The 140,325-nt window shown below is 40.5% G+C and overlaps 10 protein-coding genes and 1 long non-coding RNA gene across 29 annotated transcripts in view; 5 read left to right on the forward strand and 6 right to left on the reverse strand.

The window, feature by feature from the left end:
* Positions 1-945: 945 nt before the first annotated feature.
* nbeal2 (neurobeachin-like 2) lies at positions 946-35,811 on the reverse strand. Of its 3 annotated transcripts, none has more exons than XM_036006084.1 (55): positions 35,242-35,811; positions 29,433-29,521; positions 29,066-29,230; positions 28,359-28,440; positions 27,901-28,013; positions 27,595-27,677; positions 26,821-26,906; positions 26,414-26,717; positions 26,178-26,284; positions 25,719-25,805; positions 24,719-24,802; positions 24,374-24,472; positions 23,568-24,202; positions 23,335-23,467; positions 22,843-22,962; positions 22,397-22,727; positions 22,089-22,171; positions 21,881-21,973; positions 21,445-21,616; positions 20,868-21,001; positions 19,994-20,153; positions 19,581-19,683; positions 19,257-19,407; positions 18,916-19,071; positions 18,646-18,805; positions 17,912-18,000; positions 17,074-17,772; positions 16,760-16,941; positions 16,408-16,564; positions 14,638-14,781; positions 12,525-12,848; positions 10,557-10,706; positions 10,282-10,439; positions 9,967-10,091; positions 9,757-9,874; positions 9,375-9,532; positions 9,153-9,286; positions 8,954-9,061; positions 8,370-8,465; positions 8,114-8,238; positions 7,826-7,966; positions 7,617-7,747; positions 7,378-7,487; positions 7,141-7,258; positions 6,872-6,969; positions 6,654-6,767; positions 6,477-6,563; positions 6,226-6,335; positions 5,298-5,470; positions 5,113-5,207; positions 4,868-4,984; positions 3,721-3,882; positions 3,485-3,633; positions 3,220-3,355; positions 946-3,003 (listed from the first exon to the last, which is right to left on the reverse strand). In XM_036006084.1, the coding sequence occupies exons 1-55, from the start codon at positions 35,314-35,316 to the stop codon at positions 2,896-2,898; spliced, it is 8,421 nt and encodes a 2,806-aa protein (XP_035861977.1). In that variant the 5' UTR covers positions 35,317-35,811; the 3' UTR covers positions 946-2,895. The 3 variants fall into 3 exon arrangements, with proteins under 3 accessions (XP_035861977.1, XP_031154938.1, XP_035861978.1); XM_031299078.2 differs by having other exon boundaries at positions 16,760-16,944; XM_036006085.1 differs by lacking the exon at positions 25,719-25,805 and having other exon boundaries at positions 16,760-16,944; positions 35,242-35,810.
* Positions 14,788-15,601, reverse strand: LOC116049431. Its single transcript, XR_004104864.1, has 3 exons — positions 15,267-15,601; positions 15,087-15,089; positions 14,788-15,051 (listed from the first exon to the last, which is right to left on the reverse strand). It is a non-coding gene; the product is annotated as an uncharacterized LOC116049431 (long non-coding RNA).
* A 1,549-nt stretch (positions 35,812-37,360) lies between the features above and the next one.
* ccdc12 (coiled-coil domain containing 12) lies at positions 37,361-44,719 on the forward strand. Its single transcript, XM_031299077.2, has 7 exons — positions 37,361-37,517; positions 40,387-40,460; positions 43,076-43,155; positions 43,371-43,432; positions 43,523-43,557; positions 43,651-43,727; positions 44,386-44,719. The coding sequence occupies exons 1-7, from the start codon at positions 37,434-37,436 to the stop codon at positions 44,463-44,465; spliced, it is 492 nt and encodes a 163-aa protein (XP_031154937.1). The 5' UTR covers positions 37,361-37,433; the 3' UTR covers positions 44,466-44,719.
* Positions 44,720-44,988: 269 nt separating this feature from the next.
* si:ch211-257p13.3 (kinesin-like protein KIFC3) lies at positions 44,989-57,472 on the reverse strand. Of its 4 annotated transcripts, XM_031299062.2 has the most exons (22): positions 57,157-57,471; positions 56,826-56,916; positions 54,051-56,644; positions 53,698-53,820; positions 53,373-53,469; positions 53,054-53,211; positions 52,679-52,931; positions 50,407-50,579; positions 50,229-50,294; positions 49,828-49,965; positions 49,539-49,736; positions 49,214-49,387; positions 48,527-48,674; positions 48,227-48,357; positions 47,997-48,108; positions 47,740-47,921; positions 47,560-47,664; positions 47,341-47,471; positions 47,090-47,210; positions 46,864-46,993; positions 46,303-46,532; positions 44,989-46,169 (listed from the first exon to the last, which is right to left on the reverse strand). In XM_031299062.2, exons 4-22 carry the CDS (start codon positions 53,797-53,799, stop codon positions 46,047-46,049), a joined length of 2,772 nt encoding a protein of 923 aa, XP_031154922.1. In that variant the 5' UTR covers positions 53,800-53,820; positions 54,051-56,644; positions 56,826-56,916; positions 57,157-57,471; the 3' UTR covers positions 44,989-46,046. The 4 variants fall into 4 exon arrangements, with proteins under 4 accessions (XP_031154922.1, XP_035862420.1, XP_031154921.1 ...); XM_036006527.1 differs by lacking the exon at positions 56,826-56,916 and having other exon boundaries at positions 49,545-49,736; positions 57,157-57,472; XM_031299061.2 differs by lacking the exon at positions 56,826-56,916.
* A 53-nt stretch (positions 57,473-57,525) lies between these two features.
* On the forward strand, positions 57,526-62,608 carry cep72 (centrosomal protein 72). 6 transcript variants are annotated; one of them, XM_036006531.1, is made up of 14 exons: positions 57,526-57,648; positions 58,188-58,315; positions 58,540-58,732; positions 58,815-58,923; positions 59,298-59,449; positions 59,547-59,605; positions 59,702-59,751; positions 60,207-60,412; positions 60,509-60,690; positions 60,785-60,878; positions 60,966-61,144; positions 61,241-61,367; positions 61,461-61,572; positions 61,707-62,608. In XM_036006531.1, exons 1-14 carry the CDS (start codon positions 57,639-57,641, stop codon positions 61,765-61,767), a joined length of 1,662 nt encoding a protein of 553 aa, XP_035862424.1. In that variant the 5' UTR covers positions 57,526-57,638; the 3' UTR covers positions 61,768-62,608. The 6 variants fall into 6 exon arrangements, with proteins under 6 accessions (XP_035862424.1, XP_035862422.1, XP_035862421.1 ...); XM_036006529.1 differs by lacking the exon at positions 57,526-57,648 and adding an exon at positions 57,705-57,930 and having other exon boundaries at positions 59,301-59,449; XM_036006528.1 differs by lacking the exon at positions 57,526-57,648 and adding an exon at positions 57,706-57,930.
* A 297-nt stretch (positions 62,609-62,905) lies between these two features.
* Positions 62,906-76,636, reverse strand: LOC116049428 (tubulin polymerization-promoting protein). 3 transcript variants are annotated; one of them, XM_031299076.2, is made up of 5 exons: positions 76,333-76,636; positions 69,204-69,284; positions 68,267-68,602; positions 64,515-64,668; positions 62,906-64,429 (listed from the first exon to the last, which is right to left on the reverse strand). In XM_031299076.2, exons 2-5 carry the CDS (start codon positions 69,215-69,217, stop codon positions 64,241-64,243), a joined length of 693 nt encoding a protein of 230 aa, XP_031154936.1. In that variant the 5' UTR covers positions 69,218-69,284; positions 76,333-76,636; the 3' UTR covers positions 62,906-64,240. The 3 variants fall into 3 exon arrangements, with proteins under 3 accessions (XP_031154936.1, XP_031154934.1, XP_031154935.1); XM_031299074.2 differs by lacking the exon at positions 76,333-76,636 and adding an exon at positions 69,947-70,424; XM_031299075.2 differs by lacking the exon at positions 76,333-76,636 and adding an exon at positions 70,161-70,419.
* A 4,238-nt stretch (positions 76,637-80,874) lies between these two features.
* Positions 80,875-83,258, forward strand: LOC116049426 (tubulin beta-1 chain-like). The gene is made up of 4 exons (XM_036006532.1): positions 80,875-81,140; positions 81,690-81,798; positions 81,881-81,991; positions 82,095-83,258. Exons 1-4 carry the CDS (start codon positions 81,084-81,086, stop codon positions 83,153-83,155), a joined length of 1,338 nt encoding a protein of 445 aa, XP_035862425.1. The 5' UTR covers positions 80,875-81,083; the 3' UTR covers positions 83,156-83,258.
* A 2,306-nt stretch (positions 83,259-85,564) lies between these two features.
* Positions 85,565-90,024, reverse strand: zdhhc11 (zinc finger DHHC-type containing 11). Its single transcript, XM_031299073.2, has 11 exons — positions 89,619-90,024; positions 88,553-88,771; positions 87,907-88,085; positions 87,686-87,787; positions 87,473-87,597; positions 87,219-87,374; positions 86,990-87,108; positions 86,851-86,900; positions 86,703-86,766; positions 86,543-86,621; positions 85,565-86,226 (listed from the first exon to the last, which is right to left on the reverse strand). The coding sequence occupies exons 2-11, from the start codon at positions 88,769-88,771 to the stop codon at positions 86,087-86,089; spliced, it is 1,233 nt and encodes a 410-aa protein (XP_031154933.1). The 5' UTR covers positions 89,619-90,024; the 3' UTR covers positions 85,565-86,086.
* A 1,126-nt stretch (positions 90,025-91,150) lies between these two features.
* Positions 91,151-102,034, reverse strand: brd9 (bromodomain containing 9). Of its 3 annotated transcripts, none has more exons than XM_031299053.2 (17): positions 101,844-102,034; positions 100,503-100,723; positions 100,295-100,420; positions 100,070-100,202; positions 99,880-99,937; positions 98,902-99,046; positions 98,678-98,788; positions 97,726-97,913; positions 96,308-96,440; positions 96,055-96,130; positions 95,868-95,960; positions 95,604-95,736; positions 95,390-95,501; positions 92,462-92,518; positions 92,274-92,379; positions 91,660-91,845; positions 91,151-91,446 (listed from the first exon to the last, which is right to left on the reverse strand). In XM_031299053.2, exons 1-17 carry the CDS (start codon positions 101,890-101,892, stop codon positions 91,346-91,348), a joined length of 2,028 nt encoding a protein of 675 aa, XP_031154913.1. In that variant the 5' UTR covers positions 101,893-102,034; the 3' UTR covers positions 91,151-91,345. The 3 variants fall into 3 exon arrangements, with proteins under 3 accessions (XP_031154913.1, XP_031154912.1, XP_031154915.1); XM_031299052.2 differs by having other exon boundaries at positions 95,868-95,963; XM_031299055.2 differs by having other exon boundaries at positions 91,675-91,845; positions 95,868-95,963; positions 101,844-102,033.
* Position 102,035: 1 nt separating this feature from the next.
* Positions 102,036-108,412, forward strand: trip13 (thyroid hormone receptor interactor 13). 4 transcript variants are annotated; one of them, XM_036006228.1, is made up of 14 exons: positions 102,036-102,113; positions 102,394-102,477; positions 102,839-102,998; positions 103,142-103,268; positions 103,923-103,978; positions 104,068-104,158; positions 104,346-104,418; positions 104,503-104,566; positions 104,659-104,745; positions 105,177-105,283; positions 105,490-105,643; positions 107,099-107,211; positions 107,341-107,410; positions 107,500-108,412. In XM_036006228.1, exons 2-14 carry the CDS (start codon positions 102,404-102,406, stop codon positions 107,593-107,595), a joined length of 1,272 nt encoding a protein of 423 aa, XP_035862121.1. In that variant the 5' UTR covers positions 102,036-102,113; positions 102,394-102,403; the 3' UTR covers positions 107,596-108,412. The 4 variants fall into 4 exon arrangements, with proteins under 4 accessions (XP_035862121.1, XP_031154918.1, XP_031154919.1 ...); XM_031299058.2 differs by having other exon boundaries at positions 102,038-102,164; XM_031299059.2 differs by having other exon boundaries at positions 102,048-102,169.
* Positions 108,413-112,193: 3,781 nt separating this feature from the next.
* nkd2b (NKD inhibitor of WNT signaling pathway 2b) overlaps positions 112,194-140,325 on the forward strand; it is a 29,299-nt gene continuing 1,167 nt past the window's right edge. Inside the window, exons 1-11 of one of the 2 annotated variants that reach the window (XM_036006227.1) lie at positions 112,194-112,337; positions 112,376-112,559; positions 112,667-112,693; positions 112,816-112,907; positions 136,707-136,767; positions 137,266-137,393; positions 138,811-138,906; positions 139,043-139,184; positions 139,631-139,688; positions 139,811-139,938; positions 140,140-140,325. The exon at positions 140,140-140,325 is cut by the window's right edge and continues 1,167 nt beyond it. In XM_036006227.1, coding sequence (XP_035862120.1) covers positions 112,535-112,559; positions 112,667-112,693; positions 112,816-112,907; positions 136,707-136,767; positions 137,266-137,393; positions 138,811-138,906; positions 139,043-139,184; positions 139,631-139,688; positions 139,811-139,938; positions 140,140-140,325 — 943 coding nt within the window. In that variant the 5' untranslated portion in view covers positions 112,194-112,337; positions 112,376-112,534. Of the gene's footprint in view, positions 112,560-112,666; positions 112,694-112,815; positions 112,908-136,706; positions 136,768-137,265; positions 137,394-138,810; positions 138,907-139,042; positions 139,185-139,630; positions 139,689-139,810; positions 139,939-140,139 lie in introns of both variants that reach the window. The other variant, XM_031299057.2, reaches the window with a different exon arrangement.

A 140,325-nucleotide genomic window follows, 5' to 3' on the forward strand; every position in this document is an offset into this window, starting at 1 on the left:
AACAGTTCCCCTCACTTCTTTATGCTTGACTTGTCTACATCATCTTGCAGTTGCGCTGCAGACTCTTTATCTTAGGGCTGAGTTCCTTTGTGGTCATACATGGGTGGGAACGATAAGGCAGCTATAAAAGCATGGTCTTTGGGTCCACAGGCAGAGGAGAAATGGACCAGAGGGGAGATAAGAGAAAGGAGAAGGAGAGGGGGGAGGGCTGTTGGAGGGTTTTTCCAGTTCTTGGCAGGAACAACTTGAACAACACCAAAATTGCAGCATTTCACGACATCCATCCCCTTAGCCTGCCCTCAGGTCTGGAGAGGTCAGTGGGAGATTCTGCCAATAACCGAGAGTGAGGTGTCAACCCCTCCTACCATTGTCAATGGAGCCACATCAGAGTGACTGCGTCCCTCTTCACCCTCCTACTCCACTTCCCTTATTCACTATTCTGTGGCTTGTATTTGACTGGGGGGGGGGGCTACAGGTCTGTTTTTATCACCCACCTCACCCCTCCCCACCCCTCTGAATTGTACCCCCGGAGGTGTTTATGGGGAGGCCGACAGGATGTTCGGCCCACCAGGAGATCAAAGTATCCTCTTCAAATAAATGTGCCGTTGCTCACTGTGACCTTTTCAACTCAAATAGGGTTAACATCACAGACGCATGCAAGGCTGGGATTACAGTAGAGGAGCTGGATGATCTATGTTGTGGCAGTGGATCACTTTCCTTCTTGCTGTGGTTCACACACAAGAATCAGAGCTCATTTTTTAGTAATAGGCGATCATCCTCAGGATATGGGCAGTGGTTCACAGAAAAGACGATTCCTGAATACAAATGTGCAGTCACAATTATTGGCCGTATTAGGACAATTTTAAGAGACTAAAGATAGTAACAGAGGGAAAACAGACATACAAACAATCACATGTTTATGTTTAAGTTACAATGAGCACAGGCTGCTTGATTTTTAAAAGGTAAAGTGTATTTTCAACATCTTCCAAGAACAATACAAAAGCTAAATAATAATCCAAATTCAAGGCAGTGCTGACCTTCGCTTAAGGTTTTTTGTAGGATCACTTTGAATCTAAATCAGGACATTTAAACAACAAATAATATTAAAAACATCATATACATCATGACTTAAACCTACTTTTTGATAGAGGACCATGATTGTAAAAAGACCCAATGCTGAAAAGAAGCCTCCATTTTGAGCTCCATTGATTAAACTAAAGGCTTTGAGCGTTACTACATAATAAAAGGGAAATATTACATTCATAACATTTAGAGAAAACCAGAGCAGTGTTACATGAATTGATATCAGTATTCACAATAGATATACTAGATGATCAAATGTATACTTGAACAGCTGCAAACAATCCTTTATGTTCACCGACATTATCTCATCTTAGAGTTGTGAAATTTGAATAAAATGTTATTTTAGACAGCCTGAATGTATTGACTTTGTGTATGAACTGATAAGTAAACAAATATAGTTTCTTTTATACTTGCTCACACTTAGTAAGGTTATTCTGAGCATCACTTACAGAGACTAGGTCATTTTTGTGCACCATGTTATGGGTATTGCATTTGCCCAAATAGTTCCCTTTGTGTCTGTCCCGTCATGACACTGCATAACAACTACTTTGTTCAAACCCCAGTAAAACAAGCTGGCAGGAAGTGAATTCCTCTGACACTCACTCACGTACTTTTATGCTCACGTGTTTCAGAGTCATCATGTCTTCAGATGTTTTTCAGCGCTCCATAAACATTACAATACCAGTACAGACAGGCAACTATGTGCATCCAGCCAACAGTTTACTGAGTTCATTAACAACGTCTTATCCACATCTGAGAGTCACAGTAGAGTAGTAAGATGTGTTTAAATCAGATCAGCAGGGGTACAGCCTGACAATTCAGTGTTTATACATGGCTCAAGACACAAGCTAAAAAAATTACTTTTACTTATCAGATGAAATAAAACAGGGACATTAATAGTCATGTGATGAGTAATAAAACTAGTACAGACACATTTGGAAAGGTCTTTACTTCATTCAGTGTAAGGCAATAGGAGGCACTCCTCTTGAGTTTTATTGCATCCAAGCTCCACAGTCATGATAAAGAAGTGAATATATTTCACATACTTGACCATTAAAGCACTTATTGCTTTAATTGTAACAGCTTTAAATCGCTTAGAGCCGAATGGAATGCAGGATTATAGACTGTGGTGTTGCGGTGCACTTCTGCTGCAAAGATCAGCAAATCCTGATGTTGACCGCTAAAGATCCAAACACAGCATTGGTTCACTATAGTGATCAGTTACCCCTCGTATCTTTCTTTTACCCCCATGTGGTATTTACCAGTATTGCAATGTTGAAATCTCTAGCAACATCTACAGAAGTTTTCAAGTTTTCAGGAGTTTTAAGAAGGTGCCATTGCCAGAACAATTCAACAGCACAGGGATCTCAGCTGCTCCTCTGACAAGAAAGAAGCCAAGAGCATGGAGCCTGGAGAGTTCACAGCATTCTGTCTGTGTCTGAGGCTGCATGTGCATCAGCACGAGTCACATCCCTGAAATCTGACTTATCGTACATACAGTTCAACAGCATTTCATACAACCTCAAACAACAAGCTCTTCTCCATCCACAAAAACAAGGCCACTCTTTGGAATGATGCTGATTAAAAACAGTACACAACTGCAAATAAAAATATGCAATAAAAATATCAAATCATTTAAGAATAAAAAAGTGCACAGTGTATCGTTGCTCTCTCAGAGAGATCAGTGGCTGAGGAAGACAGTTTACCAGCTTGTAAAGGGAACAAAAGCCTTGTTGAGTCTAGCGAGCATCTTGGTGGTGCAGGTATCTGCAGCCTACAGAGTCCTTAAGAGTTCCTCCACCATTGCTCATCTCATTTGCCAGCATTCTCAGTGGGATTATACTCGGTTTCACCTGAGGACACCTGAGAGATGCGGCGTGTGGAGCCCCACAGGCGACGAGAGAATTGTCCTGAGCGAACCTGAGAACAGGAGCGGAAACATGTTAATTTTTACTTAAGGGCTAAAACGGAGATCTTAGACTAAAGATGCCCAATTATCATCTGAAAAACCTGGTTTCCAACAAGCATTTAGCATATGATTACCCCACCTCCTCCTCCTCACAACACTCACACATACAAACATACACCGCCACCCCACTCTCGCATCTCACAATCACTTGATGTCCTGCTTCTCACCTCCTCTGGCTTCCCTGCCCCCACCACAATTAACTTCCCGTCCTCTAGTCCCACTAGGATGTGGCTGCACTCTTTGGTGACAGACACACTTCTCACAGGAACCTTCAAGGCCAGGGGCCTTACCAGAGCATCCAGGCTGTCAAACAGAAAAGAGTTAAAAGGAAGAACTAAACTGAAGAACTAAACTTTAGACTTAACGTTACTACACATGCTGCAAATTAGCAGCATGATAAATAACTTAAAACTATGTTCTCAATGTCTTTACCTGCATAAATCTCGTATGTGGAGGCTGCCCTGTGCAGTCCCCAGGATGAGGTGTTCAGACACCAGGTGGAGGGCAGTCACCTGCTCCTCCATGGTGCAGGAGGACATCAGACAACAGTTTACTGAGTAAACATGAATGGAGTACTTGCCCTGTAGGATTAAGCAGAATTTTAGTAATGGCGTTAGCAGGTTGACAAACTTGTTTAAGTGCGTGTTTATACAATGTATCGTAAGTACCTTTCTGTTTAATCGTTCCTCCTGCGAGGTCTGTACCACAATGTGGCCTTCCAGGCCCACCTGGAGCCCAGAGATTTGGGCGGGTACACAGCTATCACCAGGAGGCCGCAGCGTTCGCAGGAATTGGCCTCGTCGGACAGTGTGCACAATCACAGTCCCATCCTAACACACAGTGAACACAGCAAGCGAGGGTCAGTTAAGACGCAATGCTAACCATTCTCTACGTGTTTTTTTGCATTCTTGTGTATGTTTTCTTTTTAGTTTCACAATGCAAACCAAAGACATATGGACTTACAAGTAACTAGTTTCTTGGAGTTTTGGCAACATGTCATGCTGCAGCTTTTGGCAATGGAGAGTCCTAATAGATCAATGTAAAGCTCTTACTATTACAGCCAGGCATAATGGACTTGTATGTTCCACGTATATTCTCTAATTTAACCAGTTAGGAGCACATGAATAGCTCAAATTAAGTGTCAGCTGAAACTGCGGTTTGCCCTTGCTTAATTTAGTTACATTGGCTTCCCAGGTTTAAACAACTGCTGTCTATAAGATGGAAACATCTGTCTCTTCATACCTATAAAATGTGTGTTTTAGGGTTGTTTCCTGTAGCTGGTACAGATTACATTCTCACGTCTAATGAGCCACATCACTGTTTGGTTGGAGAACATCCAAGTAGTTTTCAAGCATATTGTGGTTATTTTGGTTGAACAGCATTTTTCACACCTGCACAAGTATACAGATCTCAAGCAATATGAGAGAGAAAATTAAATTTAAAATAAGTCTTCTTACATAATAGTTTATTATAAAGCTGAAAAGATTAGTCAATTCATTAATTATTTGATCAAGAGAAAATTACCGTGCATCTATTTTAATAATCTATTAATATGTAAGAAAAAGTGTTGCAGCTTCTCAAATGTGAGAATTTACAGCTTTTCCTTGCCTTTCATTGTTGTAATATTTGGACTGCTGGTCAGATAGAAAAAGCAATTTATAATTTACAATTTCCCTTAGAATTTCCCGGGATTATTGAAGTATGTTAAAATAAATAAAGTCTCTCCCACAAATAACCATTGTTGACATTATTAGTTTGTTACTCATAACTGTTAGAATGTTAGAATATAGAATGATAGAATGTGAAATCGCTGACCTTCGATCCTGAGACAGCCATATCCAGTTCGGTGCTGATGGCCACGCAGGTGACCTCCTGGTCATGTCCCACGAGAATCTGCACCGGCCGAGGAGACAGACCGCTGGAGAAGCCACCCTGCAGGGTGAAAAGAAGGAGAATCCATATGTGAAGCCACAACTTTGACCTCAGCTTTATAATCATGCACATGTGTACAAGCATGTGAGTGAGCTTAGATGACGACAGACAGATTTGAAGATGTTTACCTGCTGTAGAACCTGCCACACTATACAGGATGTGTCCCTTGAACCAGAGATGAGGTAGATGCCACAGAGATCCAGAGCCAAGCACGTAACAATGTCTTTGTGGAACACACAATAATACAAATAAATAGGTAACACTGAAACAAAGCATGTGTATATAAGTTAGACAAACGACAATAAGAGCTCACCAATGTGCCGGCAGATCCTGCCCACCAGCTTGCCCTTCCCCAGTTGGGTGACACGGAGACTGCAGTCCCAGTTTCCTCCACTGAACAGCAGTCGGCCGTCGTTGGACACCACGAGCAACTGAGCACTGATCTCCACCCCGGGAGAGAAAGGTCCGCTCAAGAAACGCTGCGTTCTGCACAACAAAGCCAAGTTGGAATGATCAAAAGGTAGGAACAAGAAGTGCGAGTGAGCTGTGGCCTAAATGTGGCGGAGATTTATAATCGGTACATTAAACTGTCATGACATCTGTAAATTACAACCTGCGTTAGATCCAGTGTTCAGATGGTTCTTATCCTGATTTATTTTGCTTTTATGTGATCCACGTTAAAGGTCAGTTTAGATCCATTAAACCAAATTGCATTTCATTAAAACAGATGTTACGCTTCCATTCAACTATCAGGAATGTTTTATGCATCTTTTAAAATGATGTGAAGTGAGTTTTTTCACTGACCCAGTTGAGGATTTCTTTTCTTTTTTTAAAGATTATTTTTGTGGCATTTTTAGGCCTTTATTTGACAGGACAGCTGAAGACATGAAAGGGGAGAGAGGGGGGAATGACATGCAGCAAAGGGCCGCAGGTTGGAGACGAACCTGCTTTGTCGAGGAGTAAACCTCTATATATGGGCGCCCGCTCTACCAACTGACCTATCTGGGCGCCCCAGTTGAGGATTTATGAGTAAAAAATAACATCCATCAAATAAGTGCAATAAGTAATTTTTAAACAAAGTACAGATAAACTTGTTACTGCTTTTTTAGAGTCAGTTAATGACATTCAGAGGAGATAAACAGATATTTAAGATACAGTCATTTTAGATGTCACTTGATTGTGTAAACCACAAAAAATTTAATATGGGCTTCACATAGGCTTTTTTTTCTGAGGGCACTCACTTGGAATTAGTCATGGTGGGGTCCTTAGTGAAGGTGAAGTAGTTGGCGATGTTTTTGTCATATGGCAGCCAGCTGTGTGTCCCTATCAACCCGTTTGAACTCACAGTCACCTGTAGAGAAAAAGTGCCATGATACAAAAATATAAAAAAAATTACAAAAAATTTTTTTTAAACATTTATATACACAAATAAAATGAATGTGTTAATTGTTGTGACTGTGTTAAGTTTTACATGTGGCCTGTGTGAACTTACCAGTATATCTGAGCCCTGGATGATGAAGGAGCGATTCTGGCTCTTTGGTACCACTGCCTGGACCAGCGGAAGGCCATCGCTTACCACCTGAGGCACACACATTATAATACATACATACACACCAACACAATATGAGTTTTTGATTTAGAGGAATAATGAGATCATGAGAGAACCCACCTCCACAAATGGCCGGAGTTTGTTGAGCTGCTCAAAGATATTCAGGGGCAGAGTGTCCAGGCGGGCCTGCCGCCTAACTGCGTTCTCAGCTGACATACGAGGAGGATGCGGTTCCTGGTTCGAGATAGGAATGTGATATATAAAACTGACACTTTTTAAACAGAACTTAACAGCTTTTTGTTGATAATCAAGGTCGTGAATTAGTCTAGGAGTTGTACCTTAAGGAGCTGACAGGGAGTCTGTCCAAAGTTGCTGATGATGCCTTCCAGGGCCTTACGCTCCGTCTCGTTGGCAATTGCATCCAGATCTACTGCACCTACATGAGAGCCAAACAAGAAGCAAGAGTGAGTCTCACACAAGAACACAAAAAACACTGTTCATGTGTCAAGAGACTGAATGGAAACATGGGACATCAGGAGCAAACAACTTCACAAATCCTCGCAGAATTAGCATCACTAGTGAGAAAGAGTTTTCACTTTTGCCTTACCCTCATACGTGCAGTAGTAGAAGACATTGAGGGCGTTCACTGCCTCCTCGCCTCTCTGCTTGTAACCAAAGATCAGGTCAATCCACTCATGGAGGTGACTGGACACATGCTCACATTCCTAGATGTTCAAGATACAAGTTGTTGTCATCTTGGATAGTTGTTTTAATACAGTGTGTTAGAAAAAAATGCACGATTAACAGGTTGTCTAAGTTTTAAGACTTGTTTGTGTAGGCTCACCAGGGCTTTCCTGTGTTGCTTGATGAAGTCTTCTCTTGATGAGGCCCAACGAGGCAGCAGAACATCTGTCAATGGTTCCTGAGATATCTGCAACTGTCCCAGGTTGAAGTCTACAACAATAATTCTGCGTTAGGATCTTTCATTAAACAAATATTTGCATATCAACATCTCACAACGAAACAAAGCAGATCAATTTGCTTTCAAGCTTTCAATTGCTCCAACGGTTCAGTCTTTCTCACCATTCATGTTCTGCAGGAATTCTGGGTAGTAGAAGAACTCCGGGATGAGCTCTTTCACGTCAGCTGGACTCTCCATGCGAGCCTGCCAGGCGGCTGCCACCGAGTGGAACTGTCTGTCTGCGCAGTCAAACCTAAACGACAGTACCAACATGAGACTGCAGAATAGCAGGAAATATAACGAAATATAATACAATAGTCAGCGTCCCCACCTGCCGCTCTGCAGCTGGATATGCAGAGTTGTGAACGGCTCCATGCGGATCATGTAGTGCATGACTCCTGCTGCATTAGAGTAGTGTGTGCCATAGTGAAATTTGTCGATGGTGCCAGTTGGGTCCTCAAAGCTCTCATACCTAATGACAAAATGAAACAAAATGCTCATTGATTAAAGCAGAAAATTTATGTTTTAGCTCCTCCTATCTAAAGAGTATGCATCCCATGTTGGCTACTGATCTGCAACCCCTTTAATACCAAAAGCTCATTGTCATATAACCACTTACTTTTCTCTGACATTCTGTGCATGGCGGGAGTTGACCACACCTATGGGTTTGGACAAGTCTCTGAAAACTGATGGGTCCTCCAGATTCAGAGTGGGAGAGGTATAGTCACACAAGATCCAGGGGAACTGAATAGAAACAAAAACCACAAGTGCAACATGATGTTTCCTCACACTGTAAGTGCATCAGCTTTAGTAACAACAGAAATACACATAAATATAGGTAGTGCACACTGTCAGGGGAGGTGGAGTGTACTCACCACAGGATACTGCGACAGGTCGTTGTAAGTGCGTCCAGAAATGGTGTTCAGTTGCATCAAGTACTCGAAATTGGAGATTTCTCTGCACACCCATTTCTGTTCAACACATCAAACATCAGATTGGTCCAACACAATAAGCAAAATTCAGATTAGAATGAATGAATGAATGAATGAATAAATTTATTGCAGACATATCAAAAATAAACCAAGAAATATGCGTGAAATAAGCAAAACATTCAATAAACAAGTAACATTGGCCAACTTAGACATGTCTGAAAAGGAGTAGGAAGAAGTATACACTTATTTAATCCTACCCCTTTTCCATAACTATTATTATTATTATTATTATTATTATTATTATTTCATTTACCACATATTTGTATCTCATTTATATTTATCACATTTATCTTATATAATATATATGGGTTATATATACATACATATACATGCATACATACATACACACACATATACACACATACACACACACACACACACACACACACACACATACACACATACACACACACATACACACACGTCAATAATAACACTTCATAGAGAGAAGAGAATTAAATAATAACCTGTGTAAGCCCAGATGCCTTCAGTAGCTCTTGGGGGGAGCGAGAGCCAAAGTAAAACAGGTTGGGAGGCCGCAGCCCAAGTATCCTAGAGTACACTTTGTTTCGTACCTGAGAGTGCAGACATAAATTATTTTAAAACATCTATTTCATTCTAATTTCTTTTTCATTCAGAAGGAGTTATATTTGATCTGAGCATCACCTTCTTCCTGAAGTTGATGAAGTAATGAGCCTGGTCTATGAAGAACAGCTCTAGTGCAGATCGCCGCAGGTTGTAGCGCCTCAAATGCACTTCTCTGAGCTGAGACAGAGGTCTCTTGAAATCAAAGCCGATTCCTGAAGACACAGATATTATTTACTTCTGGAAGGGCCCTTTGAAGAGCATTACAAAAAGTTAGCTGTAATGTTCACCATATAATCTTACCTTCCTCTGTCTCTTCTTTCTCACTGCTTCCATCATAGAAGTAAAGATGGTGCGTGGTAACCTCCAGACGACCCGGAACAACCGCCACGATGGTGATGAGCTCACAGTCTTCAGACAGAACCAGTTTTTCTTTCTGGCTCTCGTCTTCTCCCTCCACCCTGACAGCATGGTAAAAAGGTTAAACCTTTACATTACATTACATTACATTGCACTGCTTATGAATACTCACAGGGACATACTATTCAACGGCTTTTCATATATTTTTAAAGCCTGTTGGTGAAATTTTGTGTTTCAAAACCGATGTGCCAAAACCGATGTGCCTGGCCCATGGCACATCTTCACATCTTTGTGTCTTCTTTGTGTTTTTGAATTGAGGACTCACTTGTTATCCACAAAGACGAGGTCTTCGTCTCCTAACTGATCATCCTCCATGTCGCTAACTTTTGCTTCCTTTGCAACAGCCAGTGGAAGGGGTTCAGAGCTACGTGGGCTGTCAGCCCCTGAAAAAGAACAAATTCTTTAGTGAAACTTTACTGTATATTGCTTACATGACAAAAGAGCAAAGTTCATATGATTATACTCGGTGACATACCCATGTTGTCCCTCAGGGCACTGGCCTCAATGTGAGGATCATAGTTGTAGTTGGGTACAAGTTTAAGACGCATCTTTGAATAAGTCTCTGCATTGGACAATTTCCATTTTACCTCTGGTTGAACTCTGGCAAAATAAGGCAAAGGAAAAATCACAATTTAGCACATTCGGTGCAGCAAGGAAGAGTGAAAGGACAGTACAATTACTGATAAATGTTTTCCTCTCATGCTGAATTACATGTTTTCTTCTTCAATCTACAATTCTTGGTCAGAGATTTTAAGCCAAAATGTTGATTAAATGTCAGAGGTTGTCGTACTTGTTGGCCCATGCTCCTCTCTCACTGGTCAAAAGCCTGCGGAGAGCTTTCCAGTGCTGCCACACCACCCCCTGCTGGCTGGAGCTCTGCTTCTGCAAACTGTGGTACCTGTTGTTCTCACTTCTGGCTCGCTTCAGGTAGGGATCCACGATCACTTCCTGCTTTCACACAAGCAGACACAAATGTCAGATCAGTAATGTGAAATGTTTAACTCTGCATTTTAATCAGCTGTTACATGACAGTGTTTGATGCATGAAGCTTGGAAGTTTTATAACCTGAAACTTGGACTTGCTGTCTGATCTGTCTTTGTCCCGTTTTAAGCCTGTACTCATCAGGGCATCGAAGCAGGAATTCCAGAAATTGGACATGATGTCATGGCTCCTCCCAAACGTGTCCAGCTCATACTGCTCCATGGTGGCCTGAACCTGGAGGTGGATTTTCAGAAGGTGGACATTAACGCAGACAAACAGCTACAAAAATGTCAACTCAAGGACAACTCAACAAAGTAAACAAACCTTTGTGTCAGCATCAGGCTAACCACAAACCAACAAAGCTATATTATGTAAGTAAAAAACAATTACCTAAAAAATATAACTTGGATAATGGGCTTACACTTTAAAGTTTCCCATAAGCCATAATTTGACATTTTTTTTCTTTTTAATATGATAACTCATACATTTCCTAAAGGAAGAATACTGCATGTTAAATGCATAAAACAGGATGAGTCTCATTGTACAAATGAGAGACAGGACTGAAAATACACTAGCCCCCATTTCTTTAACAGTTTCCCTTATTTATGGTATTTATTGTATTAGAGATGTTTAAACTCATCTTTCTTCTTTCCTCTTACAGCCTTACCACTTCATGCTAAAAATATTAAGTTATATAAACATACCGAAATATATAGAACTACCCTATACATTCATTTAAAACAAATACATAGGCTAAACTGCAAACACATACACACTTAGACATACGTGCTTGTGAAATCAGCCAGGGCCAAGTTTCAAAATTGTCATGGCAGCCAAAGTTATGCCACTCTGGCTAATATATTGCGGGATCTGTATACAAAAGTAATCTAAACTAAAAAGATTTATGAACATGCACTGTCATACAGAGCAATGATAAATCATCCTCTTAGCGAGTGGTGAGCGTGTCTGGCACTAGTTTCAAGTTTGAGCATAAACTGATCTCTGCCTAAAATACATTGAGGGTTAAGCTAGAAAGCACTTTAGGGAGTTAAGGTTTGTGTTTTCTACTTTTTAAACTTGTGTTCACAGTTTAAAAAAATTTGGATTAGGTTTCTCAGCCACCCATCAGGTAAACGGTCTGACCAGGAGGCAAGATTGCAAAAATCCTGAATGTACACTAATGTGACAAAGAACAGAGCCAGCAGTATCTCAGAGAGGATGATTGATTATACCTGCTTAGTCTTACCAAAGACTGGATAGGAGGCTCTATAGACTCCTTAACCCTCGTGTTGTCTTCCCGTCAACTTGTTTTCCTCTCCGGTAGAAATAGAAAATGAACCCTATTTAAGACGCTTTTTTCCAGGTTTTTGTCGGATTTTTTCTGATTCACCACTAACACCAACTTATAAACTCTTTTACACTTTTTTTTTTATTCATGGTCAATAAACCTCATTTAAATTAAATAATACCTAATTTGAGTTAAAAAAAGAATCTTAAATTATGAATTATTTCGACAAATGGTTATGATTTAGTTAGTCCGGATACATGTTGCCTGACCAACAAGTGCGTGTGTGTTGTGTGTGTGTGTGTGTGTGTGTGTGTGTGTGTGTGTGTGTGTGTGTGATACGTGTTGTCTTCCCGTTGACCAACGAGCAACTTCTTGTTTTTTCTGGGTCAAAAATTTAAAATTGAAACTTTTTTTTTCAACGTTTTGGTTGTCTTTTTCGAAACTTTTGTTGCTTTTTCCCCCGATGTTTTTGTCACTCATTTCAACGTTTGTCGATTTTTTTTTGCGCCTTTTGAAGTTTTTTTTCAACGTTCTTCTATCAATTATTTTCTTCAAATGCTATAAATTGAATAAAAAAAAACAAATTCAATGAAAGTAGGTAACTGATTATTTATTTATCTTGTGAAGAGTGTTGTATGGAACCATCCATGTTGTTTCTTTTTGAACATTTTTGTTCAAAGAAACCCAAAATGTTCTGATGTAGAAACGAGGGTTAAACAAAAAATAAATGACATATATTTTAAGTGCACAGTCAAAACACTGACCTGCTGCTGGAAAAAACCCTGCCACTCCACTGTGTGACAGTAAGCCTTGAGGTCCTGGGCGAAGGTGGTGCTACCGTTTGTGATGGGCAGGTTGGGCAGTAGGTTCTGGAGGGTGATGGGGTCGGCATGCTGGTCGAGCAGCGTGCGCACGATGGGCACAAGCTGGGAGAAAGTTTCTGCATGCACATTGTTGGTGCCGTCCACTGCACCTTCTGGCCACAGGGGGGCGCCCAGCTGCCCCAGCAGGAAGCACACCTCCTCCCAGCTCAGACACAGCACTGTCTGGAGAAGGCTGTGGAGCTTCACATAGGCCATCACACACACCTGAAGAGGGGCAAGGGGCAAATCATTTGCTGTGCTTCTTACTGAGAGCCTATGCATACAGTTCATAAAGGGATATGATAAATAAACCTATATATGTTGGTGTTTGCTTAGTTTTCCAGATCTACACCCCTCAATGAGAGAACATCTTTGTCAAGGGGGACTTAAATCAGTGGTGGAAGTAGTATGCAAATCCTTAACTTAGGTAAAAGTAACAAAACCACATTGTAGAAATACTCCAATACAAGTAAAGGTTCTGTATTTAAAAGTATACTTAAGTCAAAGCACAGAAGTATACAGTCATGTGAAAAAATTAGGACACCCATGCTAAAGTTGACTAAAAAGAGGAATAAAAAAATCATCTTTTGGAAATTGATCTTAATGCCTTAATTAAAAAAATTAGGAAAAATCCAACCTTTAAGGACACCAACTTTGTTTGTGAATGAATAATGTATCGTAAATAAATAAATGTTCTTCCTTAAAATACAGGGGGCATAAGTAAGTACACCCCTATGTTAAATTCCCATAGAGGCAGGCTGTTTTTTATTTTTAAAGGCCAGTTATTTCATGGATCCAGGATACTATGCATCCTGATAAAGTTCCCTTGGCCTTTGGAATTAAAATAGCCCCACATCATCACATACCGTTCACTATACCTAGAGATTGGCATGGTTTTGTTTCAGTTAGCCTAATAGCTGGTTTGATTTACATTGAGAGATGATTTTATGGAAAGTATCCCATGCCAATCTCTAGGTATGGTGAAGGGTATGTGATGATGTGGGGCTATTTTAATTCCAAAGGCCAAGGGAACTTTATCAGGATGCATTATTTTAAAAATAAAAATCTGCCTGCCTCTATGGGAATTTAACATAGGGGTGTACTTACTTATGCCCCCTGTATTTTAAGGAAGAACATTTATTTATTTACGATACATTATTCATTCACAAAGAAAATTGGTGTCCTTAAAGATTGGATTTTCCTCATTTTTTAAATTAAGGCAGATCAATTTGCAAAAGATGATTTTTTTATTCCTCTTTTTAGTCAACTTTAGCATGGGTGTCCTAATTTTTTCACATGACTGTAATCGGCAAAATGTGGTTAAAGAAATAAATCATAGATCAGAAATAAAAGTACTCATGCAGGAAAATGACTTGTTAATACTGATGCATTAATCTACAAGTAGTATTTTACTGATGTTTTTTTTTGAGGTAGAGCTTATTTTTTTTGTCTACAGTTCTTCACACGTTATGTGTATTTTAATTTGTATATTCACTCAACTTAAGTAGCTCCAGGCTTATTTTATTTTCCTGCAGCTGTGATGTCAGGGATCAATTAAGGTAATTTATTTCAAACCTGATACTGTGAAAAACAAATTCCTTGAGGGGGAGTTGTACTTCATTGGAGATGAACACAACCAGCACTATCTGATGGAAAGCCTTATGGTCAGTTCATTTATGACCGCTTGCTCAATCCCACAATCCTACAGCGAGAGCAGCAGCAGTCATAACTCTGAGGGGAGCTGACCTTTCATACAGAACACTCCCTAAGAGGAATGACTGCAATGCCTTTGGAAAGAAACCCATAGAAGGCCTGGTATTTATAAACTGGCTTTATCTGAGTTTGCTTATCAAGTTAAATAAAGACTGTGTAAACCGCTTTAAATTTATTTTCTGCAAAGTTCAATCGCACAGGTGTGTGGGTTGTGAAAGACATGTACAGTGAGAAACATTTTACATTTATGGTTGGTGTGCTGGCTGGGTGATGGACAGGACAAGTTGTGGGTGCAGCTGACCTGTGAGTGCTGCTGTTTTATATATCCGGTGATGATACGCAGGCCAATCTGGGCCATTTCCTTCAATTCGTTGTTCCCAGGGCTGCCAGGGGTGCTATGCCAGGCCTGCAACTTGTCCAGCAGGTTTACCACCCCCTCAAATATCTGCAATACAACAACAACCAGCAACAAAGGACTCAATAAAAAGGCTAGACCTGTTTCCACACCTTGCAGAATCCACTACAACCTAAACCCATTCAGTTCATTATATACAGCTAAACCTGCATTTAAAAAGGTGATTCAGATGCTACCTATACCCAACCATGATGCTCCACTTTCCATTAAGACAGGGCAGGAACATCAGACAACCACACCCAGCTGCCCATGCTTTGTTTAATGTTTGACTTAAGTCTCTGATGTCTTTAATATCATTTACTTATCTCATGTAACCAACAAAATTACATCATCACATCCTGACAATGTAGTTCGACATTCAAAGATGTATTGTGTATCTTAATACGTTTATTTCATAGCCCCAACATAAATTATGATAACTTCTTTATACAATTACTATAATCAAAAGACACCACTTCTTGGAGGACAACACCTTTGATTGTTCTGCACACAGTGTGTGCCACCAGTTCAGTCACGGCAGAAATCTGCTGCATTGTTTATTGGCAATAAGAGATTGAAGTGTACTGTCGCTCTGACTGGACTGACCATTTGTAATTCATCAGTAATCTATATTCCACTGGTGTTGAGTATTTATAGAAAGCAAACATGCAGCCTGCATTGCACTGGTATGTAGTAATCTCCTACTGTCAGTACTCCACTGACTGCTTCTGTCTAGCTAATGTAAGCTATACTCAAGACCTGAAGTTTACCCAACATGGTGAAGGTTTGTGATTCACTGCTTTATCCAAATTGAAAGGAATAGTTCAACATTTTTGGAGGTGCACTTTCTTGCTTAGTGTTAGATAAGAAGATTGATACAATTCTCATGTCTGTACTGTAAATATAAGGCTATAACCAGCAGCCAGTTAGCTTAGCCTAACGTAAAAGTTGGAAACAGTAACAAAACAGGCCTACCAGCACCTCTAAAGCTCACAGGGTTGTATGTGCTGGACTATTTCTTGGCAGGAAGCAGGCACTGAGGCTGCTCTCATTAAGACATGAGAGTGGTATCATTCTTCTCATCTAATGCAGCAAAAAAAAGTGAATAAGTGTATTTCTCAAAATAAGTTTAAATAATGATGTTTGCATATGACGTCTTTTACATTGTTTCTCGGCTGCTTTATGGTGGTGTGAACTACGAACTCAAACTTTTCTCTCTTTTGGAGATATCTGATTTACAAATTTGATATATATATTTCATATACTGGAGTTGCATCATAGCCTGTTTTTGTTCAGCCACTTGCTGCACTTTAGCGGACAAGATAAGGTTGTAAGCTTAAAGCACGGATGAGGAAGTAATTTCAAGTGAAATGTGATATTTTATGTTATTATTTGGGCTACAAGGTGTTATTAAGTCCACACTGCTGGAATATCATTGTTGGTTTTGGTTTGGTTTGGTTTATTGACAATACTCTTATATAGTAGTAATTAAGATATAATATCAGACTTTATCAGGGGTTATCAGCGATAAAGGGCGTATTTCCATCATTGTCCCTTGTGTATTCAAAGTCAACCAACCTTTATCAAGAGAAACATTCGATAGCCATGAAACTACCCAAAGACCAAACAGAATATATGTCAGTGGTCCATATGTTTTAGGTGGGATATGTGATATACCTTTTCACTCCACAGGGTGTTGTTGTCTGTCCCCTCAGCAAACAGGAAGTCCTGCAGCAGCCTGAGGAGCCGAACCAGACTGGGACAGAAAGGCAGAGACACTCCCTGGGCGTCCCTCAGGTCTGACAGAGACGACTCCAGCATCATCTCCAACAGACTGGCACACAGCGTGGAAAACAGACTATGAATACATCGCCCCAGTGTGACGCAATAACATTTCTGGATATTTAGACAAAAGGTGGCACAGCTGAAGGTGTGGTTCAATTTGTTTTTCCATTGCAGGACAGCTTCACTGCCAGTTCAGTGTGCTTGTTCTTGGAGGGGAAGTAAATGTGAAATTACTGTCACTGACCTGCGTTTGATGTCATCGGGAGGGCGGACCAGTTGGCAAGAGGAGCCCAGTTTGGTGAGAACAGAAAAGACCTGCCCTCTCCCTCTCCACACCACATCCTCCACCACCTCCGCCCCGCTGCCGCTCCACAGCACGGAGAAGACAATGTTGGTTAGCAGGTTGCACAGCTCCTCCTCAGGGGTCTGCTGTAACGCAAACAACACTCAGTCCCAAATCCTTACACAAAAGACCTAAGACAATAAAGGCTCATAAAAAATTTCAAATAATAGGTTTAATATATATCAGTAATATTTGAGCTGAGGAGGCAGCCATACCTGTGGGTTGGACGTATTGGAGATTGTGTCTCCAGTTGGAGGGTCTGTCCCATAGCTGGTATCATCCAGCACGTTAGACAAACTGGAGCTCTTCCTAGGTCTGGCAGGTGGAAAAGGTTTTCCATGCTCTAGAGGAGATGGTGTGTTTGTCAGACTACCTGAAGGAGTGTGTGGGCCAGTATATCCAATGCCCCCTAGCTCCAAATCAAAGGGGCTACCAAAGGGGGAGAGGGGCTGGTAGTCTCTCCCCTCCTCGTCGGGACGAGATGAGGTGATATCAACCGCATTGGAGACGGAGGACGAGTGGCTCCCCTGGTCCACTGAATCAAACGACTTAAAATGGAGGGAGCCAGTGAAGTTTTTACCACCTCCACTTGGAGGTGACTGGGACAAATCAGAGAATCCCTCAGAGATGTCCCGTGGGCCACCTTCAACCTCTTCCTCATTCTCGATGTCCTGCGAGGTGCGGTAGCTCAGAAATATGTCTGTGTGTGTGTCCTCTATAACCAGAACTTGATCCCTGCACAGCGGCGGCCGGTAGTTTGGCTCGAAGGAGCTGTTGGTGCTGGAGCCTGCAATGCTGGCAGCGTGGGACTCGTAGCACTCTTTCACATAGAGCTTGGTCAAAACATCCTGCCAGCCGGGCTGCCTAGCAAGCTGCTTCACATAATCATCGTTGGAGTAGATCAGATGAAAGAGCTGGGGTAATATCAGAGAGGAACAGAGGAAGTCTTACTTTTCATTACAGAGATGATAAATGTGCTTAGGATGAAACTTGTACACTCAAAAGTTGACTGTGGTAGTTTTAGCAGAGTATAAATTAAGCCAGCAGACTGACCTTGCGGCAGACGTCTAAGCGGACAGTGAGCTCAGCTCGATGGGACAGACAGACCACAGCCAGGAGGTCTCTGAAGTTAGGGGTGGCATCTGTGAGAAAGTAGCACATTTAATTTAATTTTACAGGCCATGGGAGCCATTTTTTTTAATCAGCTTTCTGCTATAAATTCTAGGATCCTTCATAAACTCACTTATTATCTTCCAAAATCAGAACAATACTAGTTAAGATTTCTGTATTTGTTGTTGTATATGTTTCTCTTTGGTTTGAAAGGTAATATCAGGTATTCCCAACATATGCACCAAAGACAATTTCAAGGTAACACTTACATGTTTGCTATTTCCTAATAATGTCTTGAAAGTTTATGTTAATACCTAGATCCTCTAGAAAAACTATGTCATTTAGCTTTATAATAACGGGGAATTAAGACAGTTACGAGTCTGTTATTCTTATCAGTTTAGTTGTTGTGTGGAGTTTATAATAAGCTGTTGATTCCCAGGAGAATTTGTCAATAAAAACACAGTGAATGAAGCAGATACATTTTTGAGCATTAAACTCTGTTACTTCTATCTTGAATTTTGCCTTTTGCTTATTTATATATTTGCTTATATAAGGCTATCGAGAAATACTTAAGATTTGAAAGCAAATTTTCAGGTGCTTCAACTTTTATGAAGGTCTATTTTATCATCCATTTCTAGCTCACTAGACCCCAGAGCACAAAGCTGTTTTGGCATTACCTGTAGCAAGGACCTGCTCGTACAGACATCGCACAGTGGTCATGGTTACGGGATTTTCATCAAGGAAACAAACCAGGCCAAGATATCCAAAATCTTTCAGCTTGATGCGCTGCTTGTTGCGCTCAGACACTCGCTCGCTTTTGAGGATTTTGTATAAAACCTGCAATGTCGAAGGGAAATTGTTGTAAGAGTTTTGACAATATATCACAAGGAAGTTTGCAGTAAAAGTGATAAGCTGAAGTATTTTATGGTCAAGTCAGTTGTCTTCACCCTGAACACCCTCTCTCTGGCCTCGTCTCCAAAGCTTGGATTGAGCAGCAAGCAGTACAGCTGCTCCACGCCCCACTCCAGCAGCACGGCCTGCACCTGCTCACGCGGAGGGCTGCTCCTCAAGAGTTCATACAGCACATCCAAGGCTCTCACCGCCTGATCGAGAGAGGACATAGGAAAGAGATGGAGGAGGATAAAATGCCAAGAAATATGGACTAGGGAGGGTAAAGTTTTAAGTGGTCACAAGAGGAGTTTGAAAGTACGCAGATGCCAAAACATGGGAATCAAAAAGGTAAAATCAAACTCCCTAAAGAAACACAGATAAAACACATAAGCACTACCTGCTTCTCCTCTCCGACAGTCAGAATGTATGCGAGGACACTGTGAAGATCCTCTGTTGTAGGAGACTTTAGAAAGTCTTTCAGCAAGGCGAACAGAGAGTTTTGAATCGTCTGCTTTTCATCAGACAGAGAGCTTCCGTCTTTCTCCACACTATGACCAAAGATATTAGTTAAGGAATAAATCACCTTATGAACAGATGCAATCATGGATTTAAAATAGATAGGAATAGGTAGACTTACTTTTTAAACCACTCAACTCTTAATATATATTGTGGCAGACAGCGGTGTTATTTTGAAACCATATTGGGAATGTCAAAGGTTCACCTGTAGTATGTGCGAATGGTATCCAGAACATATTGGACTCCGTACTTCCTCTTCATGCGCTGCTTCCCTTTGTTTATCACAGACGCAAGGTACTGCACGTGGGCTTTGGGAGAAAAAGAATACTTTTGTCATCTTCCTTCAGTTTGACATTTAGAAATGTCAAACCAATATGCGAGGTTGTACTGAAAAAATGCATTAATTTACAAAACAGGGTACCGAAATGCAGCTTTAGGCACGTATTCACTTTTAATCTTTGCCACAGCCTCGAAACATTATCAACATATCTCTGATAGCTTTAAGCCTCCTCTTGCTCATTTCAGTCTTGCATATAAATATGAAAAAGGGACGCAAACAGCTTCGGCAGACATGAAAAGGTTCACAGGTGTGACAACACGAGGGCTGCCTGTGCCTACCCAGACAAACAGCAAAATGGCTTTTAGTCCAGATGCGGAAATCAAAGAGCAGGTGCTGGTAGAGTTGCTGTAGAAGGGGGCTGTTCCCCTCATTGAAAACCTGCTCCAACAGTAGCTGACAGGCCATTAAAACATTCATGTCCATCATACTGCCAGGAACCTACAGTAGAGGAAGCACAGAGAAAGGGTGTTAAAGTGTGTCTTTTTTTAAATTATTTTGATGTATCTGTTCACTAAGGGTTTGTGTATTTTTAGTAAAACTTGAAGCTGAAGAAGTGTTGCACTCAGTTGAGTGCATATACAGTCCAAGTGTTTGTGCTCAGTGTATACCATATGTGTGTTTCTGTCTTTGCCACTGTCAAACATTGCAACCCAATGTGATGATTATTAGGACACAGCTTCCTTACAGGATGCTCCACCTTAACGTCATATATTTCAACATATCCTGTCAGACAGAAAGCATGTCTGTGCTGCACCAAGGCAATACAATTTTACATTGTGTGACAATGTAAAATTCTGAAAACTCACTGTGGCTTCCATGTTTGTTATATGATATGCATTTTTTTTAATTTTGTTTAATTGTTGTTTATTATTTTCCTAGATTTCAACACAACAATTTCAAGGGAAAGATGTTACAGCTGATATCCTTTGTTCTCAGTCAGAGAAACCACGCAATCTGGCAAATTCTGCATAAATTTCCCCACAGAAGCATGTGATACTGTCAATTTCAAAGAACCAATGCTGTTTCAACAACACCATCATTACACAGCAGCACTACAATGAAAAAGGTCAAATATTCACTTTCAGATGCTAATCACTTCTTCTCGCAATTAGTTCCCACTTGCTACAGCGAACTGATGTGCAGGGCACCTACTTTTCTGAGCATGGCTCCTATAATGCTCGGCCCATGGCAGCGCTGCAGGCTCTCCTGATTGACAGGGTGATGACGAATCAGGTTTTTCACCATCAGCAGGAAGGCAGCGATGCTGTTTCTCTCTAGTCTGCCCTCTGAGAAAAAAAAAAATAGGGCAAAATAACTTTTAAGATTTCCTGTGTTACCCACAGTCGTATTTGTGCATTAGCACGCACTTAATTGACATTATCAAATCTCAGGATGAGTCATTGTGAGGGTATGTGTCTCACTTCTGCTAGACAGTTTGTTCCATTTATCTCATTTTGTTCTCATCAAAATGTATGCAGACTGGTGCTGCTTCTGGCATTTAACCTATTAGCATGATTTCACAATCTGTCCATTGTATATTATAGTATGTGCCTCTTTTCTAGCACATACTGTTTGTCCTAAAAAAAATTCAACAGCAACATCTCCTTCAAGAAAAAAATGTACTTGTCTCTATAATTTAGATGAACTGTCCCTTTCATTAAGACACTATCACTGCATCAACAAAAAAAAAAAAAAAAATCATACTCTGAATATCTAAACATGACCTGACCTGCAGACTTGTTCAGTGGCAGCAGCATGGCAGCGGGGCCTCTGGGGGAGGTGAGCTCTGGTCCCAGCAGGTCTGAGATCTCCTGACCGCCGTTGTAAACCTGCTCGGCCTCACATACCTGCTCGAGCAGGGGCAGCAAAACCCCTATACCTCCCATCACGTTAACAACATCCTGCAGGGAAAAAAACACACACAATACTTTTGTAACCTTCCACCTTCCATTAGTCCTATTTATTTCAGAAATTGAATTAACAAAGGGGGCCTGCCCAAAGAGGAAGCAGCATGATAGCAAAATAAGGAAAAGCAAGATAAGGTCATAAGCAGATAATACAGAGATATTTCACATCTCGCTTTGGTCACCAGAGTTGAGTTTAATTGTATGAATTATTCAAAAGAAGACATCACAGCTAACAGCTCAAAACATTTCATATCTAACCTTGATGTCCCAGTTCACTACCCTGTGTCCTGTAAGCCTGCCATCATATTGGTGATTGGGCGACAGGTCCAGACATATCTGGCTCTTAAAGGCCTGTAGAAAAACATACACACACATGTAAACAAGAATATTTTACCAGTGTTTTTAAATCACATAATAAAAGCAGTGTCATAAAATATGCAAGTTTTCCTGAGTTTCAGTGGGTCACCTGTGGAGTGTAGTAGAGCAGAAGCTTGCTGTTGAGATCAGATAACTCTCCCTCTGCTTTGAATAAGGACACGTGATTGGGGCCTGTGAGGAAGAGCAGAAACCAATGTAGGTCATAAAATATGTAAACATTACTTGGTGTACATGAAAAAAATACTGCTAGGAGCATTCTGTGATTTTCTTTACTACTGGCTTCCTGTACACTTGATTGTCTGGTGAACTCTGGAAGAGCTAAATGCTGAAGAAATAAAATTTTGAAGGTGTATAATGTGTATAACAGCATTTGCATTGTAGCAGAGCGTGACCTACCTGCAGCATGCAGTGTTCTCGTCTGTGTCTGCTGCAGAGCCTCGTGGCAAATGAAGGCGGCGCCCAGGAGCCCATCCAGAGACGTGGGTGTTCCCCACTCTGTGTCCTGCAGTCCTGCAGGGATGGTGTGCACTGGGGAGTCTCCGAAAGAGCCCCAACGGCCTCCTGCAAAGGTGGCTGGGAAGGACTGGGAACGGATAAGGGAGGGGCCATGGGCAGGGAAAGCAAACTCGGGCGAAGGGTTAGAGGACGAGGACGTGGGCAGATTGGGGGAGGTGGTGGTGGTAGTGGTCCGGTGGCCTGCCGATCCGATGCAGCAGGAAGTAAAAGGCTTCAGGAGTGAGGTTCAGGTGGGGAAGGAAAAGAGGAAGTTAGATTAATAGAGGGGAACTACTCAGTAATAATACTTCCATGGCCAGGATACATTAGATACTAGTTTCAGTTACCTCACTGAAAGATGGAAAGCGAAGCTGAGCAGTTTTACGCTGCTCTCCATCGATGTAGATGTTGACCAGATTCTGACCAAATGGACGACGGCCCGGGATGTGGACTATAGCCACTGAATGCTGTGATGAGGATGGTATTAAAGAGCACATCAGTTTCTACTTGTGACAACAACAATGAAAAAAAAATGCAAATTTGGTGGTTACAAACGTACATTTTTGTATTGAAAAACTGGAGCAACACAGACTCACAGTCACAGTTGGCAGCTTTAATGTAACAATATTGATAGACATCTCTAGCTTCTTGTCTCTTCAAAAGGTAAACTCTTCAATTTCTTAGAGCAATTGTGCTTTCAAGGTAACTGACCCAGACAACGGCACTTAGAAAAATGATGGGCAATTCTTTCTTTGATAGAATCTATTTTCTTTGAGACAGGCTAAATAAGGACAAATGTTGGCCACAATTCTAGCTGTTCTATGTGTGTCCACACTCACCCAGCATGAGTCAACTAGTGGGTGCTCTGGCAGCGTGACGGCCATGTAGTCTTTTTTAGTGCAAACAGCCACCACCAGCACTCCCTCCATGGTGAAAAAGGCCTCCAGCCCAGTTCCACTTGCTGTGAAGAAACTTTACAAAAGAAAACCCATCTATTAAAGTATTGTTCAATGCAGCCGTATACATATAAAAGCTTGCAATTCTATTTCTCACAAATTCTCACTCGCTTCACCTGTAGAGCTGCTTTCTGCGTGGTCCTTTTCCCATGTCATGCTGAGCCCCTGTGCCAGAGTTGGCAGGAGGTTTACGGTTGTTGGAGAACTCCATGTTGAGACAGAGCCAGGCGTGAAAGGCAAACCCGCTGCCTGGCCAGCGCTGGACTGTGGGCACCATAATACCTGCCATGGGGGGAGTAAGATCAAAGTACTGCAAGGCACTGTCCTGGCCTTCTCTGGCTGCCATGGCTGAGAGAATTTGGATGGTGCGAGCGCAGTAGGGGTGCACCTTCCCCCCCACTGCGCCATTGTCCTGATCCACCCTGAGCAGTCTGAGCAGGCTCTTAAGCTCCTCTGGTCTCAAACACAAGGAGCCCAGGTCCTGCAGGAGGCCCAGCAGGGCGTCTGCACACTGCCTGTCCAGACTTTGGGGCTGTGAGAGCACCTGCAGCAGAGCGCCCACCATGCCTGCCTCCACAGCCACAGTGCGACAGGATAAGGAGGCACCACAGACGGCAGCCAGCCACTGGGCCACCAGCAGCTGAAGGTCCCTTTGACTGGACAGGTCAGGCAGCCATTGCAGGAGCAGCAGCAAAGGCTGTTCGTTACTAATGCCAAGGTGATTGGCGTGGGCATGCTTGCCCTCCACTGCCTGGAGACAGAGAGGGACAAAAACAGTGACGACAGAGAATGAAGATAAGACGTGGCCACATGGTCAACAACTTCAGCAACACAATTTAAATAGGAACAAGGTCATCAATAACAGCTAATTGACTTCTACTGTCTCTGCATTCAGTGGGGATAACGAGGAAATGTTTTTCACCATGTTCATCAGCTCTTGCAGAAGCCTTTTGGTGGGTTGACCTTGACTCTTCAGCACATCAAACAGTTGGGAGTAGCCAATCCTCTCTTTGAAAACCTCCTGAGGCAGAAAAGAGACAGAAATAGGCTGGAGAAAGACGCTCCACAGGGGATAACTAGTTGGCACACTTCCATACATTGGAAGGGAATACAATGAGATTTCTTAAATGAACGGAATACAGCTTTCCTCATGAGACTGTCATTTTTGCTGGCATTGTAGTCATCATAGTGTAATTTGCTTTTTAGTACATGTACAGAAGTATGAAGAGTATATGATTTGACCATAGAAAGTCACAAAGGGCCTTACCTTAGCAGAGGGTGAGTTGCTCATTATAGCTGTGAGGACTTCTAAAGCATGAACTGTAATACTGTCTGATCCTTTCTCCAAAACCTACATCAAAATAATGATTGTGTTAAAAATAATGTTGATTGTGGCATTGCAGAACTAAAAATGTGCATCATCATGATCAACATTGATGTTGAACATTCCATCTGCACATGACCAAAAAGGAAAACAAATTAATTCTGAGGAAATCTGAACTGAATGAAGGATTATTTGTAAAGTACAAGAGGAAGTACAGCACTTTTCTTTTCTTTTTTCCCCACACCACAATTATTGGAGCAGACTGGGTCAAAATAAGTGCACTGCTGTACCAGTCACTAAACAATCGCCTCTTTGTTAATTACTGATAGATCCCAGCATGCAAAAACCAAAGCCAACCACCAAAAAAGAAAGAAAGACTGAGGCAATCCCCAACTATTGCTGAAAATTAGGCAATATCAAAACCCCAGGACACGAGCCAGGTCTTTCACACAAGCACAACCGGTTACACGAAAAATAAAGAAAGACATGCATTTAAAAAAACACCATTTCATGCACCATGAGAAACACAGCATGCTTCTCTTGCCTTGTCAACAGGGAATTCAGCCTCTAATTATGAATGTGATATAAATCAACACTCCCACACAAGCAAAGATTAATCCTCCAACTCATAATATGAACCTTAACTTTTCAACGTGCACAGTTAACGCCAGCTTGTCCTTTCTTGTATTTCAAGTTAGATTCAAGTAACATTTAATCACATATACAGTAACATAGGCTGTAAGATGGACAGACTAAAAAGGGAACAGACAACAATTATCACATATAGCCGCGCTACCTGCTTTATTTACAAATGAGTGTAAGCCAGACTTCCTGCCCGAAGCTTCCTGTTTAAATAGCTCAGAGCAGTTAACGAGTGAAGAGAAGGCTGAGTTTCCTGCTGACGGACCAATATCAACACCAAGTGCGGGGAGGGGGGGGGTACCTGGTCCACTTCGACCTCTGCGAGTAAACATGTGGTGAGGTCACACACAACCTCACGCTCCGGGCTACGCATGTTGCTCTGAAAGAGCTGCAGGACATACACACACCAGCACACACACAAACAAACACACAACAACAAGACAAAAAAGTAATCTGTCAGAGGTAATGGAGACAGGTTTGATCCTGGTCTCTTTATAGCTGCTGCAGTGGGACACGTGTTGTAGCCGTATGGTGAAAACATAAGCTGGAAGCATATAGATTTCTTTTGTGATATATTTAACACTGACCAAGCAGAAAAGGTTACAATAGCACATGTGGCTTCCAGGCAAATAAAAAGGGGAAATAGATATCAAAATAAAAAAGGTGACAAACTGACAGACTCACAGACCAACTGACAGAAGGACAGATTTAAAAAGCTGACAAAGCAGACAAACACATTTTAGATGGACAGGGGTCTGACCTTGCTGTTCTGAATGAGCCTGAGGATGTGTTCAAAGCAGTTGTTGTTGAGGAACACAGCCTGCAGGACTGGCCTGTCAGTGCACTGCAGGATCTCAGGAACAGCAGCTAAAATTGACAACAAGGATGATGTTGTCTCATGTTATTTATAAAGAAAATCCATTACTTGGTTAGAGATTAAAAAAATGGAATGCTTTACGCTCAGCTACACTTGAAACCTAGTGGACACGCTCTTACTAAGCATTTGACTCTGGAGGGAGATCAGGCTGTCTTCCCAGCTCTGTCTCTCTTGCTGCTCACTGCTCAGCGGACGGTTCCAGTTGAGGAGCTGAAAGTAGCTCTCCAGTATTGTCCTGATCTCCACCTGCCGCTCAGCAGGGCTGCTGGAGTGCAGGAGGTGAATCATCACGGTCAGGCACTGCAGGGTCAGCCGTGGGAGCCCCGTACCTTTGGGTTCAGAGGAGGTCCGGCAGCACCACACTCGCAGAACAGAGAACAGGTCCTCAACAGATTGACTGGTGATAGAGAGAAGGCCATTCTTCTGGAACAAAATATGGACAAAATGACTCCCCTGTAATCAGTTTTAATTTGCACTTGCGTTTTCACAATATTCTCTTATCTAGAGGACAGATAGGCTAGCAGACCTTTCCTCCACTGATGACAGCTCCCTGGAGATGAACAAATCTGAGTGTGAGGAGCTCTGGGATCTGCTGGCTTTCCTGGAGACTTTCTGTGAACATTCAAGCCAAGAAACAGTGTAATGCAAGACCAGCTATCACTTAACCACAATACAGAAACATTAACACAGTGCTGTCAAAATAACATGGAATATATATATATATATATATATATATATATATATATATATATATATATACACACATTTTTGTTTGTAATAACAGGAATAAGAAATGTCAAATGTTCATGGATACAATGGCTCAGCAAAAACGTCCCTTGCAATGCCACCTTTATCATTCAGAGTTACGTGAAAAGAAAAGGCCTAATCCTCGATAATTTGCTAGGTATTACACAAATAGCTCTTAACATTTCTAAATAAAACATGCTATTATGGTTTAATCTTCCTAAAATTTGGACATACTGAAACTTGCCATGGCTAAGATTTCCTACATGGCTTATAGATTAGTGCTCGCTGATCAAATGGACTTCTGTAATTAGAAATTCTTGGACTCTGGGGATTGAAACCTGATAATTAGATGCGGAATAATTAAAGTTTGACTGACTGCACTGACCAGTTATTTTATGAGAAAAATGGCAAATATTGATTTTCCAGGAGACATCTTTTGTTTTTCAAGACAAAGATGACAGATCTAAGCTGCAGTGGGAACAGTTTGATTCTTGTGTTATGTGAGGTCTGACAGAGTTCAGAGTGGTAGAGCAGACAAAAGGGGGTGTCTCACCATGGTAAAGAGCAGACAGCTCCTCTGGCAAGGCCAACGGGGAGAACTTATACTTGTTTCTCTCCAGCAAGCTCACCTCCTCCCTGCAACACACAAAGCTTTGACTCACATCACGCCCAGTCAGTCAAGGACTGCCACTGACACTGCTGGATCTAATGAGGGTTGACGTCAAGGCTTACACACAACAGGGCGTTCACAAAAGGTTGGGCAAGATGTTAAATGCATAAGATAGTATTTGGGTCTTTATGTGTGACTAAATTCTACCTCGTTCACACATTCACACAGGGTGAAGGAGCACACACTCACCCTGCCAGGCGTCTCCTCCACGTCTGATAAGGGTCAAAGAGACTTTCACACAGCACGAGTCCATACTGCACAACCATCTGCAGAGATGACTGCTCCCCTTGTCCCTTCTTTAGCTGTCCAAAATAAAATGTTTTTACACTCATTATCTGTAACTCATATTCACAACAGAGACACCTGTATCAGATGTTCTTTTAACATGCAACAAATACAACACTTTCCTGTACAATGATTAGAAGGTCGACAAGTTCTGTTCTTCTGTGTGAGGATGTTACACACTAAACAGAATACATAGTGTTTAGGTCTCACTGTCTCTCTACTGTACATCACATTCCTGCACAGTTTGGCTACTAAATAATCTTTGCATGTGTGATACTCTGAGCGAGCGGTGGAGCCAAGCCCAGTCATATATCAATACACTTTTGTTTGATGGTTTAAGCTACTGTTATTAATGGACTTACCTGGTCCAAACAGAAATTCAAAAGCTTGATGGTTTCAAAAACAAAATCCGGAGTGTTGTCTGGGTCGATGTTCTCCATATTCCTAGAAGAAGAGAGAAACTTGTGCAATTGAGTGTTAAGAAACTCTGCTTACCCAATATGGTCATCGTAGGCAAAAAAAAAGACTATTACAGAGGATGCACAGAATGTAAGAGACAATTCCTGACACTGAATTGCAGCTGCTTTGCACAATCTGCAATGCAATTTCTGGAAAAGTAAAAAAACAACAACTAATTAATCTGGTTCCCTTTTATCACCACTGCCTCTTTTGTTATTGGTACACATGTAATATTGATAAGGAAAAAGACAAAATGATCTAATTGTGTGCATTACGTTAAAAGTTTCAGGTACATTTATATTTCCAAAAAACAAACTTTTTTTAGTCTCTAAAAAAAACATTATTTTATCCCTACAATGATATGTCCAACAGCCTAATTATATTGTATTGTTATTGTGTATTAACAACTATTATTATATATATTATTATATTACTACAAGTAATACTAGCTAATATATACCTAATGACTTGCGACTGGAGACCGCTTGTCATCATGATAACATCTGTAATTGATTTTCCCAATACTTTCATAGGCACAACAGTTCCACTATGTAGCATGTTTACGGCCATGCTGATGATGCATATACTGTACACAGCAGCTGGCCCTCACCTGCAGACAATGATGAAGAACTTGATGAGGAGCAGGGGGTGAGGGGTGGTGCCATTGGGCTCGGTGGCGTTGGAGAGGTGCACCGCACTCTGACATAACTGGGTGCCGAGGAGCACCAAGACCTCCCTTGGGAGCAAGGGCACCTCTGAGCTACACTCCTCCAGCCTGGGAGATAGGAGAGGAGGATGTGGGAAGAGAGGTGGTGAGAGGCAGTAGGAAAGAGGTAAAGGGCATTGTAATAGGGGCGTTCACACGTAAAATAAACATGTCAAAATGGTACCTCTACAGGTCAAAGTTCATCCTGCTTTGGGGAATACAAACCGGTAAGAGCTTCTGGCTATGTAGTTTGTGAACTTTTACTACTCACCTTCGAGGCTCCAGTGACTGCACATCTATGAGCCTCTCAAAGGATGCCACAAACGCCTCCAGCCACTGCTGCAGATAGCCCACGTCTTTCTGCAGGAGGGAAAAAAGAACTCATGAAGCAAAAAATGTGTAAAGTGGTTACACAAGAAATATCAATGGAACATGTTCTTTGCTTGTGCTCAGTTATTGTGGCACTACTCTTAAAAGGTTGAGCATTTAACTGCGACACACTGGCTGAAAACATGGCACTGACTAAATCATGTGACCCGTTTCGGTAACAGGATGTTGCAAAGAGATGTAACTCACAGAGTGGAACACATGAGCCAATTCTTTCCTTTTTCAAAACAGGGAGGTTAAAAGAAACAAAATGTTCCCTTGGTTCAGTCATAAACTCAGTATACAGCAGTCAACATTCAATAACATCTTCTCATTGTACGCCGTACACAAGACATTCCTGCGTCGCTGCGTCTTATAGTATTATTTAAGATGGTTTCAATTGTGCGAGGATGTTTACATACAAACGGTCGTTATCACAGCTTCGATCAGCCTCTGCAGTGCAACATATCCTGCCACTCTTCCCTCCTCATATCAGTCTCTCGATTTCACAAAGATCAAATGTCACACAGGTCACCACAGAGAAACAACTTTAAACTGAATAATTTAGCTCTTTTCAAAACATTTCGTATAAAGCCAAATGATGCTTAATACGTCCTGATGATTCAGACAAGTGGTGCATCTTGTGGGAACCCAGTGTCTCAATAATCAAATCGCAAAAACACAGGACATCTCAAAATGTTCCTTGTATGTACCATGCATTGAAACAACCTGAACATGTTGATTAGCTGAGGCAGCATGAGGGAAGACATGAGTTGTTTCAGACTGACTGACTCATTGTACACAAATAACATACAGTAGAGCAAACAGCACATGGTATAACAATACATTAGGTACTTCCCCTTAGCCAAGAAGCAAATAAGTCAAAAGATAGTATGTGTAGTGTGCTGCAGCTGATGTAGGTTACTTTAAAAAACTACTCCAGTACAAAACTGCAACATACTGCTGTAGCTCAATGCATGTTTAATGTGTAGCTAATTGTCACAGTTCCTCTAGAGAAAATGAAATCTAATGCAATAAATAAATGGACATTACCAACTGGCATTGACTCATGAGCCAGTCCATCTCTCATTGTATGTGGCTGAGCAGGGTGCCAGGTTCTGGCGAACCCAGTCTCAGATGAGGCTTCGGCGTAGTCTCCAGCCAGCAGCTCAGAAGCTGCACACACCGATCCTTAACCAGCACCAGCGTCTGACTCGCTCCTTTCTGATCTTCCAAACGTCAAGTGAGCAACCAGGAAATTACATGTCACTTTAACCGTAGCTTATTTCCTTCATACGCTGTCTTCTCATCAAACCCCTTCCTCTTTTGGTTTTACTGCTACAGTTGTGAGCAGATATGAGAGAGGCCTCTATAAGAAAAAAACAACAACTTCCCACAGCAACAATGAAGCACCGGGACTACGTCTATGCTTTTATAAATTGAACACATCAAAAAAGACGCTTTCTGAGTTGGAATATATGTCACTGAGCCTCTCAGTGTAAGAGCACAGACGGACTGAAATGTGACGAGTTGAAGCAATGAATGTCATAATATAAAGAATACTGTATTTCCACTTGGGGAAAGATTAGGTCATTATGCCTTTACGTCACTGTAAGCTTTATTATACAAAATCTGATTAGCAAATTATTAAAAAAACAACAATAAAATGATGTGAATCACACACACACATACTATATATGTTATAAAATCTCTGCATATACTCTGTGAAAACAGTAAAGCTAACCGAACAACCTAATGTTTTGTGCCTCCAAAATCTGGACATTCAGGTATTTGAGGCTTGAGTAGGAGAGGCAAGGACACAAAGACATATTTGCAACACTCCTTCGGCTTTGTTGTATTTTCCAACAAAAGATACAGTAGCTGAATGACTGAATCCTCCCTACACAAGATGTACAGGTTTTTTTGATGACGCTTAATCATCCAGTGTTGTTGATGATGATATCCTGAACGGAATATGTCATCAATTCTAATTATGTCTGCTGGAACTCACATCGTACAAAGAAACACAATAATAGGGGTTAATTACTGTAAGTGACGTGAGTATGACTAAATGTAACAATGTAAGCTTTGCTTTCTAGTTTTACAGGATAGGAAGTATCATTTTTTCTGTACCCTGTCAAGCGCAGAGGCTTTGACGTGTTGTTTAGGTACACTCGAGCTGCAGGGTGTACCTGGCACAGCTAGATTTTTAGCAGGTAATACATAAAAATTTGATCACAAATAGGAAGTGAATGCGGTTTGCTAATGAGAAGTAAAAACAGGGGAAATACATTAAAAAACATACTTGTGCACTAAAAATCATCTCTTACAAAATGACTATTGATCAACACGTCAGAAGAAATACACATCCCTTGCTTTCAGTTGTATCAACTTCTTTCCCTCAACATTGCCCAGAGCAACTAGTGGAAGGATTTGTTTGATAAAGATGCTATTAGAACAGATGTCACACACCAACCATGAGGTAGCAACCCCTATAAACTGTGTAATTTATCTCAGATTTCTCTGCACATGGCAAAGCAGCTGTGTGGCTCTCTGCTGCTTGGCATTCTGCTTCGCTCCGGCTTCCTGCACAAGTGAAAGCAAAGAACACTTTGATTTTCCTGGTTGGCCCTTCTGTTGGTAAACAGGGGAGATCGAGGTAACACGAGGGAATTCAATCACAGGGCTCATAGGACGGTCATAGTGAGCTGCAGGGGTGGCTGTTGCTGTTGTTGCATCCCTGATATTGAAGTGAATCATAGCATGATCAGTAACAGAGACAAATACACAGTAGGGTGAGCCAGGAAATATGACTCTCTTATATCCCTTTCACACCAATGGTTCAATCAGGGTATAACCCAGGTTGACTGTGTCTTTATATTAATAATAATAATAATAATAATAGCAAGTAGGGGAGATGGTTCCACAGCTGTGTGGATGGTTACAGGCTACAGGCTTTAATTGAAGAGGACAGATAGGCTAGCAGACCTTTTAATTGAAAGGCAGTTGATGATGGCCTGAAAAGCATTCTCAGATATAAGATATGGAGCTCTGAAATTGTGCCAGTAAGGTGGTTTTTAATTCCAGCAGATTGAAGAGGCAGGCATGTTCTGCTCATTGTACTGTATAAGAGTCTTGATGAGCATCGCTTGGCTCAACATGCTCTCACCACTTAAAACTGCACAAACCTGATAAGCAAGAAGCATTTAGTTAGTAAACATTGTATGTTTACATTGTAAATTAAAGTTTGTCTATTGTGTTATAATGTATCCATACACTGTTGTCTCGACTATAGCAAATAATCAAATTTCTGGTCCATAACAGAAGATGTTATCCAGAAAACCATCAATGTATCTATCATTGCCTGCCTGCTTATTATATTACAATGGCTTTTCAGTCCTGAACCTCAGCTGATCTCGAAAGGGGTGTGTGATCTCTTGCATAATCAGAGGAAGCAGAGCTCCTTTATCCCCGACAAGCTCAAGCACGTTCTGCATTCTTATTGCAAATACAGAACGATGGCTGAGATACTGCATGTACTCAAAAATGTTGGCATCAACTGTTAGGATTCATCTCAGCATTACTATATACTGTAAACTCCCATAATCTAATATGAGTTTACTGAATACTTGAGTGTTCATGGACTGATGCTGAGGTTTTTGTCTTGTACACTGAGACTGATGGTAAATGCTAAAAAAAAACTTGAAAAAAAGACTGAAACAAATATCTGAATACGGACAAATTGCCATCAACAAAGACACACAAGGCTGAAAAATGTACAGTCTGAAATTCAGATAGGTGTAAAAACATCTGCCTGGTGTGTTTGTTGTGACTCAAACAGTGTGTCAGGCCATTGCCACCAGCTTGTTTGCAGCTCTAACAAAACGCCTGTTAAACATAGCTGCGGTCTCTTGTCCAGTTTGACTCATTTGCAATAGTCAAAACTTTCCATGATGTGGGACATGATCATAAAACAAGGCCTGTGAGTCGGAGAAGGATTGTGTCTAGTTAAAAAGATATCTGTGCCAACTTGACTAAAAGGCAGCAACAAAAACATCATGGTGATTTCAACAGTAGAGGCAGGTGACTGTTCTCTGAAGGTTCTGCTGCCTTTCTGCAGCCTACTGTGTTTCTCTGAGTCACAAAACGCAGTGCCGTTGAATACTGGGCTCAATTAAATCCCTTGCTTCTGCCATCCTTCATCAGATTGTTCCTTTAGCCTTGGAGCAACTGATGAAAACTAAGTGATAGCTAAGAGGAAGTGGTCTTGCACATTGAGATGCTAGAAAGCTGTCACAGTCAGATCCAAGGGCACACACACACATATCAATGACTTTCATTAGCAACAGATAACTTGAGACAGTGTCAACAACTTGTTATGTTTGTTAAAGACTGGCATATCCAGGAAAGTCGAGTAAATCTGCAGTCCCACGTGGTGCAGCAGCAGCAGCCCAAAGGGGAAGGAATAGGGCATATTAGAAGACACACTTCCTCTGGGATGTGCTCAAAGTGACCACAATGACCACTTTGATAGTAGATTTTGTAAGAGGTGTGTCACCGATGCATTTAGAGCATTATTGCAGTTATTCCAGCATCCAGGCTAGTCCCAAATTAAAGCAACATTCAATAGAGACATGTAATGAAAAATGTCCTAGTCTATGACTAGATTTTATCCTTGTGAAGAAACCTGCCCTTAAGATCCACTGTGATAATAAGAGAGCAGTCTTTATGCCCCGCAGTGAACATACAGTGAGTGCATGCAAACTTGGAAAGAAGTCTCATCTTGTTTTCTCTGTCTTCAGGCATGGAAGCATATTGCAATCCCATTAAATAATAATACTTAATTTTATGTACAGCCAAACTGTCTTCTTCCTTCAAAAGGAGACATGACATGATAGCATGTGCAATATTTTGGTTACTATTAATTTGTTTTCAGTGTTATTACCGAGAAGTAGAGCCTTGATGAACAACCAAAGGGATGAGCTGCAGTGACACCCACAGGGGCAACATTTGAGACCAAAATACTAGGCTACACAAAACACTAAATTTACGATATGGCCAAATTAGTTTTTACACCAATATTGTTTCTTATTTAATATTTGAACTATAGAGTAAAAGGCATTGTGCATCTGGGACCAAGTCAAAACTATATGTTCCATAATAAGTGAGAATATTTCCGTGAACAATAAAACAGGCTCCATCAATGAATCCTATTATGGTTTAAATGTGACATGCTTAACTGAGGAAGAGACACAGGAAAGAACAGGAACAGGAAGTAGCCTTGTGACACCTGCGTCGCAGGTACAGGATCAAAAACACACTTCATTTAGTGGGCTAATCTGCTTCAAATACCACGATTACTTACTGCTTTCAATAACTTAAATGGCTCAATGACACAGTCATGTGACATGCCACGATATACTAGTTCTAGTAGCTTATGCGCAGGACAGCCACACCACTTGGTAAATAAACAGCTGCTGTACAAATAGGCAAAAAAACGACTTCCTCATGTAACCGTTTACAACAAATGACACCTGATAATACACAACACGGCTGCAGTAGAGACCACACACACATACACACACACACATATACATACATACATATACACACACACACTCTCTCTATGGTCATGTTTATCGGGTCATGTAAACTTCAGGCAGAGGACCTGCTGCAACAGGTGTCACCGTCGGGTCTTCCGGACTTGCACTCACCTTTGTGTAAAATAACATCCACAGCTCATACAGCTTTTCCTTCGATGACATCCCGCCGCACTTGTGGTTGCTCATATTCCTGTTTTTAAATAAATCATATACTGGTAAGCATGGTCAAAGCCAGGGCTGTTTGAAGTTGTTTCATAAAGGCAGGAGGACGCGGCACGCTCCTAGGAACCATTCCTGCAAATTCGACCACAATAATCCACGCAAAAGTGATTTCTGTATCGACACGCAAAGTTATCACAGTGGCATGAAAAACCACAGCATCACGGTATGAGCGTGGCCACGGTGCGATCGTTGTCTAAATTATAAAACCAGGAACAAAAATGCGTGGAAATGCCTCTGGAGCAGGAACACCCATGTCCGCGTTTAGAGCGAGCTTGTTGCTGTGTGATTCCTATTGGGGAGAGTTCCCACGGAAGCGACAGATGCCATTTGCTCAAGACCAAGAAATGACTGCGCCGCTCATGAGGATTTGGTCAGCCTGGAGGTGTACAGTCCTGTGTTATCTGTGATGAGCAGCAGCATGTTAGCAGCTTCTGACTCTATTAACAAGACATGAGTTGACTGTATGCTCATAGGTAGGCTGATATTTTTAAAGACACACACACACACACACACACACACACACACACACACACACACACACACACACACACACACACACACACACACACCTCTTCTCATCATCTCTTCTCCAGGACTTGATAAAATGCTGCAGCATTTGCAACAGAATGGGCAGCCTATGACCTCACATGTGCAAAGTTATCATATTTTGATACAAAAAAAATTGTTGTGCAAGTTCAGTAGACTGAGGATGAAGCTGCACAGCAAGCAACATTCTGATAACATAGAGACACACAAACACACACGACTGAACTTCAGACTCTAACAACTGGTTCAGCAATGGTTCCTGGTGAATTAGTAGGCTGTAGGCTAATAAATAATCTTTGCACATACTTTTATCATATTCCTGATGAAGACACATAATCATGTTAACAGTGGAGAGACTACATTGGTACAATTAATTGATACTAAAAGTAAAATATAGGAATATATTCAAACTATTACTCTAGTAAAAGTGTTGAATTATGTGCAGCAGAAATGTATGGCTACACAATTGTCAAAATTAGAAGTGCTCATTTTGAAGTCTGGCAACAGCTTACCCATTTATATGAAAATGAGACACTTCACATACATTTCAATTCCCTAAAAAAAACGTATTATAATATAAGACATATATAGGCCTACTGAAATAACTTTGTTCTTGACACTTCTTGGAGGAGTCAGGTTTATTGGATGCAGTTGGGTGATTCTTCTGTCTAACAAAGTATTATATTTAACGGGTTTATCATATATATATATATATCATATATATCATATATATATATATATATATATATATATATATATATATATATATATATATATATTTCTTTTTTTTTTTTACATGTTTAGCATATGGTTTTTGTATGTAAAACATATGTATGGTTTTTGTTGTATTGAGTTAATAGTTTACAGACAACTTTTTCCTATCTGCGTTGGTATAACAGGAGTTAATTTGTCTCTTGATGGACCACTAAATGTATTACAAATGGGTAATTAGTTGATTTATTAGTGTTATTATATTTAATCTTTTTAGCACCTTTAACACAACCAGGTTTGTGTTGTCATACACTGTCATGAGGACGATGGACATAGTGAAGCTTGAGGCAGCTGTATTACCATGGCGATGGCCTACATTCCTAACCAGGACCTGACAGTGTGACCATCAACAGGCGGGGCAGTGTGCCAGGCCGTCCTTTGTATTCCCCATAATGTATAGGTCTGCTAATAGTCCATACGTATGTTTATATATTATCCAAAAAATAACCTAGAGCTACTGAAAGTGAAATCAGTTCAAGTAGGCCTACTCTATGTGCCAATACATCTGACCCCAACAAAAGCTGTTCTGTTTCAAATGTAGAAAATCTCATTATCCTAAGTAGAAGTTTGATTTTGAAATATGAATGCTTCAAATTTAATCAATCTAATTCAATGATTTTGAAGAAACGTTTCAACAAAAGATAACAATATCACATGATCTGATAGGCCACTGCAATCGATGTGTTCGACGGTCGATTTTACATCCTCAGTCAGGATCGTTAATAGATTTCAGAGAGCATTGAGCAGCGTGCAGAGACAAAAACATGGAGCGAAATGTTGGGTCTCTACAGGAGCAGGCCCTGAAGAGAAAGGAGAGGCTAAAAGCAATACGAGAAAAACAACTTTATGTAAGTGTCTTGTCTTGTGATGTCTGGTTTCTGATAAATGCATCATAGCCAGCTGCTTCTTTTTGTTACTGAGGTAACATTAGCCGACTTAGCTTGTAGCTAACGTTAGCATATTTATGTAGTTAGCAAATTAATCATAACTTTGGCTCGTGGCTTCGTTGTTGTATTGTTAGGTTATTTTAGGTTTACCTATTTAATTCAGCTCTAGTTAAGTTCTATATTTAATTATTACATTGCGTTTGTAGTTTATCTGGTTTGCCTGTGCAGCTAATCTCCGAAGCTAACTTGTTTGGACTTTTTTTCTCAGAGACAATAACAAAGTGATTTAAGCTCTACTCATGTATACAAATTAATAATATATTAGCTAAATCTTAGTTAATACAAATGAATGAGAACTATGACGAAGTTTTGAACTAATGAAATACACACATCTAGCTGGAATGACCAGCATCACCCAAACTGATCAGCTGCGACATGTCTGTTACAGTAAATTGGCACAAACAATTAGCTTATAGATCCGTTTTTAGATACTATAAGGTTACACAAACTAAAGTCACATTGTACAGTCTATGGTTCAAACAAGCCTCTTAACAAGGCATTTAATAAACTGCTAAAACCAGAGCTGAAGCAGCATTTGTTTTTAAGTTGATGTTCAGCAATGCATTTAACAGATAGGGCCTCAATATGTTGCTGACAAGCAGAGGTAGCCTACAGGATAGAATGTCATGCGGCTGCAGGGAAGAGAGCTCTGATCCTCCCTTTATGGAAGGATCACTGCTGCCTTAAAGTGATAGTAATCATTTGATTTAATAGAAAAGGTGTCTGTTGTTCAGTATTTAATTACAAAAGCACAGTTACTCTGATATACACAAGATATATAGGGCTGCAACTGGTCGTAAAGGTCTTGGAACATAAAGGAACACAGAGAGACATTTTTCAGATGGGAAAATTGGAGAATTAGTAAACATAATCAGAGAAAGTCTGAGGATATCTGGGAATTTCAACTTATCTGGCAGTTTCTGAAGATTATAACATCTAAGCCATTTTGCAACTTGTGAAAATGTATTGCATTAAGGCCGTTGAGATGTTTGTCAACTTCTTAACCATCTGCAATATTTCTGAAGCTGAAAACAACACTAGCTAACCAGAAAGAATTCATTTAAAAAAAAAACTTCAACCGGACTACAGTCATGGATGAGGTGACATACATTTGACACCAGTGCCACAGTGTGAGTGAACCATAGACTATATACAGTCTATGGAGTGAACCAGGTCTGATATTATCTGTTTGTGTTAAGCTCTTTCAAAGAGAGGACAATGGTCATCATCATGCAGTCAACATGCCGGTTTGCGTTTCTCCAAAAGTTGAATCGGTCTCAACTTTTTGCCCCAGGCTGCTGCTTTTTTTTTTTTTTTTCGGCTCCCCCCGGCAGCACCCACTGCCGCAGCCTAAACGCACTACCCCTATTCAAAATGAACGGGCAGACCTGCGTTTTCGACGCAGTCAGTGTGAATGCAGGCTTATAAGTGGTGGAAGGTGGAGGAACCTTAGTCAAAAGAAAGGGGAAAAAAAAAAACTTTACTGCTGTACAAGAGGACTTGTCTCAGTTGTATGAACAGTGCAGATGAAAAACGGTGTATCTGTGTAATCTGTGAATAAAACATAAGTAGCAAGCAAACAACAAAATAACAGCACATCTTAGCAGTCACTACACATGCTGTAGAGTGAAATTAAAGAAGTGTTTGAGAATTGTATCTTATCAGTTATTATCAAGATGAGGTTGTATGCTGAGCAAATCTTTCCCGTGATAATTGTAAATCAAGAGGCACACTGGCTTGACTAGCAATGTTTTTATAAATGGCTGTTGACATTCCTGAAGCCTGGGGTTGATTTCCTTTTTGTACTACACTTCAAGAATGAGTCATTGTCCTGAATTGTTCTAGCAGGTGGACAGGAAACCTCTTCAGGAAAATGCAAGATGGGAGGGGTTCAATGTCTTTTGTTATCACTTTTCACTTGGGGTCAATATCATTTTTTTCTGCATTTCCCCAAGCCAATTTCATCATTGTGTGGATAGTTTAGTAGTATAGGCCACAGTCTGTCTTGCTGTGGTTGTTTTAAGGAGCATGTCATTTATTAGGCCCATTTTTAAATTTCGGTATGTATCTTTACTGTGCCAGAGCTCTGAAATGGGCTGATCCATAGCTTCATTTTTTAAGATCGTATTTAGGGGTCATCGTTTGTATTGTCAGTATTTATTTAATAATTTCGTCATTCTTAAAGTGCTCATATTATGCTCATTTTCAGGTTCATAATTGTATTTAGAGGTTATATCAAAAAAAGGTTTACATGGTTTAATTTTCAAAAAACACCATATTTTTGTTGTACTGCACATTGCTGACGCTCCTCTTTTCACCCTGTGTGTTGAGCTCTCTGTTTAGCTACAGAGTGAGGCATCTCACTTCTGTTCCATATTTGTTGGGAGTCGCCCATGCGCAATACCTAGGTAAGGACTACTAGCCAGTCAGAAGCAGAGTATGAGGGTGTGCCATGCTAGCAGCTAGACAAGCATTATAACGTGTTACAAAGTGACGCACGTTCGTCACAGAAGTAAAGGCTGGACTACAATAGAGATGTTTGGAGCAGTTTGTGAACAGTGTTTTCTGTTGGAGATGGTAAGTCCCTTTGGGGTGGACTTCGGGCTTTTTTATAACACAATAAAGGAAAGGGGAAAAGCCAAAAAGCATTAATATGCGCACTTTAAAGGCAGAATACAGTGTTAATATATGCTAATTATAGCCAGTCCACTGACAGATTGATGTTGAGAATACTGTATGATAAGTTATTTTAATCATGCTATTTTAACAGGGTCGAGAGCAGGAAGAGGGTGAGCCAGAGAACAAAAAAGCTTCACTAGAGGAGACTACTGAAGAAAAGCACAGGTGGGTTCATCACACCACACACACAAACATGGCTGTTGTGTTTTTTTTTTTTTTTTTGTGAATCATATTTTTCACACAAGCAATGCATGTCATGATTTACATTGGAGTGACTGCTGACTGAACAGAAAAGGCACCACGACGAGTAATCGAGCCTGGCTGTTAGCCTGGTCTGGAGCAGGCTAGCTGCACAGAATAAATCTGCATGGTAATTTATGTGCCACTGCTTTCATGAAAACCAAGTCACAGCTAAATTCAGCCAGGCAACCTGGAAAATCCCAGCTTAATCCGCTATCTAGGTTTTGTGAAACAGCCCCCTGGTCATGAGACGCAGTGTTTACACTGGGCTGGATCACAGCCTCGTGCTATAAGCTGCTCAAATATCCTGCAGTTTACTCAACTTTGTGTGTTAGACGGTAGGAAAGAGCAGCCATCTTTCCTGTCCTACAGGAACTTTTTTCCATTGTTTATATTTAATGACTGCACTGACAGCACTGAGGGAGTGACTGAGCTGTATTTCCTCCAGTCCAACAGGACAGATCTCATGAGGATGAAAATAGCTGCACTTTAAATGCTTAACTGATACATTTGTCAGTGAAGATAAATGTTGTTGAATGTACTCTGGGTGTTTTTAATCTGTGTTTTGCTAAATCAAAAAACACATTTGTAGCAGGGTATGAGTGTAATGTATCTTGTAATAAGTATTAAAATTTCATGGGAGATCAAATTGCCAAAGCCAAGCATGAACGAACACAACAATCAACATTTTTTTCTTAACGGTATTGCTACTGAAATGAATAATCCACAAGAAAACAGTAGCTTGTTTGTTATCATACATTCCTCCAAGCCTATTTCACAAATGGCAACATTCTGCTTTTCGTGTCACATCTTGTTAGGTGTTGTTAGGGCTGCTGTTTTCCTTTAAGACGGATAGGTAATTAGAGTTTAATTATTTTAAAAAAGCAAATACAATTCAAGGACGTTCAAAAGCCTCTAAAATATTGATATGACTAATTATGTTAGCCATAACAATCTCCGTGGCTCATGTATAATGAAAAGGCTGGTTGTTGTCTGGAGCTATTTTTGCTCTGGTGAATGGAGCAGGTAGCTTGATATCAGTGTAAACATTTGAACACTTTGCTGCACCTCCTCAGCCACAGTCCTCTCTAAACATTTAAGAAAAAGAGACACACTTGGGTCAGTGCTCTGCATTTATCACTGGCTCTCTTTGATGCCACGGTGCGTTAGAAGTGGATACGTGTAAACACACTGTAAAGGTTTGGACGCATTGAACTAAGAGATGGTTAATAAAAAAAATCTTTTAAAAAAAACTGTATTTGCAAGTACAGTCTGTATATCCTGTTTGTTTTTTTTTGTCCTGCTAGTGGTGGAATGTTTTTCAGTCCTTGTCTTCCCATCTGTTCTTTGGCCTACAACAAAATATCTTGACATTTACCTGCTGGGATGGCATGATATTCAGTTTGGATATTAATGATCGCCACCAGGTCAAACATTTATTTTGACTACCACTACTTTTCCATGAGGGATCCTAAAAAAGTATGCCACATGAAGGACAATGTTTTTTTTTCAGTTTGTTGATTCTATGACACATTGTGCTATCCTTTTTTTTGATTTTATGTTTTATTTCATCACAACTTGATCTATTGAAGGCTGATAAATGATGGCCTGTAGTTGAACAGATGCCTTCTGGCTACTCCAAACTCCAAGCTAAGAAACGTGCTGTCAGGGCATCTGGACTTTGTAACACTGTAACTGTGGAGCTTAGTCATGTAGTTTCCTTCAGTTTATTTAATTCATTTTATTGTAGTTATATAGACTCAATTCATGTCATATGTATATTAAGATTTGTGTTTTACTTCAAATAACTGCAATACATGGTTTAAAAAACAAAAAAACATTATTATTTGATTCATTGTGACTGCAATATGATTGGAGTATTCTATTTAAGGATGAGATGGATAGAAAGACATATTCCTTGTCAGGAGAGATTCAGGAGGCATAGAGACAGAAGAGGGGTTCTCAGGCAGCCAAAGGCAGAACATGACTAGCATTCCTGCCCATACCCATACAAGGCATCGTTCTGTCTGTTGTCAGCAGTGGTGTGATGAATGTATCAAGAGTGTACCCTCTCGAGCCTCGTCACGAATCCATGTTAAGCTCGGAGCAGCTGATAACTCTTGGTCCGTGCTCAGTCAGACAATAGTTTACCTCTGCCTCCGGACTTCTGTATAATCTGCAGAGATGTCAGCTAAGCTTGCCAAGAATTCCTCTGTGCAGAGATGTGATGAAAGACTGCGTAATTCAACATCAAGGACAGCATTCCTCAGCTGTTTGCTGCTCTCTGCAAGTCTGTGCCCAGGAGCAGGTGGAACATGTTAATCAGACGTGTTCATAGGAATAAAGAGGGACATTATACCCGACCTCTACTAGACGTTAGATGTGCAGCTGTGTGGGGTTTGCAGATGGTCCTTTATGCTCCTTAATCTCTGGTGGGATATATTTGCCCACACTGCCACCTCCTGGACGGTCACAAGAGTGTGGGGAAAAGAGTGAGAGTGCGTTGTTGAGTGATAATGCATGGTGATTTCTGTCCTCAGAGAGCTGAAGCTGAGGAATTACACTCCAGAGGATGAAGAGCTGAAGGGGAGGCAGGTGCCCAAAGCCAAACCTGCATCAGGTGAGAACTCTTCATAAACAAGCTTTGAAGAAACAATAACTTAAAATAATTTTGAAGTTACCTTACTGTTACAGTACTGTTAATATCACATTGCCTCTAGGAATGTGCTATACGTGGTCAGCTACTGAACGGCGGCCATTGAGTATTGCTTACAGACTCCTGCTGCTATTATTACATATTGTTTATGACAGATGATAAATATTCTTTGTTTGCAGTGGAGGATAAAGTAAAAGACCAGTTAGAGGCAGCTAATCCAGAGCCCATCATTGAAGAAGTGGTGAGTACTCCTTTCTTTTCAAATGTGATGTCCTTTGTTGAAGTATAGTAGTTGTTGTAGTTGCCATATTCAGCTGTTTTCTTTCCTCAGGATTTGGCCAACCTCGCCCCAAGAAAACCAGATTGGTAAGACCTTTCTGAAATATATGGTGCATAAAATCGTTATATAATTAATAACTTGTTTCTTACATTTTCTTTTTATTGTAAATCTGAATCTAGGGATCTAAAGCGTGATGTGGCAAAGAAACTGGAGAAGTTGGAGAGGAGAACACAGAGAGCCATCGCCGAGCTCATCCGTTAGTATTTCCTATTTCATGTTTTTGTGTTTTATCACTGAATTTGTTTCTGACACCACAGAGGCCAGCATGTCTGAGATAGGCGGGGATTATTAGGCTAATTGCTTTGTGGTTTCCAGACTCCAGAGGCTTGACGCCATCTGATAACATCACTGGTGTGATTCCTCCACTGATGTGTGGTCCACATTCTAATAATAGGCATGTGCTTTCATGGTGAACACAAAACAGTTTAAATGTAAATGGTTTTCCCCTTGTTTAAATGGTTGACATTGAGAGTACAGGTAGCCATGTTTTGTGTTAACACGTGTACTCAAAATTATTATTAGTTAATGTTAGTTTACAATGGCATATAAACATAAACAGTCACTCCTTTTTAGTTTGGTTACAGCAGCTACATTTTGATGTAAATTAAAACATGGCAGTGGGCTGTATTTATTATTATTGTGAAGAGCATTGTTTATTTGGCTCTGTGTTGAGAGTAACTGCAGCCTGCCAGCAGTGTACTGTCTGTTGGAGAGAAGGGATGCCTCAACCTGAATAAGACCTTAACTGGAGTTGTGGCCCATGCACAGGAGCTACACATAAATGCAACTTGTGTTTGAATGATGCAGTGAATGAATGAATGAATCAGATTGACCATCCGTGTTTGTGTGTCCAGGGGATCGTCTCCGAGGCAGTGAGGAGGAGTTGGCCGGAGCGGTGGGGGCAGTAGGACTGGAGGAGGGAGACTCGGACTAAATCCCAACAGATATATCCCTACAGAGGGATGGCCTCGTTTTACTAGGACTGTACTGTCACATATGTGTTGTGCTCAAAGAGACAGCTACTTTCATAGCTGCAGGGAGTGTTTTCTGTCAGGTCTTTATATTCCCTTTGTGAGTCTTGCCTTGCATCATTGTATTATTGCAAATTAATATGTAGTAGTACAATCTGTAACATCAATATTTTGTTGTAATATTTTATATTTTCAAGTAAAATAATGTGAATTTTTCCAAAGCCTGATTATATTCATGAATTTTGCCTTTATTTGAAAGTAGGGGTGTGCGATTTGGATAAAACCTTCTTATCATAGCATATGTAATATATCATGATATAGATATATATATATATTGTAAAATAGTACAGTATGGAAATAAATACTTGATTGCCAAACTGGCAAAAATGGCCTCATACATCCAGAGACATTCAAGGGATAGCTGTTGCTGTTACGTGTCACGCCTAATTATTTTTTAATTGTTTGAGCATCCAATAAGAGAGACACTTTTTAAATACATCACATTTATTCAGAAAATCTGAAAATTCACTCTCTAGTCATAATCAAGTGACCCCTATGTACTCATGATAGTTACTGCAACATTAATGACTTGCTACTTTAGAATCAATGTAGCTTTGATCCAATGGGTGATAAATAGAGGAACAATGATGAACAGATAACAATATGCTGTTTTTGGTATGACATACTAGTGATATATATTGCAAGCACCTAAATACCTGTTCTGAACTTAAATGCTCCTATTATTTCACAATAAAGTGCATCTTCTGTCCACATAGGCCCAGACTGTCTCCTCCTTAATAAGGAGAGTATTGCACAGTTCATTATATAACTCTTAATACAAGGCCACCTGCTTTCTTCAACCGCTTTCCTCCGTTCTCAGAAGGCGAAAAGAGAAACGAAAAAAAGCTTTTCTGGAAAAAAAAGAAGAAAAAATTCACAAAAACTACACTAATATGTGACTTAAGTGTTGTTGAAATGATTTATAGCCATACCTTAACAACAAAACAGCTTCTCCTACACACTACAATCTTCCAAAATATACAACATTGGAGATGAAGCTCACAAACTACAGACATTTATAACAAGATGATTAATACTACAAAAACGGCAGTGTTGATATTGTTGCTCTGGAAGCTGGTTGAACCTGTTTAAACATGATGCTCTAAATACTGTGATGATCAGCGAGAAAAGCTGATAAAATAAATCCTGGATTTTGGTATTTAATAAAAGGAAACTGAGCTATTGTACTCAGAGGTTGTTCTGGCATTTAGAGTGGAAGAATAAATACTCCTGCATGCAGATTAGCTAATGGTAATGGGTTATCACTTGTCAGAATGGCAAAGAGGAGGCCTCGATACCTAACCTCAATCAAAGGTTGGCGTTCGGGTGCCACACAGACCTCCACAGATTTAGCCCTTGAGCAGGATTGCTGTTCATCTTGTTGATACTGTTGCATGTTGGTTGGGTGGGTGATAATCTAAAGACTGGTGCATTCATGGCTTCCTGGTGATCACTGGGAACAGGAAGTGGCTGATTCAAGGCTGTCAGTCGTACTGTCCACCAGATTCAATCTTCCTGGCTGCAGGACCCAGTTCCACCTTGCAAACCCTCTGGGCAAACTTCAGTGAGCACAACGTCTCTCCCACATTACTCTCCAGAGCAGATACCTTTGGTAGAAACAGTTGAAACAAAACAAGGCTCATTACAAGCAACAACAACAGCTTAAAATGTAATTTACTGCAAATATATCATACTTCTAAGGCTGGAAGTCTGAAGAAGAATTTGGAGCATTAATCTCACCTGCACCACCATGACAGTCTTGCTGCCTTTGCCCAGGGAGTCTTGTAATAAGTATGTAAGGCGGGAGTTCCTGAAAGGGATATGAGTCTGCCGAGCTCTCAGTGCCTGAATTACGTCTCCCAGTGACAGCAGGGAGCGGTTGATATTCTGGGCCTCTTTCAGCCTCTCTCCCTCTGCACCAGACTTCCATACCCTCTCCGAGCCAGCCAGGTCCACCAGGTTCAACTTGCCTGAGGAAAGAAAAGGGAATTCAGAGTAAAGGTGAAACAATGAAGACAGTGATCTCTGGACCCACATGTGTCTGACTGAATCCTGATCAGAAGCCTCTCTTTTGTGCTTTGTCTCTTTAGTCTCTTTCACATCTTTTCTACTGCTCAAAGAACGCAGATATTCACAATGACAGTATTGTTTTTGATCCAGCATTTCGTAGTAGCTAGACTGCATTCAGATTTAATAAAACAGAAGGATTCAACGATGATTGCCAAGATTTATAGCAAATATTAATAAGGAACCTTTCAAACACTTTTCCCTGTAGGGGGAGAAATGCATGGATGACTTTACCGGTGGTTTTGGACCCGGTGGCGAGGTCAGTGCCCTGAACGGTGATGCAGAGCAGAGCGTGGGAGCGGGAGCTGTGCTGGTTCATCTGAGTGCCGAAGGTGATCCTGTTCCTTCGGGCTGTGGCTAAAATCTTGACAAAAGAAGCATAAATGTAATGATTTACTCTTAGAGTGAACGGCAATTCAGTATCCTATCAGAACACATTGTTTAAAACACACTGTGTCACCTTCTTGATGTGCTGAAAGCTCTTAACTTCGATAACCCTGAGGCCCGGCACGTGCAACTGTCCTGTTCCGTCTGGGTTGATCTTAATATCCAGTTTCTCTCCATCCTTACTCAGCAGGTCCCTGAGAAACAAAATATAACACAAATATAAAAACAAGTAGCTAGTAGTAGATCTAATATATTATCCTGTTTTTATATGATATCCTTTAATAGACTAAAAGGATATTCAAAGAGAAGTGCAGCATATTGTACCTTAGCACCTCGTTGTAGATCTCCACAGAGCTGACGGTGACCGTGTAAGACCACATGTCCTTCCTCTCCTCGATCTCACTGAAGAGATGCTTCAGGGCTCGCTGGTTGATGCCTGGGTTCTCCACACTGCCCTGAAAATCAAATGATACTTAGCCTGCAGCCTACATTATAGATAATCACTCTTTGGCTCCAATAATGCTGTAAAACTAGAAAGTATACCTCCATTGTGTAGGTTTTTCCAGAGCCAGTCTGTCCATATGCAAATATGCAGACATGGTAGCCATCGATGCTGGATGTCACAAGAGGCTCAATCTCCTGAAAGACCTGAAGAAAACCAAACAAAGGGTTAGAGATCTTGTTACGATTATATTTCCAGCATATGCTTTTTCATGTCCATACCTCTTCCTGTGTGGCCTGAGGCTGGAAGACCTTGTCCAGTTCGAAGATGCGACCCTTCCCTTTGTTCAGCACATTGAGCGAGGACTCGTTGTTGGGGTCCGTGGTCACCACCACAGACTGGCCCTCCTCATGCTGGTCCTCCATCAGCACAGGCTTCACACGACACAGTACGCGAATGTTGCCTTTAAACCAGAGGGCCCAGTTAATGACACAGATTTTATTTTCTGCAATCAATTTTTTACGTCTTCTCTACATACCTTTAAGTTCCACCAGCTGCTCGTGGTACTTCCTGCGCAGTGCGACCTCCTTCCTATATTTCTCCAAGAGATCTTTGTTGGCTTCAGACATCTCACTGATCGCTGCTGAAATCTGAAATAGACAAAATACAGCAAAAACATTCTTTACTAGGCTTGTCGATTTGGTCAGATTTATCACTCCCCTAAATACAGGGGACTAAGTCATGAGGTGATGTATGTCATGGACGTACCTGTTTTTTTGCTTCACTGATAGCTGATCCGTAAAAGTCTGAGAAGTTTCGAACCTGGCTCCTCAGACTGGTGTAGTCTGTTTTCATGGAGCGTAAAGTTGGAGGGAGTGCAGTCAGACGCTTCTGCAAGCCTGACAAAAATAAAAACCCATGTTAAATAGAGGTTTATCTCAATAAGTATATTTAAAGGAATACTTTGGCATTTTGGGAAATAAGCATATTTCCCAAAATGTTGAACCATCTCTTTAAATATATTTCTTCTTCTCTTTTTGGGGGGATTGATTATTTTGTGCGACTCACTGAAAAACTGGTCCTGCAGGTTCTGAAAGTGCTCGGCTGAGCAGGTGGCTGCAGCCTTCACAGCCTCCTCCTTCCTCTCTTCCAAGTGGCCAATCTCTTTCAACAGCTCCTCTCTCAGTTTACTGATTTCTCGCTCATACGCTGCAATCTGTAAAAAGTTGAGCACAGCAATCTGTCAGCTCAACTTGCCCAATCTGTGCAGACTCAGTTCTGTCATGAGTTCATCTGTCAATGACATTGATCCAGGTTGTGGAAACTTCCTCCTTCTTCCTTTGATTTTCTCTCTCTGGTTATCTGTTCTCTAAACAGCGGGTGCTTTATTTACCCCTCTGAACTTCATCTTATTTTTCTTAAATCAGAGTTGATGGCATCAGGAGGACTACCTGGGATTTGTTGCCAGTTTCCTTGCCACCTAGTGGCCAGCAGCCAACAGTAATAATATGCGTACTGATGGATAGGTAGCATTATTATGGACCATTATTGTCAAAGGCCCACCTTACAATTCATTTTCCAGCTTGTTGCTGCCTGGAACATGTTCAAAAATGGGTGTTTACTAAAACATAAGATTCACCCAAATATAACTTGTTTTATACTGCATGTTTAATCAGTGTCTGACTCTGTATGCATACTTCAAAGGAGATGTGAGAGATAAAAATTCACAACAATTCTATGGCCTCTGTTTGTTACCTTGTGCTGCAGATTACAGCTGTATTCATCAGACTTCCTGATGTGTTCCTCCAGCTGTTTGCAGCGCTCATTCTGATTGGACAGCTTATCGGACAGCAGTTCATTCCTCTGTCTGGCTTTGGTCAGCTGCTTTAATGTGGCTGGTGATTCCACCTCCACAGTCTGGGTGACATACTGAGAGAGAGAGAAAAAACGTCTGAGTAGGGTCTCTACTAAAAATAAGGAGGCAATGTGTATTTTGTTGCAATTTTGTTCAATATTCCCTTTTTATAATAAACATTGTTGTGTTTCCAGTTAACAAATCTCACTTTCAGGTAAGATTTACCTTCACCACTGGCTCCTTGCCTCTCTCTCTGTCCAACTCCAGCTGGAGCTCCCTCAATCGGTCCTCTCGTTTCCTCAGCTCCTCTCCTCTTCTCCACTCGCTTTGTTCGCTCTGTCGCTCCAGTTGTGACAGCTGCTCAGCACGCTGCTGTAGGGACATCTCCAGCTGCTGCACTCTGCTGCGCAGGTTTTCATTCTCCTAGTAGAGCACATACAATAAAGTTGTTGCAGTTACTAATGGCTGCCTTGGTAGCAGGTCAGTGAGCTCTCAGCTGTGCTGTGCGTCTCACCTTGATGAGCATGGTGCTGGACTGGGAGGGGATGGTTGACAGCTGCTGCAGGAGGCCTTGGGTAACGCTCAGGTTCTGCTTCAGACTCTCGTTCTCTGCTGACAGACATAGAACCCGCTTCTCTGAGTCTGTGGCCCCCTGAGGAAATGAAACATGAGGTTCCGCATAACAATGAGAGATGCATCAAAACCAGAATTTCTTTACATATATATCCTTGTAGATGAGTGTTTTTTCATCATGGATTTATAATTAAGGTTCACAAGGCATGCTGACTGTTGTTTGGTATTTTTACAGCATGGCATTTCATTCAGTGCATGTGGGCAGCTGTGGCAGCTTTGCTGATTAAGTGGAAAGTGAAAAAGACTTGACAAATGATTAAATCAATAGTTCCCAGTGCTTACAGTGGCTGTTCTCAGTCTTGACAGCTCCTCCTCGCGCTCCTCTATGCAACTCTTGAGCTCATCAATCTGTGTGTAGATTTTTGCATATAGACATGTTTATAGCACAATGTGAAAATGAACATTCTTTCCTAAATGGAAATAGAATTTGGCATTGAACTACAATGCAGCTGCAACCTACCTGCTGTTGAAAGGCCTGTATACGAGAGTGTCTGTCCTTTTCCTTCTGCTCCAGCTGTGAGTGCAGCAGACGGAGTTCTCCTCTCAGCTTACTCCTCTCGCCCTGCAGACCGTACAGAGACTCAACCAGACGGTGAACACCAGCTTGTGTCCCTGCATCACTGCTGGACTCACCTGGGGGACATAAATAAGCAAAACTATAATCAGCCTCTGCATCATCATCATCATTAGCCTGAGTACTGACAGCATAACAAACAGCAAAAATAACCTGAATCATATTCTGTCATCTTTGGACCCATATTCATATTAGGCCACCCAAAAACCTTTGAACTTCCTATGACCTGTTTTCTATAAGTTTTCAGTTATGACTTATTTCTACAGTACGCTTGAAAGCTTGCGCGTGTGTAATATTGATGAACATTAAGTACGCACTTAAAGATCTTTTACACACCATGTAGTCACCGTGCATTGCAGTGAAGTTAACATTATCATTTCCACTCTCAAATCTCCGGGGAAACTTCGCAGACCTATAAAGGATTACTGCAGCTTCTCACATGCAGCCTGGAGTGATAAGGAGGATTTATACGATGCAACAACCTGCTAAAACTCCTCCATTGTTCATCAGGAACCTGAGCAGCATGGCCAACAGCTTTTTAATCCCCTTCTTCCTCCTCAATGGTTTAACAGGCACTGTCACCTCGAATTTTCATTGCAAGGCCGTATGCTAATTATATCAACACGCCATGTCAGGTTTGTTGTGTCACAAAGGTGCAGGGAGAGGTGGTGATGCCAGGAAAGAAAGAAAAAAACATGGAGGAGAGGCTACAGCTGTGCATCAGGGGTGTTTGAATAACCATGCTTGCAAGAAACATGAGAAGTCTGCAGAGGCACTGAGATAGCTTTGTACATTTTAAAACAGAAGCTTGAAATAACACACAAAAACATATTTTCTCCAACTGAAAAACAAACTGAGATTCTGTGCTACATTCTTGATGAATGACCATTGAATGGAGCACCAGCCATTCATTGAAATGAAATACAGAATAGAAGATCGCAACACAGCCAAAATGCACCAGTGGTGGAACATTCTGCACATCCAAGAGGCATCACTCCTCCACTTAGGCCTGCACGTTGCATTACAGTAAACAAACAAACCAAACAGCCTTGTAACACTTGGGACATGGACTCCGGGCTATTTTTAGTCCAAGTACACGTGGCACCTTGCATGTGCCAGACCTTGTAAGTGCATTCACAGGGAATATAACAGCACTCTCAGCCATGTTTTATTCATGAAAGAGAGCCACAGAGTCACCATCCAAGTACCAAACACCGTCGCCACAGAATCATGTATCTTTGTCCTGCGACTAATGAGAGTCAGTGTGCATGAGGTCCTCTGCTTGGACATGCCTACACACTGAGATTTGTAAACTCAGTCTGGTTATCACACTCATTATCATTCATATCGACATGTTTCTCTGAGGCTGTATCAGTCAGCCTCAGGACAGGAATCTGATCCGTCTACAGCTTCATGCACTTGTTAACATGCTGTACATATGCACAGAAAAGCGACAGTGCAGTTGGTACGTCTACCCTTCTGCTCCGAGGTCAAAGAACCATCTGGTCAAATGTGAAACATAGCAGATACCCACATCTAAAGCTTTCAGGTCAATGGCAGTGTACACCCACATAAATCTAATCAGTCTGCTCCTCTGCTGATGACTGTATTGTTCTATAAAAAAGTGTACAGTCTGTTCCCTGGTTGAAAAAAAATCTAATTTAGGATGAACAAACAGTGGAAATCCACATCATAGGACCCTGAAGTGAACTACGTAGGACACTGTCTTAAAAATGGATGACTTCCTCTCAAATCCTGCTCACATTTTTTATACAGTAATGGAAAATTACTGGATTTCCACAACTGCAGATGAGAGCACAAAACACTCATCTATATTATTTAACCCAGTGGATGTACAGCTATTATGACGAGAAAGTGAAATTTGCTTTTTTTTATTCATTGTCCTCCTAATCCATCTTCCTCCATCCATCAGATGATCTCATCCAACCTGAAGTCTCATATTTATTTAAGTAGGCAGTGCCATTTTCTGCTTTTCTTTTCACACCAACCAATCTACTTCTGTGTGTGGTTATTGAAACAGCCACTTGACCTCTACTTCTCTCTGTTTTTCATCACCCATACACCCACCGCATGGAAATGTAAACCCATCCCTGATCCACCTTAACCCCCCCCCCCAATCCCTTTTTTCCTCCCTCACCCTCGCTCATTGGACTGGGAGTCTGTTGCTGGCTGATGGTCTCCTCCAGGCTGCTGATGATGCTGCTCTTGTCCCTGAGGCGTTGGCGGTAGGATGCTCGCAGAGCCTTCATCTGGCGGCGGTGCTGAACGCGGTGCCTTTTCAGTTGCACCCGGTACTGGTCGGCCTGCTGCTGCAGCTGCTGGAAGTGAGAGTACTGCTCCAGAAAACTCAGCAAGTGGGACATCACTGCCACCAGGGGAGACTCTGTCAACTGGGCAGTACAGAAGCACATATACGAACACAGTTTAACACCGCAAAAACTCCTATTTGGGGAACTTCTCATTTATGTATCACATGAGCAGCTCAGTCAAGGCGATGATACAGTTTTGCTACCTTTCCTGTTGTATCCAGCTGAACCTGTGAGGCCCTCCTCTTTTCGGCCTCCTGCTTGAAGGACAGAAAAGCAGCCAGAGGAGTGCATGCTGGGATGTCTGGGCCATTGTCCTCACCTTCATCACTCAGAGACATTTCATCACTGTCACTGCTACTGCCTGGATGACAACAAATTACATAAACATTAAAGAGTAAAGGAATGTATGTACTAAATAATCAATTAGTAGAAACTATCCATATCATAAATGTTGTATCATTCTTCCATATCATATGACTGCCTTTATGTTGGACTATAAATACAAGCTATTTCAGCACTCACTGGATTCACCAAGCCGAGCACAAGCCTTTTTACCCATTTTGGAGGTGTGGCTATTTCTCCTCCTGCTCCCTGTTTCCATGGAAACAGGTCCTGGCTCCTGAGCACAGCAACATACATTAGGGTCAGATGGTAATACACAGACAAAATATTTACATTGCATACATAAAAATGCACACAAAAGGCAGAACAATGACACCACCAATTTCTACATTCTTTATGACGGAGCCTTTTTGTACTGTCAGGTGGTAGATGCATGTTCCCCACAACAACAAAAAAAATCCTGACAGAGGACCCCTGAGGCTGGGCATGATGTTGCTAGACATACGTCTGAGGAAGATCCACACGCCCCCTCCAAAGCTTCATCCTCCTCTTCCTTCTTAAAGACAGTGTAGAAGATGTAGACTAACAGGGAGTAGAAGGCATACATCTCTACGCTGTCCAAGAGTCCCTGTAAATGACAGATTAACTCACATATCTCAATCATGCAGCAGAAAAGCAGACAAAGTTCTATTTCTTACCCTGGTATTACTGTAACACTCAAGTCTTGTCAATAATAATAGGATGCAATAATGTAAAAACTGGTCTCGATACATCAGGACTTCTCCAGAGACTACTTTTTTTTCTTCTATTTTATCCATCACCCTATGATCTTAAGCTAAAATGTTTATCTTTTTTTACCTTCTCACAAATCTTTTCCTCTTTGATGATGGCAATCTGACATCCCAGTCATTTGTATTCCCCTTTCACACTCCATCTGTGTTGTCAATGACAAATCTTCCCATGCAGCCCTTGTTCTCAGCGCTGCAACAGCATCCCAGCGCTGTGTGCAGCTCCTGTGTGACTCCCTCTCTGCCGTTCTCTCCCCTCCCCTTTCTCCTCCTCTCCACTTTGCTCCATCTACAGGCTGCATCTGCAGCAAACATGCTCAGTGCAGTTTCCTGATCCGCTGCAGTGGTGAAGTGACAGATTCGGTATGGGGACTGATTGAGCCAGGGAGGGTTGATGGGTTGATGCTGAGACCAGTGGCCAGAGGCAGACAGGTAGATGAGCTATGTCAGGTTGCAGGTGCTCATAAAAATCAGAAACTGCAGCATAATGCACTTATTGCAAATATAGATGTTTGCATGGACTTAAATGGTACAACAGTTGGACACTTGAACATGAGCCAAGAGATCTTTGAAATGCATTGTGGAATTACATATCTGGAGTGTTTTTTTGATAAACATTTACATAATTTATTCAAGTTATGTTAACTTAATATTCCTTTAGTATATATTCATATTTTTGTTACAAAAAACAATTAAATAAAAGAATACATAGAAGTAAAACGTGACATTTTTAAAATACTTGCAAAAAAAAGACTCAATGATGAATCATTACGGAAAAAAACACAGGCAGCACAATTATCATGATCATTCTGGCACCCGAAATATCACATATGTGCACATAATTATTGAATACAGTACCTTGTAAATGTCCCTGTCTACCTGTACCCTGAGATCTGACAAAGGCATTGTCTCACAGACAGGAACACAGCCACAGATGCTTGTTAATTTACTGCAGTAAAACTGCTGACGCAGCTGCTCACAACTCTGAAATCCTGAGAGAGAATCTGCAGTGTCCACTACACATCTTTGTAAGGAATATTATCTTGCAAGGACAACACTGTGGACAAGGAGTTCAACTGATGATGTCATTTCTGTTAACATCACAGCCATTAAAAACCAAGGAAGTAATAATAAAGAAGTGCAATGTTAAGTAACAAATGGGCATGATGAGGTAGGAGCAGGCCCAAGAGCTTAGACTACTGCAGATATTTAAATGGTGATACTGCTGAAGCTGCAGAACAAATAGGACCCAGACACTAAAGCAGCCGGATGTTTTTTGGAATTTACAACAGTAAAACAGGAAAGATGTGTGGATGGTGTCAATGGCCGGCGATTAGAATACAGCTTGCTAGACATTCTTTGAAATGATCACATAGCAAATTAAAACGCCCACATGCTGGCTACATCATAAATTCAAATTGAACAGCATAATAGATGTCAGCAGGGCACTCTAATATGTCTGAAAAGTTCATTGCTGCATCACAGTGATGCATAATGCCACCATGGGCTATCAGTTGTAAACTGTGATCACGTACTCTCATGCAAATGAGTTTTTTCAGTGGTATCCATGTCTTGTCTAACCCTGTGCTTTTATTTAAACTAAGTTCATATGAAGTTCAGCCAAGGTCTAAGCTAAGCAGATACCGTAAATTACAATAAAGTAGATTACATTGGTACTACCTGGGAAATGCTAGCTTCAGTTTGACTTTCCATTACCATGCAGACAATTTGACTTTGGTTTTTCATTTTTCCATATATCTCAGCCCTAATCGTTTTGCTCAATAATAACTGCTTGTATTCTGTCCTTAAACATCCATATGGAAAAGGCATGTTATTCTTAAGTTGATGTGGCCTCTAATTTAGGAATTCAGGCTGCAAACATTTTTATTTTCATTTTTGATTAATCTATTGATTATTTTTTAGATTCATCAATTCATCATTTCATCTACAAGACATACAAATAAATGAAAAAAAAAGCCTGTCATTTCCCAGAGCCAAAGGCTGCTTGTCTGAACAGTCTTAAACCCAAGGACATTTCATTTATAATGACGCAACAAAGAAAAATGCAGAAAATCCTCACATTAGAGCAGATGGAAGCAGATGTTTGCCATTTTTGCTCAATGATTAATAATTGCTTTGACATTGGTCAGTCACATACAACAGAAACTTGCTGAGGGCCTGTGTGGAGGCCCAACAGCCAACAGACATGGAGCCCTTTAAAAGCCACTTGGTGAGTCCCTCAGTTGCAGCTGGAGAAATGAGTGGAGCAAAAGTGTTTGTTCCAACCCTCTGAGCCACAAGTAGCGGGAGGCTGAGGGCCACACCGCCAAAAGCCCCTAAAGCATTACTGGCAAACAGACACACCGTCAGGCAGCAGGACAGGGAAGACAGGCCCAGGCAGCGTGTCATCAGTGTGACAGCATCTGCTGAGAGCCAGTCACACACTCCCAGCAGCAGACAGGAGCCACACAGGAGAATGTGTGCCGTGTTGTGGTCTTCACTGAGCCACAGGAAGTCGAAGGTGACCAGCGCTGGGGCCAGAACCTCGCCAGCCCACTCTGCTTCTCTCTGGATAGAGGTGAGGTACGAGCAGGAGGGATGTGAGATGCAAAGTGCTGCAGAGAGTGCAAGCAGGAAGAGGCCTACTGAAGGAGCCCTGTGATCCTGCAGAGAGAGGTACATGCAGAGGCAGTAGCAGAATTACAAAGTGAGAAATGTTACACATGGAGAAACAGAGATCCCAGTCCTAGGTTGTCCAGAACATATGTAATAACCGTGTATTACAAATAAATATGACAATTTAGCTGAAAAACACTCAACAGATAAAAAGTAGCAATTAACTTACCAATTGTTTTTCTTGCGTAGTAGTAGAAAATAGTGAAAAATGCCCATCACAATTTTGCAGAGCCCAAAGTGACATATTGAAATTGCTTGTTCTGCCCAAACAACAGTCCAATAACCAAAGATAAACATTTAAGACAATAAAAGGTAGACCATCCTCACGTTTGGAATTTTTGCTTGGGAAATTACTTAAAAGAGTAACGTTAGGCTACTTGGTTATCAGAGTTGAGTATTCAGTAGATCGATATAATTTCCTATAATCGACTTATGGTTTCAGCCCTAAAAGCTTAAGCTAATACATTTTCTACATTGGCACTACACTGAACGACACCTACCTTAAATAATCTGTAAGAAGAGTACAATGCTGTGGCAGAGAGAATGATGTTGGAACAAGATGTTAACCACTCTGTTACACAGGACGCCATTGATCCGAGGACAAGTGACACTTCTGTAAACAACCACGATGTTGGCAACGTGACCGTTACTTACGGCACCAAAAAGAAAGTTATTTCTAATGAACGTGTCTGAAGTTGCATGTATCTGAATGCCGGATAATATTTTATTAAGTCAGTTAAACACAGAGCACAATGACCAAACTACACAGCAACACACGCTTGTTTCTTGGATGTATTGGTGTGTTTTGGTTTTGACACGTGACAAGTCCCGGATATGGACAGTGCGCAGGCTCCAGAAGATGCCTTCATGCAGCTCATACATACTGTCTGCCACTGTACCAGCATAAAGCGCAAAATGTAGCCTTCCACTTACAGCGCTGTGGCGATAGGTTTGGCTATGCGAGACTACCTTCCACTGGACCATGATAGACTGTAGTCTGTATGCACTGGACAAAGCGGATCTGTGAATCACAGTAAAAAACATAAAGCTTTCATTATAGGAAGCAAGACCGCGTTCAGGCTATGTGAATTAAAGGCAATGTTAAATATTAGGAGCAGTAATGCAATGGAAAAGACATAGACGTTTTTGATTTTTTCCGACAGTACCCGAAGGCAGCAAAAGTTCAAAAAGTATGGCGGCGGAGTGTTTGACAACCATAACAGAGCAATGGATACGGGAGAGATTACAATTAAAACATCCCTGTCTGGGTAATAGTATGTCATGTAAATACTAACGTTGTATATGAGTAAATACCAACTAACATTATGGGTCAAGCAGTAGCGTTTAGCTTTTGTTATGTAAAACAATTGTAGCTAGTTACTTTTACCAAGCCTTAGCATCGGGGGCTATGCTAACAGCTAGCATAGCTACCAGCAATAACTCACCTGCTGCAAACCAAAGCACCAGAACAGAAGTGAATAATGCAGTGCACTCTTCATTTATACATATATATTTTATACTTTTTAAACAGGTGATGTCCGCTCACTGAGCCTCCCGGGGACGTATGAAGAGAAGATCAGACATCTGGGAAACGCACTGCATAACTTTGTCCGTCTGAAGTCTTTGGACCTCTCCTGCAATGCGCTCGTCTTTGTTGAGGTAGGTTTAAATTCTGGATCATGTTTTAAAGCAGTAAACGTGTTTGTAGGTGTTAAATAAAATTCCACAATTGTGGAACTATGTTAAAGGTGTATGAGGTCAACCATTTACGTCCAGTTAACCCTTTTTTTTTTTTTTTTTTTTACTTCCTTTTTGTTATACGTTATTATGAACTAATAGTATCTGTTGCCAGACCCCATTTAAAACTACTGTTTTCTCCCTAGGGGGTTCAACATTTGAAAGTGCTGGAAAGGCTCATCCTGTACTATAACTGCATACCTTCCCTTGAAGAGGTGAAAGTGTTGTACGAGCTGCCAGTTTTGAGAGAGCTGGACCTCAGGCTCAACCCTCTGACCAAAAGTTACCCACAATACCGCCCTTGTCTGGTGCATGCCATGCCCAACCTACGCAAACTAGGTAAGATATAGCCATGCCGCCCAGATTGCGCTAATCGCAGGTTAGTTTTCAGCATAATTGAGTGTCCTCCCTTGCTTTCTAGATGGCTGTTCAGTCAGAGACACCGAGCGCAAAGCTGCCATAATGCAGTTCTCCTCTGACCTTCTACCTCAGCAGAAGAGCTCATCTCTGAATCAAATTGCTGACCAAAGGTACAATGATTGTCACGGATTGTCAGATGCTTGAGTTTAGGTGTTTCAGCTCAACTTTGACTTGATAGAAGGTCTACCAATGATCTTGAGAACATGGAATACACACCAAACTGAGTTTGATGTTTGTTCGGTCTTGAATAGTATGAAGAAGGACAAAAAAAGCTTTGTATGAAGTCCAAAAAGGGGAGTGACTCAGGTGTAGAGAAAGCGGCCGTATACGGATAAGTGTAGATATTCAGTGTAGATTTTTAAAGGACAAAAGTGTTGAAACCCCAGGTGACAGAAACACCCACTAAAAGTTACCATTATCAAAATAAATTCCTTTTCCCTATTTGCTTGAGTTGTATCTTTACTGTGTTGCTTGTGGTTCTCAGAAGCAGTGATCAGAGACTGGCTTTAGTTGAAGACTTTACCAAGAGGCTCTCTCTCCTGACTGACACTGAGGATATTGTGTTGAATTTTGTTGCGACAAATCATGGAGGCCAAAGTGAAACTCAGTCCCACTCAGTTCACAAGGAGGTAGAAGGTAAGATGTCAAAGTCCAAAAGCTAATTATCTTAACAAAACCAAACCATGATTTGTTTTTTCAACTTCTGTCAATTTCAAACTGTCTTCTGTCTCAGAACCCAAAGAGGACGAATCGAAAGATTTTACAGAACAGAGAAGTTCTACTCCAAAACAGGTGATTTTTATTTCGCTGTAGGTTAAACAATATTATGAGTGGTGCATTTACATTATCATATATATTTTGCATGTGCTCTTGATTTATTTATTTTAGGAAACGGCTAAATCCATCCTGAGGTACCCCCCTACAAAATATGGTACGTTTTTGCAGCTCTCTGTACAGAGAGTCTATTGGAGATGTAGAGTTAGTCAAGTGCATGCTAGAGGTGTATTAGGAGGATGGAGATTGTAACAGTTGATATGATGAGAATAAGACTTTGTGGTTCAATGGTAATTTACTTTTATTTGGTCCCAGCTTTATGTGGATCAAATAAATCATGATCAATGAGCGATTAATCAACAATTGGCATTTTTGTAATTGTAATCAAAATCTGTAATTTTAATTTGGTGATTTGAATAGGTAATCAGAGCTGGGTGAACACAGGATACAATACTTTTTTTGGAAATAGTTAAATAAAGGGAACTAAATCAGAGTTGCACCCAGACCATTGTCCTGCCGTTTCCACCAGGTGGAGACAGAATCCAATTCTTATTTATTTTTAATCATGAACATGGAAGGTAAATAAATATCAGTGTTTGATTATGTCATTTGTTATTTGACCAGATAACACAGTGTCCAAAGTGCCACACATGAAAGAACCATCTCATAAAAGAAGCTCTACCTCATTAAAAGTGTCTGAAAGACCAAAGGTGTCCTTTGGCCCCTATGTAGAGAAATGCAGACCTGTGCTTGGAAAACAAAAGCAAAAGGACTTCCCCAAACAAATCAGACATGCAGCTAAGGGACATTATACCCCTAATCCTGGTAAGAACAATGTCTGTACTTGATAAAGTCCTTTGTAAGACGTTAATACACCTTTCTTGGCATGTTGTTGAAGGTGTGTTTTCAACATTTTTCAAGATCAAAGTCTTCGTCATAGTTCCTCATTACTTAATATCCGGCCTCCCAGTCCACGTCGTCCTGGTTTGAATTTGTCTGACCCCTCCAACCCCCTCTTACATCCTCCGAGACTAACCTACTCTAGCTTCAACAAGAAAGAAGGGGGCTCCAGCCTGCCACAGCAGGGGGAGAAGAAAAAAAGGGTGAGAAGTGAATTACTATTTCACATACTGAAGCTTTTCATATTTGAGGTTGTTTCTTTTCTCATGTCAACTTATCTCCTATCTCACCTCCCAGGGTAGTTATAGGAAGCCCCTGGAGATGCTCCTCAACCTCGTGGACAAACATTGGATGGGAGAGAGATCACTGCATCATAACAACAACTTCCTGTGTGAGTTTGGTTTGGGGAATGTGGGATCTGATTATAGGAGCCTGAAGATAATGAATGTCCTCTCATCATTTCTATTTTTGGTTCTAGCTCACGCAGTCCAGATTCTTTCTATGATGGAAAACGATGTTTCCAGTAGGGAGACTGAGGTCAGGACCTTAAGACGGGAAGCTGATGCACTGAGCTTTCAAGCAGCTGCACAGGAGGAAGAGCACAAAACTGAAGTCCGTAACCTCTCCGCTCAGCTGGATGAAGCTCGCAGTGCAGTTGTGAGTGGATTCAGCACTAGAAAACAATGTTGGGCTTTAGGAGGCCTTAATGGTTTCGATGAGCACACTGTATTTATTGTCTTTACTCGAACACAGGGCAAACTAAATGAGCAGCTGAGGATTGTCTTGGAGGAAAATGTTGCTCTACAAAAACAGCTCATCAAGTTAGAACGACAGTATCTCAAGACTATGATGAAAAGTTCACCTATTACTCAGATTAAAGGTGGGTGTGTGAATGCCAGTGGGAGACACATACAAGGACAGTTTGCTGTTTTTTTTTCTTACAAACTTTCACCATCTGTGCCTACATCCTCAGAGGCTCAGACAGAAGTGGAAGAGCTGAGGAAAGAGATCGAGGGGTTGAGGGAGAAAGTGCTGGAGGCCGAGAAAGTCAAGGATTTGTCAAATATGCTGCAAGAAAGCCACAGGTAAGAAGATGCTGCCATCTTATTGTTGACACTTGGTTTTGCTGTACTCACAAACCCACAACAATGATGTCCTCACACCTTAAACCAGCCCTACTTTGTTAGTACTTTGTGATTTGCGTCTGTCTGTACTGCAGGTCCCTGGTGGCTACCAACGAGTGTTTGCTAGCTGAGCTGAAGGGAAGTGGGGAACTTTAAAAAGTAATTTGAATGATGCACACTGGGATAAAAATATCAAAGCAAGACTATGCCGAGCGTCATATTGGTGTTGCGTTTGCTGCAAGAGGCCCAGCAGCTACAGACTGTTTTTGATCATTTTTACTTTGTCACTGCAGTGTACATTTATTTTCTGTATGTTTTAAGTTCCTAGCCCTTTTGAAAAAAATTGTTTATTATTTTTTTTTTAAACAATCTGTATAGGCTCCGTTTGCTTGATGTAAACCATAACGGGGAAAAGCAATTAATTCAAGGACGCTTGTGTATAAGTGTGTGACAGGGCTGTTATGTTAAATGATATTAAGGGGGGGGGGGGGGGGGATGTTAGTGAGAAGGTCATAATGTATTTCCTGGATCAGTGGCAAGATTGTGTCTCTCTTAGCTGCTTTCTCTCGTTTTTTTTTAGGTCACTTATGTCTCCATCGGCTTTGTACACTGCAGTGGAATGAATGCATCTAGATTCCAGCTGCACTGTGACTTTATTTATACCTCTGCCTTCAGGCTGGAGAGCTACACAAACACGCACATGCACTTTCCTCTCACTAACACTAATGCAAGACCTGGCAAAGATGTAGATGCTACTACTACATAAACTGACTAGCTTTTGTTTTTATGTGAATGTTACAGGGCTGTGGTGGGGAGTTTCATCATTTGTCATAATAACTTAAAACATTGTGTTTTGACTGACACCCTATACTTTGTTTTTATTTTTAAGTAATGCACTACAAATCATGAACACACATTAAGAGGTCTAAAGAGTAAGAACAAAAACACACTGCATGCACCAGGGCACAATAGTACATTAAAAGTTATTTGAAAAAAACAAATAAGACAATATGTTCCTCTACATTAAAGGTGCACAGTATTTGGCATTAAGCACAGAGAACAGATCAAGCTACTGCAGCAAATGAAAACTAACACACTGATAGCTGCGAGTTTTGCACTTGATGCATGATTCTTCATCAGCTGAGGCTACAGGTAGTGTGACACTGTCACTATGTTGGAAAAATATTCTACAAAAGTATATTAATTGTTTGCAATTTTCCCTTTTATCTAATTTGTAAGGATACAACAGTAAAACCCTGCTGCTTCTAATAGCATTGGAGCATAGTTGACTTTGTATGTACAAGTTGATATATTGATTTCAAGCAATACAAGATTTTTCATCATGATCCTGCAATTCCATCACTTACTATTTTTTTTTAGCAAGAAAATATTTAAGTCTGTCCAGTAGTCTGTCCTCACAGCAGCTCAGATTAGATATGACAAACTCCTACTGTCATCTAGATGCTTCTGAATCAAATGCAGTATACATAAACATGCACAAAGTACAGCAATACATAAAAACAACATAAATTAAGCCATGGGGCTATAACATTTTAGAATATACACAATCTTACCACAAATATATTAGAACTACTGTATAGAAATCATGAGGAAATAGTAAAATGTTAAAAATACAATCTTATACAACTGAGCTCATCTACTGTGGTTAGAGCTTCCTTCAGCTGAATTTCAACAACTTAAAATTCAAAATGCATGTTAGCAAAATGGTTTGTGGTCTGAAAAACAACATTGTAGGAGAAAATAGATTCTCCAAGACTCCTGTTGTATTTTTTTTTAGTGTTATAAGCAGGCATATTTAAAAGGTTTGCATGGTAGGAATTTTTATGTTTTACATATTTACATAAGTAAGAAGATATCACAGAGGTAAAAAAAAATGTTCAGTCAGTTAACTACACTGCATTTTGCAACAAAAACATTAATACAAGTTGACAAAACCCTTAATATATTTTCTTGGTTTGAGCTGAAGGCAAATTCTTAAAATGACACAAAAAAATGAACAGCAGATTTTTTTAAGACTTAATAACAGTTGACAAGTGGGGATGGCAGACAGACAATTAACACTGAAGAATGGAACAATTTAAGATTTCAAAAGAAGAACGTGTCACAAATGTGCTAATTCTCATTGAAACTACAAATCTGATATACAGTATATATATATGGGATTTGAAAGTTTCTATTAAAAAGTGCAATGTTGTTAATTCATCAAACTGTTGTCCCACGTTTGTTTTTCTTGGCATGTTGTTCATTGTGCTCAATAAATATAAGGCCCTATCGTTACAACAAAGCTTCAGTATTCATAGCATAGCAGTTTTCTCTCGTTTGTTCTCTTCAGTGTTTGGCAGTAACTTGCTATCAGACAGGAATGTACCAGCTGGTGATGACTTTGTAAAAATAGATGTAAACAGTTTTCCAGTTCTCACACTTCTAAAAGAGAGGAACTCAAAAACCTCTCTCACACACACACACAAAATTGATGGGTGGGAAAAATATATGAAATCCTATTCTTTTGTGCTTTCTTTGAGTACTCTTAATAGAAAAGTATCATAGTAGTTGATCAAATGTCTATTTCCTTATCCTCGCCCTCACGTGAGTTTGTCCACGGTAAGGTTTATTTATTCACTTTCTTTTCGTATGTCCCTCGATGTTTGTACCCCGAGACGTATCCAGAAGTGTCAACCATATCCACTCGTCCTGCCTTACCCTTCCCGCGACCAGTGTCATCAAAACGCTCCTTGTGTGACCCTGTAAACTTGGTGGGGTCCGTAAGACGGCTCACTGTTGGGGAAGCCACGGCTCTCTGCCAGGAAGTTTAGAAAACATTTTGAGTTTATTCTGTGATTGCTGGTATAAAAAGTCAGTAATTTTCACGCTTTGATTCTTACCGTGACTCCTGCGATGACAGGTGTCTTCCCCTCAATCAGTTTGAAGACCTCGGCCTCAGCCTCCTCTCCAGTCCTTTCTTTATATTTCTTCCTGGCCAGCTCTCCAAGTGCAACCTTGAACTCGTCATATGTGATGGTGCGACAGGATTTCTTCCTGAAATGGAGGACGAAAGAAAGCTTATGTCACAGTATAGCACATAAAACCACTGCAAAAAATCTATCTGCACAACTGTCTCCAGGGACAGAAACACTGTATTTAGGCTTGCTTTATCAGCTTTTCTACAGCCTCTCATTAAAGTTTGAAAGCTTAAAATGAGAGCAGAGAGTAGTGTACACAGAGCCATGTGTGATCACTTCAACATGGCAGCTGTTAGACACATCATGGAGATGGTATCCTGCTGAGATAAACAATAAGAAAACGTTCCCTGTTGTCTCCCAGTTGTCTGAGCAACCCCACACACACACACACACACACCTCTGTACGCTGTATATGTGACTGTCTCTTCATATCATGTATCATATTGTGTGCAGCTGTATAGTTCGGCTCCAGTAGTCAGAAGACCTGATTCATTGCAGCTAGGGACATTTAGATCTGTTGAATCCCTGTATTCTTATTTTTAAGATAACCATACCACATGTCATCATCATCAATCATTCTCCTTCCAAGAGTACTCCAGTTGTTTAACTGGTCATGTGTGTGTTTCACTTCCATGTAAAAGTGCCTAGTAACACAAACACAAACAGCCATTGCCGTGGTGACAAATCACCTAAACAACAGCCTGTAAAGCCCACAGTCTTCCTGGGCAACCTGCTGTCATAGCAACAAGCTAAAGTAAACAGGGATGTTAGAGTTTATTATTAATTTGACTCATCCAGTGAGTGGTTTTGTTTGGGCAATCCATAAGTGTTGAACATCCACTCCTCAGCGCCTGTTCCATGCTGTCAGAAGGGAAACTGGACTTCCAGCTGCCGTTTTTGTCCGAGGAAGATAACTATGTGTCCTCTGCAGATCTCCCCACACTGAGCTTTTCAATTCCCCAAAGTATATAAATGTTTAAGCTGTGTAAATAAACAGCAAATCACAATCTGAGAAGACTGCGATAAGGTTAAGAAGGACAAAGGTTAGAGGGCGAGTGGAGCTTTATTTTATTTCGGGATACTGCGGTAGATGACCTGCTGTTTATTTACATATTTAACCATCTGCAGTATGTGATCCATATGGATCTGACACAGTAGTTGGCTAAATCTGTTTCAGGCTAAAATGCTCCTGCACCGCCTACAATCATGTTCAGTGATGAAGTATAACCAAAAGCCTAGAAAATGAAGCCACCGTAAAACCATTCTCTTAATTAATTAGTCCACACCAGATTTCTACCTCATCCATAGTTTATGCTGGTGGTGTTTTGGCTCCAAGCAGGCAGACAGCACAGCAAACCTCCATACCCACAATAAATAAGGATTCATTCAGCCATACTGTGATTAGCCAGTGCTCATTAAGATGTTTAATTTTTCGTGTGCAAGCAAAGCGCTTTGACACTGATTAAAGGGAAAGTAGATATCTGCATCTCTGGCATGGCAGCCCTGCCTGGCTCAATCATGCCTGGAGTCAGAAACCACATGAAAATGAGCCCTTCCCCCAGTCTGTACCGTTTTTTATCCTGTGGCTGGCTCTGAAGGGTTCACACATCACACGCTTTGTTTGGATTTTACTGTACTATCCTGTGCATTTTGAACACAGCTGTGGTTCAAAGTGCATGCTGGACTATCTGGGACCCTGATTAGAACCTGTGAGGCTCAGAAGACAGAGCCTGCAAACTCACATTCAAGGACCTAATGTATACAACACTGCACAGATTCACTACAAAAAGCATGTATGACATGCAAATCTGCACCATATTGTTTGCACATTTCTAAATATTGCTCACCAATGGAGTAGGATGTACACAACTTTAAATCACACAGTCCACTTTATAAAGTGGATCTAATCTTGCCAAGAAAATGTGCAGTAAACATGTCCACCCATTGCCATGCCAACTGTGAAGGTGTTGATGTAGGTGACTCATGGTCCTGAAAAACAAAGATACTTCTTTTGCTTTACAAATGTAAGAACATTTGTCAAGTTTATTGTAAGAAGTGAGAATGTACATTAAGTGCAAAAGTAATGGCAAGCATGAATACGTGAAAACTACAAGTACTCATTTTTATGATTTAGTCTGCATATTGTATTCTGCATTGTTATATCCTGCAGTCAAATGTTATTTAAAATATTTTGGAGCATGGGTAATGACTGTGGGGGTTGTTACAAGATTTTGAAACAAGAAATGCTATGGACTATCTGATTATCTACTTTAAATATAGTCAAATATATAGAATACTTTATTTCAAATACCTTCAAATATCTTTCTACATGATATGCAAAAAATAGAAATTAAAAAATATAGCCATTTTAGTTTCCACTGTACTGTATGTGTGTAATAGTAGTCAGTAAGTTTTTAGGACTTCAATAGTCCTGGAGCTGCTTTTTTTTTAACACTCTTTTGTTATAAAGACAGGAATAAACTGTTTCAAACTGAAAATCACACTTAATACCATTTTGGAATATCCTGTATATAAGTGTGTACACAAAGTGACTGAGATTGAACTGAGATGGTTACACACCAGCAGAAGATGGAAAATACACTAAATCAATGTGAGATTCTCACTCCTGAAGCAAGACTTCATGATGAGAGGCTGCAAGACATACTCTTTTATTCTAGTGCTGTCTAGCAGAATAATATTCATTCGTAACATTCAACCAGGTAAAAAAATATTCAAAGCTGCTTTGTGTATGAATGAAATAATCATGCGCAAAAAAAATACAAACCCACATTGTAAAAGCCCTGTCCTTTTCTACACCAGCTTTCTTCTGTGTCACCTTACTGTATGTGGCCAATACTATAACAATACCAACACTTAATGTGGTGCGGAAAATATCTGCACTCATCTGTCAATGTGTTATCAGCCCAAATACACTCAAAACCCTAGTTAAACCTAAGCACAACTATGGCTAAATAATATTCAGGTCACAGGTTATTATTAGATTCTACTTCACTTAAATCAGGCGGTAAAGGATGAATCAATCTGGCCCAAGGAGATACAGGATGAGCCATCCTGGCCTCTTGCTCTGCCTGCTGCTTCTGATGGACAGCTTCAGCAGAGCCAATTTAATTTAAGAAAGAAAGGCATCTTCCAAAACACTGCCTGAAAACACGGAATTTAATAACTACAAAAATATTTACCGTAGAGTTGTCTCATTAATGCTTATGCTAATTTTAGTTTGACAAACATTGTTTGCTTAATGTTTCGTTAGTGCAGACACTAATGAAACAGTTGACACCTTAATTAGGTGTTATAAATAAGGTTGGTGCCTGTTTTACTTGTGCTAAAGACCATGCCAATGATTTAATTCTGAGCACTTATGAAATAAAATAAAAACGTTCCTACAGTGCAGTCTAGAACCAGTTTCCCTCTCTACTTCTGTGTTCTTAACAACCACAATGCTACCATGTTCAAACCACTTTAGTGGCCTTTTGGGGATGCTGATCTGGGTGACTAAGCCTGTAGTCATCTCTGCAGCTGCAACAGTTACACTATGTTGTAAAAGAATCCTGTAATGGCATGCCTGTTACAAGACTCTGGCTCAGATGTTGGAAGATTAACAGACCTTTAGACAATGAAAGGCAGCTCAAATAGGCTTAAATTGCCTTTCTTACTTGACTTTGCTGAAGACGATGTCCACATCAGTGAGGGTGATGTTCTTGCCGTCAATCACGCCACAGTCCTTGCAGAGCTTGGACCAGTTCTTTCCGTGCATGTCCTTGCCGGTAGCGCGAGTGTCACCGTGGATAGCAAAGCGGCGAAAAGACTCCTCCAAAGCGGTCACCTCCACTGGTGTGGACGAGCCCACACCTCCTTCACTGGTCCCATTAGACTCAGTTGAAAGCCTCTTGGACAACCGGTCTTTAGACTGTTCACTGTGCGGCCGTAAAGGGGCCGAGCCCATGTTAGGATGCTTGGCTGTCTGGACTTTGAAGTCGTCTATGTTGTCTCTGAAGGGGGAAAAATACAACATAATTTGATCGTCCATGTGATGTAAGAGGTGTACATGATAGAACATGTAGTCCATGCACTGAAGCCACTCTTTTGAATCAAACAACTGAATAAACAGAATACAAGAGGTCCTATTGGCTGTATATCGAGTAACAACATTAAATTGTTCTTATCAAGATTTACAGGAAAAGCTTGTGGAATTGATCAAAATCAACACATACAAGAGAAAAGGACATTTCATCACAGCCTGTACACCAAGGAGAACTGGCAGCGATACATCTAATCTAACCCTGTTCTGCAAGACTTCCCAACGTACAAACTCTTCTGCAGAAAGTAAGTGCAGGTTGAGACACAGCTTGCTAATTTGTCTTTGGCTGTCCCTTTTTTGTGAGGTACTTCTTTGTTATAGGCACAATTAGACTCTCCAGAGGTGTGTTTCTGTGCTCACACTGCCTTTGAACGGGCAGATGTCTTGCGTTTTCTGGCGCAGAGGTGAAGAATATAAATAGAGCTCTGTGGAATTTAAAAGGTGCACAAGTCAAGAACCAAGAGACACAAAATGTGAGGTGAAGGCTCATAACATGACTTCTAAAAACTTACTTCTGGTTTGCCATGCTTGTGCAGGAATTTGGTTCCTTCTGTGCAGTGCTTGGATTAGCTGACTTTTGTTTTCTCTTTGTGCTGCGGAAAAGATGAGAATGGAGGTGAATATTGTGAGAGGACGTGTCTGTACATATGTGAGTGCCAGAAAGTGGAAGGGATAATAAAAAAAAGAATACAAATTAAAACAATTAACACAGCTCAATAAAAAGTACAATATTCCACTCTTGTCCTCGTCACTCTTTAATCATGCTCCAATAATAGCACAATTATCTATGACATAATGTCTAATCCAGTTTAACACACACACACACACACACACACACACACAGACAGACTAAGCTACATTAAAACGTAAAAGAGTATATATAATAAACCTTCAGAGTGGAGGGAATAACTACAGCTTAAAAAGGAACAAGAACAAAATCATCTTAATCATTAACACCAAATGACTTCCAGATAACATATGTGTGTTAGTTTTGCATGCTGAGCAACAACTTTGCTTCCCTCTCTTGCTTCAGATGATTTCATTCAGTCTGACATCATCCTGACCTGCATATCTATGTACAGAGCAGAAGCATTTAACCTTCTTAACTCAGCCTCACACTTGAACCACATCTGAAATGCTTATATTAGTCATTATTCATTAAGGTCACATTACTGCCATACAAAAAAGCCTATTCTTACATTTAGAAAATATAACCCTGATCTATATTTGCAGCAAGTGATGGTGGTCTGCTCACCTTTCAGCTGTTCCCATACTTAGCTCAGCATCCTTAAAGGAAGTGTGTTGCCATGGCAAAGTACACCCCAACAAAGTCTCTAAAACCAGTAATGACACTTAAAACAAGATGTAAACCAGAGAGAGATGATGTGTCCCGTGGACCAAACTGTCTGCTCCAGCTAGCAAAGTTTCAAGCAAGTCCACCAAGTCACCAATAAAGTGCTTTCACTCACCCCCAGTGGCACCATGTAAAGCGAAGGGTTTTGTTTCCACGACCCTGTGACCAACAATTACAAATGTGACCTTTCTAAGTACAGTTGACACTTAAATGAGTACAAAAGTTCCAAGATTGAAACTGCATAAAGCCATTATAATCAGAATGTCCATTCTAAGGGGGAAAAGAAGAGATTATTAATGTCTATGAATAATGGCATTCAGAGCAACAGACACTGGGAACCCATTGTCCAATTTGGCTTCTCTGTCTGACCCAGGCCCATTTCTTCACACATACACGCATGGTGACATCGCAGAGTACCACTATTGATGGCATGGGGTTTTGTAGTCCTATGTCATCGAGGCGTCAGGCCAAGACAATCCAGATAGAGTTATTGACGCTGTTGAAGCCTCAGTGTTTTATTTCTCAAGTATAGGCCTACATACCACCGATAAAGTACAAATGTAAAACGTATTTACATATCACCACAAAGGAGTTTTGGAAAATCTAAATCCATTTGCTGCACTAATCCATAGTAGCATACGCTACACTATACTTACAAAATAAAAATAAAGAAAAAAACATGTTAAGCCAAGCTCAAAAGTTATTTAAAATGTATTTAATGCAGCCCTTATAACCATCACATACTTGGGAAAAGGACACATTGGGAGATCGATGCCATTATATAGCCCTACTTTAAAAATTATGTTTTTTTCATGGAACTGATTCAATGATATCAAGGGCTAGTAAAGTAACAATTACTTTAAATAATAATTAATCAGTGGGGTTCTTTAGTCTATAAAATGTTGACCAACAGTCAAATACTCAAAAGATATTCAATTGTAGACAATATAAAACAGAGAAGCTGCGAATCATGACATTTGAGTGGCTGGAACCTGAGAATATTTGGCATGTTTGCATGAAAATAGACAAACAATTAATTGATTATTAAAATTGTTGGCAATTAATTTTCTGTCCATGGACTAATCAATTTATCAAGTGTTTAAGCTCTAATTACATCACACTCTATTTAGATCACACATTTTTTTAATCAAGTACAGTTATGTTTATGTGGAGGGGTTTACTAATTTATAATCAAAAGAATTATACTGTAATGCAAAGGAAAGAAACATTTTATTACAATTACCTACCTACATAATAACCTACATCACATGGAAACACAAAGCTGAGTAATATCTGCTTTGTATGTTCCTGTAATGCCCACACTGAGGTTCCATTATTATTAACTTTACTTTCAGTGAGGATCCACATCCTTTCAAATAGAGTAGCTACTTGCAGTGTGTTTTCCTTTGTGCTTTAATGACAGCAGCTAAATCAATGTGAAACAAAGGAATCTTTTTACTCTCCTCATCCAATTCATAGTCAGTGGTTTCAAGTGTCCAAGTCCTCAGTACAACAGGCCTCCTCAAACCACTTCATGTTTAAATACATGAGAGAGAGGTCATTAACACAGTTCAGTGGCCTGAAGTAGAACACATAATGAGATGAAAGGAAATGTAGTTCTCTGAAAGAGCTTTTTTAATTGTATCATTAAAAACTGTATAGACAATGTATAGAGACCATTTAGTGCTGTGAAGCTGTACTGTGCCAAATTCCTACTCTGATACATAATCGCTCACCATCATCGTAGAACAGTTTTTTCCTGTGCCTTTTTTTCTGCCCCACTTTGCCACAACGAGAAGCCGTTTGGTTAAGGGCAGATCTCCAGAGACAAATCTGTGACTGGATGACAGCATGCTTACATACACTCGCCTTCTGGCAATACATTGCACAGATGAGTGCTTTAACCATAAATTGACCCATTTTGAACTGCATCTATTCATAGCAACAATACACAGCCATGGCTGGAACATTCTATTCATTCTCAAGGGAGGAGATCAGCCAGTAGACAAAATGCAGGCTGAAATACCAAAAAAATGAGTTTTAAATGTTAATTTGGCAAATGGTGTTTAACTCACAAAATGATGACACTGTTATCAGAGTGATGCAAGTGTAAGTGTGTGTGTGTGTGTGTGTGTGTGTGTGTGTGTGTGTGTGTGTGTGTGTGTGTGTGTGTGTGTGTGTGTGTGTGTGTGTGTGTGTGTGTGTGTGTGTGCGCGCGCATGTGTGCGTGTGAGAGGAGTGTTTAACAGACGCCTACTCCTCCATCGTGGTCAGTGGGCATGCAGAGATCCCATCTGCTTTCTATCTATCAGTGTCCTTTCCAGGCAGCTGCTCAGTAATGTGATGGTGTCAGTCAGTCAAAAGGTAAAACAGAGACCACTGAAGCCCCACAGTGTGCTCAAGACTGATCTCCATAATAGTACACCATGTCTGCCAGCTTTCTACTACGTATACTAGTGACTATCCTCTGTGCCATACCCCCATTATTGGCCTAAAACTATTAAACACATCAGTGAGCCATAGAGCTGTAATGATCAGGCAATTAATAGAGTATTTGATTGACAGAAAATGAATTGGCAACTTTTGTCTCATCATCTGTCATCTTTCAAGCAAAAATGGCAAGCATTTGATGGTTCAAGCTCCTCAAATTTGATGAATGAATGATGTTTTGGGATTTTGTTGGCCAAACAAGACATTTGATGACCTCACATTGGTCTCGAGGAAATAGGGAAAGACATGTTTTTTGGATGTTTTATAGACCAAATTATTGATTTATTGATTTTTTGTAGTTACTCTTAATGAACCACACACTGTCGCACTGGGTTACATGTCCCTTCATTACAATGAACATGAGCATTGTAGTTTCTTTTGACATAAAATCCCACATACGCCATTCTGGTGGAGTTCATTGTGGTTTAAGATGTGTACCATGTCATCCCCCTCTCTGCATGTCCACTGTAAACTATCTAATAAAAAAATAACAAATTTAAAATTATTTATTAAATTAAAAAAATATATATAACGAATAATATAGTTAGTTAGTTAGTTAGTTTAATTTTATTTCTGTGTCATGCCAAACAGTTGGCCCATCCCACATGGGATTACAAGACACCACAAACTTATTGAGCAAACTTCTTCCGGTCTAGTGCACCTAGAGACTAGTACAAGTGTGTATTACTCCGCGGCTGAAAATAGTCCCCAATAAATGCCCTATTTACTCATGTTTGAGTAACATTTATTAAAAATTACAGTGCCTGGCTGTTTTAGGAAATTATTTAGCACCTTTTTGAAAAATGAAGCAATGTCGTTGTTAGCCCTTTTAAAAAATGACATCTTCAGTAAACTGATGGGTTTATGGCTGAGTGCCACAGACAGCATGGGATAGGGAAGTTGACAAACTGTGAGAAATGGACAAACATAGTTGGTTTTGGTCTTTTCATGGAATTTGATGAGATTAACAAATAAAATGGAAGCCCTATCCTTTAACATTGTCTCAACATTGTTTCAAGACTGCACCATCTGACACCACTAAATAACTCTTAACCATTTCCTAGTTTGGCCACAGTCCCCCACCCTCACTCTCCCCCCCAAAGATAAGGAGAGAGGGTATGACATCAGCATGCTGCAGCCCGGGTCTGAGGTCACCACCACGCTGTCTCTGTCAGTCCTCGCCTCCCCAAACCCTTTAACTGCTCTGTGTGAGTCAAAGATCTTGGCAAGCATTGTGTGGTTGAAAAACAAGATGTTTGAAACAAGCTACAGTAGTTATTGTTGGCAACAGTAGCAAGCCAAATAGAGGTATAAAGCAGTGTAAAGACAGCACGGGGGTCCTTATGCAACCCCACATTTGTGAGCATAAGTGTCCTTGACATGGCTCAGATGGAGAGAGGCCCGTTGAGCCAACAGCAATTTAGTTCTGAGTCAGTTTAAAATTTCTAGAAGCCAGATGTGTTGTATAATGTCTCTACTTAATTAATTAAGATAACTCATTGTAAAGTATTTGTAATGTTATGGAAATGCCATCTAGTGTCTCTGTTACAACTATTTCTTCTGCCAGCAGCCACACACACGAAAGATGAACCACAGCGAAACACATAATGACTATTCCCTATATTGTTAAGGTCAATGTGGAAGAAAAAAATGTGTCCTTTGGTTTTGTGTACTGTAGTAAAGAAAATGCTGTCAGACTACAACACTTCAGTTTGCCCAAAAGCAATCCCTTAATTTTGTAAACCTGACCTGAATTTGAGTCATCACAAACAAAATAGGGTAATTTACACTATGAGGTCAATTGTTTGTGACAGAACCCAAAGGCTCTTGGACCAATGCAATGAAACCTACAACAGTGAAATCTGGGACAAAGTCAGTGACTGTGTCTTCTTCTCATGTATACCTAATTCAACCTATGGCCAGAACATAGCTACAAAACCATATTTTCATTTAGAAGCAGAGGCGTCGCTAGGCCTGAGCGTCCGAATTCGCTACAGCCCTGAATGTTTTATGAATTGTCCCAGATCTTAAAAAAAATTATATACAAGCTATATGCGTGCAATTAAGTGAGCGCAAAAAAGAGAGAGAGTGCACCTGTGAAGCTCGACATAGAACGTAATGTGTGTGAATGTGCGATAGTCTTAGTAACATAACAGCCTGTCAAAATAAATGCAGGTCTCCTACTAACTGTGTGTGTGTGTGTGTGTGTGTGTGTGTGTGTGTGTGTGTGTGTGTGTGTGTGGCTGACGATCAGTGCTGAGTGAAACAAGTTACAGTATAGCACGAAGAGTAGAGGAAAATGACAGAGCGTACTGGTCTAGGTAAAAAAACAACTCTGGAACTAGACTTTTTAAAAAGAGAAGGAAGGGTAAAAAGTTAGAAATTGCCTGTTGATTTATAATATGAAGTGCATTTCTCTTAATCATAATTGTAGGCGGCGTTTCATTTTATTTCACAAACCTCACACGTCATAACGTCATGGTGTGGCTCCAATGATAAGTGATGGATTTATGTTAATCACTTTAACGTTGCAGCTGGTGAAGGGGAAACTCATTTTAACTACTGCATATATGGCTGAGTAGTTACAATACAGTACATTTATTAGTTGATTTATTTGTTGTATAAATAACCTGATCTGCAAAGTAACTAAAGCTGTCAAATAAATGTAGGTGATTAACACGTACAATATTTCCCTCTTAGATGTAGTGGAGTAGACGTATAAAGTAACATAACATGTTTTATTTACATTTTTTTAAGTAATGTATGTAGGCTACTGCATTCCACCACTGTTAACATAGGCCTATACATTGAATTGTTTCCAACTCTAGTCAATCCATGTTTTAAGTGTTTCTACTCAATACTAATTGCTAACAATTACTAAACGTTTTAACACATCAATTTTTAAATGGTTAAGTACGGTATGGTTATGTGCTTTGAATGTAAATAAGGTGCCAGAGTGCATTAAAAAGCATCAAAATAGAGCTTGTTTATGAAAAAAAAAAACATTCCAGGGGAGGATCCCCCTGGGCACTCCTACAGAGGTCTAGGCTAAACCCCCAAAGTCCTCCAATCCTAGAAAAGCCCCTGCTGAGAAGGAATAAACATACTACATTCCATTTTTGAATGGCCTCCTACTCCATTTATTACCCCTGAGAAAGCTCCACTCACAGAGAACCAGGAAGCTAATAAAAGAGGGCATACTTCTTTTTTCGTGCATAATTATGTAACTACCTGTATATGTAAGCCAGCAGCTTGGCATGAAGGCTGCAGCCACAGGCCAAATGCATTGTCAATCATTATTTATGACCAATAACGGTGCTTATTGGAGAATCCTTTCTCTGGCTCTCATTGCCCGCGTTTTAAAGATAAACAGCTAGGAGAAAGCTTGGGTTTATGTTACTGGACATGGCTGCAGCTGTTGCTGAAACCGGTGTGTCTAAGCGAAACATGTTACATAAACTTGCAAATGCCTGATTCACACAGAGTCCACGTGATCAGTTTGTTATTGTCAGCCCTTAATGTATTTCGGCAGAACATGGCATAGCCTATAGGCCCATTGGAATGTAAGTGTGGAGCATGCTGGAGTTTTAAAGGCATCATATGTTGCAAATTCAGTGTGGGCTACAGGAAGCATGCAGAGACATTACAACAAAACAAAAAGCACCTTCGGGAATCACCTGAATTTGTGTGGGCTGGCATACAGTCATCGAATTCTTAATTTTTCATATTGTGAAATCATGCATGTCTACCGTGAGCCAAAACAGGCGAGAAATAATGCTAAATTCAGTTTGAATCACCTGGTGCTGCAATCCTCCCCCTCCTTGTCAAGTTCACAAAACCATAATTGCGCGTCGCGGAGTCTTGAAATCCCTTTCCTGCCTGCTGCTTGGGCTGAGTCTGACCGAGTGTTCAGTCCCTCCGAGATGCTGAAGAGAAACCAGCCCGCTGATTGGCTGCTGCCGTGTGCGACGAGCTGTTTGCTTCTTGCCTCGGTGATGGTGCCACAATGCTTAGTGGAGCGCTGATAAACAAGCGGTTGGAGCACGGTGCATCTTTTTGGTGCTTTGAGAGGCGGAGATTGAAGATGTAAACAAAGGATGCTTTATAAGAAGGGTCATTACAGCTTCATTAATAAACAGTTAGTGTGAAGTCCCTGTGTGGGATCATGAGCCGTATAGGGAGGAAATGAGGGGCCAATGGCACACAGTAGCAACAAAATAAAATAAAAAGCTCTTGTGCACCTGTTGTCTTAATGTCCTGCTTGGACTTTTGGTTGGAATAGGGAATTGTCTCTACTACTATCACAGTGAGAGGCAAGGCTGCAAATCTTTCCAAGACTGCCCTCTGATCCTTCTATTGATGTCCAGTGGACTAATGTGTTACATAACCAGTATTGTAGTTGTAGCCTAATGGCTGGACATAGATGGCCATTATGTAACATCTAGCCTTACTGGTGGTTCAAATGATATAATACCAAGCTCTAGGATAATTAGCCTACTCATTAACATCCATTTATCATTTAATATCAGGCTTATTTATTCACTCTTAGAGTAGCCTACACAAAGAGCATGCTGGCAAAAACATGCATGCCTATGAGCAAAAGAAAGGGCTCAGATCATGATGAAAACAGCCTGGACGAGTGAAATCACTTAATGACATTATAGTGTATCTCAAGCTGCATCAATTGCGCCACTGTGTGGTTAATAGTAGCCTTTACACCATTTGGAGTTTCTTGGTAATTTCCCATTAATGGAAAACAATAAATTGAAGGGCCAAAGCATTAATATTTACAATTTGTTTAATTGTATATACAACATGGATCATGGTCTTATTTTGTTAACTCATCGACTTCAGTGTTTAAGGCTTTAAGCTTTTGGTGTTGCTTGCATTATTATTATGACGTTATTATGACAAGGAATAGAAAAAAATGCTCTGGACTATTGGCTCAGTGCTGAACAAAACACACTCTACAACAAGGTAGATATTGAAGATAACTGCACAAGGCAAATGCGAAGTCTAGCTATAAGCATCCTGGTGCAAACATGGAACAAAAGCGTTGGTTCTGGTGTTACACCTATTTTTATGACCCAAGTATAAATTTCATCTATCTTGCCACTGCAATCGTGTTACTATTCTGTACATATTATAGGCTACTTCACCAAAATCACAGGTTATTAAAAGTGATCATGTCTAAATACTATAGAGGCACAATGTTTGGAAATATCTATCAAAATAATGTATACAAAAAATGATGATACAGATTTGCAGTTGCAAAAATCATATTCCTTATTAGGTGCGGAGAGGGACAGAGTAGCCACAAAGTGTAGGCTACTCACTACTAAAAATTACAGTTATATTACAAAAGTATTTACTGAAAAATTACTTAACTTAATAAAGGTTTGATGCTTTGATGCTACACTTGATTGTTGTTCTGTACTGATTTAGTTGTTTATGGCCTCTCTTAATGTTCTTACCTTCATGTGTCTGCTTCCTCTTGCATAACTGATCTTAAGTGCTGTCAAGGAACAAGTGTCAAGTAGGCTACAATCTCTGAAATAACATTTTTATAATGATCACAGAGACACATCAAATATATTTTGTTTTCTTGAGTGTCAATGAATTAGTTTGTAAAACACAGTTTTGAAAGTGCCATACAACTATTTTTAGCTTGACAGATAAAGAAAGGTCTAGTATACATTACAAATCACTTCAATCATTTTTTGTTATTAATTTCAATCAGGCACCAATACCGGATTCGAAGTGATTCGTGATAGTAAGTCTTTACACACCTGTGTGGTAAACTCACTAAGCTGTTAGTTTAACGTCAAGAACACTTTCCTACATGACGATAAGAGGACGCTGCGGGGGTCTAGTGAACGTTCCCGTACCTTCAGGCGTCGTTCGCGGAACGTTCCGCGAACCAAATATTGTTTACTGGGATTCATCCAGGCTTGCCTTGGTGCCTCCTCTGATGTAGAGATGAAGATGAAAGCAGAGGTGGTAATTGCTTGTCCACGCAGTCGGAATCATAATGGTTGAATTAAAAACTGTTCTGCAATTTGTGAGATAGGCTATTTTCAGTTATCAAATCCCACATAGGCTATAGGCTATGTAAAGTGAAGCCACATGTTTGTGTAGCCTATGTTGTAGGCTAGAGTGTGTTTTGTTCAGCACTGAGCCAATACTCCAGATAATTTTTTTTCATTCCTTATCATCAGTGTTGGGAACGTTACTTTAAAAAAGTAATTAGTTATAGTTACTCACTACTTGTTCGTTCCAAAAAGTAACTGAGTTAGTAACTGAATTAGTCTATAATAAAAGTAGGCTGACTCGTTACCAGGGAAAGTAACTATTTGCGTTAGCCTACTGTTAAAAAAAAGTTGCTATGTCAAAGAATTTGGATTTTTTTTGAGCAGCTTTTTTGTTGTGAGGCAGAAAGATCTAGCTTTTGCTGCTTGGAGGACTTTGCTCCGAGTCCTTCTTTGCTAGTGGATGGCGAGCTATCGTCTGTGGTGGAGGTATCGGTGTTTTTGGCCACTAGCTTAGATGCGTGTGTCTGTGAGATGCTTCATTAAATTAGAGTTGCTTACAACGGATGTCGACAAAGTCTTCGCTCCTGGACATAATGTACACATTACATGCACATTCTTGCCTTTGACCACAATGAATTTGAAGTAGTGCTTATATCTCCACCTTGAAAATGCCAACTTTTCATCGGATTGCTCCTGACTCGCCATCTGCTGCTTCGTCGAATCTCTGTTTAGCTGCTTGTGTGTGTGTGTGTGTGTGTGTGTGTGTGTGTGTGTGTGTGTGTGTGTGTGTGTGTGTGTGTGTGTGTGTGTGCGTGCGTGTGTGTGTGTGTGTGTGTGTGTGCGTGTGCGTGTGTGTGTGTGCTGGCATGTGTGTAAAAACACTGGCTCTGATTGGCTACCATGAAACATGACTCTGCCTTAGCCAATCATAATCGCTTACCTCGTTATTAACCCACCTCCTCACTAGCTATGAGCCAGGGGTGCGTTCGGATTACACAGTTTATTCAATCAATGCATAGCACCGCATTTAACGTCCAGTAACGTTAACGGCGAAAACGGGAAAAGTAATTAGTTAGATTACCCCGTTACTGAAAAAATAACGTCGTTACCTAACGCCGTTTAAAAGAACGGCGTTAGGTAACGACGTTATTTTTTCCAAACACTGCTTATCATAATAATGCAGCCTATAATCCTTTTTTATTGTTTGCTATGTCTAAAAGGAAAAAATACATGCAAGCAACACAAAGCTTGAAGCATTAAACACTGAGTTTATCGGTATGAGTTAACAAAATAAGACCGTTAATGAATCCATGTTGTAGCCTATAGCCTAATATACAACTAAACAAATTGTCTGTAAACATGAATGCTTTGCCCTTCATTTTAGGCTATTATTTTCCATTGATGGGAAATTACCAAGAAACTCCAAATGGTGTAAAGGCTGCTATTAACCACATAGTGGCGCAATTGGTGCAGCTTGAGATACACTATTATGTCATCAAGTGATTTCATTCTGTCCAGGCTGTTTTCATCATGATCTGAGCCCTTTTTTTTGCTCATAGGCATGCATGTTTTGCCACTTACCCCTGTCTTTGAATTGTATATGAGAGCTTGCTATTACTATCATTTAAACCATCAAGGCTAGTGGTGTAGCCTAATAATGTAGTGTTTGTAATGCACTGGACATCAGATGAGGTTCAGAGGGCAGTCTTGGGAAGATAAGCATCATTTTTGCCGTATTGTAGCCTACATTCCCTCTGGCCACAGGAACAGTCCAACGAAGACATTAATTAGGCCTATAGGCTATCTTATTGTTACTGGAATTGCCCGACTTTAAACTCTTAAGCTTAATCTCATTTGCTAGGCCTATAGATATTTTAATCTTAAAAAACTCATAGGAAACAACATTGCTGGGTTTTATATGGCCGTATAGGTGTTACTATTATGCTATACACCCATTGATGTATAATAATAAGGTCACAGGCAGCCCACGCTGAAACTGTAGAAGAAAGAAAACTGGACTGTAACTAGCATTCAACTAGGATTGCCGTCTTATAACTGATCAAATCAAACGTTTCCTGTGATCGACGAAATAAAATGTGTCACTGTGTTTTTGCAGAATAAAATCTTTTGTTACTGTCGCATTTCTTTTCCACCATCATGACAAGCCCATTCCTTCCTCATTAGGGATGTAGGCCGGGCGGTGGCCAACGCCTACAGATCACACTTTTGAGAAGAATGTGATTGGCAGGAAAATTAGACCAATGGCAGATAAAAATGTCTTCTTTGGTGGTGTTTTGCATCCGCAATGTTGCACTGCGGATAAGCATTTGAACATTTGATTGGTTTAAAATTGTGTCTGTAGATGATGCTTTAGCAAACCAGCCAATACACATTCGAGCTGAGGTTTAAAGGGCGGGTCTGGTTGTAATATAAAAAGAGGTTTTTAGCTGCTGTGTCGCACATAAAGAAAGGCAAAGTAAGTCATTGAAAGGTTTATCCTACATCCATCAAGAAAAATGAGGGAAATTGTGCATCTTCAAGCCGGTCAGTGTGGAAACCAGATTGGTGCTAAGGTTAGTAACACGGTATTTGCATTTCGAGGTCTAAACTGAGTAAGTTTTATTAAAAAATGCCATGTTTTCTGTTCTGGGAGGAGCCGGGGCTTTGTGCCCGTTACGTTAACGTTACGCCTGCCAGAAACCACTAGCTAACTTCCTTGTGAAAGTTGCCTTTTATCTTTTAATTTAAACGGATTCCTTTTCGTGACGTCTTGATGGCCTTAATGTATCGGAGTATAAACGTATAAAAACAATTAAAACTAATTTTGGCTTGTTGTAAAATGTGAATTTAACGTCAGGCCATCTGTTGTAGCAACACTCAAAACCGTTAGTTAACGGTATCAATTCAAACCATAACTTACTAACGGCATTTACGTTGACGAACTCGCGTAACGTTAATATTGAGCTATATCGGCAAACGGCGGGAAATTTTGACGCCCATCTTTTTACATTTAAACTGACTGTCATATACACCAATACACGTAAATAAAACAGATTCGCATGTTTAATGGCAAGATGTTTACCATATCGTGGAGCTAAAAACGGTTTGTACTTGTTTTACAGTTTTGGGAGGTGATCAGTGATGAGCACGGTATTGACCCAACTGGTACATACCATGGTGACAGTGACCTGCAGCTGGACAGGATCAATGTCTACTACAATGAAGCCACAGGTAATAAGTAAGCCCTGATTTGTAATTGCATGAATTACAGACTTTTTGCCATTTTCCCCTTACCTCTGACCTGCTTTTGTAGGTGGTAAATATGTACCCCGTGCTGTACTGGTTGATCTGGAGCCAGGCACCATGGACTCTGTGAGGTCTGGACCTTTCGGTCAGATCTTCAGACCAGACAACTTTGTTTTTGGTAAGTTATGTTATTTTTCCTGTGCACTTGTCCAGAAAATTTCAGCTGCTACTCATTATGCACCCTTAATGCATGACACGTAATCTTGATTCTTGTCTTACAGGTCAGAGTGGTGCTGGCAACAACTGGGCTAAGGGTCACTACACAGAGGGTGCAGAGCTGGTAGACTCTGTTCTGGATGTGGTGAGGAAGGAGGCAGAGAGCTGTGACTGCCTTCAAGGCTTCCAGCTCACACACTCCCTGGGTGGCGGTACAGGCTCTGGTATGGGCACCCTGCTCATCAGCAAGATCCGTGAAGAGTACCCCGACCGCATCATGAACACCTTCAGCGTGGTGCCTTCCCCAAAAGTATCAGACACAGTTGTTGAGCCCTACAATGCCACACTATCAGTCCACCAGCTTGTAGAAAACACAGACGAGACCTTCTGTATCGACAATGAGGCCCTGTATGACATCTGTTTCCGCACCCTCAAACTCACAACCCCCTCATATGGAGACCTCAACCACTTGGTCTCTGCCACCATGAGCGGTGTCACCACCTGCCTCAGGTTCCCTGGACAGCTCAATGCTGACCTGCGTAAGCTTGCTGTAAACATGGTGCCATTCCCCCGTCTGCACTTCTTCATGCCAGGCTTTGCTCCCCTCACAAGCAGAGGCAGTCAGCAGTACAGATCACTCTCTGTGCCAGAGCTCACCCAGCAGATGTTTGACGCCAAGAACATGATGGCCGCCTGCGACCCACGTCACGGGCGCTACCTGACAGTGGCTGCCATCTTCCGTGGCCGCATGTCCATGAAGGAGGTGGATGAGCAGATGCTGAACGTGCAGAACAAGAACAGCAGTTACTTTGTTGAATGGATCCCCAACAACGTCAAGACTGCTGTCTGCGACATTCCTCCCCGTGGCCTCAAGATGGCTGCCACTTTTATCGGCAACAGCACAGCCATCCAGGAGCTGTTCAAGCGCATCTCTGAGCAGTTCACAGCTATGTTCAGGCGCAAAGCTTTCCTCCACTGGTACACCGGTGAGGGTATGGATGAGATGGAGTTCACAGAGGCAGAGAGCAACATGAATGACCTGGTGTCGGAGTACCAGCAGTACCAGGATGCCACTGCTGAAGAGGAGGGAGAGTTTGAGGAGGAGGGTGAGGAGGAGCTGGCCTAAATGTATCGCTTCTAGAAATCTCTGCTGTAAAATCGTTGTAATGTCCTTTTCAGTGTTCTGTCTGCTTAATAAATTCCGCATTTTAGTCTGCCTTCTAGTTCAAGACTTTTTTTTGGTGCAGATGCTCTACATTGTACATAAAGTGTAGCTGCATAACTGGTATTTTGCCAGAAATGAGATTAGGGTACTACAATGTAGGTTAGTAAATGCTACTGCATAAACATCAGAATTGATTTGGACAATTATACACGCCTGCAATGCATCGAAACTGTTTTGAATTAGCATAAATATATATTAGAAAAGAGATTTATTGAACTAAATGGTCTAAAAAGAACTGGCTAAATGAAATTAATACAAATGTGGTTAACTGATCATGAGTGTCTAATACAGGCATAAATAAACCAGATGCAGTACTAGTCTCCCTCTAATGGTGAAAATGTGAGTTTAAGAGCTTAGGCATTTGAATTGGCTGTTTCAATCACGTAAAATGATTTAATAACAGTACATGTATAAAACATGCAATAACAGCAAGATGGATACAGTTTCTTATGGAACATAGAGGCCTGCTTCTATAACTCACAGGACAATTTTTTTTTTTAAAGAAAACTGGCTGAAATCATTCCACTAGTAGCAAACATCTGAGGTCTGTAACAAAGAAATTTAAATAATTTGTCAATTAAGAGTTTAAGTAAACATTTCATAGAATAAGAAATGAAGGCATATAGTTCTCTTGGCTATGCCACCAGTAATCAGGCCACTGTCTATCCAGGGCCATCAAAATAGCCTGCTCAGTAGCCGCGAGCATAAAAGTCTCCAGGTGCTGTTGTGTAAAAGTACTGCAGAGCTAAACCCTGAAGAGTAGAGAAAAGCGCCGAATCTTTTAGACCGACTTTACTGTATTTCAGAGGCTGTAGCGGCGGGTTCCGTTTTAGAGATGGACAAACTAGACGACCTAACGAATCCAATGGTATCAACCGTGTCATGCTAGCTTGTCTGGAAGGGGGCTACATTTTGGCGAGGGAAAAACTGGCAAGATATCCGAATGAAAATGGGTTCCATGGGTACCCACGAGTCTCCCCTTTAAAGACGTGCCCACTTTATGCTAACCACATGCAGTGTTTTTGCATGCAGTATAAATGTGTTATTTTAGCCTATTCTAAAAATGGTGTATTTGAATATTTCTTAGAATTGCATATATTAGGTATGACTGGAAAGCTGAGACTCGTGTGGATTCAATGAGTCCAAGTGTATTCATGTGTGATGACGTTAGTCCCCAAAGTAACCATTGCATAGTAGCTAATGAGACCATTTTTTAAAAACTTGACGTCCCTGTATAAAATGACCTGTTGGATAATCACAACCTCATGAAACGTTACATCCACAAACTAGAGACCTATAGGGCATTCAGAGGATGTATCGCTTTAAGTGTATTGCATTTAGAGCAGCCTAGATTATCATGGGATGGTTTCAAATGTAGCAAATTTGTCAGCTAAACATTAATTCTGTGAATTCTACACCAGCATAGTCATATTAGTCATTCTATTTACACCAAATTCCTACCCTACTTATGTTATGCAACTTAAAAATAGTAACATCAATGTTTGCCTTTCTTTAGGTGGCAGGAGTGAAAATGAGTCATCTTCAACATTTGGTGTGTTCTGGTTTCAGAATTATGAAGACAGTTGGAGAACAATTAGGCTACATTCACACCGCAAGTCTTAATGCTTAATTCGGATGTTTTGCACAGATCCAATTTTTTTGTTTGGCTGTTTACATTACCTTTTAAAATGTGGCCTAAATCAGATTCCAGTGTGAACTGTTTGCAGTTTCAAACGGACCCACATGCGCAAAAGAACAATAACAATGACATCAGACGCAGCACACTGTTGCACTAAAGTTAGGGAGGTTATGGAGGAAGTAATTGCATTTTCGCTTTTATTTCAAAATGTTTGTGTAATGGTAGCCGTAACATGAATGAGCATACACTAATTAGGTCTAACACCTCACTCTCCCTCCATTGACTTGCTCCATCACTGTTCTCCATTTTGTAGGCCTAGTCAAGTTTTAAATTGTACTGTCTGTGTCTAGGGCTAACTCCCACCGGCGCATAATTGTGACAAATGTCGATGTAGATTGACGTAAAAGTCGCATCAAATCCGCCTTGGTTGTTCACACTGTGGCCGCATTGAAAAAAAATCAGACCTGGGTCTGATTCAGGACCACATATGGAAGTGGTCTAAATCTGATTTGAAAAAATCAGATCTGGGCAAGATTTCAGTGTTCACACTACTTCTGAAGAAGTCTGACCTGGTCATTTGACCCCAAAAAAAAATCAGATTTGGGCCACTTTTACCTGCAGTCTGAACGTAGCCTTAGATACAAAATAGGATGTAGGCTCTATAGGATAATTTTATAACTATCATGTTTTTTTCCCAAATGATGTACAGTTTTGTAGGCATTCTCTTATCAAATGGCTTTGGCTCCGGATAGAATGACAAGATGTTAAAAGTTCGTAGTATCATGTTTCAGCATTTCAGGTAGATGCTAAAATACAGCCATCCATCCATCTGACTCAGGCTAGTTGAACAGAGGCTAACCTGCATGTGTACTTTGACTCTTTGTACGAGTCAGTGAGATAAGAACAATGCTTTAAATAATACAACCGTCGTAATACAAAAAAAAGTGTAGATAAAAAATACAAAATACAATGACAGATCAACAGTTATTCAGACTGCATACAATATATCCACTAGAAAAAAAAAAATGTTCGATGATGTGTATCAAACTGTGTTGTCACGTCTAAGTCGTCCTCTGTCTTTATCAACAATGGTCCATGGTTGTGTGGCTCAGTTTCATGAAGCATATCTTCATAAGTAGTAGTTCCTGAGAGCAGTAAATCCTGATAAGCCGCCATGCAGACATCAGATACTGCTAAGTATCATCTGGAGTCATAACGGAGCTGCCCAGAGGGTCCTGCATTCCAGGAACACGGTGAACAGACTTCACACCGGCACTCTGAGCCTCTTCAGTGTCAGGCTTCCAGCTCTTGGTGTCACTCACAGACATTTCCCCTTTCAGACACAGGAAACAAGAAGAGATCATTATTATTTACAAACTGCGTGGACTAATGTTCTTCGGTAATCCATAATAATACATTTAACAGGCAAATGTCCCATAATCTGTCTGTAATAGATTTGTATGTATACTTTACAGTTAATTTACACTGTAATGCAGTCAAACAATCCTGTTATAAATAATGTGAAACGTTTCCATTGTGGTGTTGTATTTATTTGTATAATATTGCATTTTTCATATTTCTGCTCCCTCTGTCTTTGTAAATTAGGTTGACACAAAGAAAGGTGAACAATAGTGAAGTCAAATACTTACTTGCCGTGTTCTGTGTTGGATTTTCTGTGCCATAATGGAAACTAGTCTCCTTTTCTGAGGATTTCCCAAAGTTCTCCAACTACAAAACAGATTTTAATGCAGTATTACCCATTTGATACATGTAAAATCTGTCAACTAAGATATAAGTAGACATGCTTACCTCGGTGCATAGGGACTCTGAAAGTCGACTTGTGAGTGGGTCTTTATCATCAAATTTGCAGGTACTGCAGGAAAACCAGAATGGCATTAATTCTCTAGAAAATGAATACACAAAAGCATAACTAGAACTGTAAGGAATTAGTTTTTACCCTGAACTCTGTGATAATGCTGGCTCACAGTCCATTGAACTCTCTTGATTCTTTTAAAAAAAAAGAAAAGAAAATGTTTTACACACATGACAGAATAAACAAGTGACAGACAGTAAGAGGCTAAAAGGCCGGGTCTCACCTCTGGGGCCTTGTTATTGATTTTTGCATCATGTGGATTTCCTGCTTCATTGTCTTGGTTTATGGCTTCTTTTTGGCGCCGCATCTTTACATAATCAAATGTGCTTATGCCTTTATAAACTGTAAAGCCAAGAAGAGAACAAACAGCAGAGTAGAATGGTGAGGATTAATGACTGGATGAGGGGGAAAAGAGACTTATAAAATGCCTCGTCTTGAAGATTGTGACTCACAGAGGTAAAAGTGGAAGCCTAGCAGATGACCGAGCAGCAGCAGGCAGGTGATGCTCAGCATGGCTGTTATGAAGGCTAATATAAGGAGAGCAGCTGAACTAGTCTTCATGGGTGCTAAGGGTAAAAACACCAGCCAGGTACCATTCCCCAGGATACCTATAGAAAGAAGGACAACACACAAACAGTTTTTAATGGTGCAATTAACAAAAATATAATCAAAGCTGTTCCTAAGAAGGCCCATTATAATGACTCACTGTCAAACTGTGGGTCTGTCCGTAGGCTGTTTGGATCTAGGTAATGCTGAATAAATATGAACAAGATGACAACTGCGAGCAGGAAGACGCCTAGTGTACCAGAGGACAGTGCCACAAAGAAGCACCTGAAGGCAACACATTAAATCCTGATGTTAGCTTATAAAGCATTCCACATTTACTTTCAACATCAGTCCATCCAAAACGTTGTCTTACCAATAGTTTCTGCCACCCACACAAGTGTTCAGCCATTTGCAATGGTGATCAAAGCCTTCCACACACTTGTTGCAAACACCACAGTGTTTTACTTTGGGGCCACTACGGGAAGATTGATTATGTTAAACATCATTAAAACATATTTTTTGCATGATTTTCCAAATTATATCACCAATAATTTAAAAAGCAAAATCACACAGACTACTGCTTTGGATACATACACCTTGACTTCACATAGATAACAGTGCAGGTCCTGGATGACATGCGGTTGCTTTGTCCTGTCAAAAAGGGGCATTGGACTGGAATAGTTCCGTTTGGCCCTCACACCGACATCTGCTGGGTCTATAGTTGCAGTAGCAATATGGGCAAAAAAGTGTATAATAAATGCTACTCCCGTCAGCTGTACACAACAAGAGTCAAGGAAAATTGCAATAATATTGGAAAAGTACTGCAATATGTGATAATAGTGCAGAATAGTAAGTGGCACACATATTGACACCAAACAAGAAACTGCAAACTGTTGCACACAAGTGGATCTTTTGTGTGAGAAATTAAGTCAGTTCTAAAGAAATCAACTGTTCTTATGGCTGAGTGAAGCTTCAGTTAAATGAACCAGTGTTGACATAATGCAGCATTTAACATGTGACCCCAGTGATTATGTCGTTTGGGCTCAATAGAGACTACAGAGACAGAGTCAGGTCTGGTATGACTGGAGCCCATACAGACAGCCCACACAACAACATCCTTGTCTTGTCCAGCAGCCCAAACAAAACTGTATAGCAGAGACAAATGTTTGCTCCATATTCAAATCTAAAAGACCCATCGCTGCACACTACCTAGTACGCTACGACAGTTTGTTAAGGATACAGCATAGAGCACATGGTTCCATGGCAGAGGCAGAAGAGGGATATAGATGCCAAAGCTGACTATGGCGAGATAGCTGTACACCATCCAGCCAACCACTTGGAAAGCCTGAGGGGGCCATGCCCATCCGTTTATCCTGGGAGGCTTGGAGGGGACCAGCTCATTCCTGCTGCTGCCATGCATGGGAGATGTGCGTCTCAGCCTTTGATTGAAGCAGTTCATCTAGGGAATAGACATCAGTTGAGAAAAAGCTTCCTCTAGGCGCCTTCAAACATCCATCCACACTTAACACATGACAGAGCTTACTACATGCAAGTGCAAGTCTATAGCTCCAGCAGAGTGTGGCTGCATTTCCTGGGGAAATGAGTTAGGAAAATGAGTTGAGCATAATGATAGTGACTGTTCAGCCATTATGGACCTACACTCAGACTGCATTAGTTTTAGAAAGGTATACACTGACAACTAATAGTCTTCGTTTAACCTCACTGGTATAAATGGGGGTGGACAAAATATCAGGAATATAATTCAACAGAGGTACAGGCTACACAATGTTGAATGAGCATCTTTCTGTTAACTTGATGAAGGTAGTATTTATTGCCAAGCTGTATTATTGCATTAGTTTAAGATAACTGTAGCCTACCTAATAAACTGGCAGCGCAAATTTACAAGTGGCAAAGGCACCAATACATAAATAACAAGGAGGATACTGTCAACAGAAACCAGCTGACCCAGAGTAATAGTGCTAACGTTATATCCCTTTCCTTGTAAAATGCCTTGTAATCACATGTATTGCTCCTGGCCTATGCCTTATACAACTGCTAAAAGTTCACCAAACTAGATAAAAACCTTCAAAGAAACCATCTGTGGGCTTTATAACAATGCTTTTTGTTTATCATGCACTGCAATAATGTTAGACCAATGAGTGAAATGTAACGCTATTGTCGAGTAACTTAGGCCTATAGGGTAAACGTTAGCTAATAAACTTTTGTTGATTTTTAAATATTAACAATAAAGTATGCCAACAACAGCATAATAGGTATGTCGTTTTAATTCATGAAGAATTACTTACTGTTGCTGTTAAAAGACAGCGACCATGATCTTAAAACAAGTATGCTCCTGTTCAAATACGGACGGAGATTTCCACCGCTTGATATCCCATAGTACATCAGCCGAGCAGGTGCTTCAATAAGTAAAATTCACATAGACCTAATGAGCAAAAACACAACGCCAACTAAAAAGCACCAACAAACACGGATGAAATCCTCCGACGTTATTGGATTTGTGTCACCGTAGGAGGTGAATCAGAAGTTAAAGAATCAACTCACTCAGCAGGTCGGAGCGGCGCTATGGAAACCGCCCTGCTGCGCATGTGTACTTCAGCTCTCCTCAACATACAGCTTTTTATTGTGGCCCTTCACTGACTGGATAACTGCGCATACAGCTTGCTTATCAAACTGATAGTCTTTGCTGTTCTTTTTCATTCTTTTAGGCCCTGGGGAATAGACCCTCGAAAATAGGCAACGTTTCCCATCAGAGCAAGAGGAAACTGCAAACAAATATGCACATGATGACTCTTCTGCTTTCAAATATAAAGCCCAATTCTTTCATGGGTGACTTTCATCTTGAGTTTCTCACGTAACATACTGAATGTCATTATATAGACCTACTGCATGCATATTGCTTTATTTTCACTTCCCTATTGTATCTCACAAAAGAGGAATAAAAAAATCATCTTTTGGAAATTGATCTTAATGCCTTAATTAAAAAAAATGAGGGAAAAATCCAGTCTTTAAGGACACCAATTTTCTTTGTGAATGAATAATGTATCGTAAATAAATAAATGTTTTTCCTTAAAATACAGGGGGCATAAGTAAGTACACCCCTATGTTAAATTCCCAGAGGCAGGCTGATTTTTATTTTCAAAGGACAGTTATTTCATAGATCCAGGATACTATGCATCCTGATAAAGTTCCCTTGGCCTTTGGAATTAAAATAGCCCCACATCATCACATACCGTTCACCATACCTAGAGATAGGCATGAGGTACTTTCCATAAAATCATCTCTCAATGCAAATCAAACCAGCTATTAGGCTAACTGAAATAAAACCATGCCAATCTCTAGGTATAGTGAACGGTATGTGATGATGTGGGGCTATTTTAATTCCAAAGGCCAAGGGAACTTTATCAGGATGCATAGTATCCTGGATCCATGAAATAACTGGCTGTTAAAAATAAAAATCTGCCTGCCTCTATGGGAATTTAACATAGGGGTGTACTTACTTATGCCCCCTGTATTTTAAGGAAGAACGTTTATTTATTTACGATACATTATTCATTCACAAAGAAAATTGGTGTCCTTAAAGACTGGATTTTTCCTAATTTTTTTAATTAAGGCATTAAGATCAATTTCCTAGAAGATGATTTTTTTATTCCTCTTTTTAGTCAACTTTAGCATGGGTGTCCTAATTTGTTCACGACTGTATATATATATATATATATATATATATATATATATTTTTTTTTTTTTATGGAATGCCATAAAATATATATGATGCAGCTGATAATAGTTTGTCATTTGCTTATTGAACCACACACATTTATAAATACAGGTGCAAGCATTTATTTTTCAAGTGTTGCACTCATACAAAATCATACAATTACACTACAAACACTCTGTACAATCATATTGAGTCTTTAAAACAGGTCAGAGGCTCTTGCTGTCTCCATAGTATACAGTCCAAGACCTATTACCCAGTGTTGTTAATACCAGGATTACAACATGGTAGTGTGTGTGGTCAGCTGTTGGCTGTGCTCTCTGGCTCCGGAGATTGCAGGAACTCGTAGGGATCATGAACCATTTCAGACTGGTCCCCAACGCCCAGATGTGATGGGCTCCCTGCGGATTAAAGATGATATGGCTCTTACTTTTCCGTGGTAAGCAATGACATTTTTGCAGAAAAGTGGAGGTGTAACATTTAGTCGATATCTAGCAAGTTGAGCAACAGTATTATGGATTGTTAGCATACTAATGACAAGAATATGATGTTTAAATTGTAACTAAAAAGCATTAGCAGTACTCCTTTCTGAGCACCTAGTTTTCTAGTCTTACTCCTTTTGCAGATACCTAAGTGGTGCTGGTCCCTCTCTGAGGCATTAGAGAGGGAGGACAGGTTGGATGAGGGTCTAGAGCCGACTCTGTCCACCTGAGCCTCTTGGAATTCCTGCAGGAGTTTGTCTGCCTCGTCAAATTGCTGCTGGCCCTCATCATTGCCTGGCTCTTTTTTCACTGTTTTACCTGATAAAGAAAGAGGGAAGGTAAGATCGTTGCAGGACGTTAAATGAACAAAGCATTAAGAAAAAAATAAAATGCACTACCATAACCATATCATTTAAACAGAAAAGAGAGTGGGGCATCATATCCAACATTTCTGTAATGTGTTTATCAAGTAGTTTGACTGTTGTGTGTGTTTCATAATGAAGGAAAGCCTCTGCCTGGGAGTTTTAATAGGATTCAGGTGATTACACGGCTATACTGCGACTCCACACATCTTACTCTCGTTAAGCTTACTGCGAGAGTTAAAAAGCACCCGTAAACACTATTAATGCAAGTTTGGCAATTCCATGTACTCCAACTTACTCATCTTCCTACCTTAATTAGTTTATGACTGGACTATTGGTGTACATGTAAATGCTGCCACTCAGAGCATTGATGGGAATAATCACCTAATGAGTTCAGCATGGATATATCCAGAGACATATCAGGATAGTTCTTCATTGACATGAAGTCCAGGACTGAGCCGCTCTCTCCCAGGCCAGTGCCATCTGCCATCTGAACAAAAATGCAAAGCTTCAATCAGACAGTCAGGCAACAATTTAAATGCACCATCACTGCTAAACAAACTACAGCATACCTGCATGTCACAGATGTTGGATTTGGTTTCATCGGGTTTTAGCGGGATGTTTCTTCTCTGAAATGTAAAATAAGCATCATACACATAATAGGCCAGAGACCCGGCGGTCTGCAGTAGAATTGGTCAAGAAGATACTGGAAACGATGGAAGTAATGTAGTCATACAGTGGCACTCATAAGTTTATGAACCCATGCTAAAGTTGAATAAAAAGAGGAATAAAAAAAAACATTTGGAAATTGATCTTAATGCCTTAATGGAAAAATCCAACCTTTAAGGACACCAATTTTCTTTGTGAATGAATAATGCATCGTAAATAAATAAATGTTCTTCCTTAAAATACAGGGGGCATAAGTAAGTACACCCCTATGTTAAATTCCCATAGAGGCAGGCAGATTTTTATTTTTAAAGGCTATTGGAATTAAAATAGCCCCACATCATCACATACCCTTCACCATACCTAGAGATTGGCATGGGGTACTTTCCATAAAATCATCTCTCTATCATATCTTTATCAGGATGCATAGTATCCAGAATACTATGCATCCTGATAAAGTTCCCTTGGTCCTCTGATTAGTGGAACTCATGCTGGTGAGGAGGGGGAGCTGTCGGTAGCTGCCTGCACGATCTGCCTGCCTCTATGGGAATTTAACATAAGGGTGTACTTACTTATGCCCCCTGTATTTTAAAGGAAGAACATTTATTTATTTACGATACATTATTCATTCACAAAGAAAATTGGTGTCCTTAAAGGTTGGATTTTTCCTAATTTTTAATTAAGGCATTAAAAGGAGAATTCCGGTTGATTTCAACACGTAGCTCTGTTGTTTGGAAATTTGGAGTGCTGTCAGTAGGAAGAAAAACGAAAACACCAGGTTGTCCCCCTGCTAGAGTTAGCACCCAACAGGCTTAAACAGGGCAAGTTTTAAACGTGTTTTTAGCCTCTAAACATGTTCCAAATGTCATTACAAGTGCCTACCCATGTGCAGTGATTCCTTCCAAGGGAACACAGCGAATCTGACTGCAGTAGATGTGACAGAAAGGCATAAAAGTTGTGCTAATCCATACCTCTGTTTATTTCCTGTTTTCCGGTGAAGTCCACACTAGTCGATTGTCGAACTCATACAATCCAATATTCCAAAACTTATTTTTTCCACAAAAAAACGATTTGCCGTTGTTATGTCCTTAGTAATAAATGTGTAGCAACAGGCTGTAACCTGACACCACAGTGGAGCCAAGCCCCCAGGAAGAGCGCCGAGTCTAAAAGCCACCATGGGCTTAGCGGATAACGGTGGTACTGCACCCCATGGCCCAAAAAGACTTTTCACATAGACTTTGCATGGCGAAAGAAACGTCTATAGTTCAGCTGATCATTTGTTTCTGGGTATATCAACTTACCAGCCCGAACACTGAAAGGGTCCTTGTTTAAAACGTAACGTTTTTAACATTCACTAGAAGCGAATCCAGAATTATTAAATTTGGCATGATGGACGCGCATAGTGGACGAGAGCAGAGCCGCGGGACTGCGCCCGCCCGCTCACATGACTGTTCTCCCGAGCTCATGTAGCTAGCTGCAATAATGGATATAGCTAATGGTTGTAATTCACCATGTGTTTGCATGTGTGTAATACGTCCATGGTATTATCTTATGAAGTTATGATACATTCGAGGGATGTATGTAGCTATGCTGTAAAGCCTGTTAGCTACGTGGATGTAACATCATTAGCGTTTCCCAAACTGGCGGGCTATCGGCTAGCTAGCTAGTTGCTAACATCAGAGGTAGCTAGCATGGCTGTATTAAGATCTATACATAGCTATATGCCTACATAACGTTACTACAGACATAGTGATTACATCGCCTTGGTTCTCTCTTATGATACATCGAAGGGCTGTATGCTGTAAAGCTTGTAACGTGGATGAGAGCTGAAGCCATGGATGAGATCTGTTCACGAAACTGAAGGCTAACAGCTAGCTAGCGCTAGTTAGTAGCTAGCTAGCTAGTAGCACAACATAATTATTAAATCTCCTTGGTTGTCTAGCTAAATACATCTATCGTTTATTTAGCTAACCATGTAAACGATAGGGAACAACGAAAACAGTGTTTAAAGTTAGTGAATATTTTAGACAATGAAAACGGCGAGTTCATGAGTTCGCCACTTGTAAGAGACACGAGAGAGAAGCTCATGAACACGCATGTTGCTACCGGTTGCTACGACAACGCAAACAAATTGTTGCTAGTGCGCATGCCCATCATGAGCCAACCAGCGTTATGGGCAATGCAGAAGAGCCGAGCTCCATGTTTGCTTTATGCGCTTTTGAGCACTCTCATTGGAATGTACGGGGCTTCCCGCCGAACACTGTATCCAGTTCTCTTAATACATCCATGAGTGGAGCCAGCAGAGCTGCAGTTCAAGAGTTCAAGAACTATAGCGCATGTGCATAGGTAACTAAGCAACAGTGGGCTCTTGAACTTTTGACCTGCTGCAGCCAGCGCTCTGCTCTGCTGGCTCAACTGTGGTGTCAGGTTACAGCCTTTTGCTTTTATGCCTTTCTGTCACATCTACTGCAGTCAAATTCGCTGTGTTCCCTCGGAAGGAATCACTGCACATGGGTAGGGCTTGTGACGACATTTCGAACATGTTTAGAGGCTAAAAACATGTTTAAAACTTGCCCTGTTTAAGCCTGTTGGGTGCTAACTCTAGCACGGGGATAACACGGTGTAGGCAGCACCGATTGTTTTCGTTTTTCTTGCTACTGACAGCACTCCAAATTCCCAAACAACAGAGCTACGTGTTGAAATCGACCGGAATTCTCCTTTAAGATTTTCCAAAAGATGATTTTTTTATTCCTCTTTTTAGTCAACTTTAGCATGGGTTCATAAACTTATGAGTGCCACTGTATATTGCTGTATATTAAGTTCAAGTCTGATACCTGTCGGATTTGACTGACAGCTTTAGTGTGATCGTCTGCGGTCATCTTGTCCAGAAGCCTATCGACCCAGCGCTTTGTGACACCTCCGCAGCCCTTGACAAACTCCTGTATGCTTAGGGTGAAAGTGAGCACATTACAAGCTTAAAAACGGGGAAACATTTCTCTAGATTGTTTCAAATTCTAAGTTTAACCAATGACAGAAAAGTCCCCTTACCTCAGGGCACATTGTACCCCTGTGTCATCACCATAGGCTGAATAGAGCGTGTCCACCTCATCAGGTAGCAGGTCTGGGAAGACGGAGTTCTTCTGAAGGGTCTGAATGTTGTAGGCACTGCTCAGAAACGTGACTACAGAGCAAGAAAAAAAAACAATCTGATATTAAGTCATAGACTTTGTGGCAATCTTTTGTAATTGATATTAATTTGACTACAATGACTAATATAAATTAAATCAACAAAAGTGCATGTTAATGCCATACCTTTGTGTCTCCGGTCATCTTTGAAACCCAAGGTTGTCAAGCCAGGCAGAAGCTTATTTGACAGAGAACTCAGGTCCACTTTATGAGTCTCCTCTTCTGCCAAAAAGAATTAAGAATAAATATAGTAATGTAGTGCAGATCTTATGTTAACGTAGAGTTTTGAAAGACTAACACTGTGATAACAAACCTTCTGCATCAGGATCAAACTGATTTACAACCGTATATAGAAGAGAACTGTCTGGTTCTTTACGCAAGTAGCCCATCTGAAAACACAGAACAGAGAAAATATATTGTCACTACAAACTACGGTGAAGAAGTAACTCCTTGAAGAGTGGAAGCCTTACTACCACTTTGTGATTTTATGTCATAAAATATAGCTATAGCGGGTAGAAACAGTATGTAGAAATATAAATATATACACAATAAGTTAAAAGGAAAACCTTAGAGTTGGGCATGTATCTGTTGATCCGATCCCGAGCTTCATCTGCAGAATGCTCAACGAGTGCCAGGACATGCTCCTCTGCTGTACTGTCAGTCAAGCTGCAGGCGTTTCCCTCCGGTTCAAACAGGTAACTGAGACAAAAAGAAGTGACAGCGTTACCGGATTACGATACTGACAGGGTGCTGAGTCACAGAACATCAAATGCTCAGGAGTACTGGAACTTTCGGACTACATTAAAAGTGCTCATATTATGCTTTTGGGCATTTTCCCTTTCCTTTATTGTGTCATATATCTTATTTGTGCATGTTATAAGTTTACAAAGTGAAAAAGCCCAAAGTCCACCTGTAATGACAAAAATTACATTTAAACATGATTCTTTATATTTTTGTTTTATTTCTTTCTCTGTTTCTCTCACAATGCTGAAAGGGAGTTTATCTCATTCCCACATGTAGATTCTGATTCTCATTAAAACTAAGTGGAGTCACGAACTCTGGAGACAAATGCGTACAGCCTTTGTTTGAACCGATAAAGGTACAAGGTCACAGTAAACTATCTCTCTGTACAGATTAATTTGTCCCTGGATAGTTGAGATGTAACCAGGGGGTGAAAGTCGGGGTGAGGCGAAATGGCTCTGAGATGTCTCCTGTGTTTTAGATTGTCTTTCTGTGTATAAAGTTGCCTGTAAGAAATGCGGAGTCATGTTTAGACCAGAACATGTGTGGTTATCACTCCCATTTCCTTGTATATAAGCTCAGTGTTCCTGTTCACTCGTTGAAGAGACTTTTTCACACTGGGCTATTGTGCCTTTTGTGAACTTGTGCTATTCCTGTAAACTTGCAAGTTTATAATAAAATACAGAAACCTAACTTGGTTTAGTCTGCAACTGTCTTTATTTTGTTTCACTTTCCTATTTTCCAAAAACCTACACCTGCTGCATTGAAAACTTCCACCACACACCCCAAAGGGACTTACCATCTCCAACAGAAAACACTGTTCACAAACTGCTCCAAACAGCTCTATTGTAGTCCAGCATTTACTTCCGTGACAAACGTGCGTCACTTTGTAACACACGTTATAATGCTCGTCTATCTGCTAGCATGGCACGCCCTCATACTCTGCTTCTTAATGGCTAGCAGTGCTTACCTAGCTACTGCACTTGTGCGACTCCAAACAAAGATTAAACAGAAGTGAGATGTCTCACTCTGTAGGTAAAACAGAGAGCTCAACACACAGGGGGAAAAGAGGAGCTGCAGCAATGTGCAGTACGACAAAAATATTGTTTTTTGAAAATTAAACCATGTAAACCTATGCTGGTACAACCTCTAAATACAATTATGAACCTGAAAATGAGCATAATATGAGCACTTTAATTTCCTAAATGTCACATTTAATCTAGATATTACAAATAAGAAATACCTGATGACTTCCTTCATGTCTTTGACTGGTTGTTTCTTGGACTTCTTAGCTGATTCCACTGGGCTGGGGATTGTCTCTGGAGGAGGTATATCAGCTGCAAGGTCTTCATCTCCCAAAATGGCTGCCTGCTGGGTGTAGTCCATGTCCTGCATGAAAGACATGCTGCGTTTCAGAGCCAACAGCCGCTCCTGTACACAGGGCAGAGGGAAAAAAGGGGAAACAATGAACTTTCTCTGCTTATCTGGACATATATGACAGGAAATGGAATAGAAAAGGACAGTAGAATATTGTTGATGATTACAGTGATCTTGGTCAATTGGTATTCACATAGTGAATAGCTTCCTGTATTGGTTTGAGTTTTGTGTGTGTGTGTGTGTGTGTGTGTGTGTGTGTGTGTGTGTGTGTGTGTGTGTGTGTGTGTGTGTGTATGTGTGTGTAGTATACTGCTCAGCTGCTGGGAAGTAGAACATGTCATAGTGCTTTGAAAATATTCCATTATTCACTGTATATGGAGTAGTGCCATGATTTGACTCTAGGGGGCATCATTAGTGTAGTCTGTCTGTCTGTTGCTCAAATTATTCAAATTCACATGTTAAAACTAAGTTGCGCAATTTATGGAAATATATTTTAAGGTAGATAGTCTCTTATATATGGACGTACACAAAGCAAATCACTCAAGTCCCTCGTTTACATGTTCAAATATTACACTTACAATTCGATCTAATCCATTCAAGTATTTAAGTTAAAGTCGGAATACCTATCTGTAATTAAACAGTACATAACAAATAAAAGCTGAAACAAAGAAAAAGTGAAGCACTAATACAAGCGTCTTAGTAAATTACTTTTCAAGGAAGCTAAACCACAAGACAGTGAACATGGACAAAGTTGGTGTCACAGAAAAACATGTAGTATAAGAAATGTGTTTATATTTTAGTCCACTTGACCCCATTACCTTGCTCATCATCTTGAATCCTGTGTGGAGCAGTTTCTTGGCAGCCTTGTAATAGACAGTCTCTGGTCGGTTGTACACCATGGCATTGTCACACATCAATTTAAAGTCCGCCTGAAGGCAAAGAAAGTGTTCAAACAGGTATGAAGGCAAACTTTATAATACTCTCAAAAAGAAATTCATATTCACCATCCAAACTCTCTCTTTGTGTTGAAAAGTATCCTCACCTTGAATTCTGTAACCGTATTGTAGTCATTGTTTCTAATCTTGTCTTTCATGGTGCTGAAGTCCATAGGATGTTTGATGATCATTGAGTAACCAGGAGCAATTGCATCTGTTACTGGAAATGAGAAGAATCCATGGGGATCTTTCCTGGAAAGACAAGTGATGCATGGTGTTATTCAGTACAGCACCAACCTTTAGATTTGTTTAGACTTGTCTTTTCTCTGCTCTGATCATGCCAGTGCTTGTTATTTGTCAGGTCAATACGATCAATCAGACAATTAGGCCACATCATAATGTCACACACAACTTTTCTGCAACAACAGGACTTACTCTCCACTAACAATAACAAACGCTCAAATAGACTAAAGACCGAAAGCCTACAGCCTGTAGAGGCACCAATATTTATTACACCCTACAATATTTTGTATGTAGGTGTTGCATGGAACAAACAACAAATGCTAATTTAGCTATTCTTAGAGTCTTACAGGGGCTAGAGGAAAGTCCTGAAAATCAAAGGGGTTTGTCCCATTAGGACAATGTATGTGCTCAGGTTATTTAATGGTGATTAATGTCTGTCAATTTGACTGTAGGACATGCTGTATGCAAGGGTGAATTTTGAACTTAAGAGTGGTATAAGAAAAATATTCAGTGTGTCCAAAAATGGAAAGGTTTTATCTTTTGGGGAGTATGATCGTACTCAGTAAATATCATGGAAATATGCCAATTAATGTATGCTATTTCTTGTGTACATGTGCTAGATGGTGATAGAGGGAAAAGGGGTTAACCAAAAACCTCAGGATCCATCTTCAGGGACTAGTATCAGCTTTAACCTTAACCCTTTAGTCTTTATGCTTCTGGATCTTTCAAGTATTGACTGTGATCTAGTTAAAAGCCTTCAGGAGCAGTGCTGTGGCATTAGAAGGACAGAAGGCCAACATTACAGGTGGATGCAGCAATTAGACTGAATCAGTGTTTCTCACCTCTGCAACTGCCTCAGAAAGTGTTCTAGCAGTTGTTGACGAGGAGTGCATTCACTCTCTGCATTGAGCAAAAATAAATAAATATGGATAAGCATTAACACATTTACAAGTAAATAGTTGCTAAAACAAAGTGTAATGTTTGCTTGTCAAACTTTTTTTTGATATTGTCCTCATAGACAGGCATGCTTACCTTGTTGTGTCCTGCATGCTCGGACCGGCCTGTCTCCTTGCTGTTCTAAATCCAACTTCACACTGGAGTGAAACTCATCCTCTTCAGGCTCTAGCTCAAATTCTCTCTCTCTCTTCTTTTTCTTCTCTTCCAGCTGATGAGATACGGTCATGATGCGAGTGACTTGTCAGTGAAATCATTCAAATGCATTGGTCACATTCTCAGGCTTAAGTTAAGTTTACTCACCTCTAATCCAATACTTAAACTTTTTGGTAATGTGAAAGGTTCAACAGGCACACCAACACTTGCAGCAGTAGAGGCTGTTGCCTCCAATTCATTCTGCTCTCGCTCTCTCTTCTTCCTCTTTTCCTCCTATCAGATGGGATGAAAGCCAAGTTTTAACTTATAGAGGCACAAAACATATGCATAAGGTATACAGTATGTATAAACTAACCTTCCGCCGTCTTCTCTCGTCATCATCCACATATTTGTCTTTATCCTTTTCAGACTTTTTCTTCTTCTTCTTCTTTTTCTCTTTGTGGCGTTCTCGCTCATGGTCTGATCTGTCATCGTAGTAGCTAGAGTCATGGCCCGAACCAGAGAGCTCTGTCACTTCACTTCCTCCAACTTTGAGCACAAGCTTCAGGGGCTTCTCAAGAGCCTTGTCCTCATAGTCTACAACCAAAACAGACAAGATGAAGATAACAGGTAAGATAGGAATCACGGTACAAGGTGAAAAGTTGTGGAAGGAGTAGGTGAAGTTAGTATTATTAGTAAGTTAGTATTGTAGAAATACTTTAAGTTTTGTCTGCTATTACTTTAGATGCCAAATATGTTAGGCTGTAATAATAAGCTGTAGCTTCTCTGTTTGTAGAAAACCTTCTACTGTATGTTGTGATAGGGTTGTACTGCATTCTACTGTGTTGTTTTTTTATTTTTATTTAATGTTTATTTGACAGGGACAAATGCATAGAACATTGCTTTATAAAGCAATGTTTTTGGTTGGTTTTTGTTGTTTGGTTGGAGGTAATTCCATAGCTGGTGTTTTTGCTTAACTGGTTATGTAATACTTACTGTTCAAACAAAAATACAATTTCAAAATGATAATACAAAAATATGAATATCAGATCTATCTTAAGTAACCAACCAAAAAAAACTGACTGATTTAGGATTATAGCAGGACATTATACCAGAGAGATGTGGGATGTGTACCGTATTGGTATGATTGATTGGTTTTTATTTTGAGTATATAAAAAAACAACATACGTAAAAACATCCTTGGATGCTTAGTTAAACCCAGAGGTAAGCACATGAAAGCGTAATACAACACTTATTTACAATGTGGACCTCGGTGTTAAGACATTACATCAATATATACACTCATAAAATACATCACATTGGTAACATCAATCTAATTACGATTGCAATGTTTACACTGCTTTATCACATAATGATTTAAAATATAATACAAACACAAGTCGAAATGACCTCACCAATCCTATAACGTTAACGTTACTAAACTCCAAAGGTGCCTTTATTATTATACACTCCTCTACTGACTCTTGATGTAGCTAGCTAGATTGGGAGATCATTCCACATGCTTAACTAGCTATGTCTAACCCTAACCCGCTGTGCTATTTGTCCTTGGGACTATATTAGGGTAACGTTATATAAGAGTAGATTTGTTTTTACAAATTTGCTGCCTTTTCAGTTGAGCTAGCCAACTAAGCTAGCTAGCTAGCTAACATAAAGCTAGCTGGAACAAAAGCGGTGCGATAACTAATAGTAAAAATACCATCAACTGTTCTCCACTCCGGTTTATGTTTCTTGTGTTTTTTTCCCATCTCGTCCTATTTATATCCAAAGACTTGTGTTTATTCCAATTATGTTGCCACTGGTCGCTGGCGTAACACTAGCTACTTGCAACAAATCTTTGCAACAAGAAAGCTAAGCTAAGGGCAGGCGGAAGTGATGCCACAAAACAAACGATGTGCTTCCGGTGTAACAAATCAGCGCGCTGAATTCGAGCGACTTTCGGCTTTCTGACTTTCTCGAAAGTTTCTTGGTTACCAGAACTTTGGTTGATGCAAGTTATCAGATTGACAACGTAAATGGTGTAAGGTATGGTTTCAGTTTTGTCGATATAGCAGAGTGTTTACCTTAACTATTTGAAGGATGCTAACATTAGCCAGTTTATGTTAGCTAGCTACGACATCGCCTACTTACCTAACGTTAGCTAACGACATGTAGACGTTCGTTTTGGTTAAGACAACTTATCCATTAAGTACAAGACCAAAGAATACCGTTCAGCTAACTATTGTATGTGAGGAATATGATGTTCACAGTTTTACAGGGATGGACGGTGACAGAATGGAGGTGGGAAACCAGAAACAAAACATCCATGTGGAGGTCCATGTTAAATCTCACAGGTGGGTTCGCTGAGTGAGTAGTTTAAATTAGTTTAATGTCAGGCAATACGTGTATGGAGTCCAGAAGAAACCACAGATCCTACCATGAATACAGAAAGAGACACACGCACACGCTCAAAATGCAGTTTAACTGACCACAACCTATTAAAGCACTATGCAATGACTGAGCAATTATGATTTGGGCATTTTTGCCAGCCGACCCTTTAACAACAGAATAAAGTCACACTTTACCAAACAATAACAAACATCAGGATATGCCTGAAATGACCAGTAGTCACTCTTTTTGGTATAATGGTATCAGCTATGACAGGTGGGTAACTAATCAGCTATTTTACTTTTTCCATTCGTGTTCATATATCAGTACAGCTAAACTGTCTGAAGTGAGGATACATATTCTGGCTCTGCTGAATCGCCACAGCATGGTTTTTGGAAACTACAGATGGACAGAGTTTGATGAAGACTTCTTGCAGAAACATGTGGAATCCGTGGCTATAGTTGATCTTGAGGAACTGGTAACCCAGGTCTGTTATTTTGGTTTGCTTTGAATATTTTCCCTCATCAATATCATTGTTTTTTTTCTTTTTCATAATGAAGTAATATTGCTTTGCAGTTGTTTATTCTTTTTCCATGAACCCCCCCCCCCCCTCTCCCCTCCTACACTCAGCCCCTTGATTTAAAGAGCTGCTCTGTCTCCGTTCACATCTTCACTCTGAATGAGGATGGACCCAGCACGCTCAGTTTGGAGGAGGATGAGGAGCTTTCAGCAGCCAATCACTGGTTGCTGCCAGCAGGTAACATCGGACATTGTGGAGGATAGCACGTTAAATAAATAAACATAAGAAAAACACATTTTGGAGGGGAGGGGGAAAACACTGATAACAGAAACACTCAATGTTGAGACAGTGTTTCCAAATTAACTCAAACCTAGTTTGTTATATCTTTACTACAATTTCTTGTTACTTATTGGCCTACATATACACACTCCAGTATATATTGAATAAGTAATTAAAAAAAAAAAAAAAATTGGCTGATTTATTGGTTTAGTTCTAATATGAATGGTCACTGGAAAAGTAGATTATGTGGAAGGAGTGGTTTAATACGTTTCTGTAAATGTTTTGTTACTTTTTTGCTGTAAAAACCTGAAGTTCATTAGAATCCATCCTAACCTATGTGACTCCAACCTGACTAAAGCCTCTTTTCTCTGTTAAAACTACTTTTTCTACTATAAACTATTGTTTCATAACCACCTTTTACTCTTACAAAGGATATGGATTCCATAATCAAAAGAGAAAAATGCTGGGTCAAGTGTAAATGTGAAGGCAAAATAATATAATAATGATAAATGAGTCATTTTATTTTTCATTATTTTAATTTGCACTATCTATTAGCTCTGGCTCATTACAATTCCATCTTTCCTCTAAAATGACTCGTTTTCTGTTTAACAGCTGAATTCAATGGGATTTGGGAGAGTCTGGTATATGACAGTGGAGTCAAAACCCAGGTAAAAAACATTGAGACATGAGAGAAAATGATTACATAACATTTTCACTTTTCAAAGCTAGACAACACATTGTTTTCATTTCCCTTCAGCTCCTGGATTACGTCACAACAACAATTTACTTCTCAGACAAAAATGTCAACAGCAACCTGATTTCGTGGAACCGTGTTGTGCTGCTTCACGGTAAATAACTAATGACGAATCACAGTCATTTTAATCGGTTGAGGTTGTGAGATAGATAGATGGCCTTCATTGTCATTGTACATGGAATTCTCCCAGACATTTGGAGAGCTCTTCTGTTCAGTGAAAGACAGTGTCAGGGTTGATGGGCAAAAATGTGATTTATCCTTTTGTTTATGCCAACATTCAGGACCCCCAGGCACAGGGAAAACGTCACTGTGCAAAGCTCTTGCTCAGAAGCTGTCAATCAGGCTGTCAAGTCGGTAAGACAATCCTCATTTCGTTGAAACCACTTTAGCAGTAAGCACCTGCTATTTTTATTTCAAAGTACACTCCTTTCCCCGCAGGTATTCTTATGGGCAATTTGTTGAGATAAACAGCCACAGCTTGTTCTCAAAGTGGTTCTCAGAGGTACACCTGGCTCCTTTTTTATGTTACATTATTTAATCGGAGGATGTTCTAGATGGAACTGATATTATTTTCATCGTGCCTCTTTGTTACAGAGCGGTAAGCTGGTCACGAAGATGTTTCAGAAGATCCAACAACTGATTGACGACAAAGATGCTCTTGTGTTTGTCCTGATTGATGAGGTGAAAATCAGCTTCTCGGAAATTAACTTGTTATTGAACTCTGTTATCTGAGCCAAGAAAATTGTTACATGTCATTTAGCTGACGCTTTTATCCAAAGCGACTTACAATTGCTATATATGTCAGAGGTTGCACGCCTCTGGAGCAACTAGGGGTTAAGTGTCTTGCTCAGGGACACATTGGTTGATGTATCGCAGTGGGAATCAAACCCAGGTCTCCCACACCAAGTCGTGTCATATCCACTGCGCCATCACCACCACAAAATCCATTTATTATTGAGTACATTCCTTCATTGATTTGCTTCCAGATTCACTGATATAAAACAGAAGGCTGTCTTGTGCATTCGTTGTACCTTAGTTATTTCATGGTCAGGAGTGTCTTTGCTGCGACTCAGGCTGCTTCTTTTGTGATTTTATTTTTTTATGGTGGGTAGGTGGAGAGTCTGACGGCAGCTAGGAGTGCCTGCCAGGCGGGAACAGAGCCCTCTGACGCCATCCGAGTGGTCAACTCCGTTCTCACTCAACTGGACCAGATCAAACGGTAAGGAAGCAAAATATCTCTCTCTCGCTCTATTTTATATCTAGCGGGGATGTAAAAATTATTAAATTATTATTATTATGGCATATGACACCAGAAGCCTTAGTTTTGCATTCTTACAGTCACTCTTCATTACTGTCTTCACTGGAAAATCCTTGCATCAATCTTTTGTTTTGTCCTACTAACACAAGTTTGTGTCGATATTTCAGACATTCCAACGTCGTGATCCTGACGACCTCCAATGTGACAGAAAAGATAGACTTGGCGTTCGTGGACAGAGCTGACATCAAGCAGTACATTGGACCTCCATCTGTGAAGGGCATCTACAACATCTACCTCTCCTGCCTGGAGGAGCTGATGAAGGTGACCAGACAATCTAGCAAAGAATTTTTTTATTTGTAATCCAAAACATATCCGCCTAAACAAGTATCTTACTTCCATATTCAAACTTTGGGGCTTATTTTATGGTGGCCATGAGGTGCAAGGCTAAGCAGTTAGAGCAGGTTGTCTACCAATCAAAGGGTTGGTGGTTCGATCCCTGGCTTCTCCTGTCCAAATGGTATAGTCAAAGTTGAGCAAGACACTCAACCCCAAATCCTCCCAATGGTTAGGCCAGCACCTTGATGGAGTGCTTTGGATAAAGGGCCATTCAATTTGATTGAACTGAAAACGCAACAGCATTTTACAAAACAGAAATCACAACAACGATTCAGAAAACATTTAAGAACACTTCAACAAAAACACATAGACGTTTGACTGTGAGATGGTTAATGAAAGATGAAAGCAGGGCCAAGACATCCTTTGATGGACAGGTGGAAGAATGGCAGGGCAAGAATAATGTGCTGATATGCACTAATATCAGACCGCACTGGATTCCAGAAAATTCATTCAATATAAAGTGCCAAATTAGCCATTAGCTATTATTTTTTTTCCCTTAAAGAGCGCCTCTTCATGCCAGCACTTTCCTGTGTGAACAGTTAACTTCATTTAATATTGTATGTGGTGTTTTCTTTTGCCGGGTTCAAATGTTCCACCAAAACAAGTTCCTTACCGAGACCATTTTGCAAAGCCACCGTTGCTGCGTCTGGAGCTTGGCGCCCCCAAGATCATTTTGACGTAATTGGTTCAAAGAAATGCAAACAACCCAGAGTGGGTTTTTTTTTCTCATATCCTGCAATATATGTGTGGAGGAGCCAGACCTTACTCTGCAGCTCTGTGGGGATAGGTCTGGAAATGCAAGACTAACCCTACAACCAATCAGAGCAAGGACAAATGTAAACAGACTACAGTGTGCAGAGATGAGCTGTGATGAAGTAGCAATCCCTGTATCAATATGTCTGTGAACCAGTGTTGCCGTTTTTGCCATCAGAATTTGAAAATTGTACTTTAAAAAGTCCTCTTTACTAAGCTAGGTTTATGCTTGCTGTAGTGACCCCGGCGCACGGCTGCGTGAGCCAAAGATGACGTCATCACATATTTTGCGCAAAGCACGAAGGCTCCGCAAATTGTCAGTCATTGTCTAAAACCGGTCCCATATGACATAAACGGTTGTGATTGGCCCGGTCGGCTGGAAATCTCTCTGAGCGGGAAGGGAACCACATGTTTCTGCCAGAGCAAATAAACCATGAGCTTGCAGATCCTTCTGCTTCCCAGGCTAGTGGAAAATATAAATTATACGTAAAAGATAGTGATAATGTTTATCTTTATTATCTTCTAAAACAGTCGTAAGCTGCAACAGTACAAAAGCAACATTTTTTATTTAAAAGGGTGAGTTGATACATTTGAATTTCTTATGTCTATGCTTCATGATATGTGCAGTGCCAGATCATCTACCCTCGGCAGCAGCTGTTTACCATGTTTGAGCTCGAGACGATGGGCTTTGCAAAGAGTGAGGTGTCCGAACACAGTCTGAACCTGAGGAACATTGCTCTGTGAGTACATCCTCCCATAATGCAGTAGCACCCAAATCCCACCGTCTCTGTGCTCTAGTCATAACATCAAGCGCCAGTGAGAACTTGAAAAACCACAGGCTAATGTTTTGTTTTTCTTTTCATTTCCAGAAAAAGCAAAGGTTTGAGTGGAAGAGCACTCAGGAAGTTACCGTTTCTATCCCATGCACTGTTTGTAAAGGTAAGTATTTATTTTGTTCTACAGAGTGTAGGAAGAAAAGAGTCGTATAGTTTTTTTAATGACTTTTTTTTAAATTTGTTTGCCTGCAGACACCGACAGTGACTCTTGAGAGGTTTTTGGAGGCTATGGACCAAGCAGTGGATAAACAGACAGAGGAAAAAGCTAACCTGGTCAACGGTGTCTGAACTTATTACAGTGCCCAAAGACAAAGACACATGATTGTTCATGAGCTCTCAATCCCATGCCTCATATCTTTTTATAAAGCTTAATCCATTCATTTGGCAGCAATGTGTTAAATATACTGGCAAGTAACAGTGTTGTGTTTTTTTTTTTTTTTTTTTTTTTACAAATACTATCTATAACATAAGTAATTATTCAGGTAATTCTGTTGGTGCTGCTAGCCTAAATACCAAGTCGGTTTCAGGCAGTTTAAGATGGAGTACCCAGTGCTTGAATTTTCTGTTTACTCTGTTCTTAGTTTCAAAGTGATATTTCAACATTCAGCTTTAACCTTCATTCAGCTTCTTTTGGTTCCTAATGTTAAAGGGACAGTTCACATTTGTATTAGCATTAGTTACTTTCCTTAATATCACTGCGTACACATTAGCTCAGTCTGGATTTTATTGGAAATATCCCATTGAGATGGCAATGTGTTTTTGTTAAGTGGTTCAATTTTTTGCTGTTCATTTCTCTTATACAAGTTGCCAGCTCACTGAGATACCTACATCCATGGGATCTGTAGAATAAGATAATGTTAATGTATGATACCAACTTATGTTAAAAAATATGAACTATCCCTTAAACATGCTGTTTTTTCATACACTCAGTGTTCATGTGTTATGTGTTTTAAAAAGGGATGTTCCTCGTAGACCATCACTTCAAAAAATGTCAGTTCTATATTTATGTTAACAACATATCTTCTTTAAACTTTCTGGATTCATGCATTCATTAGCCTACAACTTTATTTTGTATATAAAATTGTAATAAACAATATTGTTTATGCTTGTGTGTGTTGTTGAAATGCTGCAGATGCATTATGGAGATTTTAAGAAAGCCTTTGGGCCACCACTTGGTGGCGCACAGATTCTGTCATACGGTTGTAAATATGGAAAGACAGATTTAATATAGTGTTTTTTATTAGATACATGATAATCACATTAAGGGCAGTCAATGAAAATGCCCACAGTAATAAAAACAGATTGCAGTTGATCTTGAGTCTGTCTCGTGTTGGTTATCTAAATAACTTTGCTGAGTAAAACAACAAACTCATACAGATGTATAAAAAGTGCATTTGCAAATCTGGAAGTGAAAAACTGATCCAGGTTTTACTTGGAGTGCAATTGTGCAGCTAACACAGTTAGTCCTCCTTTATGAAACCAGTTTGCCCCAAAAACAGAACTGTTGAAAGATGATTCAGTTATGAAATGTATCAGTCAGTTTACATGAACAGATAAGTGGCTCCATTGTGGGTATGAACATGTTTTGCATTCTGTGAATGCTCTGTTTCTATGCACGTCAGCTGCCGGGTTCAGACAATGTGCCCTTTGTTTGTTGTTGAGCAACAGCTTTTTCACTCCATTTCAAAGGTGGATTCTGTAGGCTGTTCCTAAATGTAAAAGGAAAGCAAACATCTTTATTTACACGCTTCATTTGTGCTCAATCCTATCGCTGTCGCACTTAAAATGACCTTTCTTGGATGTTCTATGTAGCACATTACAAATGCAATTTGAGTGGATTTGATTTTAGTTTAGATCAAGCAAAATATGTATACTCTAATCAAGACCTTCAAGAACAGGTTTTCCTTTAATGCCACTGTATCTTTTACACCTAATTGTTTGGCACCCTCTATTTTTTTTGTGTCAATGAAGTTTTTATGTGAGATGAATCACATTAGGAAGCTATACTTTTCTCTAATCTGATCAATGATCACAAAGTAAAAAGGGAAGATAGAGAAAGGGGGAGCTGTAGAAACAGGCATGGTAAATAAAACCATAATTGCTCTGTCTAGAGGCCTTTTTTTCTTTTGACTGTAGTTGCTCCAAAGCCAGGCAGCTGTTAAAAGGCAATCAAGACGCAGTTCGGAAGAAAAGTCAAAAGCCTTATTGTTACAGGGTTTTATCACTGTTTCAAGCAGTTTGAAAATGTCAGAAAACTCCAAACAAAACAAGTCTGATGTTTATCCTCTCAACCGTTGTTCAGGTACATGGCTGAAAGCAATGGAATATCGCTGCATGTGCCAATGGTGATTCACATAGGGAGGGAATTAACTTACACACATACTTATAGGCATGTTAAGAAGAAACTGAACAGATCTGCACACAAAACTATGGAAACTATCACTCATTTCTCTAAGTATAACATCACATGATCTTTAAGATGATTTTGAAGTGCATTGATTGGCGCAAGTTTAGAAAATCCTTGCACTTTTGCCAGTATAATGATCCACATCCTTTGTGCAAATGTGTAATAAGAGCAAGCTGATTCAGGGCTTCCCAATTCTTCATCTGCATGACAGCCTTTGATGATAAACCAGGACGTTTATCCAAGTGAGCATTGCTCTTTAAAGACAACCTCAACTCTGTCTTTCTGTTCCCAGTCTAAAGTATCCTGTAAGAAATTGAATGAACAGTTGTTGTTTCTGCTTGAGATTTTTGTTTTGCATCCCTTATGTATGTCATCCATTGAAGTGGGATGTTAGAGGGGATGAGAGAAATAGGATGAGGGAGAGATACCTTGTAAAGAGGCAGAATCCTGGGAGCCAGAGTGCATAAAGAAATGGTGATAATTAGGCACGGCAAGTAGATCAAAGAAAGCTGCCATCAATGAGCTATGCAAACGTCGGCTGATCCTGTCAGCCACAGACAGTGATCTGAGAGCCTTGTGTTTGAAAACTCAAATGGCAGACAAATTGACAGGAAGAAATAGCTGCACTCCACATTCATCAAGGTGAAACTAGGACACTATGATATAGTACCATTTTGACAAAAAATAGGATGTTCTTCCAGCAGAACAGAGAATGTGTGTTATGTTCCTCCAGGCAGAGCTGATTTGTTTAGGTAATAATGGAAAAGGGTTAGTGCATGGGCTGTAATTTCTTATACAGCGATGAGTGATCGACTGACACCAAGCTTATGACAGTTTAGGATTTGATGACATGCAAAGATCAAAGCAATGTATCTCCTCATTATGAATTTAATCTGCACAAGAGTGGAATATTTACGAAACACTAACATAACATTCATGTTTTCATACTGAGCTAAAGGTTGCCTTAGTATATGAATATTCATAACTCTTGCCGTGTGTCCTGCGGCTGGGCCCTGTTTTATCGCCCTGCCAAAATAAACAAACTATAAAATTGCTGAATAGCTTTTGATGTCTGGTGGTTAGTACATCATGTTCTCCTGGTTTTCTTTTATAAACAATAGTTTAACTTTAGCATATGTTGTTCACACTCCTAAAACAAATAATGGAACATATAAGGGGGCATCTTATCAGTGTGTGTTTAGCACACAGACTAGTAGAATAATCATTTACTAAATAAGAATGTTATTGCACCTTGTGCATTTATCTCTACACGCCAGAAAAACTGGGGAAACCTCCATTCTTTTACAAACCAAACTCTCATTTGGGTTGGAAAAAGTCCAGCATAAATGATGTTACTGTAATTCTGGTTCATATGTGAGACAGATCTAATTAACTTTTTTTTAATCTAATAACTTTAGTAGCCTAACAGGCCTACACATTTAGCCTTTGATTGAGATAAACTCGTGATACAAATAGGCCTACAAACTAATGTGGCTAGTAAAATAATGAAATTATCAAAATAATGAAAGTGTCCTCGTCATCAATATAAATCTACTTTGAAATCCATGAGCTGTTCGGAAAATCACACCAACAGACGACGCGGTTTCACATTCAACGACACATGAGCAGCCAAACCAGCGTTCATTGCGTCAATTTAAACAAAACCTATGGCCGGAAATCAATGAAAGCGCTTTTCAAAATAGTGGTAGGCCTATATTTGTATTTCAACTAGAAATCAAAACATAATTGAGTAACCAGCATGCTGTTTATAGCTCATAAAGTGTGAGAATTTGCTAGGTCTTGGTGTAAACCGAAAACTTTGTTGTTATTGTTGTTATTTGTACTGTTTTTCAGACAAAGTTTTCCCACATATATTCCAGCAATGTGAAGCTGAATTAGGCGCCCCTCAGATCAAGGACAATACACTTTAGAGGGGAAAAGTCTGGAGCACATCTACTGATTTCTAATCCTTTAATATTAAATCATACTGAAAACATAATATTTGATAAAACAAACACTTTTACACAAGCACTAATAAATGTTGTGTACTCCATTCTTTCCCCCTCTAAAATGCCATAAACTATTTTAAGACTTAAATTTGGCCTATGTGCAAAAAGTGTTCGTTATTTGTTATCATTTCAGAGACTCTTTTAAGACCGAGTGAGTAATCAATTATTAAAAACAATTAATTGAACACAGAATGATTAATGCAACACTCATGAAATATAGAAATGAAGGTAGAAATCCTTAATTATAGTTAATATAATAGCAAATAATATATTTGTTTTTATTCCATACATTTTGTACACATTTCTCCCAACATTTTCTTAATGTGTAGCCTATACTTGAAACACTAGTTGCAACATTTTCATCAATAATGATATTTTGTTTGGTAAAAGCACTAACCGGAAGTACCGTACATGCTCTGTCTATCTTGACACTCCGGGATCTCTGCTGTGTTCAAAGCGCTTTCCACATTCAGTTGGACTGAAGGGAAGTCTAGAGACATACAGCGAGTGTTGCCCTCTCTCCTCCACTGATCATTTTTACAGATTGATCTTGTTTCTGCACACACACACACACACACACACACACACACACACACACACACACACACACACACATACACATACACATACACACATACACACACACACACACACACACACACGTACACAACTGATGCTTTAATGATCACGCGACTTAATTACCTGCCTTTGGATGAAGTTGGAGTTTTCTTCTTGCAGAACAAACACAATGTGACCATGTTTAAGCAGACATCGGAGTACCTTTATTGATCCAGGGAAGAGTGACTTAAGAATGGGGAAACTTCAGTCAAAACATGGTAAGAAATATTGAAGTTTTTCAGCACTGATTGACACATTTTTAGGTTAAAGTCTTACAAAAACTAACAATTGTCTGTTTTGCATTCCTGTTTCTGATGATCTGAAGCGTGTAAGCGCAGAGAAAACCCTGAAGGTGAGAATAAACATAGATTATTTTGTATAATGAAGCTTTATGAATTATGACAATCTGATAAAAGCTATAGGTTGAGCTTGAGATGTATATCAGCTGATCGGTGTATTTTCTCCATGTCTCAGGAGACAGTTTTGTTGTGAACGCCTTCCTCCGGAGAGGGATGGAGGAATGTGAAAGGTACAACGCGACGGATCACAAGCTGAAGAACATGCAGGTATCAGGAAATTTGGGCTTTATTTTCTCTTTCTTATCAGTGATTAAAATTAAATTCGGATAATTGAAAAGACGGTACGGCTATTAAGGTTTTTTCCTGTAGTGTCTAGTAAGACTGTGTGGAAACAAGTGTTAATAGGCTACTACAAAGCATTTACAAGAGTAATACAAAAAATAGTATCCAATAGAAATCAAAGAAGCTTTCTAAATTAATTTTGGCAAAGAGGATTCTTTCATCCTGTTCTGTCTGAATGGTAAAATATTGACAGTTAGGCTACTCTTAGAAATAACCATGGCATTCCCTTTTGTTACGCTGCATGTGTAGGCTAACATTCATGTTCACTTTTACATGAACAAAATTCATTAGGCTATTGGAAAGGTGGTTCCAAAAGTGTGTGTGTGTGTGTGTGTGTGTGTGTGTGTGTGTGTGTGTGTGTGTGTGTGCGTGTGTGCGTGCGCGCGCGCGCGTGCGTGCGTGCGTGTACATGTGTGTGTTTTCTTTTCTGATGGGATGAGCCTGTCAAGCACTTCAAAGTTGTTACATTCCCTCTTCTTGAAAGGTGAGCTGAGAACATCTTGACTTGAGGGGAAGGGAAACTGTATTCATAAAGCATGTGTGAAGACATGCAAGTTGTAGGTTGTTGTCGTTCTTTCTGTCATATCTGGCTCCGGCACAACACTGCAGCGGTTATTCCCCTGCCAGCATCACTGGATGGGTTATGACAGCCATGAGCCCCGTGTGTGAAGCTGCTTGGCAAAGCAAAACACACACACACACACACACACACACACACACACACACACACACACACACACACACACACACACACACACACACACACACAAACTGGATGGAAAGGTAGTCGTTTCTCAGACTGAGAGATATAACGTTTGCTCTTGTGGCTGCTGGCATCATGACTCAGGACTGTGTCTTTTTCCTCAATGCCTCCCATTCTAGTGCGGCTCCCAGTGGGCAGCCCTCTGTGGCATAACATTACATCACTTCAATTAGCGTGTCGTTTTGAGGAGTATGAGAGTAGCCTACCGAGCTTTCAGACAGAAAAGTTCACACAGAGGTACTGACAATCTGTGAGGTGGGTGGTTGTAATAGTGAAAGAGTTATGGATTATATCAGGGCTATAAACCGCCCACTCATGGCAAATTAAAGAACTTTACTCTGCTTCAGAGGAGTCTGAGTTCACACTCCCCTCAATGAAAACCACCAAAGTCATAAGCTTGGCACTTATTAGTAGGTGGATCCCTCCCTCGTTTCTATCAAAGTCAGGCCCCTGATTTATTTTGTGTCATTAGCTGGTTACATAAGAGGCTCGTTCACAGACCAGAACTGGATAACTATATGCAGCGGGTGAGGTGGAGGTTTGGGTAGGCTAATGTGGGAAGGATGTAGATAAGCCGTATACACATGATCCGTGGAAAAGGACGCGCTCGTTGCCGCTAACTAGGATATGATCCGTAACGTTGCATGACGACCTTATATTTTGATTCGACAGCTGTTTAGAGATCGCTGGATTAATGGCCATCTTAAATAAAACAAGGATTTCAACTTCTGAACCGAGACGGCACTACACCTCTTCTCATTTACAGCCTAATCAATAACGTTACACAGTCAATGGCAACACATGTCAGAATTAAACACTTCTGCGTTACCCTTCACAATAAAAAAGCTCTATATCCTATGGATAGTTCAGAATATTGGTGTAACCATGACCGAGACTTGGGTGGGGATTGATGGCTTCTGGGCAGTGAGGGTGTATTCAAGTAATGTGAGAATTTTCCCTCAGATTGCCCCTTGGGAGGACCATATGTCAATGGGGAGGACCAGTTACGTTGACCACGTCTTTAGACTTTTTTTTTAAACAAACTTTATTAACACAGTCATTTTTACAATAGAAAAAACACAATGTACAGGGAGTATTTTTTCCAATGTGCACATAAAAAATACAGCTTACATTTTTTATTCATAAAAATAAATAACCAACTTAAATCATGTGGCAATGTTGTCTATAGTGCTCCTCATGAGATGAGAAGTCTTTAAAGCTTTTTTGTTTTTAAATAATTTACATACAGAGTCAAAGAATGTCTGAAGTTCACCATAAAACAAGTATGTGCTGGGAAGAAACTGAAGAAATCTGGCCTTGTGAATATGATATTTGCCCAAAAGACACAACAATTTTATCACGTTATCAACTTCCTTGTTTGACTTTATATTCAAAAATAAGACCATACATTCTGTTATAAGGACCAAGACCTTATCAGTCTCCCAAATTAATAAAGAAATTGATCCGCCAGCTGTTTAGAGATCTACTGGATTAATGGCCATCTGAAAAAAACAAGGATTTCAACTTCTGAACCGAGACAGCACTACACCTCTTCTCAAATAGCCTAATCGAATAATGTACACAGTCAATGGCAACACATGTCAGAATTCAACACTTGCGTTACTCTTCACAATCAAAAGCTCTACGACCTATGAATATTTCACTGAGAGGTTACACAATAAAACAGATTATAATATTAATTATATTTTCCACACGTGCCATATCAATACATTACAGTCATTTAAAAAATTGCCTTATAGAAATATGCACCGCTTCTTTTTGCCATCGTAAGCATCAATTATTTCTTCTGCTTTGACTTTTTTTGTGATGTCACTCTCAACGTGTAGCAGGCTCAGTGTTGAAAAATATAATTTAGGACATTGTCATCAATATATTTTATGTAGCCTGATTATTTTTTTAGCATGATCCGTTCTGCCTGCACGATCCGTTCTGCACATGCGCAAAATGTTCGCGCATGCGCAGTTGTACGAGGATTTACGACACTGCACGATCCGTTCCAGCTAACGTTAGTTTAGCTAACAGCTAATTCGGCTAACCGCTAGATGATTGTAGCGTTCTGCAGTTAGCCTCCACAGGCAAGCTAACGTTAGTTTAGCTAATGGCTCATTCGGCTAACCGCTAGCTGATTGTAGCGGTCTGCCGTTAGCCTCCACAGGCAAGCTAACGTTAGTTTAGCTAACGGCTCATTCGGCTAACCGCTAGCTGATTGTAGCAGTCTGCCGTTAGCCTCCACAGGCAAGCTAACGTTAGTTTAGCTAACAGCTAATTCGGCTAACTGCTAGCTGAGACAGCATGTAATAACTTTAAAAGACCCTTAAAATAAAACTTGAAAATGAACGTTGACATATATAACAAACACCTAACATATATAACAGCTGTTACGTCAGTTCTACTTTACTTGTGCTCATTTAAAATACAATCACTCAATACTTGTCTTTATTGTTATTACTGTGAAGTCTTAATTTAGCTGTAGCCTGCTTTTCCCATTAAGTTTGAGTTAACGTTATTTTAGACTGAATCTAGCTGTCAGCTAGCGGTTAGCCAAATTAGCTGTTAGCTAAACTAACGTTAGCTTCCAGGTGGAGGCTAGCCATAGGCTAGCGTGGAACAGATCGTGCAGGTCGTATCCTTGGTAAAACTGGGGGTGATCGCGGTCCAGTGCAAAATGAATGGGACTCTATGGAGCTAGACGGCTAAATTTGTCTCTTTCGCCTGATTATCGTTGAGAAATCTCAGATTTGATTGTAATTTTTGCAAATTCAACCTGGATTATAGGTCGAAAGTTGAATGAACGAGTACTTATGTCCTTTTGATTTCTTACAGGTTGAGTTGTTGTTGCCCATAACACCCTAGCATTCTGCTAATGAATGCTGATTGGTCAGTGAAGGACTGATTGCGATCGGAGATCCCGCTTGACGGCATCCGAAGCAGAACCAGAATGTCAGAGTGAATATTTCGGCGTGGTCTTTAAAACATTAGCAAACCTCTTTCTAGCACGTGTATTAACAGAGAGAGTCTAATCTGTCAGCTGTGTTGTCGATGCCTCGAGAGAAAAAAGGAAGTGACTCAGAGCTCGCCGTAAAGCAGAATCTCTGGCCGTATATGTGTATGACGTCATTTACATTTTAAAAGGCTTTTTAGAACAAAAAAGCCACTTTAAAAAAAATCCAACACCCAGCAGTGTGTATTTTCTTAGTCTCCCCTTTCGAATGCAACATTCAAATTACTAGACAAAAAATTATATCCTGAGAAAAGTGGATTTTGAGGGGTATAGCTCCATAGAGTCCCATTCATTCTGCACTGGCCTGTGAGCCCCCTATATGGAACTCTGGTGGAACTGCAACCAGTTCAGAAGCCGGAAGTAACGAGAGAGTGGAACTTCTTCCCATATTAGAAATTCTTTGGTATTATCAATGCTAGCGTGTTATGGGCAACAACGACTCAACCTGTAACAAATCGAAAGGGCATAAGTACTCGTTCATTCAACTTTTGACCTATAATCCATGTTGAACTTGCAAAAACTACAATCAAATCTGAGATTTCTCAATGACAATCAGGCGAAAGAGACAAATTTAGCCGTCTAGCTCCATAGAGTCCCATTCATTTTGCACTGGACCGCGATCACCCCCAGTGGAACTCTGGTGGAACTGCAACCAAAGTAGGTACAATAGGGCTAAATAGGGAGTGGAACGGCTTTCCGTAGACGGGCTTTGGTATTATCTTGCGCATGTGCAGAACGGATCGTGCAGGCAGAACGGATCGTGTACCGACAACAGCCACAGTGCTTCAGAGGCGCATTCAAAAGATGTAAATAAACGATAAAGATGGAGACAAAAGCAGTAGGGTAATACAGGGAATACACAGGGGTTTGTATTCTTTAACTTACTTAACAATACTGTAACCGCCGACAGGAAGCCGTTGTGCTCTGTGCTGAAGCACTGCAAAGGCTCATGGGACTGTGTTCTGAACGGTTACTGTCTTCGTTGAAGAATGTTTTAATGATGTTCTGTTAATGTTTTGGGTGTGCATTTATGTTATCTGGGTTTAAGTGTTGTGGGGTTGATTTAGTGGTCAGGTTTATCTACATGTCTCGCTTTGCCAGAGACTAGCTGTCTCAATTAACCATGCAGAGGTCTGAGGAGCAGTCAAAAATAGTCCTCATTAATCCACCGAATTTAAATTTCCAACACAAAGAAAGCGGAAGGAAACAGAAAAATATATGCACCCGGCAGAATTTCCTGTGGCACTGGAGAAATCCCGGAAGTGGAACGTCAAGGATATAGACTAGTGTAACCATGACCGAGACTTGGGTGGGGATTGATGGCTTCTGGGCAGTGAGGGTGCATTCAATATGTTTGGGTAATGTGGGAGTTATCCTGCAGATTGTCACAATACAGTACCAATGACAGCTGTCTGTCCGTGTTTGTAGGATGGAATATTTGAGCCTATATTACCTGCCACCCATGTGGGTAACTATCAGCATTTAGCTAACTAGCCTCTTACTTTTCCTGCTCTCTTTGAGAGAAGTTTAGGATTGGTTGAGAGGAGGTGGACAAACCAAAATACAGTCACATCTGTTACAACAGATACTAGTCCTGATATTATAGAGTATTGATGGTAAAATATTGCTAAGTAAATAGCAAGTAAGCCTTTTTTTGAGAAAATAACAATAATTACATTTACTTACATTTCCATTTGCTCCTGTAGCACTCTTTTTGCCATATCATTCAGACTGCATATTCTACTACAGGGATCCTTTTTTATTTCTTTATGAATGTGAGAAATCACCAGTCAAAAGAAATGGAAAGAAAGTCTTATATGGTATTGATTTTTGTATTGGAGAAGTGTAACATATTACTGTTAACTGAAGTAACATTTCTACATCACTTTTTATCAAAGTTTTAAGCAGACACTTCGGAAGCGGTAATAATGTGCTGGGTGTAACAGAACCCAAAACATGATGCAAAGTATGAGCTGAAATGATAAGTCGATTAATTACATAGTAGGCTACACTGACAGAAAACTAATCAACAAATACTTTGCTAATTGACTGATACATTCTGTAGTTCCAGCTTTTCAATCGTGAGGATTTAATGCTTTACTTTCCCCAATGTGACTTTGAGTTTTGGACAAAATAAGCACTTCGGACTTTGGGAAATTGTAATGGGCACTTTTTTTCTGACATTTTATAGACCAAACAATAATTGATTAATGTGAAAATAATTTGCAGCTTAACTGACAATGAAAAATGTGGTTAGCTGCAGCTCTGATGCAAAGTATCAAATGCCAAATCCAGTATCATGAATTCAATTGATACTATGACGATAGGTTGCATATATGCCCACTATTGTATCGCAGACGCAATATGTGACTGCCTGCTCGTATACTGTGACAGCTCTATTCATGCTGTTTGAAATGAGCGTATATGTCTACATTAATATTAAGATGGATGATGTCCCCAGGGATGTTTTTTATGCTGTATAGTTTCTCATCTAACAGACTGACTTTCAACACAGATAGAATTTATCTCCACTGTAAGACGGTGACACCATTTCCTCTTTTGATCCCACGTCTTTAATTAATTCTTCACCAGGATCGGAATACATTGTCGCATTTCCAGATATAATTATTGAATTACAGATTGTTAGATGTCTGCGGTTTAGACCATGATTAAACATGTCCAAGTCAAATAGAAAATAGCAATAATTATGTCATTTTTAAAGGGAAAAAAATAAGTTTTTAGATGCATTTCAGCCACATTTTCTCCTCCTGAGTGTTTTACCATATAGATCTCACCAGATAGTAGTTTCACCACTTAGTCCTGGTTGATAAGCGGCAGGGACAGCTAAAATGACTTATGATTTTTTACAGAAGATTGGCCAAACACGCTGTTTAGCACTGACCATCCCCCTCCTCATTGTCAAATGGGGGAGTAGGATTCCTGAGCAGTCTGGCTGCGACTTCAAAGCGCAGAGCTGGGAGTTATAAAAGGGCTCTGATATCAGTGGAGCCTCCGAACCCTCATCTCTCTAGCCCCCTGCCCTGTCCTGGGGGATGGGCTGAGGGATGGAGCAAAACCAGGAAGAAAAAAAACAAACAAGTGCTAACATAGCCTGTGCCCAACATCAGTTTGTGTAAATCTGTGAATCTCCTCAGCAAAGCAGTCATTTCTATTCAACAAATTGTGAATGCTTTGCAATAACATGTGAATCCTTTGTAATAACAAAAGATCAAAGGATGCAAAGATCCATTTAAATATTGATATTTCTGCAAACCATGATTCAACATTGCAGCTGGCAGGTTGCCCTCAGTGTGTAACCCTATAGGCTCTTTAAAGAGTGGTATTAGTGGACAAAGAGAGCTTGATTCAGCAGGATGACTTGGCTCATCCTGGCTACAGTCATCAAGATTTTGACACTTCTTTGCAGGTGCTCAAGACAAGTCTTACCTGTTCAAGCACCTGGTGTAATGTAGAAATATTACAGATCAAAGGTATAATCGCCCTCCCCACCCTCAGAAAAATTAGCCTAGTCTGTGGTTATTAAATATGTAAAATTGCAAAAAAAAACTCCTAACCCTGTACTTATCCAAACCTGCGTTCATTTGTGGAAGAGCTCTGTGAAGGTTCACTGTTTCACCTCTGGAAACATCAACACATCAACAGTGCAGAACCCTCACACACACAACCACAGTGCTTCATTTTGGAGCTTCAAACAGACATGCTTGGATGCCAAAATAATGACAGGCTAATTCAGCCTTTCAGCACCATCTTTTGTCTCAAAACTTGCCACAGACTTGGCCTGTGAAGAGGGAGTGTGTCTACATTTTAAATTCCACAACAAAGAGCTTTATTATTCCACTTTGAAAGGTTAATAATATCACACTTGAAGTTAAAAAGGTTAGGGATTCAGTTGGATGTAATGATGTGCCAAAAGCTCCAAGACGCAAATTTATTTTGACTTGCTGAGAGTTACATAGCACTCACCCCTCAATAATAAATTTAGTTTAAGAGCAGAGTTCCCAAGCAGCTCACTCAACTAATTGTAAGTTAATGTTTTTTTAACATTCATTTGGAATCTGTGAATAAGACTTTCCCCTTATATAAAAATCCTCATTTGGCAATCCTGCTCAAAATAGATGTTATGTTTGGACAATTTTGCCACTGGGCATTTGGGTATATCTTCTAGTCACCATGTTCATTTTGCGTTAGCAGTATTTGATTTGGAGCTGAGGCTGGGATATCTGTGTAATCTTAAGGCTGTGGCCCTGAATGACTTTTATTTTTCAGTACACAGCCACAAGTTTAAAACTGAGGTCAGTCCTTTTTTAGTTTTGAGTTGTGTAGTGCACACAACTCAAAACTATATATATACACTATGGTGTAGCTCCTGAAGTCTTCGAGTACTTGAAGACTTCTCTCAAGAAATATTCCTGTCAGCAACATCTCATGACTTTTCCTGACAAACGACAAAAAAAGCCTGTCCCTGATGCGCCACTACCAGAGAGCAATACATGGCGGAGAGGAGACAAAAAGGTGTGCTCATATATGTACTGCTTTTGAAGGGACTTGAAGGCATTTGGAGAGTTTGTTTTTTTTCCACCCCTTCTTTTTTTTGGAAATTGGCTTCACAAGAAGGCGAGCTGTGAGCCTTCATCTCTGAATGAAAAGCATGTGGCTGGCATCCAGAACAGCGGGGTCTTTCAGCACGGCCCCGGCAGACATCTGTTCCTGGTTTGTACAGCAAAAATCCTGGAGCAGGGAGAGGGGCTGTGGTGGGAAGGGGGTGGGAGAGGGTGGCGGGGAAGAGGAAAAGAGGAGGAGTGCGGGGTTTAGGTTTTTTTTTTTTTTCATGGGGGAGATATTTGAGGGGTTTTGAAAGTAGTGGAGGAAGGGGAGTAATGGATAACCTCATCTACCTCATTCACTGCATTGTTGGGGGAGGCAGGAGCTGACCATTGATCTCACCTTTTAATCACACCGCTCTCTTCCGCCTTTTTTTCTTTGTTAGTTGCCATTTGTCCAGAACAAACATTCACCCCTCTGTCAATGTAAACATCATCACCTGGTTGGCTCCAACACTCATCCAAGTGTGAGATGCTTGTTTTAGCTATTCTTTCATGTTGGAGTGTGTATCACCTGTGAGTCAGAGGTCGAGTCCCTCTCTTACTCTCTGTCTGTGAGTTTGTGAGTGAATGTATGAGTGAGAGGCAAAGAGTGGTTTGTGTGGCCAGTGCCTAATGGAGAAAGACATTAGAAACACTGCAGGCAGATTAAATGTTTATTTTTCTGAGGATATTTATACGGTCTGAAGTACTTTGAAGCAGTTTGCTTACTTTAACCCTAATTCCCCTGTGACCTGCACTCATGGCCTCTCCCTGGCCATCAGGGGGAATCAAAGAGTCATCACACATTGGTTCACAATCCTTTAGCACAAACCACGGACAGATTACTTTCTACAAGGGGGGAGCTGTGGGCCCCCATTGACCTTGGTGCATTTTACAAAACAAATGTGCAGTTACAATAATTTACACACAGTAACCGTTTTCTCATATGAACTCCAGACAATGTCAGGAGAACATGGTACAAAGTTTCCCTTTCACACATATAGCACACAACAGGAGATTGTCTGTGTCAGATGTGTTCTCAGTCGTCTCTCCAATTAGACATTTGCGTTGCCGTCTTCGCGTAATTCACCCTTCTGCTTTACCCACAAATTGGTTTTCGCTCATCTTGCTGAGAGGTAGATGAGAAGATCAATACCACTCTCATATCTGTACAGTGAATATGAAGCTACAAGCCAGCAGCTTAACTTAGAATAGAGACTGGAAACAGGTTCAAACAGCTGGCCTGACTATGTCAAAGACCAAAAATCTACATATCTCCTACAAGCAATCTGTATAAAAACGCAGCTCTCACATTAATTTGAAAGGATCCAGTCTGGTGGTGCAGCGGGGTTGCCAACACAGTCTCTGGCAAAAAACATAGGGTCTTGCGGCAAAAAAGTTGAACCTGGCTCAACTGTTGATGCAATGCAATGTCATGTGGCAAACTGCTGAGATGGCCAATCACATACATGCAAGATTACTTTGTACCATGAACGCTATTTACTATTAGTATAATATAATGTGGCATTAGGAAATAAAAGTCCGCGGAAATAAATAAATGTGGATTTATGAAGTAAAAGTCTCTTGAAATAAATAAACGTGGACTTATGAAATAAAAGTACCATGAAATAAGTTAAAGTAAAACCTTTTAATATATTTATTTAACTAATTGATTAATTTATATATGAATATTTACATGTATTTAATTATGTATGTATGTATTGCCTCATTTATTTATTTCATGATGTATTTCAAAGGCAAATATTTATTCATGTATTTATTTATGTATTTATTCATTTATTTAATATTGAATGAAACAGCATTCCATAGTTTCTACTGTTTACCTCGCAATCGTTAAAACAAAATATTATTGCCACCAGATTTGTAAAATCCTCTGTCACAGTATTATAAACCGCTGTGCAGTGTTTTGGTGTATGAGAAGCCTTCAAAAATCAAGATCTGTTTTTTAAACTGGGCTTCCACCCACACCAACGGGTCATTAACTAACATGTTATATCTTGTTTGTTTAAGAAGTCACTGCGCCCTGCCAACAAAATAGTCCCCGAAAAAAACAAGATATGGCGTTTAAATTAGTGCACTTTAAAGGTGTTGGGATGCAGATTTTTGTTCCTGTTGGACAGAGCCAGGCTAGCTGTTTCCCCCTGTTTCAAGTCTTTCTGCTAAACTAAGCTAACCATCTCCTGGCTGTAGCTTCATATTTACTGTACAGACATGAGAGTGATCCATTATATATGCATGTAATGTAGCATACTTAATGTCTAGTTTTTTGCCAAGGTTATGATAAAAATAGCTATATCAAAATAGATATAACACAACCGTATTTCATCCACATATTGGTGGCAGATATATGATGGCATAAATAATAATTTAGAGAATAGTATATATTTAGACAAGAGAAATGACAGTCGCTCGCTTCATTGTTGGAGCTCTTATCTGCACACATGGAATAACGCTCTGTCGCCTGTGGAGCTATCTCAGTCCCTCCAGCGCTGCTTTGAAGTCACTTCTTGTCACTGCTTTTCATGGTATTTATGAGATATCTAATTAAGTATTTCAGCGAGATCAGTGTAGCTTTACAGGACCGGATTGCAGCAAGTCATCCAGCATGCAATTGTGAATATCTCAACTTCCTGAATGGAGCCCATCCCAGGTATTCAGTGACACTACATGACCTAGACATGCATGGTCAGTGATGACAGCAGGGAGACCTCACTTCCCCTTAATGGTTAGTGTGCTGGTGGCTGTTTGGGGCAGCCCCGCCTAGGGTTAACACTGGTCTGTGTCTTTGCTTTCGCTCCCTGCCAGGGGAAAGAAAATACCTGAAGCTGGAGCCCAGTGCTTAGCGCTGACATTTTTGGCAAAGGCTGCTGGATCCAAGTCTGTGTTTGATCTTATGCGTCTCCCAGCCAAGTAAAACACCGGGAGACTCAAAGGTTATTACATTTTAGTGTGTAAGGTATGTTTCCACATAAACCCCTGTTCCCCCTTAGAAAGCTTTAGCTCTTTTCCAAGTGGACTTCATTTTGCAAGCCTTAGAGCAGCCAAGGGAATATCGTATTTTTTCAGCCATGGTTGTTGGTGTTGTTATTATATGCTGTCGTTATAGCCATTGTTAATTGATTACATTGTTTGAATTACATCTTCAGTGAGTGTAGTGCATGTGTGGAGCCCAGACACACACACACACACACACACACACACACACACACAGAAAGCTTCAGACTCAATGTATATCTTAAACATTATTAGAAGACGCAATGTATATCTATATTTTATTGCTTTAAGTATTTGCAGATTAAAAGAGAGGCTGAGGTTTTGCTTGTTTGTTTAAAGAGGACAGGGGATTCTTCTTTTGTACATGAGTTTGTTATCCTACGAATTGAGCCAGTGGAAACTTAAGATTGTCTCCACAAAGGTCAGATGCTGACCTGACATATATTCCACAATACAAGAACAGGGGAAACTAAATAGCAGTGTGCAGCACAATACGCTGATAGATATATGAATGACTTAGAACATACATCTTTGGCATGAATACCTCTACTTTTGGTGTTCTTGTAAAAAAAAACAAAAAAAAACCAGATACATAAGGACAAAACATAATAAGGACCGCACTGCCAGAAGACACATAATCTCTAAAATGTATGTAAAATAGTAGTAGTTAGACCTTTGCGTTTGTCATCAACAATCCTCATGTTGTGATGCCACAATGCATCTCCTTATGGCCCTTTGGTGGATTACATTCACTTTCTGTGTTGTTCTTGTACAAAAAGCTTTCAGAGACACCCCTGAATGCTTTGAAACTTCATTCTTGTTCCACATTCCTGAACCTGACGCCCTGCTAGGTCTGAGACTGGAGAGTGAAACACCACACACCACAAACCCTGGCTTCCTGTATGCAAAAAAGGAAAAAAAAGAAGAAAAAAAAGCCCAGCGGAAGGCACTCAGAGCTGCTGGCATTGTTACTCATTGTTGTGATGCTGCCTCTGCTTTTCAAAGTATTCTTTACATATAGATCAAGCATTCTGCCATGGCGTTATGCTTTTAGTATACACTCCAGGTGTCTCTTGTGATATTTCCATGATTTTGAATGTTTATTCCATACAAGGAGTCAATTTGTTAAGTTCATTTAATGTTCAAGAACCTTGAAAAAATGTGGAGTTGTAGCAGAACCGTGTTCATAGGTGAACATACTTTACACAACATCCATCTTCCTGTCTTCCAATTTCATATACAGAATACCATAGCACAAGATTTATCAAACACACCCAAACCCAGACCCCCGAGGAATTAGGCATCTTTCTCTCTGCTCTGAGCTGAGCCTCCCCCTCTTTGGGACCCCGAGCCTGCACATGTGTAGGTATCGCTATTACTCAGCTCATAAAACGCCACAGTTCCATCTGAAAGTGGTTAGCTGTTGAAACACACTAGCAGCTTCAAAGCTCTGATCCAGGCTCGGCAGACAGCACAGGCCTGGCTCTCCTTCTGCACATCACATTCCTCTTTGATGGGGAATGGCTGCAAACTTGCATTTGTTACACAAACCTGTTCCCATCATCGAAACCCTCAATGGGTCTCCATTAAAAGGAGGTGGTTTATTTTTGTCATGGGTGGTAATTTTTCAGGGGGATTTAATTCAGGGGAAGAATGACTGCAGAATTATTCTAATTAGGTTACTGTTTAGGAGAAATAAGAAATTAGCGGTTCTCACATTCTGCACTGGTGTATTTATAAACCAAAACACCTTTTTGTGCTTTTTCTATATGTGACAAAAAGGGAGGGATAGGGAGAGGATGAAACAGTGCTGAAAGAGGCCACTGTTCTCATTTCCTCTGAAGGCAGCCTTCTTTTCTTCCCCCACCCATTTCTTTCCTGAGCCCCATCCACTTCAAAAGCTGACCTGGCCCTGTGTGTTTCATGTAACTTGTTTACCTAAAGGCTTGTTTCAAATAAACAGCAGTACTCCTTGAGATGCCTCCCCCCCCTCACTGAGAGCCTTTCAGAGACACCATCTGCTTGTAGGATGTGCGCTCTTCTAAATCTGGATTTTGTTTCTAATATTGCAGCTGAGTGACTTTTGTAGCATGTAGCTTCACAAAAAGCTTGCACTGAACCAAAATGTGTTAAAACTGTGTTAAAAAAGACTGTTAAAAACACATCTGCTCATAAAAGTCTGCTTTTGACGGTTTGTGGTACAAACAGTAGTAGGCAGTAGATTTGCCTATAAATGAATACAGCTCAGACATAGCAGCTCTGCAAGATCTTTCTCTATGACCAGCACCTACTTCTTCATGTTGATAGGGGGTGACTGATCCTATCACTACAAGAATGCCAGTGTATCAGAATATCTAAACTTTTACCCCCAGTGTCATGTGTTCAGCTTTGAGAACTACTCTATCCTGGCAGAACCTGATTATCGCACACCTTTTAAAGGTGTTATTGCACATCAGCCCTTCTGCTTTTTGAAGCATAAATCGTCTTTCAAGGACTTTTATCAAATATCAAGTGCTGCACTAAGTGCTTTTAAGTGGACTGCCTCCAGACGTGCTGTGTGATAGAGAACAAGACTCCATCAGACTCTTTATACCTGAGATAAGATAAGAACGTACAAGCAGCTAAGCTAAGCTAACTGAGCTCATGTTTAAATGCTCTTTCACATTGCCTCACAGCCCTGGTTTCCAGTAATTATGGCTGTGAAAGCAGCAGTGCTCTGTGCGCTCTGCTGAGCTGCCCTCTGCACCATAGCCTTTTGATCTCTGCTTGTGCCATGGATGAATTACGTTCCAGAATTTCACACTGGGAAACAGTGTTTCAGACACACTCAGCTAGTCTGTCAGGTCACTAAAGTACACACATGGCAGCTTCAGTCCAAAAGGAAGAAACACAGATGTTTCAGTCTCGCAGACTGCGGCCTCAAAATCTCTACTTGACATATTTTTGTGATGCATCACAAATAAAAATTATAATTCATTGTTTGCACCATGAGGCTTTAACATTCTTGTAGTGTAGCTATGTTTTCAAAAAATATTCGTCATACCCTCATATCCTTTTTAGTTTTTCGACCAGTAATTTTCTTTGAGAATAATTCAACAGAAATTTGAATGAGCTATGCATGGTTTTGGTGCATCAGTAATTGGCTGATGTGCTACTTTCTTTTTCTCATCTGTTCATCTGTAGCTTTCAACTTTGTCCCCTTTTCGTGGGAAGTTGTGTATCATATGCCAAAGCATTACAGCCATTGGCCCTTTGGCATTGGTCCATTTTACATATCCAGGCTTCCTTCACATCATCTGAATATCATGGAGTCTCCTCTGCTTCCTGTGCCCAGCAGGAGTGTATTTTTAGGAATCCTCAGGAAAACACTTGGTTTGACCCTGGGATGACCCGCTGTCCAGTTCCAGGACTGTGAGGAACTTCACAGCTTGGAATTAAGCCTGTTCTTGCAGTGTCAAGAATTCTCGTGGTCTTTGAGACTGGCAATTCTGACTGGCTGAAGGAGACAGTCAGAGAGAGTTAAACTAGGTTTATGCTTGCCGTAGTGTCCCCGGCGTAAGGGCGCGCAAGCCACAAATGACGTCATTATTTTGACGTATGTTGCGTTAAGCGTGAAGTTGCCGTTTGGTTGTGCACTTCCAAATTTTTGTAACTAGGCGCCTGCTGCACCAGCGGGCTTTTCAGACATGTCTGCCACAAATACTGATAAAAGCAATTGAACAAAATTAAGAAGTAAAATAATGAATTAATTTTACTATTAATATGTCCCAGGATTAAATATCTACATTTGAGTAAATATTTTGGAAGCCGAATCAAATTGTTTTACAGGATATTCAACCTTTCAATCATCGTTTCTTTAGAATATACATTTGCTGCAACGAACAATGCGCTGAGCATAAATGCCTTTGTGCATGCTCGTAGCTCGTGCGCCGTATGAGGTGGCCCACATCACTGTGTCTCGCACGTATAAAAGAGGCTTTACACAACACACACAGAGAGACAGGAGATAAAAGATGTGCAAGCACTTTGAATTTTTAGCAGCTCTTTTTTCTCCATGTCAGATTCAAGATATTTAGTGTCAAGAAATGTGCAGCAGTCTGTAAAGCCAAGACATTTTTCACCTAAAGCCTTAAATATTTCATAGTAACAAGGACCAGTACCAATTATGCAAACAAGCGTTGTCTCCTGGGACCTGAGGTTTGGCAAGTGTCATTGAGAATAGTTAGGCTATTGCGGATGAGTTATTAGGGGCTCTGCCTGTGTGCCTGCTTGCCTACCTTGGTTATTTGTTGCATCCTACTGCACAGAACTCTGTATTTTGGCAGTCTATGACCAGTGAGCCTAATTCTCCCTGAGGGCTGAATGCAATAAGAGTACAGTACAACAGCCGTCTGTCTCTGTTTGCCCGGTGTGCCTCACAGATGGATGTGTTGCGAGTTCATGCTACATTACCGGCTTATTGGTCACGGCTGCAAAAGCTCCTCTTATCATGGTCAGTCATATGGATCTGTACTTCTCTGTGTAAGTTACCCACAGGGATCAGTAACTAGTGGACGGTAGAGCTGTGGTTTTGACCCTGAACCTGTTCTTATCCTGCTGGAAGACATGTTCAGGAAACCAGCAGGCAGCTCATCCACCCGTTTCTCAGATTTAAGTGAGCAGCCAAAAAGTCACTGTGAGTTAGACAGCAGCATCATTCAAGTGTGTACTCCAGTGATTCCCAACCAGGGGTACTTTTCTAAAGGTTGCGTGAAAACTCAACTAACTCAAGTAAACTTTGTTAACTTAAATACTAAATCAAATTGTAATATGATTTTATAATATATCCACTTGTTTGTGTTAAAGAGGAAAATATACAGCCATCCAGGATTAAAAATAGGTGTTTAAGATGCCCATCAACCAGTTGTCACCACATGTTGCAATTGAGAGTGAGTAAAAACCTGTTAGCAACGGAGCAGAGAAGTTGAAATGGGTAGCTAACATGCACCAAGTAATGGATAAATGGTTGAAATAGTTAAAAATAACCCTTTTACTTTTAAAGTGGAAGGATGCTGCCCGCCCTCAGTCTTCCACTGGATAAGGCATGTGTTGTCTAATCTGAAGCTTGAAAAAATCAGATGTACCCTACGGGGCTCTTAAAAGAAATTTATCAAAGTGTGGATATCTTTTTTGACTTTTTTTTTGATAAACCCTCCACACTGGTACAGACACTGGTGTCTGACCCTTAATACGCACCTGGATGTGACTCTTGACATTCCGGGACCGGACATGCTGCCTCTGTTTCACCGCCTATTGGGCCTTAATGACTTTTCACATTTCAACTTCACTGTGCAATACTAAGTGCCTTGCGTTCTGCCTTTGCACTGTGTACGCTGTGATATTTTTGCATACTATGTTGCACATTCCTATATTAACCAGTGTAATGTAACCAATGTAAAATTCAATAAAAACAACTATGAAGAAGAAATAGTTAAAAATAAACTCTTAAAATAGCTAACTAACTGTAAGCTAAAAACTGTTGAAAAAGTTAGCTAAATATATGGATTAACAGTTGAAATAGTTAAAAGTCATGGATAAATGGTTCAACCTCTGCTAGCAGTACAATTGCAAACTTGATTTGACTATAAGAACATATTTGAAACAAGATGGGTGTTGTTGATGAAAAAGGTACTTGAGCTTATCTGATAGGGCTGAGGGTGTACATCAGACAAAAAAGGTTGTGATCCACTCTAAATGTAAAGCTTTGGCAATGTTGCTGCTCTTCCACACTGGCACGCAGCTGTCCTTCCCCAACACAGTTTGTTTACATTTCTCAGTCACCCACAGGAGCACTGAAAGGCTTGTAGTTCCACCAGCCTCCAACCACAGAGCCTCGCCCCTATGAACTGCCAGACCTGGTTTTCAAAGCTGTGACTTAAATCCCTTGCAGCTTAACAAAACGAGCAGTGAAAACAGTGGTGTTGGTGGTTATCTCACAGGTGAGAGCAATTATAACTGACATCTCAATACTAGACAGACAGCTGGAAACCTGACACTAACTACAGTACACAAAGAGCACCCTCACAGGTGAGAGTGATTGTGTTGAAATGCTTTGTACCCAGCAGAAGCAGACAAGGTGGAGAGGTGCTTACAAAGCTTTGTTGACTTCTAACTGACAGACACCCAGTTTGAAGAGTCGATTTATACGGCTACATGAGGTCATTGCAGCTGATCAGTTTCAAATGCTGCTCTGCTGGACACTTGTGAGAGATGGACTTGCTTTGGACAGTAATGTCATTGGCGTTTCAGCCATCTCACCCACAACCTGGCATTCTCAGATACACTGTGTTGTTTAAAGGGCCTTTGGAATGTGGAACAAATCCCCTCAGCTTTATCGGCCTGGGCGTGCTCCCCATTGGCCAGGCTTAAGAGCCGGGGGCCTGCGCGGGAGCTTACAGAATTTCACATGGAGGCCAGAAACAGAGGAACATCCTGTTTGAGTCTAACCGCCTGTCCCACACTGGCTTTGATATGCCGTCGCCTTGTGTACTCGCTGCTTTCTTGTTTGTCAAGGTGTGTTTGCATGTTTGAAATCCTGACTCTTTGTTTCCTGTCTAGTTTCCATGTACTTTATTATTAATTTTTTTACACGTCTGGTACTGCAGTATATTAGTACATTTTAAAGATGAAAAGATAAATAAGTCTGGAATAATCACTTATTTAGCGTATTTGCCAAAACTATGCTGGGTTTTGGACTGTCGGTTATGTAGATAATTAAAGACGTCACTAATGTTTGATAGAGTCAATAATGAATAACATTGATAGTGGCAGTTTATTTGCAATTATTTAACAAAGTAAGTTAAGTTTTAGTTAAGTTAAGTTTAAGTTAAGTTTTTGATTCTTACATACATAACTGAGACATGGGCTTAATCTCAGATCTCTTATTTGATAGCTCCTCGCGCCTCGCTCCTTGCTTGAACCGGAAGTTGTTCTGGCCCTCCTTCTTGAAGGCTGTCTCAAAGCTTGTATTCCTGCCCCAAAGAGAGAGGAGGGAGGAGGGAGGAGCGAGGAGTGAACTCCAAGGAGCTATGAGTGAGGATACACGAGAGCAGCCTTCCTGGAAGCTATGCAGCTTAAATGGCGCTGGAAAGGATGTCTCATCCTCATCCCTTTAAAAACACATTTCCTTGTTTTCTCTCTCCTCGCATGATTTCCTGAAGAGAAGCAAGTGAAGGAACCGTGGATGCAATTTAAGAGAACTGAGAATCAGCCTGGGACTTGACCACTGTGAGACTTCACCCTCTAAAGACTTGAAACCTTCAAGCAAAAACATTTAAGTCTTGAGATTTTACAAAATAAAGTACAAACTTCTGACTGTTAAAAGAACCCCTTTCGCTAAACCTTTGTTCGGGTAGATCTTTGAATGTTTGAGTGCATATAACACATGACATTGGTCATATATAAGTCCACGCAGAGTTAGTACCTCTGAGTTAAAGCAACATGCTCTCTGTGGTGCAGTCATAATGTGTGTGGCACCACATTTTAGACTTTACTTTAGTTTTTTGTGTTTCGAATAAAGTGAACCATGAAAGCCACTTTGTGTTTTTCTCTTTCCATTAACTGATCAAATAGTGTTATGATCTACTACGTCTATAATTTAATACATTTGCCTAACCCAGATTCATGAGTGTGATTCTAGTCACTGGTATGAACATATGCTCATGGTTTCTAAGTCCCTACAGTAGCTGCCTGTGTGACAGCTGAGAGGAGGGCAGTCCATTACATCAGACTCCTATCAAAGCCCAGTTTAATGAAGGCAAGATGATTGCAGCACTGGTGACAGACGCAGGGTGGTCAGCCAGTGATGCTAATCTTTGTTTATACCATCCAGCAGGTCATAATCAAAGTGAGAGAAAGATCAGTGAGAGGTTGTGGAGGGGACTGGAGGGGCGTGCAGAGTTTAGGAGATAGTCTCCACTGATTGAAGGCGAGCGGGTGACTTTTAGTGGTTTACGTGCTGCTCTTACATAGACAGGCAAGCATGCTCATCTCTCCCCACAGCTGTTGTTATACTAGGACCGAAGAGGCTTCGCCCCGGTGATTCATGTCCTGCCAAAGGAGAGGTTTTTTTTTTCCTGTTTGACCTCAGAGAGAGTCCCACTACCCTGAAAGGGACATATCTGGGCCATCTTGGCCACATGGGTCCATTCCAGATGACAGGATGGCATTCTGCTCTGATCTCATTTCCATTCATAGAAAGACATGTCAAGGCACATACATAGATAAAATAATCTAATTAGTGTACAAAGGCAATAATAAAAAGTAATGGCAAGGATTAAAAAGGTAAGGTTGAGGCTGAACGTGAAACCTAGCAGTATATGCAGTGCTGTTAGTTTTAATATTGCGCTTTAATACTAGCTGAGGCCAATCTGTTCTGTTGACTCTGAGCACCATAATTACTCTGACTTGGACTGAAAGCTGACGCCTGATGAACCAGAGAACTTTCTGTTCAGCCGTCAAGAGAGGCCAACATATTGTTCTTTTACTGTCTTGCAAGAGAAGAGACAGAAGTTGTGCAACTGGCCTTCTCTCTTTAGCTCACCATATTTTCAGCCCCTTCCCTCCTCTCTCCAGCCCTCGTCTCCCTCTCTTTTACTCTGCCTCTCTTCAGCGTAACCGCTCACATCTGGTTTTGAGTCAAGGCCAGGTTGGTTTCTTCTGGAACGGAGGGCTTTTATTTCTCAATGGCCCCACTCCCTCTCCAGTTTCATTCTGCGGGGAAGAGTATGCAGTTTGTTTACGAACTGGTGTTCCTTTCTTTATATTGATTCTACTCAATTCTCATTTTCATCAGTGGGGGACCCCACAATCATCCCCAAACATTGGCCAGTGAGAATGGGATTGCTGGTCGGCTGGTGGTTGTCAAGACTTTCCTGTGGCGCCCTCCTAAGTGTCAGTTCCAGGTGACTTTGTATTTCTGGAGAACTCCCACTGTTAGCTGCTAAGTATTTGTCTCCCAAGACACTCTCTGCATCAAATTACGGAAATAACTGAGATTGTTGGTCTGTTTTGGACAACAAACTGCACAGACACAAACACATAATTAAATGTACAGTTTTAGCACCTATTGTACTGTAAATGTTTTTAAACTAATTACACTTTTATATAAAAAGTATCTTAAGTATTCCAGAAAACTACATACAGTAACTTAAAAGTATATGAGGATTCTGAGGAAGCATCCCGACAGTATCCTGTGTTTGTATTTTTCCCAGCATATGTTTGTACTTGGATACGCATGCAGACATCTGATCAAGTTGCCATATTTCATACCCCAAGGCCAGAGGAACTATGCAAACAATGTTCATGATAGCCTCCCCGTTTTTGAAGATGTAATTTTCAGTTGTGCATCGTATGGTTTGAAAAATGGACTAAAAGAAGTGTGTGTACTTATATTTAGGGGGTTAGCAAGAAGAGGGGGATGTGAGAACAAAGATGTGCAGTGTTTCCCAGCGGGAGGATGGGTGGTAGGCAGGCATAGAGAGAGAAAGAGAGAGAGACTGCTGGGGGATGTCTGATGTCACCTGGTAGGGAGCTATGAATGCTTCCCCTGGTTACCCTATCCCACATAAAAGTCTGGCAGTAGGCTGAGGCTTTAGGAAAGCTTGGCACAACTGCTGCATTAACCAGGAACAAACATCACACACCTCTCTGTCTGTCTCTTATGTCAAGGCGTCTGGACTGTTTACATGGAAGACTGAGAGTGAAGAAGAGTGCATATTTTCAGTGCACTTTCAAAAAAACAAGAAAACAGAGATCTAATACCTTATGATCTTGTCATTCAAGTCTAAGTGTCCGTCCCACACATGAAGTTTTCCATCAATCTCCCCCACACTAATAATCTAATATCACCTAATATCACACACTGTAGATTTATATATCACAGGCTTTAGGTGTATACCACTGGTGGAAATAAAGGAACACTTTACTCCAAAATGCTAACACATTTGCGTAGCCTACAGAGCAGTTTGTGATCTGATAGTGAAAGAATGAGAGCAGCTAGATGCCAGAAAGCAGTTAATTACACATGTGGTGGGCAGATTTGAGCCTGACACTGTGGGCGATGTGGATGGAGATGCCATGTGTTTAGACATTAAACTGCAGACTGTGGTCAGACCCAGCCTGCTCTCTCATTAGCTCCCCCGATGGATGTAATGAGTGTGGAGGTGGTGGTGGTGGTGAGGGGGAGCCATGTGTTCAACACAAGCCCTGCTGGTCCCCTCCTTGTGCACACAGCAAGATGCATCCTGATATCAGAATTTTAATTAGAGACAAGATTCACTTTTGGCAGTTGGTTGATTGATTTCTTTCATTATATTTAATGTTGAATCCTGTCTTCCATTTAGAGGTGCTCATACCTTGCTCTGCACCCTCATGGGAACGAGGATAAGAAGAATCAATGGCTGTCTTTGAAGTTCCTCTGAGCTGCAGAACAGTTTGTCAGTGTGAACTCCCTCTTCCTTACACACTGCCCTTTATTAAGGGGCTGTGCTACTAAAGAGCGGAGATAAAAGCATCCAGTGCACAAAGTAAATAACAACTTGGCTGCAGAAACCACAAAAGATGGAAACTATGTGTGTTTTTTGTTAGGGATGCAAATACACTTGTCTGGTTTCTAGGGTGTGTATTTGGTGATTAAACTGCAGACTGCAGCTTGTTTGGGGCCCAGGGAGCAGTACCAGTTTTCTCCACCTTTCCCAGAAGCCTTCCAGAGTCTATATAAACCCACCTCCGACTCTCCCACTGAGCTCTCAGGGACTGGAGTAAGCAAAAGATAGGCCATATCTCCCTTTTAACAAACCACATCCTCCTTTGCTTCTACTCTTATCTGCTTTTCTCCTCTCTCATCTTTGTTCCTCTTATCTTTCCTTCCCTCCTTTTACCCTTTGTGCCCTCTTTCCTCTGCTCCTTTCTTTCTTCTTTATTCCTCCCGCTTATTTCCTGCCGCTCTCCTGTTTCCCTCTCCTCCTCTCCCCAAGGCTCAACTCCCATTCTTTTCGCTGTTTTCTCCCAAAGTGTCTCCGGTGGCCAATTTGCAGGGGGTGTCCGAGCCTTGACCCGGAGACTCAACCCGCTCCCCAGTTCAGCGGTGAAGGTCACAGCCAGATTACAGGCTGGAGGTATCATCCTCTGAAGTGAGGAATAATCACGGGCTCTGAGATTGTTAAATAGAACCACAGGCCCTGGTGCTGTCATTACTCTGAAAATGAGGAGTAGGGGAAGAGAAAAGGGGGGCTCGTTCACCTAAATGCATGCAGATGTTCAGACTCTCGCTTGAGCCTCAGCTCTGTTGAAGGTACATGGAGTTCTTTTGTTTTCTAGCATCTATCTGTTTTTTATTTGTCTCGTTTCATTGGGCCTCCTTGATTCAATCTGGTGGGATTTTATTTCAAAGTGTAGGTGGAGCAGTTTAGAGGACTGAGATGACGTAAATAAGATGAATCATTTGTTAATATAAAATACTTGTGGTTTAGGGGCTGTACTGCACTTAATTTTCATTGTTTCCACAATCCTGTTGTAATTAAAGAATGGCTGTGTGTGCGCGCATGGAGACCATGTTGCCTTTGCCTCAGCGTGCCTCTGCATTAGCACATGTGTGGGATGGTTATGAACATATTGTGGTTCTGTTTTATGCAGGATATAGATTATTCACATATGACAGCAAAGCTGTTTTTCCCCTTACACCCCTTTGGCCTGCTTTTGTTTTATGGCTATGGAATTGTGTATTTAATCAGTCCCATCCTATCTGCATGGAAATTTCCATCTGGCAATTATTCTCCATTCAAAATAAATACACACATGTTGCTGAGAGCTCTTTGTGAGGTTTGTTTTACATAAACCAAACTTCTCAGAGTCAAGTTTTCAATGAGAAATACAACAAAACTTTTCCCTAAACTCTGGGCTTCTTCTGTCAAACTCTCCTCACTGAGTTCCATGTCAAACAGGATGAGAATAAACAGGTTGGCGAAGAGAGAGAGAGAGCTCAGGCGATGAAGTGCATTATGGGTTTTTTGATGGATGCGAGGGCTCCGTTTGAAGGGCTTGGAGAAATCTTGAAAGCTCGGCTTTGGCTGCACTCCCCGTGTCCCAGACAGTGAAACACAATAAGCGTGCAGATGTTCAAAGTGTTTGGCTGCGCTGGAGCCTCCAGCCCTCTCCTCTCATCTGAGTAGGAAATGCTTTAGCTGGAACTGTTTGTTTTCTCTGTGTCTGTGGTTTGAACTGTAGATTCACTTACATCTCTGACCACCCCCCCTCTCTTCTCATTTCTTTCCTTGTCCCAGGGGTTTCCAAATGGTGAGCTGAAGGAAGGACAATTCACAGATCAACACTGTCCCCTAGAGGGTAGGTTGAGAAGGGTGTCTTCTCACTCATCAATAAGCTTCACGCTGAAACAATGCTTGAATAGTTTATTCTGCAAAAAACAATATATTAACATACTTACTAACACTCTATGATAGATAAACATGTATGTGTCATTAATAGTTATGATTACTTTCATAAAACAACCCTAAAGCAGGTATATGTATCATTGTTTGCATTTATTATCTATTTTAATTTGCGGAAGCAGCAAAGTTATTTATCAATATATTTTGGTTTAATTTTTGTAAAGCCAGAGAACAACACAAATGCATGTTATTGGCACAGTACAAAACAGGGCGTGTGTGTTTTGTGAGCAGTTTTCATTGGAAATGAATGGGCTGTCAAAGGCACAATCAACATCTAAGTAAAGTTTATGATCTTGTGAGGTTTTGAAATTTTCTAGTGTAACTAACTGATGCCCAATTTCTGCAAGGTTTTTTTGTGTTTAAATAACTCAAATGTGTCCTCCTGTGTTGACAGTGGTTCTTCCTCCAGAGAAGGCTGAGGGCTGTGAAAGCTACCTGCAGTACCTGCACTCAGAGGACGGAGTGCGGGAGATACTTAGAGATTCGACCAAAGCTCCCGGGAAGAAACGCATCAGTCTGGATGTAAGCGGTTATATGACCTGGCATAATTGCAATGCTGTAATGTGGTTGAGTTAACAATTGCAGTATAAGTGACATGATTATAACATTAATATACAACAAACGGGTGGCACAGGGACTCATCAAATGGTCCAAGTTTCTGACCCAGGCCAGATGCAAATTTATTCCAAAACCATACAGCTCAGGTGAAATGGGACTCTAAATTACTGATAATTATTGTGTGTTAGCTGTGTGATGGTCTGAGAACCTGGGTCAGAAAAAGGTCAAGAGACCTGAGTGTTAAAATAGGTTTTTTTTGTGGGCTGGATAGCTCAGTTGGTACAGCGGGTGCCCATATACAGAGGTTTACTCCTTGATGCAGCGGGCCAGGGTTCAACTCCGACCTGCGACCCTTTGCTGCATGTCATTCCCCCCTCTCTCTCCCCTTTCATGTCTTCAACTGTCCTGTCAAACACAGACCTAAAAATGCCCAAAAAGTAATCTTAAAAAAAAAAAGTTTTGTGTTCCAGTGAGTGAAAATGATTTAAACATAGGTAAGAAAATAAATGCATGGTGGGTAACCTCGGTCCTAGCCGCAGCTGTATGCCTTCACCTTGTGCACAGAACATCTGTCTGTATGTTGACACTGCTCCAGACCATATCCTGATTGAATTTAGGGACCAATAAATAGAATTTAGACTTGCATGTTTAAAATAATTGCTTAGATCTGCCCTTTGGTGATCACTCCTGGTTATGTGAGCTGAGGAGATATTATTGAACCATAAAGGGCTGCCTTTCTCCCAGGAGTTTCCTCCTTTGTAAATGCACACTGCCAGTGTCAGCTCTCCACCATGCCTGCAGCAGGGCCTATATTCCAGATGTTTATTTTTCCAATTATGGACATGTTACTAGATACATCTGAATCAAAGTTACTGCCAAAAAGTTGTAACTGAGAATAGTGGTTGTGCTCATTTTTCCTGGAAGAAGGAAGAAAGACAAGGTCAAAGTGGCAGGGCCCGCTACCCTGACTTATTTCTCTGTGCTCCCCCCAAACAAGGGAATGACAGCAGAGAAGTGATCGGTTTACATGTACACATTTTGTTTTGCACAGGAAGAAGTATTTAAATGCACTTGCTGATAAAGTACATGCTGCATTTATGTTTGTTCGATTTGATTGTGATCAGAGGCATAGTTTCATGAATCCCTCTGGTAAACAGTAAAGTCCCGTGCAGAATGAAGGAAAACAAGACTTATCTCCTTTTGAAAAATGTTTATGAATCAGACTGAAGATTAAATGCTGCCCCCTGTTGTCATAAACGCTGTCTTTGACATACTAATACAGTAGAAGTATTATTGCTTTGCTTATTATTGACTAAAATATGTAGAGTGAAACCTTCCAACTGTTTATGTGTATTAAGTATGGTGATGTTTGTATCCACAGGACCTGGAGTGTGATGTTTCTGTGGAGGATGACAACCGTCAGGAGTGGATCTTTACGCTTTACGACTTTGACAACAGTGGGAAAGTTACAAAAGATGTGTGTTTATTAGCTTTCATGCCGTTCCCTGCAGTGATGTTCTTTTCTATCTGTGCTCCTTGATGTGCCATGTCTTCTTAATAGTGATCATCTGTCCTTTTCAACTGTACAAACTGTGTTTTATCTGTCACTATAGGACATGTCCAGCCTGATGCACACTATCTATGATGTGGTGGATGCCTCTGTGAATCACTCCTGCCATAATAAGAGCAAGACTCTGCGTGTCAAACTGACCGTCACTCCAGAGCCCAGGTGCCACAGAAGAGAAACAGGAACAGGTAAATGATAATTAAAACAGCATCATATCTCAGACATGATTTATTATCCCAATATGCTGTGAGCCAACTCAGCATTTCCTGCATATTTGTGGATTTTAGATGTTGTGATGTTTTTGCAGAACACTTGTCAATCAACCATTGGTGTCAATACTGCAACGTCTTTTTTTCTGTACATTTTCAGATGTTTAGATTGTTCCTCTGTTCACATTACCTGGTTCATTGTCTACCAATATTTGTGGACTCGCCAAACACGTCATTTACATTGTTAATGTCATAACTTCTTTCACTCAAACGGATTTCCTCTGAAGGCTTTTTTGGTATGGGTTGTGTAAAACAGCAAAAGCAGCAAACTGTAATGGTTCAGGTGGATTGATTGTGTTTCAGTCTGTAAGTGTGGATGTCGCTGACGCTTTCCTGGTCTCAGTTCTTGTATTTTACCTCTTCAGATCGCTGTCACCAAGAGGAGGGGCGTTCGGCTGACAAGCGGCTGTCCTCCTACATCAGGTCAGTACACATCAAGTATATTTTGCTTAGAGGCTGGCCTGTGTGTGTTGTAATAATTCTTGCAAATGAATTGTGTAAATAATTGACAGTCCACTAATCATGAGTGTTTTACCCATTTTTAGCAGCAAAGGGCAGAGCAATGAAGCGCAGGCCACCGAGGGTCAGCATTACTGTGTGGATGAGAACACAGAGAGGAGGAATCACTACTTGGACCTGGCTGGTATAGAGAACTACACCTCCAGATTTGAAGGTAAGTGTCTTTTTATCGTGTTTTAACAGCCTGCTTGTTGTTGTCGACTCAAATTTGCTATATTATATTACAATGACAGGTTAAGAGATGACTATGTGGATGCTGAGAGGAAACAGCAATTCAGAGAGTTCAAAGTACAGTGTTATAAAACACAATAATTTGTATAAACCAATGACCCTGTCTATCTTCCCTGTCCTTCAGGAACCACCCCTCCACAGGAGGCTCATGTTCGGAGCTCCCAGAGCCAGAGCCGCTCACGCTCCCAGGAACCAGAAACCCAAGTTCTTCACCAGCGCCGCTCACAGGTCATCAGCGATAGCTACAACCCTATGGAGTCTCGAAGCAAGGGTACACATTTTGTCAAATCTCCCAAAGGAACCTACAAGG

The sequence above is a fragment of the Sander lucioperca genome, chromosome 10, assembly GCF_008315115.2.
Source record: "Sander lucioperca isolate FBNREF2018 chromosome 10, SLUC_FBN_1.2, whole genome shotgun sequence".
NCBI lineage: Eukaryota > Metazoa > Chordata > Actinopteri > Perciformes > Percidae > Sander > Sander lucioperca.

What these genes read in the sequence shown, in the direction of transcription:
- ccdc12 (XM_031299077.2), top strand. Translation starts at nt 37,434, where the DNA reads ATGGAGCGAAATGTTGGGTCTCTACAGGAGCAGGCCCTGAAGAGAAAG. An exon ending in ACTACTGAAGAAAAGCACAG is followed by an intron (nt 40,461 to 43,075) that starts GTGGGTTCATCA and finishes TTCTGTCCTCAG; the next exon opens with AGAGCTGAAGCTGAGGAATT. An exon ending in GCCCCAAGAAAACCAGATTG is followed by an intron (nt 43,558 to 43,650) that starts GTAAGACCTTTC and finishes ATCTGAATCTAG; the next exon opens with GGATCTAAAGCGTGATGTGG.
- LOC116049426 (XM_036006532.1), top strand. Translation starts at nt 81,084, where the DNA reads ATGAGGGAAATTGTGCATCTTCAAGCCGGTCAGTGTGGAAACCAGATT. An exon ending in GAAACCAGATTGGTGCTAAG is followed by an intron (nt 81,141 to 81,689) that starts GTTAGTAACACG and finishes CTTGTTTTACAG; the next exon opens with TTTTGGGAGGTGATCAGTGA. An exon ending in CTACTACAATGAAGCCACAG is followed by an intron (nt 81,799 to 81,880) that starts GTAATAAGTAAG and finishes CTGCTTTTGTAG; the next exon opens with GTGGTAAATATGTACCCCGT.
- nbeal2 (XM_031299078.2), bottom strand. Translation starts at nt 35,316, where the DNA reads ATGAGCAACCACAAGTGCGGCGGGATGTCATCGAAGGAAAAGCTGTAT. An exon ending in CGCAGAAAGCAGCTCTACAG is followed by an intron (nt 23,468 to 23,567) that starts GTGAAGCGAGTG and finishes TCTTTTGTAAAG; the next exon opens with TTTCTTCACAGCAAGTGGAA. An exon ending in TAAAACAGCAGCACTCACAG is followed by an intron (nt 12,849 to 14,637) that starts GTCAGCTGCACC and finishes GCCCCTCTTCAG; the next exon opens with GTGTGTGTGATGGCCTATGT.
- trip13 (XM_031299058.2), top strand. An exon ending in TTGAGGAACTGGTAACCCAG is followed by an intron (nt 102,999 to 103,141) that starts GTCTGTTATTTT and finishes TCCTACACTCAG; the next exon opens with CCCCTTGATTTAAAGAGCTG. An exon ending in TCACTGGTTGCTGCCAGCAG is followed by an intron (nt 103,269 to 103,922) that starts GTAACATCGGAC and finishes TCTGTTTAACAG; the next exon opens with CTGAATTCAATGGGATTTGG.
- LOC116049428 (XM_031299074.2), bottom strand. An exon ending in ACAAGCATGGCAAACCAGAA is followed by an intron (nt 68,603 to 69,203) that starts GTAAGTTTTTAG and finishes TTCCCCCTTCAG; the next exon opens with AGACAACATAGACGACTTCA. An exon ending in ATCGTCTTCAGCAAAGTCAA is followed by an intron (nt 64,669 to 68,266) that starts GTAAGAAAGGCA and finishes CCTCCATTTCAG; the next exon opens with GAAGAAATCCTGTCGCACCA.
- brd9 (XM_031299052.2), bottom strand. Translation starts at nt 101,892, where the DNA reads ATGGGAAAAAAACACAAGAAACATAAACCGGAGTGGAGAACAGTTGAT. An exon ending in ATACGGTTACAGAATTCAAG is followed by an intron (nt 98,789 to 98,901) that starts GTGAGGATACTT and finishes CTTTGCCTTCAG; the next exon opens with GCGGACTTTAAATTGATGTG. An exon ending in GATTCAAGATGATGAGCAAG is followed by an intron (nt 97,914 to 98,677) that starts GTAATGGGGTCA and finishes CCCTGTGTACAG; the next exon opens with GAGCGGCTGTTGGCTCTGAA.
- si:ch211-257p13.3 (XM_031299061.2), bottom strand. Translation starts at nt 53,799, where the DNA reads ATGTATGCCTTCTACTCCCTGTTAGTCTACATCTTCTACACTGTCTTT. An exon ending in TGCTCGGCTTGGTGAATCCA is followed by an intron (nt 53,212 to 53,372) that starts GTGAGTGCTGAA and finishes GTTGTCATCCAG; the next exon opens with GCAGTAGCAGTGACAGTGAT. An exon ending in CAAGACTGAGAACAGCCACT is followed by an intron (nt 49,966 to 50,228) that starts GTAAGCACTGGG and finishes TCATTTCCTCAG; the next exon opens with GGGGCCACAGACTCAGAGAA.
- cep72 (XM_036006528.1), top strand. Translation starts at nt 57,849, where the DNA reads ATGGCGGCGGAGTGTTTGACAACCATAACAGAGCAATGGATACGGGAG. An exon ending in CCTACAAAATATGGTACGTT is followed by an intron (nt 59,752 to 60,206) that starts TTTGCAGCTCTC and finishes ATTTGTTATTTG; the next exon opens with ACCAGATAACACAGTGTCCA. An exon ending in ACCTATTACTCAGATTAAAG is followed by an intron (nt 61,368 to 61,460) that starts GTGGGTGTGTGA and finishes CTACATCCTCAG; the next exon opens with AGGCTCAGACAGAAGTGGAA.
- zdhhc11 (XM_031299073.2), bottom strand. Translation starts at nt 88,771, where the DNA reads ATGAACTGCTTCAATCAAAGGCTGAGACGCACATCTCCCATGCATGGC. An exon ending in GACAGACCCACAGTTTGACA is followed by an intron (nt 87,375 to 87,472) that starts GTGAGTCATTAT and finishes TTCTTTCTATAG; the next exon opens with GTATCCTGGGGAATGGTACC. An exon ending in AGGCTTCCACTTTTACCTCT is followed by an intron (nt 87,109 to 87,218) that starts GTGAGTCACAAT and finishes TTGGCTTTACAG; the next exon opens with TTTATAAAGGCATAAGCACA.